The 144,179-nt window shown below is 36.4% G+C and overlaps 8 protein-coding genes across 10 annotated transcripts; 7 read left to right on the forward strand and 1 right to left on the reverse strand.

Annotated features, from left to right (window-relative positions):
• The first annotated feature begins 13,493 nt into the window (after positions 1-13,493).
• On the forward strand, positions 13,494-32,090 carry LOC124642321 (facilitated trehalose transporter Tret1-like). Its single transcript, XM_047180703.1, has 5 exons — positions 13,494-13,955; positions 14,019-14,423; positions 25,916-26,084; positions 27,334-27,521; positions 30,539-32,090. The coding sequence occupies exons 1-5, from the start codon at positions 13,494-13,496 to the stop codon at positions 31,601-31,603; spliced, it is 2,289 nt and encodes a 762-aa protein (XP_047036659.1). The 3' UTR covers positions 31,604-32,090.
• Positions 32,091-39,496: 7,406 nt separating this feature from the next.
• Positions 39,497-49,486, forward strand: LOC124642478 (juvenile hormone epoxide hydrolase-like). Its single transcript, XM_047180910.1, has 7 exons — positions 39,497-39,755; positions 42,347-42,574; positions 43,890-44,054; positions 45,713-45,859; positions 46,287-46,488; positions 48,551-48,785; positions 49,245-49,486. Exons 1-7 carry the CDS (start codon positions 39,579-39,581, stop codon positions 49,477-49,479), a joined length of 1,389 nt encoding a protein of 462 aa, XP_047036866.1. The 5' UTR covers positions 39,497-39,578; the 3' UTR covers positions 49,480-49,486.
• Positions 49,487-51,325: 1,839 nt separating this feature from the next.
• Positions 51,326-55,810, forward strand: LOC124642155 (juvenile hormone epoxide hydrolase-like). The gene is made up of 7 exons (XM_047180469.1): positions 51,326-51,457; positions 51,970-52,206; positions 52,678-52,842; positions 53,346-53,492; positions 54,103-54,304; positions 54,908-55,142; positions 55,476-55,810. Exons 1-7 carry the CDS (start codon positions 51,326-51,328, stop codon positions 55,705-55,707), a joined length of 1,350 nt encoding a protein of 449 aa, XP_047036425.1. The 3' UTR covers positions 55,708-55,810.
• A 1,891-nt stretch (positions 55,811-57,701) lies between these two features.
• Positions 57,702-66,703, forward strand: LOC124642336 (juvenile hormone epoxide hydrolase-like). Its single transcript, XM_047180723.1, has 8 exons — positions 57,702-57,812; positions 61,243-61,434; positions 62,275-62,505; positions 64,044-64,208; positions 64,617-64,802; positions 65,134-65,296; positions 65,654-65,888; positions 66,434-66,703. The coding sequence occupies exons 2-8, from the start codon at positions 61,249-61,251 to the stop codon at positions 66,660-66,662; spliced, it is 1,395 nt and encodes a 464-aa protein (XP_047036679.1). The 5' UTR covers positions 57,702-57,812; positions 61,243-61,248; the 3' UTR covers positions 66,663-66,703.
• Positions 66,704-70,645: 3,942 nt separating this feature from the next.
• Positions 70,646-80,200, forward strand: LOC124642333 (juvenile hormone epoxide hydrolase-like). The gene is made up of 8 exons (XM_047180720.1): positions 70,646-70,778; positions 75,000-75,182; positions 75,653-75,880; positions 76,145-76,309; positions 78,129-78,275; positions 78,393-78,594; positions 78,922-79,156; positions 79,941-80,200. Exons 2-8 carry the CDS (start codon positions 75,000-75,002, stop codon positions 80,167-80,169), a joined length of 1,389 nt encoding a protein of 462 aa, XP_047036676.1. The 5' UTR covers positions 70,646-70,778; the 3' UTR covers positions 80,170-80,200.
• An 8,769-nt stretch (positions 80,201-88,969) lies between these two features.
• Positions 88,970-101,868, forward strand: LOC124642157. Its single transcript, XM_047180470.1, has 12 exons — positions 88,970-89,119; positions 89,594-89,707; positions 91,106-91,249; positions 92,079-92,261; positions 93,248-93,469; positions 94,082-94,275; positions 98,502-98,589; positions 99,182-99,295; positions 100,208-100,342; positions 100,558-100,743; positions 100,976-101,203; positions 101,625-101,868. Exons 1-12 carry the CDS (start codon positions 89,077-89,079, stop codon positions 101,804-101,806), a joined length of 1,833 nt encoding a protein of 610 aa, XP_047036426.1. The 5' UTR covers positions 88,970-89,076; the 3' UTR covers positions 101,807-101,868.
• Positions 101,869-102,413: 545 nt separating this feature from the next.
• LOC124642437 lies at positions 102,414-107,730 on the reverse strand. Its single transcript, XM_047180853.1, has 4 exons — positions 107,597-107,730; positions 104,549-104,676; positions 104,003-104,193; positions 102,414-103,805 (listed from the first exon to the last, which is right to left on the reverse strand). Exons 1-4 carry the CDS (start codon positions 107,628-107,630, stop codon positions 103,328-103,330), a joined length of 831 nt encoding a protein of 276 aa, XP_047036809.1. The 5' UTR covers positions 107,631-107,730; the 3' UTR covers positions 102,414-103,327.
• A 4,706-nt stretch (positions 107,731-112,436) lies between these two features.
• LOC124642435 lies at positions 112,437-138,218 on the forward strand. 3 transcript variants are annotated; one of them, XM_047180848.1, is made up of 15 exons: positions 112,437-112,718; positions 121,808-121,884; positions 122,269-122,419; positions 125,914-126,001; positions 127,829-128,010; positions 128,503-128,693; positions 129,065-129,180; positions 129,507-129,672; positions 131,214-131,488; positions 133,454-133,591; positions 134,231-134,354; positions 135,475-135,593; positions 136,722-136,945; positions 137,350-137,533; positions 138,058-138,218. In XM_047180848.1, exons 2-15 carry the CDS (start codon positions 121,854-121,856, stop codon positions 138,202-138,204), a joined length of 2,136 nt encoding a protein of 711 aa, XP_047036804.1. In that variant the 5' UTR covers positions 112,437-112,718; positions 121,808-121,853; the 3' UTR covers positions 138,205-138,218. The 3 variants fall into 3 exon arrangements, with proteins under 3 accessions (XP_047036804.1, XP_047036805.1, XP_047036806.1); XM_047180849.1 differs by having other exon boundaries at positions 112,467-112,718; positions 133,457-133,591; XM_047180850.1 differs by lacking the exons at positions 112,437-112,718; positions 121,808-121,884; positions 122,269-122,419 and having other exon boundaries at positions 125,920-126,005.
• The last annotated feature ends 5,961 nt before the right edge of the window (positions 138,219-144,179 follow it).

The following is a 144,179-nucleotide window of genomic DNA, read 5'->3' on the forward strand; positions in this document are numbered from 1 at the left end:
ATTTATATTCATTGAAATTTTTAACACTGTTTTCTTAATTTAAATCCATTAAAATTTATTTTCTAATTTTTAGTTCGTTTTTCTATAAAAAGCGTGTTTTTTAGTTTTTTTTTAAACTATTATTTATTTTCTACTTTTTAGTTTGTTTCAAAACTATTATTTGTTTTGTAGAATTAAAATTCTCTTTAGTATACAAAAAATTGTCAATATTAGAGAAAACGGCTAAAGATAATTATTGGAAATAAAAATTTACATCGAGTCCTGCCTTATCGACTGTAGAGAAAAATTCTAGAAAATTTTAATTAATTTTCTTACCTTATCGACTATAGATGAAAATTATATAGGTAAATTAACAAAAATCATATTTTGCAAATTGAAAAGCCTAGAAGTCGGTGTCTAATGGATGTTACTAAGTTAATTTTGCCACCGACTTCTAGGCCGGTGCACCTAAAATTAGTTTTTTTTTTGCTTTTTAGTGTTTTGGGAAGTCGGTTTAATTTTTTTGTAAAAAGGTTATTTATTCAAAGCTTTTCAGTGATACGAATAGTTGTCACTATCCATACATGTGGGAAGTTCTCATCAATACAAAGAATATAAGTCCAAACGAGGTATTTTACATGTTCAGTTGTCGAGTTCCCTCGACTTTCTCTGGTCTCCATCATCAGGTCAGCTCCAAATCTTCACTGTTGCATAGGTCTTGTCAATACGAATAATCTAAGCCCAAACACGAGGTAGTTTACATATTCAGTTGTCGAGTTCCCTCGACTTTCTCTGGTCTCCATCATCAGGTCAGCTCCAAACCTTCACTGTTGCATAGGTCTTGTCAATACGAATAATCTAAGCCCAAACACGAGGTAGTTTACATATTCAGTTGTCGAGTTCCCTCGACCCTCTCTGGTCTCCATCATCAGGTCAGCTCCAAATCTTCACAGTTGAATAGTGCTTTTAGGCGTACACCTGAGTGTCAAGTTTTTACCCTATGTATGCCTACAACTTTTGAAGGTTGCCCTCGATTTCTCAGGGTTTCCATCATCAGATCCTAACCTGATGACTATGGGACCAACTGCCAGCTATTCCGAGTCGAACAAAAAAAGAATCACGTAAATCGGTCTATAAACCTCGGAGTAATCGATGTGTATGTGTAACCTCCTCCTTTTTGGGAAGTCGGTTAAAAATGGAATAATTTTATCAAATTAGTGTATTGTCATCGGTCCTCAATAAATCTACAAAGTTTGAACGAAATCTGGCCATTTAAAGTGGGTCAAAATCGCGCCCAAAGAAGTCGGTTACAAACATACAAACATACAGGTGAAGCTAATAAAAAAAAATAAAAATAATAATAGTTTAAAAAAACTAAAAAACACGCTTTTTATAGAAAAACGAACTAAAAAATAGAAAATAAATTTTAACGAATTTAAATTAAGAAAACAGTGTTAAAAATTTCAATGAATGTAAATTAATAATAGTGTGAATACAAAAAAAAGATTTAAAAAAAAGCGTGGGGTGCATGGTGTCAATAGTTATAAATATTTTATTGACAGATATGAGTACAGTGATTTTCATTTCGATAATATCTTAAAAAGCACCCCACGCTTTTTTTAAATCTTTTTTTTTTTGTATTCACACTATTATTAATTTACATTCATTGAAATTTTTAACACTGTTTTCTTAATTTAAATTCGTTAAAATTTATTTTCTATTTTTTAGTTCGTTTTTCTATAAAAAGCGTGTTTTTTAGTTTTTTTAAACTATTATTTATTTTCTACTTTTTAGTTTGTTTTAAAACTATTATTTGTTTTGTAGAATTAAAATTCTCTTTAGTATACAAAAAAATGTAAATATTAGAGAAAACGGCTAAAGATAATGATTGGAAATAAAAATTAACACCGAGTCCTGCCTTATCGACTGCAGAGAAAAATTCTAGAAAATTTTAATTAATTTTCTTACCTTATCGACTATAGATGAAAACTATATAAATTAACAAAAATCATATTTTGCAAATTGAAAAGCCTAGAAGTCGGTGTCTAATGGATGTTACTAAGTTAATTTTGCCACCGACTTCTAGGCCGATGCACCTAAAATTAGTTTTTTTTTGCTTTTTAGTGTTTTGGGAAGTCGGTTGAATTTTTTTGTAAAAAGGTTATTTATTTAAAGCTTTTCAGTGATACGAATAGTTGTCACTATCCATACAAGTGGGAAGTTCTCATCAATACAAAGAATAAAAGTCGTAACGAGGTATTTTACATATTCAGTTGTCGAGTTCCCTCGACTTTCTCTGGTCTCCATCATCAGGACAGCTCCAAACCTTCACTGTTGCATAGGTCTTGTCAATACAAATAATTTAAGTCCAAACACGAGGTAGTTTACATATTCAGTTGTCGAGTTCCCTCGACCCTCTCTGGTCTCCATCATCAGGTCATCTCCAAACCTTCACTGTTGCAAAGGTCTTGTCAATACAAATAATTTAAGCCCAAACACGAGGTAGTTTACATATTCAGTTGTCGAGTTCCCTCGACCCTCTCTGGTCTCCATCATCAGGTCAGCTCCAAATCTTCACAGTTAAATAGTGCTTTTAGGCGTACACCTGAGTGTCAAGTTTTTACCCTATGTATGCCTACAACTTTTGAAGGTTGCCCTCTATTTCTCAGGGTTTCCATCATCAGATCCTGACCTGATGACTATGGTGGTACCTGATGACCTGATAACTGGCAGCTATTCCGAGTCGAACAAAAAAAGAATCGCGTAAATCGGTCTATAAACCTCGGAGTAATCGATGTGTATGTGTAACCTCCTCCTTTTTGGGAAGTCGGTTAAAAATGGAATAATTTTATCAAATTGGTGTATTGTCATCGGTCCTCAATAAATCTACAAAGTTTGAACGAAATCTGGCTGTTTAAAGTGGGTCAAAATCGCGCCCAAAGAAGTCGGTTACAAACATACAAACATACAGGTGAAGCTAATAAAAAGCGTGTAAAAAGCGTGTAATGATGTAGTTTGGTGGCGGAGTGCATTCAGTATCAGCTACAATCGGGTCAAGATAAAGCACTGTAGGATACTAAGTCTAACCTAGTTTATCGTTGGCACTGCTGTTACAATATTATACTTTAGACTTTCTAGCGTGTTGGAAGAATTTTAATGGCTGTATACCTACGTATGCATATAAATTTATTTCCTTGATTCGGATTGTATATTATTTTAAGTTATTGTTTCATAAAGTGTACTGTATAGGTAGTGGAGGTTGTATCATCACTATCCTGCTCTTCATAATTGTATTTATGGTCTTCTTCTTCCATTCTTTACTATTAAATCATCTCTGATCTCACAAGTATCATTATTTCCAGTAATATCATCCTATACTCAATCCATTCTTAGTTTGCTTGGTCGTCACACAATCGTAGTGAAAATAAGTTATGTCATTAAATCAAGTACAAACCATTATATTCTATTACTATCATTTACTTACTTATACTTCGGCCGTTCAGAGAATGCGTTCCTGACACCTATCAGTTAGTCACGACTAGTGATGGGCACAACATAACACTGAGTTCGTTACCGTTCCTTCAAAATGAACCGCCGCATTATTTTAAGATTATTTTCGTTTTAAATTGGCGGAATCATTTGTTTTATATTTTAGTTATTTAAGTGGAAACCAAAAAAAGGTAATATTCATATAATAAAATTGTTTTATTTATTCTTTGTTACAAGTACATTGAATTGAATGTGCGAACAGAATATTAATCAGACTCCGATTTGCTTGAGGAGGTGGTGTCTTCATCATCATCTTCGCCTACATGTATAATTATATTATTATCAATAACAGAATCAATCCTGATATCTCGGTCTAACAAAAGCCGGGTAATCAAATAAAAACAGATCGAAAACACTTGAAAAACGTGGTCTATGCGCACGAAACGACAACGGACGACTGTTTTAGCGTCACAAAATGGCGGCCCATAACGCCATTTGGGGTTACCATTTTTAATCTAAGTATAAAAATGCGGTTTGGTCATAGTTTTATTTTTATATTTCATAAACGTTATAATTAAGTCTTATAGTCCATTATTTTCCAATTCTTAAAAAGAAAATCAAAACGTATTATTTTATATTATAACTGTATAAGAACAGATTACGATACTTGCCTGTTATTTTTAGCACAGCACTACAAAATATAAACCGCTGACATAACCTTGTAATAGCGCAGTATAGATTTAGAAAAATATTGTTTACCAAGTTATTTGACACTCAGTTTGGCACAAAATTATAACATTCATTGATTATTGATATAATAATGTTGTTTTAATGCTCCTCAATTGTTAAAACGGTAAACAACCAGCAAAAATATTTTTATCGTAACTGCAACGCCATTGCAAAGTTACGTCGTCAGTTCAATCGCGACGTGTCAGGAACGCATTCTCTGAATGGCCGAACTATAATAGCATGTATAAACCAAATACACAGATAACTATATACTATGAAACTTCGCTTCATATCCGAATTACAAAAATACTGAATCAATAACTGCCAAAGTTTTATAAAAAGACAAAAGACAGAAAGCCATTTCGAAACAAAAAACTGGCCAAGTGCGAGTAGACTCGCGCACGAAGGGTTCCGTACCATTATTTATAAAACGGACAAAAAAAATCACGTTTGTTGTATGGAAGCCCCTCGAAATATTTATTTAATTCTAGTTTTTTATTTGTTGTTGTTTGACAGAGGGACGCACGGACAGAGGAACGAAAACAATATGATCCCGTTTTACCCTTTGGGTACGGAACCCTAAAAAGCATCATGCTGCCGACCTGTTAGTAAAATTAGCAAGCCGAACATTATCGTTGGGTGACAACTACACATTATAATGTACGGTATACGTATCTAATGGTAAAACTTTCCCAATGTTTGTTTGTCTGTCCATTAGTCTGTCACTGATCGTGTTAGTAGGAAAGTGGTAATAACTTTGTTTAGTGTATAGGAAAGCGGTGCTTTTGGCGTATAAATTATTTCCTACTTGTTTTTCATAAGGTAAAAAATCATTTTTTGAGGAAACAAATACAATCATGTGACTAATCAAAAATAACAGTATGTTTTTCCACATCTGTATTTCAACAGAAGCATAAAATATTATAATGTACCTAAAACTAAAGTTAATTTACAGGCAAACAGTAGCACTAGCTCTATTTAATATTTTATTTAAAAAAACTTCACTTTCAAAAATGTTGAAGTAGATATCTACATCATTCCAGTACCCTTTATCAGAATTAAAGCGAAAAAATATCAACAAACAATAAAATGATAAAAACACTTCATGAAAGCAGAAAAAATATACAGGGTTACTGGTAAGTAGACCGCATCCTTTCAGGAGGTGATAGTATAGGTCAATACGGACAAATTTGACCATGGGATACACTGGGCAAAAGTTAACCCGTTTCAAGATAATCGAATTGCAAGATCAGTCGTCTAGGTACACGTATAAATTTTCATTATTAGTCAAAAGTCTCGTTTTTGAGGATTTTTGTGTGTTTTTGGATAGAAGATGAATCACTTCATTATAACAAACCATAAAATTGTACAAATCACAGAGGAAATTTTAGCAAACAGCAATTACTTTTTTAGTAGCTATTTTCTCAAAAATATTACTCTTCATTTTTTTGTGCAGAATACTTAAAAAACATCTACATTTATCTAGCTATCCAAAAAGGCACAAAATACACAAAAATCCGCAAAAACGAAACTTTTAACTAATAATAAAAATTCATACGTGTACCTAGATGACTTGTAAAGAAAAGATCTTTAAATTCGATTATCTTGAAACGGGTTAACTTTTGCCCAGTGTATCCCAGGGTCAAATTTGTCCGTATTGACCTATACTATCACCTCATGAAAGGATGCGGTCTACTTACCAGTAACCCTGTATAAAAGAAAGGAAACATAAAAAAAGCGCTCGGAGCGAGCAAACGCAATACCTTTCATAGAACGACAGAGCAAAAAAAGCACGGAAATTAAAGAAAAACTCCATATTTTTCGCGAACCAAACAGATATGAATTTCTCTCATAAAGTTCATAAAAAATGGGACAGTATGTAAACATGTTGCAGATTGTTTAGAGATTCTGCACGCGAGTGTACTATATGGCACATGCATTCATTTTTATTTTGTTTGTCGTGTATTTAAAAGTTTGGGCATACGAGTTTTCTGAATAGCTTGACTATAACTGCACACTGAAAACTTTTAGTCGGCCGATAGTATGTTTGGTCTCATGAATCGGTATGAAGATGAATGTTAGCACGCACATTACAAAGATCAGGTATTTAGCCGGTATCCAGAGCGACTGAAAACTTTGATTGGTTGGAATCAAGATTTTCTTTTAAAAAATATGCCAACTATCGGGTCAACTGTTGGCTGACTTTTTAGTCTTCAGTCTGTAATGCACCCTTAAGCTACATATTATGTAGAATACGTTTTATTTTGAATGAGGTTGCCGTTTCATGGTTTTTCATTTTCTTTAGTAATAAAACTTAATGTTTGTCCTCTACGTTTTTATTAAAACAACTGTCTGACTAAAGAACAAAAGGGTATTTTTGAGGTACGATTTTAGCCTAATTAAAAGCCTTACAAATGCATTATATTATACGACTTCTTCTGTATGAAGAGGTTAAAGAAGGGCAATTATGAATATGTCCTGGGTAGGGCTGAGGAGGTCAGTTAGGCAGTCGCTCCTTGTAAAGCACTGGTACTCAGCTGAATCCGGTTAGACTGGAAGCCGACCCCAACATAGTTGGGAAAAGGCTCGGGAGATGATGATGAATTACGAATACAATCATCAGATATTGTTGTTTTGGCCCAAAATTAACGTACTATTTGCGTGCTTCCAGGCTATGGAAGCACACAAATCTTTTGGAAAAACTTGACAAAATTATTAGACACACATTAACATCAATTTTAGATGTGGCCTTGGACGACCGAGCCTTTATTCAGGCTATTCTTCCCGTTCGCATGGGAGGGCTTGGCGTCCGCAAAATTTCAAGTATTAGCCTACCGGCCTTTATATCCTCCGTCCATGGTACTGAGGAATTGACCAAGAAAATTCTTCCTATCACACTGGCCAATTGCGAGGTACCATGTCTGACTGAGGCTGTAGAGGCTTGGAAAATCACTTGCCCGAATACTGATCCACCCGTCAACCCGTCCTCCCAGAGACTGTGGGATGAGCCGCTCTGCAGAGTTATACGGAATAATCTGATAAATACGTCAATTTCTTCTGCAGAGCGAGCGCGCCTTCTGGCTGTGGGCGAATGGGAGTCGGGTCTATGGATTCTGGCACTTCCGTCGTCAAACTTAGTTACATTGTTTGACGACACCACTTTCCGGCTTGCTGTTTGCTTGCGTTTGGCTGCTCCGTGCTGTTCTCCTCACCGCTGCCACTGTGGTGAAGCTGTCAGCAGCCTTGGACACCACGGCTTGTCGTGCAGCCGCAGCGCGGGACGATTTGCACGGCATGCGAATATCAATGACATAATCCGTCACGCTCTTGTTGCCGTAGGCGTTCCAGCCATATTAGAACCCAGTGGTCTGGCACGCGACGATGGCAAGATACCAGACGGTATGTCGTTATTCCCGTGGAAGATGGGTAGGTCTTTAGTATGGGACGCGACCTGTGTCGATACTCTTGCACCATCCCACCTTCCTAGCTCGGCGCGATGTGCTGGTTCCGCTGCTGCGGCTGCAGAGAACCTCAAACGGCGCAAATATAGCACCCTGGTTGGTAACTATACCTTTGAGCAGTTTGGGGTTGAAACCCTCGGGCCGTGGGGTCCAAGTGCTCATCTGCTTTTTAAAGATCTGGCAAAGCGACTTGCTGACACTTCAAGTGACCCAAAGGTTTGGGTTTTTATTTTGGTCAAAAATTAAGCATTGCCATCCAACGTGGCAATGCTGCCAGCCTCTTGGGTACACTCCCGGTGGGCAGCGATGAGGAGTTTTTTGATGCCATTTTATAATTGTTTTTAGTTGTATATATGTATAAATAAGTTTAGACTTCAAAAAAAAATACGAATATGTCCTGACTTATGAAATAGTTTATAATAGGTATACGGCTGAATGCTGAATAGAACTGATATATAAGATAGAGACTTATCTTTAAGTAGATTTGCTTGTACGATATTGTCTACTAGTGACATCAGGGTCGTCAAAATATAGGAACAAATCTTTTGAAATCATTATTATAGATTTAACTTCTTGTTATAGGTATGTGGTTGTATAAATAGGAATTTAAAAGAAATACATATTAATATAATAACTATGTTTGGGGAAGCAGAGTTATTTGGCAGGACCTATAGATATGTTTACGAGTAGGTGTGCACCTATTTCTAAAGGTAATAAATAATGTAAAGCATCTTATATTATCTTTTTGTTTTTTTTTGTCTTTAGTATAACCAAATGGGGCACACAACTTTTCAAAAAGAAAACAAATATAAAATTTATTTTCGCAAAATTCCACGCGAACTATTTCTGAAGCCAAATTCCACCAACAAAATCCAGTGACGGTGCAAAATAAAAACGTTATTCAGTGTAATTCGCTTCGTACCTCCAAGGTGGTTTTCGCAATTAATAGTATAACATTTGGCAGCGTTTACCACCGCACTGCGACAAATATCAGCCGTGACCCAAGTTGCTAGCTCATCAAAATATTTTGTATTGGAGATCGCAATAAAATTGCCTCTTTGATTTTCTGAGGAGCTATGGAAGCATGTCAATTTTTTGATGCGATTGTGCCGTATCTGTAACGTATCCCTACTAATATTATAAATGCGAAGGTAACTCTGTCTGTCTGTCTGTTACGCTTTCACGTCTAAACCACTGAACTGATATTAATAAAATTTGGTACAGACATAGAGTTGACCTTGAGAAAGAACATAGGATAGTTTTTATCCCGGACTTTTGAAGAGTTCTCTTGGAAACGCGATATAACCGAACTATACGCGGGCGAAGCCGCGGGCGGAAGCTAGTAAGATATAAAATCCATGAGTTTTGATATCAGCTTGTATAGTTTGGAAGACAGGTGAGCATTTACGTCATGACAAGTTTCTCCGTGTTTTAAAAGAAAGTCTAAATGTCGTTTGAACATCTTTGGCAGTGTGTTCCCAGAAAATTTTACGTCCAATTTTAACACGGGGAGTTGAACAGGACAGGTAAACGTGAGTCGCTCCGCGTAAAGCACTGGTACATAACTGCATCAGATTAAAATAGAAGTCACCATAGTAGAAAGACAAGGCGGAGGACGAGTTTAGGGTATGGGAGTACAAACCTTGGTCTGCAATGTACACCACACAAAGGACCTTGTTGAACTCTGCAATTATAGACTTTTAGCCTTTTGATTTTGTCTAAGAGTTCAAATCGGGATTAGGCGATGTTAATTCAAGGAAAGCTTTACAAATGTATGATTGCTTCAAGAGTAGAATCAATGGCAACTTTCTTCTAGTAGATGGTATAAAATCAACGTTATTTATCAACAAGATTAATTCAGTCCTAACAAGAAGCGACTGCCTTCAGCACACTCCAATAACTGAAAGTGCTATATGGCACACACAGCTGTCAAGCCAATAAAAACTATGGGCCTTACTACAAAAACTTTAAACCCTGTTTTACACTTGTCTAATAAAATTTTGGCTGCAAAATGAACCATATGTCAACGTCATAATTTGACATTTTTTTAGGCAAGGCATAAACTGACGTTTAAAAGTTTTTGTGGTAAGACGGTCTAAGTTTAACTCCCCAAAGTTGAAAGTTCCTTAAACTCTGTAATATTTATGTGGAACATTCAGTCAATAACGTCTTTAGTTCCAAAGGTTCTGAAGTTTTAGCGAATTGAACATTTTCGATGTTCACGGATTCAAATAAAGAAAGTCAGCTGAAAAGTTTATATTGCATGCAAGATTGGCGCACCGAATTTTGGAGTACCGCACGCAAATGATTAAGAACCTCATTCCTTTAAGAAAGATATAAAAGAAAAAAGAAAGAAAAACCATTTATTCACACAAAAATATAGAAGAAAATGGAAAGATCTATATAATATGCCCAATTTATATAGGGAACTGCTTTATCTATTTAGCTAAAAAACGGGCTATTATGAAAATTTCGATTTTTAAGACTTTAGATAATAAAAGGTTTAAGTAACGGGAGTGTATCACTAGCATCTAAATGCCAGATGTGAATTTATGTTTAAAAAAAATTGAGAAAATTCTCTAGCTATAATTTGTCTTCGTATAAGGTGTTACAGAACCCTTCTTTTAAGATTCCAATTATCACTTGGCCTGTATTTTATAGGAAAGTATAATTTTCCTGTAGGTTTTGTGTGCCATTTCTTTTCCATACTTGTGTTATTTAGGCCAAGGTCACAGGGTTATGGGGAGTCGGCATTTGCGTGACCCCTTTACGTTTGCATTTTTTGCTCTTCTTGCTAATACTTCGGCGGTATTTTTCTTGTTTTGAAATGAAAATAGGTATCTTAATGTATTATTGACGGTAATGCTGATAATGGATAAAGCATTTTTTCGTATTTTTGTAAGGTATCATCCTATTTGTATCGCTTATTTGCTTTTGATAGGTAACAATGTACTGACTTTGCTTTAGGTATTATTTTTTATGAATTTCCAAAGCGAGTAGTAATTATATAATAATGATTTGATAAGTACTTGAAGGATTAAAAAGGCAATTATTCATTCTCTACAATTTTGGACATTCAATAAAATAGCAATATTTTCACAATGTTCGTTAGAAATCATTGTTTTTTTTTCAGCATGAGTTTGCTGGTCCTTAGAAGTTTTTTTTATTTTTAATTTATTGAAATTTTAATAATTACATAGGTGTGTTTCTTAAGTCGAAACTCGCCAAACTTTTACGTTTGATGGAGTTCGAAATAATTTGAATTACAATTTAATATTTTTCTTGCTATATGCTGTATGTTGTACGTAAACTGTAGGTACTATAGAGAGGCACCACAATAACTGGTGTTGTGTCGTTTAGTTTAAACGTTTGAGAAGATTTATCGATGGACCGCCACGTACCCGCACTGCGCCAGACGGGACCGCGGACTAGTGATGGGAATTTATCGATAACTTTGTACTAAAGATCGATAGTATCATTCAACTTTATTAATAGTATAAACAAACTTAAGTTAATAAACAGAAGAAAAAATAGAAGTTAAAATTCGGTATCGAGAAATTCATCCGCATCAATGTCATTTTGTAGCTAAATATTATATTGAAAGTTATATTTAGCATTTAGAAACTTTAAGGAGTTTTCGTAGATGCAGTATATGGAAATCGACCTTTTTCTGAAAGCGCCGTAAAATGTGACTTAGCAACTTATTTATGGACACTGTCGCCAAGGGTCTCGTAAAGTTATGATTCGGAAAATTTATTAGGTGACTAAATAAAATGTAGTAAGTATTTACCGTTTCGTTTTTCGCCAGCTCAGATATTTACAACACACGATTTGATTATAATAAATATATTTAGATTTTTTTTTTCTCATTTAACTGTATTCGATCTCTCTGATCAAATCACGATTTTTACATAAAGCTGTACTTAAAAAATCCTCGGAAAATATGGAAGCTACTAGGTGAATATGGAAGCCTAGTAGCTTCCATATTTTCTATATAAGACTTGTGCGACATTAAAATTCCCATCGATAACTTCTACATTTCATCGATAATTTAAAATAATGTGACCTCGAGTGCCCCATCCCTAGCGCAGTCTGCGGCGCTCGGGACGTTCATTCACCAAATGGAATGTTATTATATTAGGGAAGTTATTTTGCATACCAGAAAGTATTATTTATGCTCCAGCTTTTGTTATTTTTACGAGTGAGCAGAGGTCTAACTTTTAATAGCATTTTCACTAAATACTTTTGTTATATTTGACGTGACAAAAACGTTGTTTAAGTGTTCGCTTGTTATGGTAAATTAATTTGTTGTTTCCTCTGGTTGTTCTTTTGTTTTATGTGATTTTTGTTATATTTTTAACGTCTTTATTTAATTGGCTATGTTTTACTCTATTTCATCCGCTATGCACCTGTGAAAACTGAAGATTTTTGATACTCCATTTATTATATTATCATAGAAACTATAGAACTGTAGAAATTGCAATAGATAGTCATCTAAAAAGCTTCAAAATTGACTTAGGCGTCGTCCTAATTGGCAGCGATCGCACGATAGCGCGATGCGTTTTTCATCTCACGATCTCACTATCTCACTTGCGAGGTTCAAATAGGACACTCTGATGAAATCTGTATGTTTGAACTCATCGAACGACGAGAACGCATCGTGTCATCGTACAATCGCTATCAATTAGGACGACGTCTTAGATGAAAAACGCATCGCGCCATCGGGCGATCGCTGCCAAGTAGGACGACGCCGTAGGCTGTATATTAATCCTGACAACCTAGACAGATTTGCATAAATAGATGTTCCTATATAGGCTTATATACCTACGTAAATGGTATATAGATAAAAATCCAAAAATCCCGATTAACAAATTCATATCACTGCCAAGCTTAGTAACAATTACAATGACAAAATGGCGTAAGCGACAATACAGTTCTATGTTATACGACTAATTGGGTTTCGTATGCAAATGTACGCGGTTTGCTTATTACACTGGCTTTGGAGATGGTATATTATTGTGTGCTGGTTTCTGGGGAGAATTGGAGATATATATTAGTGGGGAAAGATGGGTTTCAGGTCAGTAATGATCAGTAGGGAAATACTATGGTTGAGTAGCTTGAGTTCTAAGCTATCGTGAAATGGTCAATACTTTTGCGATGGTATAGGAATACAGTTTCGTAGGTAAAATTACTTGATATTAGCGAGTAAGATTTTAGTGGACCAGAACCTAATGGTATTAAAAGATGAAATTCGTGAAAATTTCGTTAAGAATACATAAAGAAAAACCATTGTAAGATAAGTGTGTAAAACTACATAAGTACCTTCCTACTAATCTTACCGTAAAATGAGCAGGAACCTATTTCCAACGATTGCTAATCTAAATAGAAATGTGAGTCCCAAAAAAGTGAAAAGCACATTCCAAATCAATTTATCTCAAGCGAAATCTGTCCTTGAAGCTCACACAAAGCAGAATATACGAGCAGCAGCCCTATAAAACACGCTTTAGGATTCGCCGTACGCAGATAAAAAAGGGTTCTATAGCTCTTGCTAACAACCCTACCCGACAAAGATCCACTGTGCTTTTAATCCCACATTCCAAAATATAGCCTCAACATCACACCCCTTAAACGACGGCACTAAAACGTACGGAACATAATGTACCAATAAGTTAACTATCCGTCTTTACAAGTCAGTAATATCGTCGTAAAAACGGGACACAGCGCCCCACAATCCGCGTTTGCCATTCAGAGCCCGCAAATCCGTTGAGTCTCACCAATCCCTCATTAATATACGATTCTTTTCTTTTCAGGCGGGAAAAATCTAATAAGGGGACAATGGCCGGCTCCCGCGAGAGATTGCTCTATGAAAGGAGGCCTGATTACGAATATGAATACGAATTCAGGCGCCGATATGAGCCGTACGACCGGGAGAGCCACAGGGACACCAATCGATACCGGCAGGAGAGACGGCGGGATCTACACGACCGACCTCGACGCAAGAACGGCTATGTGTATGAAGATATATACTCCGATTTCGACGAAGCACAGGGTCGATTATCTCTGTTCAGACCCATTAGGCCTGAGTACTTGAACCTCCCGACGACTTACGACATTAAGTACAACTCACTGCCGAGGAATTATTATAACTACGAAGACAGGAACAATCGGAGGTACAAGAAGGATCATTACGATTTTAGAATCGAAAACGAGAGACGAACGCGGGAATCTTATGAATCTTATAGAAAGGCTGTCGAAACTAGACCAAAAGATACAATTCCGAATACAAAAAATCCGATAGTTTTAACGACAAGTAATTCTAACAAAAATACTTTGAATGCTCCAACGAATTCAAGTTTAAAGCAACCGAAAAACGTTGCGATATGCAAGCCGCATCGTATATCAAGCAAGAGTGCTCAGTACTGGACGACTGACTCGCCCGAGAGAGGCCGACCTCGTCCGAAGAAGCCCGAAGAGCCGAAAAAGAACGTAAAATTTTCCGAAGTGTCTGGTTGTAACAGAAAGATGGTGGTCGACGATCCTATTTGCGGCAGGAAATTGGTACCGGTGAGAGAATTGGAGGTTTCCTTGGACCAGATGATACAGAATGGTTATTTTGAGAAGCACAACATTCCGATATCGAAGCCGGTAGAGGGGGGGATGAAGGAAGAGATAAAAGCGGCGGGCAGTGCCGTGCCAAACGGGAAGTGCTTATCGGGCGGCGGGAAGGAAAACCTACCGCCGAGGAAAACAAGACATCTGCCGCAGGTGAGGCCTAACAGTTTTTTTATTAACTGTCGACTACTGCCTTTCTGATAAACTTAGTAGGTACTTTATATTTTGGGTCGATGTTCTATCAGTGATTTTAGAGTTCGAACGGGTGATATTATAATGCCATTATATCTGTGTTCTTGATCCGACATTCACTCCATTTTAAAACAAGAAAAACTCTTCGGTGCTATTCCAATTCAAATGTCATTAATTCGAGCATGATTGATACAATAACCACAAGATTCCCGAATCTTAAGTAGTTCAAATCTTAATTAGTCTACCCCAAAAAACATTTCTAAATTAATCCCAAAAGAAAAATATCCGCTTAGAAAGCAAAAAAAGGAAGGAGATTTAATATTTTAATTTATTTTAATAAAACACTCGGTGCCAAAATCTTTGCATTTGACGTTTAAAGTGTCAAAATAAAGCCGCCATTGTTCTCCGTGACGTGGGGGGGGGTTCCTTTCAGTCAGCTTCCCTGATGCATAGTAACAATGCTTTTAGGGTACCAGGATTAAATACTTAAGTATTTATAGAACCTTTTGAACTTTAAAAATTATTCGTTTTGCAGATTGATGGCAAGTTTTATTCTGTAAGCCGAATGTGAAAAAAAAACATTTTATTTTTCCATGTCGAGTTAGTACCTAATTACTGAGATTAGCGCGTTCTAAATCAAATTCTTTAGCTCTACATATAATATAATAAGTAGCTATATAAAACGTGTTACAAAAATATTCAAAAAAATATTAAATCATTAATTGACTCTTAATGAGGGGTCATTTAACCCCCTTTCGGCTTTGCGAGTACATTGTAACTCGTTGTATTAAAGGTACATTCAATAGAAAAATTCAGTAAAGTAAACATACATATATCATCATCATCATCGTCATCATCTCAGGCATAGGACGTCCACTGCTGAACATAGGCCTCCCCCTTTGATCTCCACAGATACCTGTTGGAGGCGACCTGCATCCAGCGTCGACATACATATAATTATACGAGTACTAAATAAGACCTATTTGGTGCAGTCTCTGTTATCCATCGAAAATCAATAATTAAATGGAGTATTCGTTTCTTTGTGAGCTCACGTTTACAGTTTCAAAATAAAACTAGCGTCCGATGCTATCTGCAACACAATTGAGATAAAAGTTTTTAGTAGAAATAGAATAAAAACACATTCACTGCAAAATGAACTTAGAATCTACTAATATTATGAAGCAAAAGAGTTAAGTTGTTTGATCAACAAATGTTATATCTAGTATGTACCCCGTGTTTCATACAAATAAATATTCTTATTTCTTGAACAAGCTGATCTCGGGAACTACTAAACTGATTTGAAAAATCTTTCAGTGTTTGATATGCCATTTACCGAGAAAGACTGCAGGCTACGTTTAAGCTTCAGACTACTTTTATCCGGGTAATAGTTCCCACAGGACACGGATTAAACCGCTGGCGAAAGATTTTTAGCATAGATTTAGGTTCTAGGACATCCAAATCACCTCTATCGATGACCGTGGTAATTTAATCTCCTCTCAACATAGATTTCACACACATTATGAAACACAACCATGGAGAACGAAATGACTAGCGGAGGTGCCATATAACGAAAAACCTCCTAAGAAAGTAGCGCGACGACATGCGAGTGTTCAGGGACGAGGAACGTTACTGTCTTCGCCCTTATTACGCCCTTATACGTCTTCTTTAGACCCAATCAGTTTTTGTAATACAAAAATCATTGACAGATGACTCAACCAAAGAACCCAAACGCGTCGTTAGTTCACTCGTTACTGATCGTTTCGGTCATGAGCACAGTACCTATTTGACATAGAATCCGTATTCGACTGCCTACCTGCATATGGCATCTCCGATCATATTTTTTTACTCCGCGAACACAGCCCTTCAGCGCTCGCCTAAACCTCTCGTACACAGTACAACACATTTAACCCTAATAACTCAACGGTGTAAGGATTAGGCCACATTATTCTACGGGACCCATTAGAGCGCAGATTGGTGTAATGGCGTCCAATAATTAGAGGGTTACATTTTAATATTATTGACTAATAGGATTTGAGCACGGATGACAGAATGTTGCAGTTTGAATTTTATAATTTGATAGAATTTACAGAGGTTGGTAAAATTTCTAACTTTTGACTTTATGTCTCATATGATTTTGGAGGATAAACAGCTCTTGAAATAACAGTTGTAGAACAGATCAGATTTTTTATACTCGATTATATAAGTACGTAAGGTTGGCTTTTAAGTTCTGTCGTTTGATAACTTCCCGCGATTATTAAAAAAATATATATATGCAATTTTTATCTTCTTGAATTTAGAATTCGAAAACAAAAGAATGTTTTTAAATTGGTCGAATAGTTTTATTGTATCGTTCATTCAAACGTGGCAGGTCGGTTGTAAAAATGGAAATGTCTAAGGAAAATTTGCGTGCGATAATTTTCTAGAACTTTAAAAGGCGGTTGTCGCGACTTTAGTGCTTTGAAGAGATTAGTTCTGTATTTAGTGATATAGCACCATGCCTTAGGACCGTAGAACGCCTATATTTAGGATTTCAACGTGGCCACTCTAGCCTCAGTGACAAGCCACGTGAAGGTCGTCCAAAAAACGCCATAACGGAAGATAATATCAACGCCGTGCGGCAGCTAATTCTCGCAGACCGATATGTAACATACTGTAAAATAGAGGCATCCGTGGGCATTTCAGGGACCACTATCCAAAAAATTCTGCACGAAGAACTTGGCGTAAAAAAGTTGATCTCTCGTTGAATACCCCTTTTGCTTAGTGACGACCAACAAACAGCCCGTGTAAGTTGGTGTCGCAAAACTCCGCAGCGATTTAACGGAGGAGAGTCAAAGCATGTCTATGATATAGTCAGGGGTGAGGAGTCTTGGATATATGCTTACGATCCATATTCCAAGCAGCAGTCAACTGTCTGGGTCTTCCAAGACAAGCCAAAACCGACCGGAGTCATTCGTTCAAGAATCATTAAAAAAAAAATGGTTGCCTCGTTTGTGGCGAAGGGTGGCCACCTCGCCACTATTGTACTAGAATATTGCAAAACGGTTACCGCTGACTAGTAAACCACTATTTGCTTGCCACAAGTCATCACCGAATGTAGAAAAAATAATTCAAGATGTCGAATGATCCTGCACCATGACAGTGCAAGTTCGCACACCGCCCGCCAAACAAATACGTTTTTGAATTCCCAAAATGTTGAAATTTTGGATCATCCACCTGACAGCCCTTACTTAAGCACTAACTATTTTATTACATTCCCCAAAATTAAGCAAATTCTTCGTGGTCTACCTTTCAGCACACCTGAAGAAGCTGTTGACGCTTGCAAAAAGGCCGTTTTGACTACCCCCACTTTGGAATGGAATAAATATTTCAAAAACTGGTTTGAACGTATGCAAAAGTACATTAAATATCCCTAAGTATTCTTAAAAAAACAATAAACAGTAATAACCTATTGGATTGTCTATACTTATTTCAAACGACACAACTTAAAAGGCAGCCCTCGTATAGGCATGGTGGATCAGGGCATTAGTGCTAGGTAAAGATATAAAAAAAAATCCACAAATTATCATGGACTATTAGGCTTTTTAGTGGGACAATATTGACAATATTTTATTGGTATTTAATTTAATTTTCATTACATTTAGGTACTCTCACTATAGCACCAAAAAAAACGCAAATAATGGTCACCCATCCATTATGAGACCGTATATCTTAGACTTGAAAACTTTGGTACCACCTATGCGGGGATTATTTTTATTATTATGTTCAAATAGTCTGTAACAGCCTTAAGTGGCTAACGTTGATATTTCGGAGCAAATGACTCGTAATTAATAATCTGTCGAAAGCAGAAGGATTAATCATTATCCCACAGAACTCACTAATGACGACTTAGTGAAATTGTGAGCGTTACAAACAGTGGCTTTCGGTTTTCAGTTATTAGTTTCTCGTGGCTAAGTACCAACAGGCGATGGCTCATAAGGTTAAACAGCGGTCGTCGGTAGATTCTGAAAGCATATTAAATTAGTAGATCACGTCTGTCCTTTGAACATCTTTGGCAGTCATTACGATAAATCTGAAGCCAGATAGGCTGAAAACCAATTATCCGATAAGGGGTTTACTTAATTGTCTAAACAGATTTTTTTTATCAAAATCGAATCAGCACCTCCTGAAACAAACGCCTTCAAACAAACTCTTGAGTTCATAGTATTAGGATTGACACTTAGTTAATTGATTAATTTGCTATCAAACTGCTATATTTATGGTTGAATTACCCATTGTGAAAAAAAAGCCTCATTTTCAATAAGCAGCATTGTGGGATAACATCGTAATAAAAGCCTGCGGGCCCCTGGGCCCCCGGCACTTTTAAATAGGTCATGCCGCCCGGGGACCGTGATTTTATTATGGTTTACATTTTCGCTCTGATTTGTAGAAACATCGTGGAAAAACATTATGTTTTCTAATTAGAAACGAGTATTATGAAACACATGTAATGAAATATAACGTTTTCTGCTAGTAGATCATGTTAATATGAAAGGTTACTAGGAGAAATGGAAGGCAGATGACAATAAGTCCCTGATAAGATTCAGTCACTCCGTATCAATGAGTTTCAATGACTCCTTACATTCATAACTGAATCTTACAAGTTAATGAGCTACATTTTCGCAATCCATGTAAATAACAAGATCTGAGTCAGTCGACCGCACCGACATACATATAATATAGCTTGTTACTACTGAGCTTAAGACATTTTCTTCACTTGCCTGGCTTCTGAGACAGCCTAGTTTTCGTTGCAAACACTAATCATTGTGAATGTCATGTTGGTACTGAGTTCATTCAACCACGAGCTTCAAGGTTGGATGGATGCGTAAGGATTAAGAGTCATGTCTGTCTTCTGTCTATCAATATCACTTTTTATGTTGTTGTAGTCCTCTTCCTGCCTTGTACTCTATTTTATTTGCGGTCAATATGTTTTCAGCGTCTATTTCGCTCTGCCAGTCGTCATACTAACTCTCTCTCTTCATATTCATTTCTAAGAGAGTCCAAGACTGGTCTATCATCTTTTCTTCGGTCTTTCTCTCTTTCTCGAATCATCCATATTCCTAATAAGAACACTTTTTGTAGCAATTGTTTCATCCCTCTTCATTACATGCCCTTGCATTTTTTCATTCATTACATTTTGTTGTTATTTAATATTGTTTAGTATATGAAAAAAGGCAACCTAGTAGCTGCCCTAGTAGCACAGAATGATTAGACAATAGGTACAGTAAAGCTAAGCTTGGTCGAACCGAACTGCAGGGAATCTTCCATTCCGTCCAGTTCTACATAATACAAGTATATAATGTGCATTTACACAATTTATTATCTAACCACGTTCATTTTTAAAAGCCTTGTTGCATTACAAAGTTACCTAAGTGAATCAAAATTTGCAACAAACGCCTTTCAAAAAAGATAGACTGACAAACATGAAAAATATAAGCCTAAACAACGTATGAATATCGATTTTCCTAACAAAAGACTTTGGGTGTTGTTTAATGTTTATATTTCATTTTTAGCGGCTATTGTCCATTGTACATACATTGATGGATTCACTTGTCTAACGTCTACAGTTAATATGGACGGCTTTTGTTTATATTGTAGCCAGAATTTTTTATCGACATCGACTTCTAATGGCTTTAATTTTTGGGAGAGGATATTAGGTATGTCAATAATAAAGATTAATTTATTTTTACTTATTTACGTAAATACACATAAAAAGAACAGGAAAGCGAAGAATGAAGAAATAAACTGTTTTCTTTATGTATAAGTATTGCTAGTTTCTAAAGAAATATTTTCCAGCTAAGCTGCAATGCAAGAAAAAAATATTAAAGAGACAAAAAGTGTATAGAAAATAAACCGGCCAAGTGCGAGTCGGACTCGCGCACCGAGGGTTCCGTACAAATGCTGTATAGATAAAAAGTGAGTTTCGCGCCAACCGTTCAGTTTAGAACAATCATAGTTATGGTAATTTCGTGAGAGTCAAAATAGTTAATATTTTTTATTTTATAATATAACTAAAATAGTAGGCCAGTACCTTGTAAAAGTTATTTATATACAACATTTTATAGTCATCATTCAGAAATCTGATTGAAAATAACTAATTATGTCTTAAAGGTCATGGGGCATATCTGACCCGCTTTGTAAAAAGTGGCGGACATGAATCAAAGTCGTTTTAAATCGTGGAGAATGGTATGACGTTTCTTTGAATATAAATATTTTATTAAAATTCCATGGAGACGAATGTCCAGGATCGTTTGAAAAATATAAAAGACAAGCAGTTTCAGAGGATTGTACAGGTTGCAATGCTAGTTTTTATTGGTAAAGACATTTCATAAAGAAGGAAGGTGCCAATCCGGATGACCAGGATCTGATGAGGATCTGGAAACCCAGAGAAATCGAGGGCAATTCTTGAATATTGTAGGCACGCATCGAGTCATAACCAGACATGTGAGTGTATTTTTGAGGGTACTGGTAAACTGAAGGTTTGGAGCTGATTTGATTATGGAGACTACAGAGAGTCAAGGGAACTCCCGAACGGTATGTTGCAACTACCACGTGTTTGGGCTTATTTTATTCGTATTGGCGAAGACTTTCCACAAAGATAGGTTTGACTGCCATTGTGGGATCGACAGCTAAGATCAGATATAGTTATGGGAACTCCTTTACAATTTATAACGTAACCTTGTGTTGGAGCTTATTTTATTTTAGGTGATGAGAATTCACTACTAACTTGGGTTAAAGCAGCCATTGCAGGAATGGGATCTTTTATTTTTGAGGGATTAATCACCTAAAGAGCCCCAGTTTCAGGTTTTTTTCCGCCTGGTTTCTAGAGCCTTGACAAAAGTGTAATTCTGTCCCTTTCTTTGTTTTATAAAGTCGGCATTATTTTATTTTGTAGCATTTTACAAACAAATCCAACTTCAAACATATAAAAAAGCAACAAGAAAACAAAAGCAAGAAAGAAATTAAAAAGATGTTAGGTGCATCGGTCTAGAAGTCGGTGTCTAGAGGATGCATCTATATTTATTTAACCACCGAGATCTAGACCGATGCATATAAACAGTTTTCTTGTTGTTTTAGAAGTTGTTTTTTTTTTGTAAAAAGTTTTTATTTTTATAACTTTTGTGAAAAGTTCTCGTCAATACGAATAATATAAGCCCAAACACGACGTAACTAAAACATACTGTTGAGGAGTTCTCTCGACTTTCTCACGTCTCCATCATCAGGTAAGCTCTAAACCTTCACTGTTTGACAGTATCACCAGACATACATCTGAGAATCAAGTTTTAATCCTATGCATGCCTACAATTTCTGATAGTTGCCCTCGATTTCTCACGATTTCCATCATCAGATCCTGACCTGATGACAATGGAAATAAACGGCGAGTATACTCTTTCACTACAAAGAAATGATTTCTCAATTCCGTCAAACTTGGTCGTTTAAATTCCCCATTGAAATGAGGAAAATATTTAATGTTTACACCTGATTTTCTCTAGATTCCCATGGTTCACATTGATGCGACTAATGCCATAGTAAATCAGAGCCTTTATCATTATACTGTGCTATATTTCGTTCGTATCCGCCGTGGGTATGGTTTTCATACTAAGGTACCCAATGACCATTGAATGATTTAAAATTTTTCACAGTTTAGAGGCCATTATATTTCAGAAGTGTTTGATATGAATTTCACTTTTTATTCAAAACGTTAATATCTCTACGCGTTCATGTGAAAAAGGGTAGGTAGTAAGTTTATAATTATTAAAAAAAATATTTTATGTCATGTAAGCAAAAATAATATTTTAATATTTTATGTAACTTCAAATTTATCATTTTCGCAATTTTTCCTTTATCTGTACTATATAACGTTGCTTCGTGCCGAATTTTAAGATTCTGAGTTCACGGGAAGTACCTTGTAGGTTTTGATTCCCTAGCGTGTGACGGAAATTCGTCTAAGGTGTCGGTAAAACTGCTGTATCTTTTGATCGCGTTAACTTAGAAGTTTGATTTTTTCATTGCTTAAAGGGACAATAGACCTAGGTATTTGGTATAAATTTCAATTTGGTACCTTTATTCGTTCGTGAGAAATAAGGTAGTAAGTTTCATTTTATTAAAATATTTTTTTTATATTATATAACAAAAAAAATGAGATTTTCGCAATTTTTCCTATATTTGCATTATATAACAATGCTTCATGCCAAATTTCAAGATTCTGAGTTTACGGGAAGTACCCTGTAGGTTTTGATTCCTTTGCGAGTGTCGAGAATTTGTTGAAAATATCGACATAATCGGTTGTATCTTTTGATTGGCTTGGCTTAGAAGCTTGATATTTTCACAGCCTAAAGGGACAATAGACCCGAGTATTTCATGTGAATTTCAGCTTGATACGTCCACGCGTTCTTAAGATAAAGGGTCTTGACAGACAGACAGACAGACAGACAGACAGACAGACAGACAGACGGACAACAAAGTGATCCTATAAGGGTTCCGTTTTTTCCTTTCGAGGTACGGAACCCTAAAAACGTTATGTAAAAGAATTCAAGAAAAAGTACATTTTTTTGTTCAATGCTTTTATCTCTACTGGCACTAATTGATAAAGCATCTTTGTTTTGCGTTGCCCATTTATAAAAAAAGGTACGGTAGGACACTTTGTAAAAAGGTATACTACCTATATCCTTCGACCCGCAGGCGAAGCCGCGGAAAACTTACTATTGGAACATAAAGCGCTGTCACCTGTATAAATCGCTGCAAATCGGATTCCATCCATTAGCTATCCGCTAGTTGTTCGTAAACCAGTTCAGCTATTAAGCCGCTTTTCTGGCCTACGCCACTTTGATTAGCAACAACGAATGTTGGTGAGAAATCTATATTTTTCTACGGGCAAACAATAGGATTATATGGATCGGAATGAGGACGTACTGTTGCCATTAAAGTTGAATTGCAAATATTTTCAATTTCATGAAAGATAAATTGTTTTTTGGTTAAGAGCACCCAATGAAACTGTCGGCCGACTAAAAAGTCTGCAAACACATTTTTATCAAATTCAAGCATGGCGATTCCACAAATTATTTCGGCGGTGTACATCACACAGTCAGACAGTCGTGGTGGCCTAGTGGGCAAAGAACCAACCTCTCGAGTATGAGGGCGCGGGTTCGATTCCAGGTCAGGCAAGTACCAATGCAACTTTTCTAAGTTTGTATGTACTTTCTAAGTATATCTTAGACACCAATGACTGTGTTTCGGATGGCACGTTAAACTGTAGGTCCCGGCTGTCATAGAACATCCTTGGCAGTCGTTACGGGTAGTCAGAAGCCAGTAAGTCTGACACCAGTCTAACCAAGGGGTATTGGGTTGCCCGGGTAACTGGGTTGAGGAGGTCAGGCAGGGCAGTCGCTCCTTGTAAAGCACTAGTACTCAGCTACATCCGGTTAGACTGGAAGCCGACCCCAACATAGTTTGGGAAAAAGGCTCGGAGGATGACATCAATCATCCTTCTCCATGTGAGAGGAGGCATGTGACCAGCAGTGGGACAATAAAAAGGCTGTAACAGTAACAGTACATGAATCAAAATCAAAACTAATATCTAATAAGCATTCTACTAAATACTGCAGCGTTGCAATTCCACCTAAACAGCATTGTCAGAGCACATTTTCACCTCCCAAATATCGGGCAGTGAACCTCACACATCGATCGGAACATCCAAACTCCTGCCATGTATGCAATCAAAAAATTTTCGCGTTGGGGAGGCCAAATTCCGTACCGAGTTTCGCATGGAAGTTTTTATAGGGAGGAGAAGTGGGGGGTTAATCCGCCAGCCGTCCTAATGAGGAGCAAGTACGTTAAGTACCAAGTTTTTGGACTGGCTTTGAGGGTTAAAAGGGATTACGGGAGAAGTTATTGATGTATGTGTGTATGTTTTAGTAGATTGATATGTTTATGTTGGCTATATGTTAGGATGAAGGTATATTTATGGCAAAAAAAAAAATTAAACGAGAACTCTTTTGATGTGTGTTTCTGGAACTGATTAAGACAATAGGCCGGTTTTTGATGTGACCAGTAATCACTGCCCGTACTAATTTTTGTTTTTTTTTTGGCCATGTACATCTGATGCTCAAAGACTAAGTCTGCCTAAATACATTAAAAAAAAACAATTATTTTCACGGGTGATGCTGCGAACATCGTCTAGTCGCTATACAAACATTAACATGTTTCTATACAGTTGTTTACAAAACGAAGTGGCAAACATCTCGAATCAGTACATTTTTACGTTATTTTTCGGTAACACCGGCAACGAGCACGTTCGTACGTGTCACAGAATAGATCACCTTGATATTAACATACATTATTTACTTATCTAGATTGTACCGTAAACGTATTATGAAAAACTTTGAAGTAAAATGAAAATAAGTAAACCTTAAAATTGATGAGTCGCGAAATACTTGATGGGTTTTGAGATAAAGCACCTTTTCAAACATGAATGTTGAATTTCGTGTCTTTGCTATATTCACAACGTATTGTTTTACATTTTTAAAGTAAAGACATTTTTTATTGTTGGGTTCAGTTTATGTACATATTTACATGACGTAAAAAAAAAGCCTTATTTATACATATATACAACTAAAAAATGGCATCAAAAAACTCCTCATCGCTGCCCACCGGGAATTATTGAATTTTAAGGAGTTTTCTTGTTTGGAGCCGATTTCATCATCGAAACAGCGCAAAACTGTTGAATACTATTGGTAGCGTGAGATAACCAGAAAAATGTTAATTGCAATACAAATCCCGAGCTAACTTAAGGTCATGGCAGATTATAGCGGCACCGCAACAGCACGGCTGCAGCACGGCGTCGCCTCGAATTAAGACTACGGCTAGCTGCCAGCGCGCTAACTACGCGTTGTCCGCAAGGTGCCAGCTCGCCGTCCGCGCGCCGGCCGCGCGCCGGCCGCGAGGTGTAAGCTTGATGTCACCGCAAACTCAATATTATTTTAAGACAGTTATGATTGAACACGACGCAATGACGTTGTTTCGCTGCCGGCTCGGAGTCGGCGCGTAATTAGCACGCCGTCGGCGCGCTGTATGCATGAGGTCCGCTCGCTTGCAGCACGCGGGCGGCGAGCCGAGTTGTGTGGTAGCGGCAAGCGCGTTGACTGCTCGCCGTTGGCTTTTTCATATTGACATTACGAAATATATTATAATATACACGATTTAATGCTCTAAATTGAATGACAACTTAAATGCTGGCGTGGAGCCGTACTGTGGCGGTGCCGCTATACTGTGCCATGTCCCTTATTCATACAAATTCACAAAACCCTATCTAATCGAATCTAAATAACTTCCAATATTGATTATCCTAAGTTTCCGATTTTTTCGTGCCATTTCTTTGAATGATGGGGAACAGGTTAACATGAAAACCTTATTTCCAGGTGCTAGCAGCTCTTGCGGTCTCCTTAGCTCCATTCTCAGCAGGTCTCGGCAAGGGTTACAGCTCACCAGCCATAGCCTCGCTGCAGGGACCTGGAGCCAACGCCACGAGGAGGGATTTTCAGCTCACTGATCAGCAAGCATCTTGGTTAGCTTCGCTGTCCTTCCTTGGTAAGTTTCTTTGGAACCCTTTAGCCTATTTGAAGATTTTATGGGGAACCCTATTGTTCTATGAAACTAGAAAAAAAGGAATGGATCAGACACTTTTAGTCCTTTGGTAATTTATATTAATGAGAGAATTAGGGTAAAAATGCATGTCATCGATTCTATGGGAAATAAAAGCTTCCAGGAATACGGGAAACTGTCACTTTTGTAGCTGATGTTAGTTCTGTAGAAAGGGAAAATATTCCACTAGTGATTATAAGTGATTCGTTGAGAATAGATCCAAAGTCTGGGTAGGGCTGGAATAATTTTTTACACTCTCAAATTTTTAAATTCCACCCCATCCAATCGTAGAAACTTCTGCGACCAAAATATCAATAAATATAATGCTATTGACTAAAAATAAAACATAAATAAAAACTCGCTATTGAAAACGTTTAGCCAAGCCCCACAAATCCCATAATTCCTTTTAAAACAAAAACGTAATAATAGGATTATGACAATCCTCTTTTCGTTAAAAGCAGATAGCAGGAAAAATTAACAATATCTATTGCTGGCCTGTAAATCCCGACCTTGGACAGAAAGGAATTTAATTAAAAGTCTTGAAGTTCCTGGCCAGAAATATTTATGGTATAGTAGTGTCATGCTGAATTTTCTTCATAAATTAAAGTGAAGTTTAATGATTTGGCATATTTTGTGGTCATTTGTGGTTATATTAATACCTAATACTTAAAGAAACGAACACACTCCCGCAGATCTCTATCTCAATTGATTCAGTGACGTCTGCAAACGAAATAGGTTCTTGCAAAATTATATAATCAGTTAACATACTGAAAAATAAACTAGCAGTTTGCTCGCGGTTTCATCCGTATCCTGGAAAAACTTGTTCTCGTACCTTTACAAAAATAGCCTATGTTACTCAGGAAGAGTGTAGTTTCACAACATTGAAAGAATTTTTCAAATTAGTTCAGTAGCTTCGGAGCCTTTAGGCACAGATTACTAAAGAACTTTATTTATTTTCAATTAAATGCACACACACTTACACTATATACTACCTAAAACTACTTATCTTCTTATTTTTGTATCATAGGTACAAAAATAAAAATATGTACAAAAGAACATTGATTAGGCATCGATTATTAAATAGCTTTAGGGTTACCTTCTCTATTTTATTTGTATAGAAGTATAGAAATGACTCCCATCATACGTTCCAATACAGCACTTCCTCAAACCCTCAACCACACACTGGTCTTTCCAGGAGCCCTCTTCGGCGGCATGGCAGGTGGCGCCGCGATGCGTCACGGACGTCGCCGCGTGCTCTCATTGGCTGCGGCGCCTTGCAGCCTGTCCTGGCTTCTCACGACAGTAGCCACGTCAGTTCGGATGATGTGCATCACTGCCTTCCTGGGCGGGTTTTGCTGTTCTATATTGACTATGCTGTCTCAGGTTGGTACTGGTCTTTATCATCGTGTCAGCCAATTGCCGTCTACTGCTGGACGTAGTTAGTGCTGATCTTGACTATCTTTAATTCCATACAACTTTTCAGCTCTGATTGTACCTAACCTTAAACCTTTCATTAAGGCAAACAACTTACACTAAGAATTAACACTTGCATCTAAGGTAAACTTTAAGGCAATCAAAATAACAATGAAAATAACACTTTGATTGATAGCAACATTGCATGTTGTAATAAACAATTAATTTATTGTAAATTTTTAAAGGATTTATTTATCTACTAATCAAGGATTGCTATAACTTTTCTGTTGTTTTGTTTACTACATATAGAATTTTGAACTAAACATAGGAACTAATAGGTTTAATGTGAAATTCCTACATCTAGTAATCAAATAAACTGATAGATCAGTTAGTATTGATGTTTTTAGTCCACTCTAAAAAATAATTGCGGCATTACATTTCAGTTGTTATACAAAATGTGAAACAATGCAGTCATCTACATAGCTTGTAGACCTTGTTCTACAGCAATTTACTTGTCCCTGAAAACTTGAAATACGCTCAAACATCAGATAAAGACATCTGTCAAATTAGAAGTTAAGCGCAATTATTTGTACGGACATTTCAATTTATAACACCCAAACCAAAGTAAAATTGCCCCTATTTCGTCTGAAATAGAGTCGAATATCCTTTGGCAAGATCTGGAAGGACCGTTTTCCTAGCCCGCATGTTTCATACAATTAGTGGGGTGACCACGCCTCGCTTCAGATGAAGGACAAAAGAAATTCTCTATTGTACTTAAGTTGTTTGATTATGTAGATATTTGACTTTAATCTTAAGACTTCTTTTAGGTTTCTTTTTGTTTTGTAGATTTATTTGAGAGATAAATTCGTAAGCCCTTTTTTAATGGTCATTACGCAAAATGTCCAATAAATCCTGTTCTAAATATTAATAATTTTAATCCGGCTAAAACATCTTTATGCCATTTCACTCATCTCTTAACAATCAGCAGATAGGCACAGTAACTAAGTTCCTGTAAAAATAAAAATAATAGCGCTTTATAATTGTTTTGAATGGTTCCATATTAATATAAGTAACATGTGCACCCCACCAAATACCGAAACCCCTTAAACTTTACCCAAGCTGTTGTACTCTTCGCCATAACATCGGTCCCCAAGGCCCCATAATCACTAACCCCCTTACTTATAAACGTGAATTAAATATAAATGTAAATGTAATACTTAAGGGCTGTTTAAGAAAATTCTTACTTATAAACTTTGCTTAAGCGTGTCTTAGCTAACATTTAATCACTACTTAAGACTTTAAGTAGTGATTAGTTAAAATGTTGCTTAGAAGGTGATTAGAAATTTTATAAGTAAGGGGGTAAGTCACAAAATTGCGCTCAAAGGAAACTTCTAACGATAGAACCACTTATTTATTACTTCTAAAGTGGTTAAAATTTAATTAATTTATCGTTTGTTTTATGTATTCTTGCTGATTTACCGTCACTTGCAATTTTCAAGCTATCTTCTGTTTTCCTTACGGAAGATAAGATTAGATGTTTCAAAATGTATGGAGCCCCGGCCCACTCTTTATACACCACTAGCGACCAGCTCCGGCTTCGCACGGCGTAACAGTATTTCCCCACTATTTTATGTATGTTATTGTACATATAAAACCGCGGGAAAACGGCTACTTGTACATATAAACCTTCTTCTTGAAACATTCTATCTGATAAAAAACCGCATGAAAATCGTTGGCGTAGTTTTGAAGATTTAAGCGTACAAAGGGACATAGGGACAGAAAAAGCGACTTTGTTTTATAATATGTATGTAGTGATTTTATTTTTTTTATTTTATTTTATTTGGGAAACAAACAGATACATTACACCAAAAAGTCACACAATTTAAACCAAACATAATCCAAAACAGTTTCCACAACATCATTAAAACATTTACGCCGAATCAGAACATTTATGAAACGGATACAAAAAAGTTAAAAAAAAAGAATGTATATAATAATAATTGAATTACACATTACCTAAAATCAAACAATTGATTGATTGTACAACTGTTACTTACTGTTACAGTCCCACTGCTGGGCACAGGCCTCCTCTCACACGGAGAAGGATTGATCATATGAGCATTGTGATTGTACAAGATGGTAAAAAATATTTAAAACAATTTTCAATGGTCCAATTAATTTTACACAAAAATATACCCTTGAAATTGTAACACACAAGACAAAACCATCATGGCGGTATGGTTAATACTGTACGGGGGTAGTTCGTCGTAAGCTGTCATGGTGATTGATTAATGACATTTGACATATGTATTTGTCAAATCGATGGTTTACCGTCTTTTTTTGGTAAGTGAGTATCTAAATTGTCGAGACGCCATATACCTACTGGAAGTCAATAAAACTCATTGATAAATATAACAAATTATTAGAAGAAAATTATACATTTAAGCAATTTATCTGTATTTTTCCCGAATTCCTTAGATTTTTCTGGATTGTTAGAGGCACTGTAGGTACATATAGTGGGCTGGATTTGAAACATCTTTACGTTACTTGTATGAAGCTAATGTCGGAATTCTATCTCCAGTAAAGCTAATCAAAAGATAGATCAAAAATAGGGATCGGGTGTTAAATCACTAACTTTGTAATTAGTATGCGTTGTTTAAAAGTAATTAGGAGTTCGGTAGAAAAGAGGATTGCTCTTTTCAGGCTTCAGATTAATTTGTAAGTTTTTACTTGGGAGACGAATCTTTTGTGTAAAATATAGCTACGTAATTAAAATAACATTGAATGGTCTACTTCATCTTAAGAAAAGCTATTTGAATATTTAACTATTTTATATCGCATATATTTATGTTTTACTTAACTTTTCTATGTTGTTTATGTTTAGTCTCCACTATATCAACAAATTATACCTACTTTATAACAACCAAGTAAGATATCTCATTCAAGTAACACTTACCGTCACTAACTCCTATCCTTTCTTCTACCAGGTATATATCAGCGAAATATCAGTTCCCGACATCCGTGGCTGCCTCAGTGCTGTGCTCAAGATAGTCGGCCATCTTGGCGTGCTCTTCAGCTTCACCATCGGTGCCTACCTCGACTGGCAGCAGCTCGCTTTATGCATATCCGCTGCCCCACTACTTCTCTTCTGCACAGTCCTATACATACCTGAAACACCAAGCTACCTCGTTCTCACTGGAAAAGACGAGGAAGCCTACAAAAGTCTCCTCTGGTTACGCGGTCCCAACTCTGATGTAGCTCAAGAGTTGGCAACCATACGCACAAATGTTCTCGCTAGCAAGAACTTCAGTCAAAGACAGAGCCAAATGTCTGGAAGTCAGCTTTTAAACTCCTTTGATGTCAGAACCATGAATAGACTCTTAGGACCAATTTTAGTGACTTGCGGTTTAATGATGTTTCAACGGTTTTCTGGGGCGCATGCGTTCTCGTTTTATGCTGTGCCCATATTTAGAAAGACTTTTGGTGGTATGAACCCTCATGGAGCAGCTATAGCTGTCTCATTTGTTCAGCTACTGGCTTCTTGTCTCTCTGGCTTGTTAATTGATACTGTAGGACGTCTACCGCTTCTTATAGTGAGTTCTGTCTTAATGTCCATGGCATTGGCTGGTTTTGGGAGCTATGCGTACTACGAAGAGGTTCATCGTAATCAGAGAATTCAGAATGTCATGTTCCATCAGACTATAGGACAGAATGACTGGATACCTCTGCTCTGTGTCCTAGTATTTACTATAGCTTTTTCTTTGGGCATGAGTCCTATCTCTTGGCTGCTGATTGGAGAACTATTTCCATTGGAGTACAGGGCGTTTGGCAGTGCGATGGCAACAGCGTTTAGCTACCTCTGCGCTTTTGTTGGCGTTAAGACTTTTGTAGACTTCCAGCAGACCTTGGGATTGCATGGTGCGTTTTGGTTGTATGCCTCTATAAGCGTTGGAGGCCTCTGTTTCGTAGTCTGCTGCGTTCCGGAGACCAAAGGCAAAGACTTAGATGAAATGGACCCCAATTACGTGCAGAGTTTATCGCCGAAGAGGTAAAAAGTTAAAATTACTTCGTGTTTACTTGATAGCTTTTGGTTTAGAAGTAGATAATGTAGAAAGGGTTAACAGTAGGATTTGGGATGGAAAACTATAAATATTTGGAATACTAAAATTCTATATTAAAAGAATGAGAACACCACAGAACGGCCTTCTTAATGAAGTTCTATAAAATAGGAATTGTCGTGTAACATAGGCTAGATAAAGTAAGATAGATCCCTATATTTAAAGTGGCTTAAAGAATGCAAAGTTTTCAAGTAAACACGAAGCTTTGACAATAATTGTACGTAGGAACAAAATTATATCGAATCCACCGCGAAATTTTGGCTGTGCTTTTAAACATTTTTTAATAAAAAATACGCCTCATAATTTTATGGTGGGCTATCTTAATCTTTAGAAACTTAGTGAAAGATGAAAATACCAGATATTATACTCGCATATCCTCTAATCCATATCTAAATAGTTTGATTTAAACATAGTCCGGCTTACCACAAAAACTTTTTAACGTCAGTTTAAGACTTGTCTAAAAAAATGTCAAATTATGACGTTGACATATGGTTCATTTTGGAGCCACATTTTTTTTAGACAAGTGTAAAACAGTTGCTAAAGTTTTTGTAGTAAGGCCATTTTTCTTTAAGATTGCAGTGGTCCACACTACCTCTCTAATTCTCCTTAGAGATATTTAAAAGAAAATAGAAGAAAAAAAAACTAAATATTTCCCAAGTTCTCCAGAATAGCGAAAATATCTTAACTATACTGGTTAATATTTTATCGAGCTTTCCTATCTTAACTACGACAATAATTAATTAAGACAATAAATAATTATTAATGACAATATAATAATTATTTAGCTCAGAGACGGTTTGATCAGAATGATAAATAATAGATCGATATATTTGAGTGAAATAGAAAATGATGGCGTGACATTAGATATTCATATTATAGTTATATATTCTGGAACTTAATATGCTTCATTGGGATTTTTTTCGCACTAAATGATGGATGTATTTATCGCAACACCATGTATTTCTTATAACACACTAAAAAAATGATTTTCGTGTTTTTTTTTTCTATATTTCGATTCCGATCTAAAGTCGATGTGTTATTGCTGTATGTATTTGTAAAAATAAAAAAATGATTTTCACAAAACATTTAATGGGAACAAATATATAATTTTTCGTAGCGTATAAAATTGGTAACTTATGAACTACTGTTGTGTGTTAGCCGTTAGATTTTATTGCTATATTTTAGTATTTAATGTTGTACCTAAATAATTAAAAATAATTATTCTGAATACCTTCAGAATTTCGTTACTTGAGTTTTAGAACGTTCGATCAGGGAACAACTTACAAATTGCAAAATTAAACAATTTGTATACTAGAGAGAATATCTATTGTACTTTTCTTCTTTTCCTTTTATTTTTAAAGATATTTCCAAGTTATAATACGAAAAACTAAAATTAAATTTTATGTGCTCCTTATCGAATGTTCTAGAAACGAAATAATATCTAACAAATATATAAAAAAAACTGCTTTAAGGAAACTAATTCCGGATTGTAAGATTGTCCTTGTCCATTTAGATTGTTGTCGACCTGCCGTGATAACTAAAGCTGGATACAGACTACGCGTTTGCACTGCGCGTATATAGTTACGCGTACGATAGTTTATGTATATGTGAGCTGTATGCCGAAAATGTGTGTAGGTACACGTGATCGTCTACGCGTTCGTTAAAACGCCTCGTCTGTACCTAGCTTTATATTCTATACTAATTATTTCTTAAATCTATGTGTAATTGTTGAACTAGCTAAAATTGTTTATGATATTCCAAGTGATTTGAATACAACGGACAGTGTTGTTATGAAAAACGAAAAGAAACAAGCTTGTTATTAATTATTTTTTGGAAAGAGTAACTGATATAATTGAGAAAATAGTAAAAGATTATTTATTTTGACATTTCCTTTAAATAAAAAAAAACGTTATAGGTATATCCAAAGTAATGCGATTGAATTACAATACTAATCACGAAATTTCGTAAAAATGGTTGAAGTAATTTATAATATTCTAATAAGTCATAATTCATTAATTAGAAGGCCTAAACCCCTGATCAACTAAAATATAAAAATATTATAAATTAATTATTTGCAAATAGTTTCTCTAGGGAAAATTATTCGAGAAATAATTATTATGTATGTATAAAAAATCATAATCACACCGATTATTAATAGACAAATTTACTAGGTTGTGAAATTTATACATTTTCTAGATTTTTTATAATATTAAAATGAAATATGTATTAAAAAAATAATAGTGTTGCTTCGTATTACGTAAGTTCCCAGTAATGCTTGCTTGCAGTGAAATGTATGTGTAGATAGAAATGCGTGTGAATTAGAAATTATTTCAACAATGTGTATTATTAATAATATATTCTTTTTTCATAAATAATTTCAAATAACTAACTTCGACGATTTTGATTTCTTTTTTTTTTAAGAAAAAGTGATCTTTTATCGATCCTTCAATTTAAAAAAAATGTTTTTTTTTTGCATTTTTTATGATATTTTCGCGTGTGTCAATATGATGTGGTGTGCGCTTAAATGAATACATTAATTAACTAATTAGTGTTAAGGCTTAGATTTATTAGCTACGTGATGTGGTAGTGAAGTGTGCCTGCTCTAGTCTATTCTGTTTACAAACCCTGTAAAAAAGAAAATATCTAGTTGGGTTATCAAGTTTAATTTATACAATCATAAAAGCTAATAAAAACAAGTCATGTCGATGGTAAAATTACAGCCTACATACGTATTGACTGTTTGTAAGTCAATACAAGGCTTTTAAAGTACTTTCGACTCGATTTTTTTACGCCCGACGCATTCTGAACGACGTCACGACACGATCGGAAAAACCACTTGTGTGGAAATGACTTTATAGCCGAAATATCTCTGATCATTTTAATATCGCCCATAAACTTGGATTTTGAGTTCATACTTGGAGCCATAGTTATAGAAATAGAATGGAACAGAAAGTTTATTTATTCAAGTGACATGACTCATATACCTAATTTGGTCAGATTATTTGAAAACTGTAATATCATAAAATCTTGTAACTATGTGTGTGAAAAATCTTTCCTTAAAACGGAAAGCATCACTATTCTTGTACGTTTAGGACCTTCATACATAAAAAACTGTAGGGTTATCGGCACGGATATCGAGCCATGACCTTCACCTGCGCAGAAGCGATTTACTGCCTTATTGCCTTATGCGTACGGGTGCGCAAAGCGATCCCCACTCTTCCGCCGAGAGCCCAATATCCGTGCCGGTATCTGTACCTATCCATTAACGTTTAATTACTAATTATTAACCAAATAAGAAATCCTTGTTTTACAAGCTGCTTATTAAAATTATTGCAAAGATTGTTTTGTAATAAGATAATAAGGAAAAATAATTGTACATTATGCCTTCTCGATTTTTAAATAACTACGGGAAATAATTAGGAACGTATATTATTTTGATTGTTTTATTGTTTAATTACCTATAAATAATGTAATGTTCATGAAATCTGTTGTTACACATCCATCTTAATTTGTAATTATTTTGTGAAGGTATAAGTGTTAATTATTAAAAGATTTATCGATGTAATTTATCACAAAAACTACCAGACAATAATTACAAAATCTTACTGTATTTTCTCGTATAGAAAGTTAGAAAAAACATGTACTATGAAAAAAAAACCTCCCTTTAGGTACTTATTCCCTGAACATTATTTTTGCTTACCGAATCATTTCGTAGGATAAGATAGCAAGGCTTTAACTAGCTTAGTGTCTCCATATAAGACTTTAGATTGTACAAAATAACTGTAAACATTATCAATGTTACCATAGATCTATAATTTTCTCTCTAATCTAAGCAACGAACTTTCTGAACGACAATAACGTTTGAATTGACAATAATAGTTCTACGGGCTAACGATAGATGGCGCTGATATACATTTTGAACATGTCTTTTGAAACATGAGTTGAGAATTTATAAAAACTGCGATGCGACTAGATTCTAGAATATTTATTTGTAAGTGTATTTTATAAATGTGCACCTATATCTTCTTAAAAACTATTTTATTTACAAGAATCAGAAGAGTCATCAAATAGTCGCACTTTTTAATTTGTATCTAGCCTTCCTAGCGCCATTGACAAACCAAAGTTTTTTTTTACTGTAAAATTGTAAGCTAAAATCTATTTTGAATGATTATTCTAGCCATGTTTGACAATAAAACTATTTAAAATTATGTGAAAAGTTCCCGTAACACTTCAAATAAGAGAAGCAATTGCTTAGAAATTTACCTTTGGGTATAATATTTAGAATCTTTGCAAAGAAAATTAATGTTTTTGTGTTGATACGCATGCTACTTATTGAAGTGTCTACTGAAACTGAAATCTTCCTCTATCGTAGTAAATGTAAGTCAAATCGAATATTACCTATGAACTAAATAACTTCTAGTATGTTTTATGTAACGCTGGAAAATACGCCTAAATAAAGTAATTATTAGTTTGATTTTTCAATACAAATTCGTTTCTTTTCATCCTTTCCCGTAAACTTGTATAAAAGATCTTAATTAGTTTGAAGAAAACAAAGCAAAAAGAATTGTTGGTGATTTTCAGAAAAGAATACCCTGTGACGCACAGGAAATATTTTTTTTTATTTCGTGAATTCTATTTTATTTACTCTAACATTAAAGACTATATTGTTAACTAGCTAAATCTGCATTTTAAATTAAAATTATAATATGATTTTAAGAAATATTAAAGTTTTTCTGTCAGCGTATGATGCATAGTATTCCTGAACGTCACAAAATATAATTAATTAGAAATAAAACAAACAAGTATTAAAACGAAATCAACTTATGGTGGCATAAAGATATACTTAAAATCTTTTAAAAACAAACAAAACGATAGCATAATTCTATAAGATTACTAAATAATCAGCTAAATAATTTCACTTTCGTCACTTCTTGGACACATCTCACTAGAAAAGTTGTCATTACTAATGATACCCGCTACAATTTCCAAAATCAAGCCTAGTGAGAAATTTTAGATACTAACAAAATACTATGATGCCAAAATAAACGCTATAAAATGAAAAATATATATTTTTAAACCATTTTTGTAACATCCAGAATATGGGACAGTGACTATTATGAAAATTTCGTGATGGATAAGAATAATTTGAGCAATGTCCACACTGCCGATTTCAAAACACAATTACAAAGAATAAAGTATCAACTCACTAAATTTTTAGATATAAACCTTTACACACACATATATAAACAAAACCGATGAAATGTAAGCCTTTTCGTTTGATACCTACCACACGCGCGGACAGGACGCTCCCATAAATTATTTAATTGTACACTAAGCTTTACAATTCAAGAACGTTACGATTTTGTTCCAGTAGTATGTAGCGTGACGCACAGGAGGTGACGTTTTCATCTCACGAGACTTTTAAAATTGAAAATAACTAATATTTATTTTAAAAACCTTGTTTTTAGCCTTACTAATCTAATAATGATGAGTTGTTTATGTTATATACAGTGTTATAGAGTTAAGAAAACAATTCATTAACCTTTTAAATACTGCCACTATCCGGATCAAAAATTTTGCGCGCCGATGACACCAACATTGTCGTCACAGTTTTAGCCTTAACTGACTTTAAAACGGCAATGGCGGAATCCTAATACGGTCATAAAGTTGCCAAGAAGGTAGAAAAAACACAAATTAGTAGATTTTGTCTTGAGTACGATATCAAATTCACCGTGACGAAACCGGATTTTCCGGAACAATGATTTTCGTAGGACAAAATTAAAATAATGATATTTCTTAAAATAACAATAAATTTATGGCATAAAAATTAAAAATACGTTTTTAGAAATACAGAGACTAAGTTCAAAAACTTAAACATACCCAAAAACGAATATTTTAGAAGTAAGATGTATTTGAAATCTCCAAGAGCGCCATGGGACACACGATATTTATACGTCCTCTTTAGGTTTATTTTAAATATAAAAATAACTATCCACTTTTTATGCTACATATTGATTTAATTGTACATTAAAATATATACCTAAATTTATCAAAAACTCACTTTCACACGTGCCATATAAAAAAATCAAAATAAAAATGTTTGAAGGTGTGGGACAGGCCGATTTTGCTAGGGTCAAGTTTTCTGAAAAACACCCTTAATTGCAAACACCGTCATCTATCGGTAGCTGATTGAAGTACAAACTAAACTAGCTACGATCCAGTCTAAAAGTTTTATGAAAATATTCATAGATGTCGCTGTATGTTTTGGGTGCTTTGCAGCATACAATGTTCTGATATTGAGATTATTGAAGGAAACCCAGCACAATCGGGAAATCTGATATTAAATGGATGTGAAAGAAAATTAATATAAAAGTTTTGCAAGCGATTTCAATAGGTAAGTACTTATACGCAATGTCCTATCTTATTTTTCATCACCGAAAAAAAAATTAAAAATGCTATTTTCTAATAAAAATAAATCCCAGATCAAAAAAATATCAATACTTATGCTTCAATAATTGGGGGTGATAAAAATATGGTACGTATTAAATCGTTATTACCCTTGGGACCTTACAATTAAGGGGCTTATTCAATACATTTAGGGTGCTTATTCACAATTCCCATGATATGGGGTGGCAAGTCAAGTGTTATGTCGTCGACAAACGACGCCAACGTTGATAAAAAAAGCTATTACTATCAAAATGTGATTTGAAATAACTTTTTGGTCTTAATGGTTTATGGGAAATAAAAATAGAGGGTGTGAAAAATTTGATGTTTGTAGGTATTTGTGGTTTTTTGTGGTAACCAGCTCTAAAACTGTCTGGGCTGGATGTGTGTTTTGTATAGAATAAGTAATGATATTTTCGGCAGTAATTTGATAACTTTCAAAATTATTAATAAACTTTTGTTAATCGATTGACCGATTTTCAAAATATTAGGTATACCTACATTGACTCTCTATTACCTCTTTTCAGTTTTACGAGTTACAAAACCCTGTAAAATTCGTATATAATAAAATTCTAAATACTTACATAGGCACTTATAGCACAATTTCGCTTTTGTTTTAAAATTAGATCAGAAGAGATTATCAAAAAGAAAAAAAAAACCGTAGGTATTAAAACAAAACCCCGTGACAGTTTCTGCCTAAAACCGTTCACAGCGATTAAAAAAACAAATGCCTGACCGCGGCGATTAATTAAAACTTGGAACTGAGAAAATAAGAAATTAGAAAGATTCCCCCTCCCCTTCGCGGCTGAAAATTAATCACCTTATCTTGACCGGAACAGAAAGAGGCGATCAAGAACCTATTATGTGGGATTTTTGAACCGACGGCTACCAATGTTCCCTTTCCGAAAGTAATCTAGATTATTAGAACCTAAGTAATGTCCTCATTTTTGAGAAGTTGGTAAAAATAATGAAGAAATGAAAACTTAAATCCTAAGTAGATATAGAGCTGAAGAAATTGCTGAAAGGTTAAATAATAGGTGGCGTAAATTGGAGGTAATCCAAAATCGCATGAATTGCAATACAAATACCATTTCGAGTTGACAGAAAGACACTCAGTGAAAACTAACTCAAAAAAAAAGACTGTACCTACTTTTAACAAAACACAAGGATTGTTTTAAATCAATCAAAATGTTGATACACAACCTACAAAATTGAGCTAAATATAACATTATTACGCCGATAACATGCAGTTAGTCTTTCGCACTATAATGATAGCTAACAAGCTCACTATCATAATAATTAGAACCGATGTAAAATTGCGTATAACCACGTAACTCAAGAAAATGATACACTGCTTATAAACAGAACCACGCAAGAAATATCGCTTGTTTTGTTCCTAACAAGACTTGGATCAGTCGTGTACACAAAATACTAAAGTGCATATACCTACCAAAAATAATAGAAAATGCAACTGTTTTTGGAAATAATTTTCGTGTGTTGTTCACTTGTTTCTGTGCAAAGTTTGGAGATTTTCCGGACGCCGCCTTTGCCCCATTTTGATCATGAATGGTGGGGTCCTGTGGAAGAGAAACAACATAATGATACTAGTATCAGGCCTTTTCAAGTGCATTTTGATCCTGGGGTACGTATTTTTTTATTTTTATGTTATTAATCTATGAGGATTTTGAAATGAAAGGGTCTTTTGAAAGAAGTCCTGTTGGTTTGGCCATACTACATGAATGTTGAAAATTATGGTAGGTGATAATCAGATAGGTAGATCCTACCAGTTTTTAGTGGGCATTATTTTGTTTCCGATTATTCTGAAATATACAACATCTTATTGAAGCTTGGACATCGATTAAAAAAGCACCGTAATAAAAAAAACCCTCTTAAATCATTGGTTTTGAAATGCAAAAGAAAATTGACCGATTGCCAAAAAAGGAGAATATCAATTCACCTATATATACATTTACTTAAAAACACTTCGAAAATATACAACTTCCTATGTACCAATCTTAGTATGCCTACCTTAGTATGACTGATTATTCTCTATTAGTCCTGCACTGTACTATTACAAAGCAATTAAAATTTATTACTCATTACATACTGTACTACCTATCATTATATGTTTTGCCGTTTTCAAGAGTATGTTAAAATAACACTACCTTTCCTCCTAACGGTAAGATACTATTCCTATTTCCAAAAACATTATATATAAGTATATATGTATTTATTGTTATTATTTAGTTTATAGTTTATGTATTTATGACAACAATATTATTATAGGTACACAAGTTGCAGGAGCGAGTGTACACTTTGCCTTACTGCCTACCATATATAATCTTTTCCTTCTCGTCTCAATCCATCCTAAGGTTGTCTGGAAGAGATCGCTCTTAGCGATAAGACCGCCCATTATGTCACCTACTTTAACTACCTAGTTTAAGATCAAAAATGTAACATTGGTGTACCTAATAAAGAATATCTATCTATCTATCTATATGCAGATACACTTAAAATTAACTATAACTATATCCACTTTAAGCTCTTCACTCAACAATTAAACGAATAACTTGCCGCGGTCCCAATGCGGATGGGTGACCATGTATGTTCTACAAGACTCCTACATTTGTCAGAGGGGTCAAAAGCCGAAAACGCATATGAAAGTAGGCTAGTTTTTAGCACTTTTTTACGTCAAATTTACAATAGGACAGCAGCCCCAAAACGCCCCCCTTTCACTAATTCCTAGTGTAATAGCTGAGAAGAAGCGGTTAAATTAATTATTTTAAATTAAATTTAAGAGTACCTCTCTTATCAACTGGAACTGGTCAACGACAAGGTTAGATTTCTGTTATAAAATCAGACTAGGTTTATCAAGGGTTATAGTTGTTACCCAATAACTAAGATATCGGAGCCAGAAATAGCCAAAAACATTTGACAAAGAGCAAAATGAGAAAACTGAGAGTCGTTAGAATCTTGATTTTAAGGACTTAATTGGTACCCAGCGGGGCCCAGTTGGGACAAGGTCTGCCGGGGCTGTGGGATTGTTCGAAAGAGTTACAGCGGCCCTGGTTCATAAAAGGCCTTTTTTTTTAACAACGTCAAAAATCATCAAATGAACACGACGGTTTTTAGTCAGTAAGAGTCTGACACTCCCTCACCGCTGCCTAGCCCACAGCGGGAGGGGTCATTTGATTTAGAGAATGTCACTTAAGGGTTGGGATGGGCTTGAATGAGAGAATAATTTAAGGGTTTAAGCAGGTGTTCGACTATTACAGTAAATGTTGAACCGCGGAGGAAGGAACGATAGCGGAGATGCCATAAGGAAGCTAGGTCAGGCGCCTTCTTGTAGGTCAAGCAACTTACGGTAGGCGTGATCAGTTACTAGGACTAACTAGACGTTCGGCTTATGACATCTCCGCTAGTCATTTTGTTCTCCATGAATTGGCCCAAAAAAAATTGGCGAAAACTTCAGGAATTCACTTATCAATCTTATCATCATCATCTTCTCCTGAGCCTTATCCCAACTATGTAGGGGTCGGCTTCCAGTCTAACCGGATGCAGCTGAGTACCAGTGCTTTACAAAGAGCGACTGCCCTGCCTAACCTCCTCAACCCAAAACCCCTTGGTTAGACTGGTGTCAGACTTACTGGCTTCTGGCTACCCGTAACGACTACCAAGAATGTACATCAGGGATTATTCACTGTTGGGGTTATATCCTTAATTTGAGTTCTACCTCTTCTGGTTGCTAGGTCAGGGGTCAAGTGAACGAGGCAATCGGATACCGTATGTATTTCGCGTAAACTCCAAGGAGAACCATTCAGTCGGACCTGTGAAATAACTGTCCTTTCCGTACTTCACGCTCTCATACGTTTTTGCTTACCTTGTATTTACATGTGTCCTGACAAAACTATCTATTCACAGCTACCAGATTGAAAGAAGATGACCACAACTAGGCAGATAATAATACTATTTTCCTAAAAGCGTCCCATTGGAAACTACTCACCTAGATCTCCTGTCTTATATACTTCCTCCGTGTCTAACCTTCAAATTTCAGCCAAATCAGTTCAGAGAGTGTAACTAACACAACTTTCTTTTGTAAATTAATATATGTAGGTACATAGATAGCAAATGGTGATGGAATAGAATGGGACAAGATGAATTTGGACGTTGGTAAAAATTTCGGTAGACCGAAAGCAGAACTTTGAATTGTTAATGTAAAATACCTCTTCCCAGATGATCGAAGACCTGAGATATCGTTTGAAGAGTCACCGGCCGTTCACGCCACCACTAGAAGGTGTGGGGTTCGAGTACGGGTTCAACACCCACTACCTACACGGTTGGGTAGACTACTGGGCAGACCAGTACCCGTTTCAGCAGCAGGAGGACTTCTTGAACCAGTTTCCTCAATTTAAGACCAATGTGCAAGGGCTGGATATACACTTCATTTGGGTTAAGCCTGAGGTAAGCCTAAAAAATTACAAAGTTTATTTCATTTAGGCATTTACAAGTACTTATGAACCTGTTTACCCTGGCTGCACTTTCGCACTGGTGAATTTTCCGCACGGTTTTGTTTCGCGCGGTATATAATCATCGGCACGAATCTTGAGCGCTCACCTTCACCTGCGCAGAAGTAATTTATTGGGTCCCTTTTGTGTTATGGAGTGAGGCGCGGGGGCGGGCTAAAGCGGTGATTGGCCCGCAGCGCATCGCGTCATAGCCGTCACTCGGGATTGGTTCTTTGCTAATAAATCACTTCTGCGCAGATGCACAGCACAGCACTGCGCAGATGAAGGTCAGAGCTCAAAAATAAAAATTCTTCAGCTTAATAACATATTCAGTGATATGAAAAAAAAATCTTAATTATTTTTTATAGCAATAATCAAGTACGTAGGTATTCCGATAGCGTTTCTTAGTAAAAAAATAAACAAAAAACGTAGATAATAAATTGACTTTCTCCTGTAAATTCTTAATTGTATAAAAAACACCTACACCGCATCGCTCAATGTCAGGTAAGTATAAATATAGAAGATACATTATACCTAATTGTAATGTTTCTTGTACGTAATATATGACTCAAAAAAAGCTTTTAATAAGCTTTTTTCTATAATATATTATTTGCATGCCAGTAAGATAGTCAGGTACACGGGTCAAATGTGAAATATTGTCACATCTAATTATGTCATTACCTACATTGTATGCAAGTAAACAAACTATTCTATTATTTGTTGTAAATATAGCACTATAATACAGCATAGACAGAAACCGGCTTTTGTTAATGTTATGAGCCTTATACTGAATGCTTTTATTTACAATTATGGCTACTGATAAAAAGAAACCTAGCCTCTGTACCATTCAACCCATTTATTCAGCTACACATAGTTGCATAAATTGAACACTACACACAAAAAAACAATATAGCAGGGGGCCCAGTCTCAGTATACGCTGTAAATACAGCCTTGGTTTTCAGATCTAAAATAGAAATAGCCATGTTACATACCACTGTCACTGTCAGAGAATAAAGCCTATTTTTTAACACAATTATAAGTTTCACTTGTAACTATGTAAGAAAATCTTGGAACCTTAACTTGGCTCACTACCCGGTATTCGATTAGGATGAAAATTTGCACACGCTTTGCATTCTGATGACAATACATGACTAGCTAAGAACCGTCATTAGTAGTCATTACAAATCCAATATGTCGGCCTCCCCAATATGGCGGACGTGGTAAAAGCGTTTTTCTAGTTTTTAAACTTTTTTTTTATTTTGCCGTTGAAGGTACCTCCCGGCATGGAAGTGGTACCACTCCTGCTGCTGCACGGGTGGCCGGGATCAGTCCGGGAGTTCTACGGCACCCTGCCAATGCTGGCTACCGTGTCCAGAGAGAGAGATTTTGCAGTGGAAGTCATTGCTCCCAGTCTACCTGGATTCGGATTTTCTGATGTAAGTTTAAAAGTACCTATATTTTTTGAGTTTGGTTAGGGGAGATGTTTTAACAAAAGGCAAACTTAAGAGTTTTTTGTTTACTTGAAACAGCTTTTTCATCTAAGAATTTGCCTATTATATACTTTTAAGTCGACATGGCTGAAAATAATGTTCCTTGACGGCAGACAGAAGACTATTGAAGAAGGAAACATGCTGCGCCGACCCCATATAAAATTGGAATAAGGGCAGGAGTATGACGATCATACCTTATACTTTTATCCGAGTGTACTTATATAGTAGAACTACAGACGCGTAAAAAACAACCAGTTTATAATTAAATTGTGAGGTTTAATTAATCACTCTTGTGTTAGAAGCATTTCGTAAGCGATATACGAAGTCCTGCTTCAGATAACTAGAAGGCACAAGAAAATTCTCGATAACACACATTCCGCCTCTAAATAATTATGATAAAAAATCAAAATTGCTGTTGGCATATCCCATCCATCATATAATGACAGACAAATATCGCGTTTCGCAACATTGCGCACTTTTACGCAGTCGAGCATATTAGCCCGATCATATCTCGGTTCTAACTTATTATACTGTAGTCTAGTAGGTAGGCGATCGGAGGAAATTTTCTAATTAGAGGTGCTATTATCCTGCACGCAGTTTCTTAACCAGTGTGTTTATCTGTGCTAAGTAGGTATTTAAACTGTTAGGTAATGTTGAAGATATAGATCACATTTAATAGGGGGTATTATCCGTATTATGAAGTTCCATGGTTAGATGTCGACCCTGTGTCTTGGGCGCTGTAAGTAAAATACACTTTCGGAAAACAATTTGTTAGTATTTGAAGTATGCATAGTTATATGCATGCAATCGAAATAACAATGTTGATTTCAAACATGTATCCTACAGACGTTAACAAGGATATTAACTTAAACGTTTTATTCATGAATTATAGTTCGGCCATTCAGAGAATGCGTTCCTGACACGTCGCGATTGAACTGACGACGTAACTTTGCAATGGCGTTGCAGTTACGATAAAAATATTTTTGCTGGTTGTTTACCGTTTTAACAATTGAGGAGCATTAAAACAACATTATTATATCAATAATCAATGAATGTTATTACGTCGTCAGTTCAATCGCGACGTGTCAGGAACGCATTCTCTGAATGGCCGAACTATAATCGAAGGAAGAAGCTTATTAGTAACTCTTCCCCGAATTAGTTAGCAGCATGAATAATAACAGATAATGATAACAAATGATTTTTGAAGTATTGGGAATCATGTTGGAAATAGAAGGATAGGCAACAGTCAGAAAAATTGGAAAAGTTCGAAAAAGCCAAAAATATCGAAACGTTTCGTTTTTTTTATAGATCTAATTGGGAATGTTTTGTATTTTAACTATCCGTGTTAACAGTCTGTACATTATTTAAAAGTAAACTAAATGTATTTAAAAGTAACTAATAAAGGGCGTCGAGAAATTGGTCCTCATCGTTGTCATCCAACCGTGGACCCAATACCCATTTTGAAAAATTATTTCCCTTCAAGCTGCTCTATCCCCTGCCTTGGTGACATAGATAGACTATATTTTGCCTAAGTACGCGAACTAACTCCCACGGGACGTTAGTGGGATAAAGGCAATAAAACAATGTTTATTGGTGTCTTGCAGGCTGCAGTGAGACCAGGTCTAGGCGCTACGGAGATGGGAGTGGTGCTGAGGAACCTGATGCATCGACTCGGCTTCAAGAAGTTCTACGTGCAGGGGGGAGACTGGGGCGCTTATATTGGACTCTGTATGGCTACCTTGTATCCGAAGGTGGGTACTAAACTAAAGTGGAAAATTAGAACAGGCCTGAATGATTATACAAAAAAATATATATTTTGCTGTCTCTGGACCGGAGTATCGATCTATATATGGTATTTTTTTTAGAGATTTCATCTGGTTCTTCGTATCCTAGCTTTAGAGCAGATACAAGTATCCAAGTCAGCATAAATATTTCTACATTTCCCTGACCCTACACTATATACTGGCCTTTCCAGATACAGATAAGGAATGAGTGTTTATCATCACACTTGATTTTAGCCTTTCTAGTCAAAAGAAATCGCCACAAAGAAAGTAATTTGGTTATATATCCCCGGATCGATCATGCTAAGCGTTGCTTAACCTTATGATCGATCAACCCGTACAGCTGTTACCAAGCCCTTGGACCACCCTTAATAAATATTATTATGTTTACTTTCAGGAGGTCCTAGGATACCATACAAACCTGGCGCTATCGATAACCCCAACAGCTATACTAACGTGGGTCCTAGGCTCCATCTACCCGCCGCTGGTGGTGGATCCAGTTCTAGCAGACAGGATGTATCCGATCCTGAGCGTGGTTTACTGGCTCACCAGAGAAACTGGCTACTTGCATCTGCAGGCTACCAAGCCTGATACCCTGGGTAAGTGGCTTTCTATTGCTAGATTGACGGGCCTCTTGTGTGGATAAACTACTTCACAATACTTTTCAGAAACTAAAAACCAGTCTAGAAACTGAGAAGTCATATAGGTAACCGTTTGAATGCGAAAATGCTCGAGTTTATTCACGCAAGCAGGTTTACCCAATCTTGGCTATCCAAAAAGTCACATTTGTTGCGTTCCGCACGTCCTTGAGATGCAGGGTGCTTCTAGCCTCGGGCCAACAAACTCTTGCTACACCCCAGCATTAGTTGAATCTTTCAAATTACATGATGGATTTAATTGAAGTTTTATAGGGCGATTCAAGAAGAAAGTTCAGTGGGATACACTTAAAATACAAACTAGGTACCCGTGCAAAGCCAGGCCCCAATACCAGCATATTATATAATGTATTGCAGAAATGCAAGCACGTATAAATAAATGCATCTATTATACCTCTAATGTTCTGCTGTGGTCTTGCGATTGTCGTAATTATAGGGAACTGCACTGGCAGCCTACCATTTTCTACAAGATTTGCTATGAAGCCATGACATAATTCCTTTCAAACTACACATTTCCGGGGTTTCACTCAGATGATCTGAGGTCAATGTTTCAATCTGTCATCTCTTCAAGCTATTTACCATGTCATAAATAACTTATCCTGATGTGGAAAGAAGTTCCCTAGACGGTAGGCGCTTGACCAAGTGAGACATTCAAACCTAGCGGTTTAAGCATCGGGGGATGGTTATTTATTTGCAAACATGGGTCACAAATTTAGTGGTAACAAACTTAGTTTTTTCATTAACAAGGAAATCAATCATCAATAACACATCTCAGTGTATATAACACTGAGATGTGCTGACAGTTGATTTTAAAGATAGTCATGAATCTAACATGTTGTTGTTATGTTACAGCCTTTTTTATCGTCCCACTGCTGGGCACAGGCCTCCTCTCACACGGAGAAGGATTGAGCATTAATCACCACGCTTGCTCAATGCGGGTTGGTGATTTCAGACTCTATAGTCCAGGTTTCCTCAAGATGTTTTCCTTCATCTTTTTTATCAGCCATTGGTGTCTAAGATTACTTAGAAAGTACATACAAACTTAGAAAAGTTGCATTGGTACTTGCCTGACCTGGAATCGAACCCTCACCCTCATACTCGAGAGGTTGGTTCTTTACACACTAGGCCACCACGACTTCCTAACGAATCTAACAAATCAGACGAATCTAACATACTTTAGTAATATCCAATAATAAATAGACCTTTTTAAAGTGAAATAAATAAATCAAACTTAATGCAATATGGAAGTGAAACAATGCCTAAAGTCGAAGTTGAAGCAATTTATGATACTTATTTTAGAAGGCTTATTAATTAAGATAATTGTGATGAATTTATCCTGAGCAAATAAATAATAATGATAGCCCAAATAGTTTTATTCTATAGTAAGCAATAGTTTAGCACACAACCGGAGATTGTCCTTGGGTACATTTCTCTCGTGTAAACAGGGATAATCGTCGGTCTTGTGTCACCGTTTCATTGAAGTTGTCTCAAAAGGGCTTCAGCGTGTTGGCTTCCGCCCCACGCTCGCCTTCTAAAAATCCGGAACTCTGTAATCCCGTGGTCTGGTCAAGACATACCAAAAAATTGATTGTATAAAAAACTGAAAAACACGCTTTTGGTCATGTATTGTCATCAGAACTCAGAGCGTGAAGACCGGGAAGTGGGTCACATAAGATTCCAAGATTTTTTTACATACATAGTTATAAGTGAAGCTAACATAACGATGCCTTAGAGTGAAAACCTCGTAAGTGCAAGAGATAAATTTTCAGGATAAGGATTAGTATTAGATATTTTTTACGATTATCTTCCAAGAAATGCAATAAAGAGTGAAAACCTCGTTAGTGCAAGAGATAAATTTTCAGGATAAGGATTAGTATTCGATATTTTTTGCGATTATCTTCCAAGAAATGCAATAAAAAAATATTGAGAAAAAATGCATTTCCGAGGTTTTCATTCTAAGACGACGATAAGCGTATTAAAAAGAAAATAATTCACATAATTCCAGGTGTATCGATGGCAGATTCACCAGCTGGCCTCCTGGCCTACATCTACCAACTGTTCTCAAGTGGTTCCCGAAGGAAGTTCTACTACAGGAGTGACGGTGGCTTCGATGATCTCTACAGCCGAGACGAACTCATTGATAACCTCATGATATACTGGATCACCAACAGTTTTACCACCTCTAGTAGGATCTACGCGGAGACCTTGAATTTGAGGAATATTAATATGGCTGTTTTTGCGTAAGTGGTTTTTTTATATGTATTATATAAATTTACTTCGTTAGAGTGAAAATATAATATGGATAAACCATTAGCAGGATCTGTCTTCCTTCTAACCGATTTATCCCAATATTTTACCTATCTTTTAATTTGCTCACCAAAGAAAAAATTACTGACTTGTATAAAATAAAATTTTACACATAGAATATGTACACATATGTGTTAGTTCATGAACACATTATATTTAGAATATGTTAGTCGTTACTCATTCTTCATATTTTACTTCAAACATTTTATACTTCTGGCCTTTAAATTAAAAAACATCGGTCCATATAGGTACGGCGAAATTATCCGCAAACACATAGAAAACATATTCAAAATAAACATTTCCATTTTATGGGAAGCTAGTAAAAATGCAAAATCTTTGAAACAAAATGGCGATTTAAGAAACACTTGAACTTACTTCTTCTGTTTTTGCAGAATACCCACACCAGTACCTACATGGACGATACACGCCAAGGACGAAATCTTCTACCAGTCTCCCACACTCCTGAAGTTCAAGTATCCAAACCTGCTGAATTCCACCGTCCTCTTCACCGGAGGTCACTTCCTTGCCCTGGAGAAGCCTCAAGTCTTCGCTGATGATGTACTCCATGCCATCGCGGCGTTCAGAAGATGGCATTTTAATAGGAAACATAAGAAATATACGTTTTAGTTGCGATTGTTGTTATTTTTTTTGTTCCCGGTGGTTATAGGAAAATTATTTTTGGGGGATGTATTTCAATTTTAAGCGTTTTTATTTTAGTTTTAGTTTTTATGTTTATTTAAATAATTTCAGTAGTTTCATATTACAAGCCGTTCTAGTACTACACTTTTATCGTTATGGATCCTAAAAAACTAGTTTTTCAATCAGAATTATCGTTTTTTACATCTTTTTTCACATTGGCGTTCATAATTTTTCCCTTTCCTCCTAGTCTCTGTGCTTATTCCTTAGGGATGGCTAGATAATTAAGGGAAGACTCCACCAGTGTGGGGTACACAAATTCTTCTAATCTCCTTACTCTAGCAAACAGTAACAAATTGCGTGCGAACATATCTATAATGTCCACGGAATTGCAACCTTTATACTCGCGTCGACACGTATGTATATCTTTCATCATCCGCCGGGCCTTTTTCCCAACCATGTTGGGGTCGGCTGCCGGTCTAGCCGGATTCACCTGAGTACCAGTGCTTTACAAGAAGCGACTGCCTATCTGACCTCTTCAACCCAGTTACCCGGGCAACCCAATACCAAGGGGTATTGGGTTAGACTGGCTTCTGACTACCCAAAACGACTGCCAGTTACGTGTAAAGACTTACCGTCTTACCACAAAAACGTTTAAACGTCAGTTTAAGCCTTGTCTAAAAAAATGTCAAATTATGACGATGACATATGGTTCATTTTGGAGCCACAATTTTTTTAGACAGTTGTAAAATAGGCGTTAAAGTTTTTGTAGTAAGGCCACTACAGTTTAACGTGCCATCCGAAACACAGTGAATGGTGTCTAAGATATGTACACCTTTATGTTCGCGAAAAAATGTGCGTGAACAATAAGCTGTAGGTATATACATATTCATAAGATGTTTTATGTAATATCTCAAGGTTTTTATCACCAGCTGTCTCATTAGAAACAAAATAAATATTGAAATTAAGTCATTTTCCTAAAAAACAGAACTGTTTTACATTTCAAGTCACTAAAACACATGTGCAAATACCTATTTCATGAAAAAAAACCTGTGTATGTATTTTCGGGGTTCAGCAATAACCAAATGACTCTTCAGCTTTACTGAAATCCAAAAGGGAGTTGCTGACTAAATCTCCTTCATGTTTTGGCTATGAATTAATTACTTTAACCTGTTAAAAAGCCTGATATTTAATTGACATCCGTAAAAATCAAAGTCGCTTTTTCTGTCCCTGAGTCCCGTTGTCCCTTTGTACGCTTAAATCTTCAAAACTACGCAACCGATTTTCATGCGTTTTTTTAGTGATTATAGAGGAAGGTTTTAAATGTTTAATAACATACATTGGGGAAATACTGTTATCCCATGCGAAGCCGGGGCGGGTCAGTAGTATAACATATAATATGAAAAAGATCTCATATCGGCCTTGCTATCTATGTTAAGATCGGCTATTGGTTTCTAGAAATGTAGACTATTCTAGATGCAAAATAGTCTTTCTCTTAGCAGCTGAGTGGCTAAGTATCAAGGAACGAATTTCTCTGAAATTGTAGATAAAAATTAACAGAACACAAATATAAATATATTATTTATTTAACTTTAATATGCAATTGTATCTTATTACCAAACAATTAAGATAAAAGGAAACAATGAAATTAGTATTCCATTACATATATTTTGGGTCTAAAAGCACTTGTGTAATTATTATAATAATTACTTAACGAATTAAACAATTAAATTCAGAATAAATTAAGCAGATAAAAAAAAATATATAAGCGGAAATAAAATTAATTAGGGCACATTTCAAGATCGACATGATGGCGTCTTTTCAAAAAGTATTCGCAATGTTTGTTATAATTTCTGGATCCTGTCATGCAGAAAATTTGGTTAGTTACGATGAATGGTGGGGTCCTGAAGGATCCAGTACCGAAAATGATACCTGCATCAGACCTTTTACCATACAATTTGATGAAGATGTGAGTATGTCAAGTATAAGTACCTATTTACGTTATTAGTTAACTGGTTTCAGCCACTGGTTTTACCCTCGTCCATCACAGACTACTCCGTGCGCCCTCATAAAAACTATATGTATAGATAACCTGTTCCTTCTTCTATAATTGGGCTATTTAACACTGAAATAATATTGAAATCGGTTCAATAGTTTTTAATATTAGCGCTTTCAAACAAACTCTTACGGCCAGTTTCTTCATCAAAAGTTAAAGTAATGTCTAAAGTAAAAGTAACGGTCAAATTCGTTTTTTCAAGGCTAAAGTGACAGCAAAACTAATAGAAAAATTTAATTTAACCGTTACTTTTACTTTAGACATTACTTTAGCCATAACTTTAACTTTAACTTTTGATGAAGAAACTGGCCGTTAAACTTTATAATATTAAGTTCAGTTTTATCCATTGTTATTTTCATGTGCACACAAATTGTAGTTCTTTGCTTTACAATACAATAAACATGTCATGAAACCCTTTTTATACATTTTCGCAGATTATAACCGATCTAAAGTACCGTCTCAACCACCACCGCAACTTCACATCGCCACTGAACAACTCAGCTTTCACATACGGCTTCAATTCAGAAGCCTTGCAAAGCTGGCTGACCTACTGGTCTGATACCTACAACTTCACTGAACGGGAGACATACCTCAACCAGTTCCCGCAGTACAAGACTAATGTTCAAGGATTGGATATACATTTCATTAGGGTCACACCGGAGGTAAGGAATGTCATTAACAACTAGGGGTTTTTGTAACCTAACCTTCCCTAAAAAGCAGGTTAACAAGTGGTGATAACCGCCTGAGAATTTGTGCAGTAATTTTTTGAGTTAATCAAGACCATACAAAAAGACCCGGTGAGCCACACTGGTGTTGTATTCTGGTAGTTGATGGCGTTTTAGCACATTCTGTCTGTTGCATTTAATACAGTTGCTATCAAGGCAAGGGCTTGTTAGGTGGATAAAAATGCAAGGCTGCATCCGGACAATCATTATCAGCCATAAATCCAAGACGAATATTTCATTTTGTATTTTACACTCACATAGTGAAAGGCTTATCTCAAAGTGGAAGAATTTCGCAATACTTACCGATTTTGTATGTCTTACCATTTACTCAGAGACGCCGGAAAAATCTCAGTTAGTCTCACTTAACAAAAAACCAAAACAAGACAATACATTTTTGAGTTATTACAGGTACCTTCTGGAGTAGAAGTGGTTCCACTCCTGCTTCTTCACGGTTGGCCAGGGTCTGTTCGAGAGTTCTTCAAGGCTATACCTCTTCTGACTGCTGTGGCCGATGACAGAGACTTTGCAGTGGAAGTCATTGCTCCAAGTCTGCCTGGATTTGGGTTCTCTGATGTAAGACTTTAATATAGTTTTATTTCTACGATGTTAGGTATATCCCGTGGCTATAGCTAGAAGGCTTTATAAAATGTCAGGAAAAATATGTAGCGACAAATCCGTGAGACAATAAATCGAGGCTCGGATACAGAATGTTGTACTACTCGATTTATTGTCTCCCGAAATTAACCCTAAATATTTTTTCCTAACATTTTATGTCATAGATTTCCGCATAGTAACGCCTGATTCCATAATTTATTTAGAAAGCTTTATCTTCATCATCATATCATACAATTGCCGTCCACTGCTGGACGTAGGCCACCCATGTATAGGAGGTTTGCATATTGGAAATTATTACATCATCTGATAGTGTTTTAATTTAATCTAATATTAATTTGTATTTCCTGAAAAATGACTATTCTATTGTGTAATTTGTATCTTGCAACCCTTGCAACAATTTATTGACTTTAATAAGGTACTATTTTTTTTCTAAATCTGGCTATCGTACTTTTTCGTCGTAGGCAGCAACGCGTCCAGGCTTGGGTTCGTCAGAAATGGCAGTGATCCTCAGGAACTTCATGTTCAGACTCGGCTACTCCAAGTTCTACGTACAAGGAGGAGACTGGGGCGCCTACATCGCGACTGACATGTGCACACTATTCCCACAGGTAATATTAGCAGGATTTTAAGTGTCCCACTGTTGGGTGGATACAGGCCTCTTTTCATATGGAGAAGAGTGTAGCGTTAATGACCATGACAATTTGATAATTAAAATTGCAAAACTTTTACTACTTCTCTTGAAATCTGTAGAAAAAAAATCTTACAGTCAAAATACTCAGTACTTTATTGCATTATATAATGTAGTTATACAACAGTTATGCTTTAAAATATGGAAAGAATTATGAACCCTGTCGGGCACAGCAAAAGACAGTTTTTTTCAAAGGTTTATTCTCATCCTACCTACTATATTGAAATAGAAATAGTCTCGGCATGTAAAAGCTTGATACTAGATTGTTGTAATAAACCTCAGAGCACATGCAAGGAGTAGCTATTAACCTTACTCATATTCTCACCTGCTTCATCTTTGTTTAGTTTAATGTCTACTAGTAGTCACTTCTAACTTATTCCTCCCTATCGCATTTCTCTATCGCTCTAAGGTTTGCTGTCAGAGAACCCAACTCTGGGTTAAGCTCGCCTTTGTACATACCTTCTTTGTATTGTGTGTGTATTAAAATAATTTTGTGTACAATAAATGAATAATAATTCTCATGTCTCCAGGAGGTGATCGGCTTTCACACAAACCTAGCCCTGTCTCTATCTCCTGTGTCGTTAGGAGTTTGGGCCCTCGGTTCTCTATTACCCTCAGCCGTAGTGGACTCATCAGTCCAGGACAGAATGTACCCACTTCTGAACATCGTGGAGGGACTGTTGAGGGAGCTTGGGTACTTGCATCTGCAGACTACCAAGCCTGATACTGTTGGTATGTATTTCTATTTTTTTTGTTGATTTTCATTGCATTTTCGTCGTAGCCTTTTTGCAAAGGAGTCGTCTTAAGAGTAGAACTAAATGTGAGTGATGTGCTATTTGTTGACTTTAATTGAATTAAAAAAGAGGATATTTGTCAACCGTCGGTATGACTTATATCCGGCTACCACGTCTGCAGAATAACAATGTTAAATATAGCAAGCAGCCTATGTGTATACAGGGAATCATCTATCAAGATAACATAACCAAATCGGACCAGCTATTTTTGCGTGAAAGAATATCAAAAATACATCGATACATTCTCTAAATTCACATTTATATTATTAGTAGGATAGGCATTTAACAAAATCAAAATCAAAAGTCATTTATTCAAACTTGGCTGCAAAACAGCACTTTTCGAACGTCAAAAAAAAAAAAATTACAAAAGACAGCCCCCAAAACGCCCACCCTTCACCACTTCCTATGTGTTTTTGCTGGGAAGAAGAAGTGGCTCCCCAGCAACACATGTCTGTCTGTTCGGTTAGAAGAACCTTAAACATTGTTTAAGGTTCTTCTACTTCTTCTTCTACATTAAGTAACATTATTGCGATTGTCACAGGTATCGCAATGTCAGACTCCCCAGCCGGACTCCTGGCCTATATTCTCCAACTATTCTCCATGGCCACGACTAGAGAAAACAACAACAAAGCCGACGGTGGCCTGACGGACACCTTCTCCCGCGAGGAGTTGCTGGACAACCTCATGATATACTGGATGACCAACAGTTTCACCACATCGGCAAGATTGTACTCCGAAACTTTCAATATAAGGAATGTTAAGATGGGGATTTATGCGTAAGTTTTGACTTTACCTGGGTCCCTTAATAACTGCATCTGGATAAAAAGCAGCCTATAAGCTATATTACAGCCAATTTTTTGCGTAAAGAAGTAACGAATAATCTCACAAACCTTTGGCTTTATTTTGTTAGGGTGATAATAGAATGATTTTATTTTGATGTTGTTTCTCAATCGATCTCTTAAATTAATTAAACTATGTTAGATGGTAGATTTCCAGGAGGAATAAATAGAGAGTAATTAATAGTATATAAGTTGTTAATTAATTAAATAGGAAACAAGTAAAACCTATTGATTTCTCTTTAAACTTGCTAAATACATAATCTTTTTCAGAATGCCGACATCAGTACCAATGTGGTCCGTTCACGCTAAAAATGAGTTGGTCTACCAATCACCGACGGTCTTGAAATTCAAGTTCACCAATCACGTTCACGCAACCATTCTGGATGAGTTTGGACATTTTCTGGCACTTCAAGCCCCGGGGGTGTTTGCTGAAGATGTACTGAAAGCAATTACGGCTTTCAGGAACTGTAGCGTTAATAATATTTGTGTTCATGCGAGCTGAGAAAATTGTAGCAGTTTTTTATTGTAATTTATTTTTACTTGTTTAAATATTTTTAAAACTTTTTAATTTTTTTGTAATGTATTTATTTGATTAAATACCTCACAGAATTTACATAAGTTATTTTTTATTTAGCAGAGCGTTATTCATTAAGGGTAATCATCCCACTTTTTTTTTCTATTTTTTTGTCAGGGGGGAAAATCCTCATGGACTGTACTCCACCTGGGGTAGGTGGAGGGGTGTGCCGGACTCTTGCCGGCTAAAACCCTACCTGGTGTTGCCTCCAATTACCTGTTGTCGAGGGCACGGGTAACACCAAAGCATTCTTATGCATCCCCGGCAGGTATTGGCCCGCCTTCGAACATCTGGCGGGAAAATACCTGTCGGGGATGCTCCACTAAGAGAGGCGCGCGCAACACAACGCCACCGTCTCGAGGCCTGTTTCTGCTCGGACGACAGGCGCCCCTAGTCTGTCGCCCCGCCCTATGGTGGCCGGAGATCAGCCACCCTGCGACGCCCCCTACGTCTGCTGCGGGCGCAGAGAGAGGTAGCAGATTCTCTCTCCCTTTCCGCCGCCTCCTTTAAAACCATCACATCCTCGCAAAAGGAGGCGACGGCATTCCACTCCGGCCGGCAGCGTAAGATTTCCCGCAGCATCCACTACCGCAGTTAAATCACGGCGCTGCGTTGCCCATGCTGGGCACTCCGCCAACGTATGCTGCGCCGAGTCTTCGTTGCCGGTGCCACAATGGTGGCATTCGGGCGTGGGCTCCCGGCCTATGTGACACAGGAACTTTCCGAAACACCCATGTCCGGTGAGAACCTGTGTCAGCCGGAAGCTGAGGGCGCCGTGGCTTCTCTCCAGCCACTCCTTCATTACGGGCCTTATCGCCGCGATAACGTCCTACTGTACTGACCAATAACAAAACTAGTTATTTATTTTTTTATGTCTTAAATAAATTTTTAAAACTAATAGTTTTAAAAATATATTTAAGAAAAATATCAAATAGTACAAAAAAATTGAATTTAAAATCAGAAAACTTTAATAAACAATATGTAACAGCAAACACGTACTGAGACAAATGGTTGCCGCGTAAAAGCGTCAGGCGCTTAAATTTAACACCAAATGACAAATTGTCATTTTCAAAAACTGTATAAATAAGGGAACCTATTGCGCAAATACTTATGCAATGGTATACAAATGTAAATAGTTATCTTATTTTATACCTTTTTTTTAACGACGTCAAAAATTATCAAATGACCCCTCCCGCTGTGATCTTATTTTATACCTCATTTAGTCTTAAATCGATTAATGATAAACAAATATCCTATAAGAAATGTCATTATTTAAGCATGATAGAAACAAAAGCCTACGGATTACATTAACTAACTACATGGTAGCTATTAATTTCATAGCCAAAAAATCAAAATTCATATAAAAAATTCACACACTGATTTTCTTCCCACTTTATCCAATGAATATTAAAATATTCAGATGCACCAAAAATCATTGTTATCAAAACAATTCACCCCAATAGATTCACCCCTATATTTGTTAGTATAAGCCAATAATCCGTCATAAACTGTTGAGACTAGACACGCGACTCGACGCCGCTCGCGTATGATCTATAATTAATTTCATATCATTCAATTTAATCTGGATTATAAGAAGTGGTGGGTGTTTATCTGTTTCCCGCGGTTTTGCCCACGTTTTGGGGAGATGAACTGTGCTATTTTTTGGCTTTTTTCATCGATATAATGAATTTTTTACTGTTTATTTTGTTTAGAATCTACTTCATATAAAAACGGCCACTTAGAAAAGGGATGTTGTAAAACCAATCGTTTTTTTTTTTCTTAATAAGCACCATCCTTTAACTACAGAATTTAAATATAATTAACATTTGAAATGGACCACTCAAGCAACAATTTTTCGACCTACGTTAAAGAAAAACTACCATACACAAAATAGTAGAAAATACGTTTCTAAGTCTGGCAATACAAACCGGTATCGTGTTGCCGGCTCACGGCTGATAAACATAACATTAGTTATTAGTGCCCAGAGCTCACTTTCATCGTGTTTGAGCCGCACATCTTTTATACAGCTACTTGTAAGTACTAAAATATTTATTTAACACTCTAAAACTGCATTAATTAAGGTTGCAAATACATTGATACAGTTTTTGTCTACTTATTTCTGTGTTGATCTAGTGTTGTGTAGTTTCGACCGCGTTGTCAATGCATAATTCATAATTTACTAGTCATGATTTGATAATAATGTCATCTACAGGTACCTCTTCTATTCATACAGCTACCTATGTTATGTATATTTACGTAAGTGAACGACAGAGGAGATTTACCTCCAAAGTTATAATGCAGTGGTCTAAGATTTACCGTAATTCATACTTATACTTACTTTTACTTTATAACGGTGTTTTTTTGTTCGTATCATTTCCACCGGTAGACTAACAGAAGTCAAGTTCAAGGTTTTTTAAGTAGTTGTCAAGCGTGCACTCAAAAGTCCACCCATCTATTTTCTCAGAGAGTTTCATAACAATCGGCTTAGTTGTTCTGACAAGAGCCGACAGATAGGCAAATATAGGTAGTTAACAACTTTCGTAAAAAAAACTCAGAACAAAAAACAATAAGCCGACTCCAACGTAGTTGGGAAAAGGCTCGGGAGATGATGATCATTTTGCCTACTTATACAACTTACCTTTTTATGCTACTTTAGCGCTTCCAAATACAGAACAAAAATCTCTGCGCAGGTATCGTAGAGAACAAAGTCTAAAGTTCACTTTACGTCTATTATCTTAAAGAGTTGAATAATAATTATGTTAACCGCACCTAGTAGTTATTCTAGAGGTTTACATCTTACAAACAAGACAATATTTAAGTATCTCTACTATTTACTTCTAAAGATAATTATCATTACATGTATTTATGACTGTAGTTATCAAATTATATCAACTGTTATGAAACTCTTATCGGATTAAGTAAAAAATCTTGTGTTTGAAAACGGCCTTTACAGACTTATGAAAAGTCAGATACCTAGTTGTACGGTTTCAAAAAGTGAGTCTCATAGAGAAGAGTAGGCAAGAAACTCCATAGATACCCGGCTTACTTTAAATGATATTGTCACAAAAACCCCGGAAAAGGTAAAGTATCAAGTGGGAGACCTGCCCACACTGCGTCTTCCGAAATGTATGAATCATATAATATGCCTTAGTATTCAATGGTTATGCTATTCGGCAATATCGAGTAGGTACTCCGAGAGCTTCCATTTTTGTATGGGAAATCTTCAAATGATCCCGCTGTGGGTTCAGTGTGAGAGAGTGTCAGACTCTTACTGACTAAAACCCACCATGTTCCTTCTTAAACCCTTCAAGTACCAGGGCCGCGGTAACTCTTTCGAACAATCCCGCAGCCCCGGCGAGCGTCACCCCCAAGGGGCCCAATTTTGATTTTGATTAAGACTCTTTGAGGAGCGCGTAGACCTACGTGCGCTAACCAGACGGGCCCCGAGAGGTCCCACAATATTATCTAGCGGGAAGTAGTTCGGTATGTCTAAAAATAGTTTCAATGATTGTGTTTGTGTCCAGACAAACTGGTCACTATTTTATTTTTACTTGTTAAGTGTATCTTCAACATCAGAAGTCTCCCATTTGTCACAATCCGCTTTAACGCAGTGACTGAACCCCTTAACGCAGAACTAAAATTCACATTTTAAATGTTATGTAACATAATAATTGTGTCTACTTAAAAGCCAGATAATCCAACAACTAGTTTTACTTACCTGGTAACTAGATTCTAATGGCCTTACTACAAAAACTTTAAACCCTGTTTTACACTTGTCTAATAAAATTGTGGCTGCAAAATGAACCATATGCCAACGTCATAATTTGTCATTTATTTAGACAAGGCATAAACTGACGTTTAAAAGTTTTTGTGGTAAGACGGTAAAGGTCTGATAGGCAGTCGCTCAATGTAAATACAGGTGTTCGGCACCGTTTGGATTAGTTGTTGACCCAAATCTAGATGGAATAAAGTCAGTATAAGATTAGTTGATTCACACAGCAGATTCTAACAATGTGTGTGTACAAATATTAGGTACTTCAACCTTGATCTTTAGACTTGTTTCTATATATCAGACTTGAATAGAATAGGTACCTACCTAGCTTGTTTACAAGACTTTGGAACGACGACTAAATCACAGTTTTGTAATGTGTGCTAATATTATAAATTTATAAAGATAGGTGTTTGTTTGAACGTGCCAATCTTAGGAATTAGTAGCCCGATTTGAAAAATTCTTTCAGTGTTAGATAGCCCATTCGTCAAGGTAATTATAGGCGACATGTCCGAGTGTCCATTCTCATTGAAAATTGGTGATTTGTATTTCTTATCTAAGCTACAATATTTTCTGTAATCTTATTATCCTTTGTGAAAAATTGCGTGACATTTGCTTTGCTATAGTGTAATTAACTACCTACTACTAATTATCTCACAAACTGGTCTTAAATGCTGTTTTGTAGCGAGTTGCTAACCAGCATGATAGTTTATGTTTCTTCTCGGATCATTTGCGTTAACTGCAGAGCGAGGCTGGTTATTGGCACGGAAACATAGTTCCCTCATTATTTAAGACTAGCTTCTAACAGCGATTTTACCTGCCTCCCGTGGGAACTTCTGTTGTTTTTATCCTTTTCTGTGATTCAATAAATGAGTCATATTGTCTTCAAATGGTTTACTGCAATACGATTGTAGATCACCCTATAAATAGACCCATGGTAAACCAATGGAATGTCATTAGAAAACGTTTGGTCCTATTTAGTAGCAGAATTCCCAGTAAGGTTAAAAACGCTATTGAGATTCAATTGATATCCAATTGACACATTAATAAAGTAGCAGAATTGAGCTCCCTGTCGAGACAACATTACATTTTTGTTTCGTTCTGTCACGCCACCGTAGGTATGTAATATTTGACCTAGAAGAAGTTGCCTGACCCACCTGCCTTATGGCATCTCCGTTCATCTTTCATTCCTCCGTGTATCTAACTAATAGTCGATGGGTGTAACTACAATAGATTCTGTAGCTGACTGTAAATTGGGAGCGCGGTCACGTCTCGATGCACGCCATTACATCTCAGTTAAATACGCGGGTTACGGTATACCCAGCTGATCTTAATCTAGAGAATTAATTCAGTTGTTCTTTTAGATAGCGCGGTTAAACTAGACTAAGTATAGAGACAAAAAAGAAATAAGGTGTCAGGCTCACAATTTGATACTGTAAGGAAAAAGTATATTTTGAGGAGATATAAAATTAGAAGAAAGGTGAATCACAAGATCTTGTAGTCAAAGATACTTCTCGAGCGATGTACCTTAGATTAGATACATATAGTTTAGCTTATAAGTTTCCAAAAGCAGCAAGTTTTACCAAGGTATTTGTCCGGGTAACTGGGTTGAGGAGGTCAGATAGGCAGTCGCTTCTTGTAAAACACTGGTACTGAACTGCACGCAAAAAGATAATTTATTTTTCCATTTTCAGACCACGATGGGTTTTCTTGTAAAAGCGGTGCTCGTTGCCGCGCTAGGCGTGGGAGCATGGTTTGCCTTCAAGTGCTCCAAACCTCAAACCCTACCCCGCTTCGATAGTGACGAGTGGTGGGGACCAAAGGAGCTGAAAGGAACCAAACAAGACCAGAGCATCAGACCGTTTAAGGTCAAATTTGATGAGGAGGTAAGGATATTTAAAAACTTTTATTACCCACACATTAATCATAGATGACCTAAGGGCTTGTTCCCCATATTCTATCTATTCATTTCCTTAACTAGAGATTTATAATTTAGACAGTAACCCTATACTATAATGTCAAATTCTTATGCCTAGTAAGCAAAACCAAAATATAGTTAGAGTTTTGGAAACGGCCGTTAATAGTTTTGGATAACAGAATGTACACTAATAATTTAAAGCTCATTTATTAGTTAAAATGTGCTAATCTCAGTAAATATTGGGCTCATTAGGAAAAAACTTTCAATATCAGTATTTTGTACGTTTGTTTACACGTGTATTGCATGGCACGCCTAGAATTTTGCTAAACATGATTCTGATATTATCTCTCGTATTAAAATATATGGTGCAAAATGTGTTTCTAACATTTCAAAAAGCTGCGTCATGCTGAAAATGTAATTTGTTATCAGTGTTCATCATCATGAGTGTAAATTTTGGTATCTATCAGAGCTCGAAGTTCAGTGAGACCTTTGTACCAAGTCGATACATGTACAATGTTCCATTTCATGATGTTACATCATGAAGTTCCATTTCATATGTTCAGTTCCATCATCAGATCCGTTTGACGATACAATATGGTGTATAATACGGTTAATAATATGGTAAATAGTATGGTACATATGGTATATAATAGGGTACATGTATTGTCATCGGAACTACATAGGTACAGTTGCTAATTTTCATGACACTGCGATCATTGGAAGATAGGTAGTTAAAGTTACCTTAGATTCCACTACACAGTTACACACAGGTCGACCTAAAACGTGGTAAATATGCACTTTGTTTCAGATGATAAAAGACTTAAGACATCGTTTGAAGAACCACCGTAAATTCACGCCACCTCTAGAGGGAGTAGGCTTTGAGTATGGGTTCAATACGGCTCAACTCGACTCCTGGTTGAACTACTGGGCTGAAAAGTACAACTTCAGCGAACGTGAAGCTTTCCTTAACAAGTTCCCTCACTACAAGACTAAGATTCAAGGCTTGGATATTCATTTTATCAGGGTTAAGCCCCAGCAAGTGAGTGCAACATTATGTATGAAAATTTCGTCTAACTATCACAGTTTATAAGACGCACCCTGGTGATAAAAAGGGTGGAAAGCAAAGTCTTAGTTTATTTTAATATTTACTTATTCTTTAAGAAAAAAAAATCTACAAAGTAGGTTCATTTGAACTAGGCACCATTACACAACAATTACGGAAACTAAGTCATCATGATATTTTTTTTCAATCAGATCTTATCAACGCATTATTAGATCAGATATTGAGATAAATTGAAAACAAAATATTATATTTTGATGGTTTTTCCTCATCCTTCCTTTTAAGTGATTGTCATTAATTATTCCCGTAAAATAAGACCAGTACCTAAGGACCACAATTCTTAAGAAGACTAAAACTTGTCACAATAAAATATGTTCATCCTACAGTGACTATAGACATCAACTCAGTCTTATTAGTCCAATAAAATTGAATATGAATAGAATAACCCTTGATTCCTCACCAAGTAATAGCACAACTATTAAGTCTACAGCATGTCGATTCTATAAAATATCACAACTCACTTCGACATCACTCTCACTTCGACTTCGATCTAAAGGTAGAATTCCGTGGACGCGACAATAGTCAACCTTTGAAAATGTATGGCACCGTTGTCGAGGCCCGTGACAGTCGCGCGCGGCCGACGAATTTCGTAAGCTGCTCGCGGCATTGTCAAAAATTTAATTCTGGTTTTACTAAAATTCTATAGATGTTATTAAGCGCTAGACCATGTTGAGAAGTGTACGGCCGCGAGCGGCTCACGAAATTCGTCGTCCGCGCGCGACTGTCGCAGCCCTCGGCAGCGGTGCCATACATTTTCATAGGTTGACTTTTGTCGCGCGCGGCTGCGACAATCGCGACCCACGGAATTCTACCTTAAAGTTTCGTGATTGACATTGTCAAACTACACTAGCGCTTCACTATCGAGCGTGTTGACAAGTTGAACTAAATCAAAGTCGAGATTTTGACAGATTTGTCAAAATCTGTCTATCTATAGGGGAGGTAGGGGAGAGATGGGCAGTTGGGAGACATGATCAAATCAGAATAAAAGGGGGGTCCTTTTATTCTGATTTCTGATCATAGTTTTGTTTTTTTTTAATTGGGTAGTTTACGTTTTTTTAATGAAAGGTATGTGTATTTTCTATTATTAATTATTGATTGTCAAAATCTCCAGTTACAATTATAGTAAGTCGATGCAATCCACACCTATTATACCTTTAGAAGAGAGTACTACAGCAATAGTTAATGGGCCCCACGTTTTTATTTTAGTCTAATATGACCGGGACCACCTACGTAGGTTGACAGGTAAGTAACTATTTTTTATTTTCTAGTTTTCAGTGCACATAAGATAAAACCGTTTAACTTAAAAGTTTTTTTGAAACTGATTGTAATTTTTAGGAAAGCTCTTTCATTATATCTAGCCGAATATAAGAAATGGCAATAAAAGTTGATAATGATCTGTAAATGGTAATGTAATGGTCTTATTCCAATTGAAAATAAATTGCATTATACATCCTCAGGTCCCCAAAGACGTGGAAGTAATCCCTCTCCTCATGGTACACGGGTGGCCAGGGTCTGTGCGAGAGTTCTACGAAGCAATCCCTATGCTCACCCGTCAGACCCCTGGATACAACTTCGTCTTCGAGCTGATCATGCCCAGTATACCTGGCTACGGTTTTTCAGAGGTAAGTTGCCCCCTTCATTGGGATGTATGGTGCTACTTTTAGAAAGGATCAAGCTACTGTGAAGTATGGTTTCAACGGCTTCTTAATAATGGATTTTTGATTTCTTATGCTTTGTGGAAATGATCATATCTACCATTCTTACTTAACGCAATATATTTATTGCAAAGTGCATACAGTTACAATTACAAAAATGCATCCTAATCTTAGATATACCTACATTACACAAATTATAAAAAAAATTGTTCTCTATTGAAATAAACTACTTTAAGAATTTTGTCGCGGTAAATAAGTACTACTTTTATTGGAATTCCAACGTGTCCTTTACGATATCCATGGTCACGGGCAGACTAAGATGTTGAAATTAATATTTGTACTAAATTTTTCTGTATTTCTGTTTTTTCTGTATAGGGTGCAGCAAGACCCGGCTTGGGTATGCCCCAAGTGGCTGTGATCTTCAGGAATCTGATGAACCGGCTCGGCCACCAGAAGTTCTACGTGCAAGGAGGTGATTGGGGCGCTGGTATCATAGCTACCATGTCCACCTTGTTCCCTGAAGACATTCTGGGATCTCACTCCAATATGTTGTTCACTCAGGTTGGTAAATGAAAGCGCTGTAAGGTCTGCTAATAAAGACTTGAGTAGAGTATTTACAGTATTGGCCTTTTAGTGGTCAACTCTTCAACATTAGAGGACGATTGATGCTTGTGTGTGTCTGATCTTCAGCCCAAACAGATGAACCAAATAATATATTTCAAATAGGAGTCATCATAATCATCATTCTCGGATGAGAAGAAAACCTTGTTCTTGATGCAAAAGTTATTTGTCGTTATTTATCTGTTTATGAAATATGTTTTTGAATCATAATATCGGAATAATGATGAGCTTTCTTCAAGATCTTTTTCTTAATGTGACTTATTTTGTGTAGAACTCTTGTGGAACGCTGAAGACCTTGCTCGGTGCCTTCTTCCCCTCACTGGTGATCGAAGACCGTCTCGCAGATAGGATGTACCCACTGTCCAAGATGTTCGCTTACATCATGGAAGAGTTTGGTTACATGCACATTCAGGCTACTAAACCTGATACCGTTGGTAAGTGGCCGCTTTCAAGTTCTGTCAATTTTTACTGTTTTTTTTTTTTTTTTTAATTAGAATATATATTTTCAGAAAAAACTCCTTTTCATACCTAGGTACATAAAAAGACTATTTCGAGGCCGGGTCAAAACATGTTTCCGTAGCCATACAATTTAGGGCCTATTGCACCGTTTTTCCTACATATTTAACCTAACTTTGAACGAAAAATGTTCAGTACCTAAATATGATTTAAGTAAACTTACGTTTGCCTATGTCATCGGTGACTTTAGGCGTGACAAACAGACGAAAGAGACTGAAAGGTTTCAACATTTATTTCAAGAAAAATCCATCTAACCATCGGATCTTTATTCCCAGGTGTTCCTCTCAACGACTCCCCTGCCGGTCTTCTCGCGTACATTCTGGAGAAGTTCTCCACCTGGACCAAGAAGGAGTACAAGTACAAACCAGACGGTGGTCTTAGTGCCAGGTTCACGAAAGACCAGCTCATCGACAACCTCATGATCTACTGGTCTACTAACTCCATCACAACATCCATGAGGTTCTATGCTGAGAACTTTTCCGATAAGATGAGAGAACTTCAATTGGACCAGTAAGTGTGACGAACTTTTTAAAATGTTATTTATGGAGAAAATATTTATCTGTTTATTTGGGTCCATCGACAGTGGCCAACAGCAATAAAAATATGGTAAAATTTGAAATTAGATGAAATGACTTACAATCACAGTTAAGGACAAGTTGCGATGAAAAAAAAATACAGCAAACCCCGTTTTTCATAATAAAAGACACAACTTCAGTACAAATAAACATACGTAAAAATAAATGATAGTGTCTGTAGAAAGCTATAATCATGTATGTTTTTGTACTTCATAATTTGACTTACTGTAAACCCGCTATTGTGGTCAGGTAATAACTTGATGCGAAAAAATTATGAATACATATATTTTTTAGAAAGTTTTGAGGAAAAGCAGGAATAGGAAGATGGATGCCATCACAAGTGTGACGAATAAAAAATATTGTTGCTAACCAAATAAGATTTGGACTAAAATGTACTTAGGAACATCGAATAGTTTTAAATACATATTTTATTTTATTTACTCTTATCAGAAACAGTATTAACTATGACCTCTTTCACAGGTTAACAACACCAGTACCAACATGGGCGCTCCAAGCTAGAGACGAGCTCTTCTACCAGCCTCCAAGCATCCTGAAGACTAAGTTCCTCAACCTGCTAGGCAACACAGTCTTGGATGATGGAGGGCATTTCCTAGCCTTCGAGCTACCTGAAGTCCTCACAGCCGATGTGTTCAAGGCAGTCAAAGTATTCAAAGAATGGCATCAAAAGAACAAGAAGACTGAACTGTGATTTGGTTGTTATTAAATGTTTTTTATAGTATTTTTTTTTAATATGTTGTTTTATTTTCTATAGTTGTGAAAATCCTATTCAATCTGTATTAATAAAACTGAAGATCAATGGTCCAATTTGAAAAACTCTTTCAGTATTAGATAGCCTATATGTAGAGGAAAGCTATATGGGCTACCTTTTATTCGGATACCTACGCAAAGGAGTTCCTACAAAACACGGGTAAGCCACTATTGGAAATAAGTACCTACCTGTAATAAATAAATATATGAAAGCTACATGATTACACTCATTAATAGAAAATATATTTCGGACAAGAGTAACTATGTCACGAATCATTAGTTACCTACTAGCTATTTCCCTGAGATTTCATCCGCCAAAATTCTCCTTGTACTTACCCAGACAAAATACAAGCTGTTGATTTGCATCCGTGCCATATTCAAGGACGTAATTATGCTAATGATTCTCGACCCAAATCAACAAAAAAATTGGTTTAATTTTTAATTTTATTTTTTATTTTCGGAATTCCGTCAATGTCATCTAGCCGTATTTAAACTTGGCGCGTGTGTTACTGGATTAAAACCATGCTGCGCCCTCACACAAACGCAAACACATAGCATACGCAACGATTATTCATTTCATTCATAAAATTGGATTACTTCTGAAATACTACGACATTACAATGACAAAAAAAGCAGTGTATATTAGCTATTTCCCGTATTTTATGTCCTCCTCCTGATGTATGGCACAAATGCAAATCAACACCTTGTATAGCCTATGTTACTCGGGGATATTCTAACTTCTAAACGTCGCAAATAGTTCCTCTTTATTACATTAGTGCAGATATCATCAATCATCATCATATATCAATAATTTATTAAAAAGAATACATAGATACAATCAGTACCAATGAATTGGGGAAATCTATTCAACTGCCTGACACCACCAGACCACGGGACTATAGAGTCCCGGACTTTTGGGAGGCGAACGTGGGGCCGGAGCCAACACGCTGAAGCCTTTTTGAGACAACTTAAATGAAATGGTGATATAAGACTGACGATTATCCCTGTACCATACACTATGGAAACGTACTACTACTACGTAACCTACTCAAGGACAACCCCGGTTCTGTGCTAAACTATTGCTAACTATAGAATAAAACTACTTGAGCTGTTGTGATAGGATGCTACTGTACTGGGAATAGAGGAACTTTGGCACCTGCCGATAACAATGTAAACACACATAAAAATTGCAGGTGGAGACTCGCCAGCTCACTTACTGGGCCCCCCGGAATCAGTCACTTAATAGCAATACACGGACATGAGCGGCTGAAGGGTGAAGCTGCCTCGCTGGACTTTAAACTAAGATCACGTGCCCCCTGTGGGTCCAGCATCTCTGGCCCACTCGCCACTTACCACGAGGCATCCACCCTCCAAGCAGGGCTACTAACCCTAGCGCGACTCCACTCTGGACGGCCAATGAAGGCAAGCCAGAGGCTGGGAGACCTAGCACCCGGCATGGCTCACACTGACCGGCCGGATGAGAGGGACAGTATACTTTCCCTATTATTAAAATATTCTGTTCACTAAAACAAATACAATCAATTATTATTTATTTATCATCATCAAATACATGAAGCAGAAGGGAGTGGATGTAAGTATGACGTCTGATAGAGAGGAATGGAAGAAAAAGACATGTTGCGCCGACCCCAAATGACTTGGGAACAGGGCAGGAAGATGAAATACAAGAATTTTATAGTTACCTACAAGTTGAATTAAACATAGACACTTTTGTCTGATGTAAGATCCTATATTACAGAACACCAGGCCTACCCTCCGCCGAAAAAAATCTTAAAACTTAAAAAACTTAAACTTAAAACTATTGAGAAAAAATTAAATTGAAATACTTAACATAAAAACAAAAATTATTAGGTATGTACCTACAAATACGGCAATACAATTGCTAAAGAATCATGTGGTATTATGAAATCTGTAGTAATAAGACAGTGACATGAGGAAATCAACGATGATACAGCAGTTTAAAATCATTAGTAATAACTGTCAAATCCGAACAAGTTTCGACTTGTTGTGGGAATAAAAATAGCTTAATTATGCAATAATGTATGTGTATGGTAAATATTGTCATTTGCAAATGCAAAATTCCTCATAGATTCCCCATTCCTAATCCATTTATATCCATTTATATCCATCACAATAGCTCTAGTAGTTTTATCCCATCCCATAGTTAGCATAAACCAATAAGTCCCCCACGCTCGCCTTAAAACAATCCGGGACTCTATAGTTCGTAAATACTCATAGGTACATATGTTGGAAACCAATGGTTGAGAAAAGGTGAAGGAAAACCTCTTGAGGAAACCTGGACTTCCTAGTCTGAAATCGAATCGAATCGATAACGGTATTTTTTCTTTATAGAAGAGGCTTTTGCCCTCCAGTGAAGACAATAACAAAGGCCGACGATGTAATGATGAATTATCATCATCCTCCGAGCCTTTTTCCCAAACTATGTTGGGGTCGGCTTCCAGTCTCCAGTAATGATGAATTATGAACAGCAAAATAATAAGAACATTTATTTGTTGGGCACTGAAAAAAAGAGATGAGCTATGCTGCAGAAATGAGATGTTGAGTGGGGTGTGACAAGAATGTATAAACTGAGGAACGATTACATTACAGGAAGTCTGAAAGTAGCACCAGTTACGGAAAATTTGAGAAGCAAGAGGTTGTCATGGTATGGGCATGTAATGAGGAGGGATGGCACGCATGCAAAGTGTTTGCTAAGTATGAATGTAGATGGATGAAGAGGGAGAGGAAGACCTAAGAAAAGATAGACGGATTGCCTAAAAGATGACATGAATAAGAAGTGAGTGAGTGTCAGTATGACGAGTGACAGGGAGGAATGTAAGCCAAAAACATATTGAGCCGACCCTAATTAAAATTGGGAATAGGAAAATAAATATAGAAAGAGGAAAATATCTTTCATATTATTTTTGTTCTTCGTTTACACAGACAGTCTACACCTCTGAATTCTAACTCTCCCACTACGGAAGAGATTTCCTTAGAGATAAGAATGTACCTTTGTACCTTTGGTTTGGCACGCGACGATGGCAAGAGACCAGACGGCATGTCGCTATTTCCGTGGAAGATGGGTAGGACTTTAGTGTGGGACGCGACCTGCGTCGACACTCTTGCGCCATCCCATCTTCCTAGAACTGCGTGTTGTGTCGGCTCCGCCGCTTCACAAGCAGAGGACCTCAAACGGCGCAAATATAGTAGCCTTATCGGGAATTACATGTTTGAGCCGTTTTGGTCGAAACTCTCGGGCCGTGGGGTCCGAGTGCTCACGCGCTTGCGAAGGAAATTTCTAAGCGCCTTGTTGACACTTCCCGTGACCCAAAGGCTGGCTTTTATTTCGCACAGAGGTTGAGCATTGCCATCCAACGTGGCAATGCTGCCAGCCTACTGGGTACATTACCCGGTGACAGCGATGAGGAGCAATTTTTTGATGCTATGTATTAGTTTTAAGTTGTATATAGAAGTTTATTTTTAATTTTTAAAATTAATGTAAATATAGAAATAATAAATAGGTTATTTCTTCGATATTGGATTAAATACTTGCAAGTCATAACATAACCAGTCTCAAAAAATTGAGAGCGGAATGTTTACGATAAATATAATATAGGATGCCTTTGTACTACTTTATGTTATTGGTTCTGTTTTCTTTTGTCATGTATTTATGTACTATGTACATAAATAAATAAGGTAAATGGCTAAATAAATAAGTGACATTCCCATCAATAAGTTTTCGAACAAATCTGAAATGCAATAAAAAACGCCGAAAATTGTATAACATCGCAAGAAAGTTTCGCACCCAGATTTTTTCTTATAAACCACTAGTATTTTTTCATTATCTGTAAATTCAGCTATAATTAACTTAATACCTGAACTGCAGTTATCAGCTTTTGTTGAGATAACGCAATGATAAGTTACCGGCGAACGCATCGAGAGACCAGTTAAATATATACTGCGGACCGCAGCAGTTGTGTTTAGTTGTGACTTATATTTATTTATTTGTGTTTTATAAGGCAGTTCTTTTTTTAGAAATGTGAGTACTATAATTCGGTTTATATATAGATTAAAATATAATTTTAACATAGGGTCAGGCAACTTTGCTAATTTTGTAATCAGAAGGAATTGTATAGATCCTTAAAAATGTTTCTCTGAGACTCTAACAGCGCTATTTCTGGGAGATTTTAAGGTATATTTGGCTACTTTTTGTTTTGAAACGACACAGACAACAGCGTTTGGTGATACTTAGTCAGTTTCTATTAAAAAAAAACAGGATTTTAATGTCTATGCTAATATATAACATGTAACTTAATTAACGCACATCCTGAAATTAGTTTATTCAGAATCGTTTACTGAATCGATTTATGTCATTTTTAATATAGGTAATTTTTTATCCCAAAAATAATTAAAACTACGGAAATTATTGTCATATTAACCCTGTACAGTCAAAACAAATTCAAATAGACCGTAACTCAAAGTAATAAGACTTCGTGTATTGTCGGCTTTTTCCGTAGTTTCTTTATGTTGTGTCGAGTCGAGCGGCGCGCGGCGCGATATTTGCGTGCGTAGTAGTACCTATAACCAAAAAGTTCTCCAAGAATTGGTATAACTAATATAGTAAATAACAATGCATATACATGTTAAATTAAAAATTCAGTGTATGTATTATGATTATAACATAATATTCTAATTGGGGTGTTTGAGGGTGTGCGTTAATTACGTTACATGTTGTATAAATAGCAAATATTGGATGGTTTGTTAGAATCGAATAAGCTCCGGATCTACTAAAGCGATTTGAATAGTTCTTTCACTGTTAGGAAGCTACACTTTCTGCGCTGATTATAGGCTGTTTTATCTTGGTACGGGGAAAAGTTTTCCCGGAACGCGGGTGTAACCGCTTGAAACAACTAGTTATGTTATTCCGATTTTAAACCAGAAAACGAGATCAAAACATCCATTTATTTTTAACATCTGCTATTTATACTGGTATGTATGTGTGTTTTCGTTGTTATGTCATCGGCATAATATGCAATATAGAATGGGCCTCCTAATAGACTGACTCTCAGGTTCATGGTCAATTGGCCATATTATTTCATTGATACACAGAGCGCGTAGCGAAACCGCGTTGCTACGGCACTCGAAACTTGGTCCTTTGAGCATTATTTTATTTGCTTTATAACTAGTATTGTGCTAGAAACATTGAAAGTATTTTAATTGAATATTTGAGCCATTGTCTTTTTAATGAAGTTTGTATAGCGGGTACAGCTGCCAATTACATAGTTCAAATAACATTCAATTAACCTATATTGAATAGTAAAAAACAAACAACATATGATATGACTACCTCTCACCACTTGATAACTGAAGTGGTATTTGGTTGCCCGGGTCCATGTACAACACTGGTACTCAATTGCATCCAGTTAGCCTGGAAGCCGACCCCAACATAGTTGGAAAATGCTCGGCAAAAGTGACATAATTCAATTATAGGATAAAAACAAACTCTGGAGAGTTCTGAAAAATGCCAATATGTAACAAAACATACAGGTAGATATCATGATTAGCTTATCTTTTAATTATTTAGGTACATATTACATTTCCAAGCACTGATAGCAATTTCAGGTGTTAAGTATTGTTGTCAACTGCTTATAATACTTATGTGGATATAATTGCGAAAAAGAGGTCAAGGTTATAAAGGATTTTAATTCGAAAAATACCTAATACATAGTCAAAGTCAAAGTCAAATCATTAATTCATTTAGGCCTTTACAAGCACTTATGAACGTCAAAAATATAGCTAAGTTTGATTCTAGTTGCCCATTCCAAAAGAAGCTTCCTATGGAGAAGAACGGGCAAGAAACTCCATGGTTACTCTTTTTTAAATAAAATATGGTCTTACAGTTTGTATGTATTGATACATACAGTAACAGATACACATGTTCATATATAATTTGTACTAGCTTCCATCCGCATTTTCACCCGTGTCCCGTGGGAACAACTGCCTGTACCGGGATAACATATAAGGTGCTTTAATATTACCTGCCAGGACTTGAATGGAGGGTAGTATTGCGTTTATAGATTACAATAGTAAAGAAATTTCGTTTCTCGGAACAGTCAATTCAATTTGAGACAGTAAACAAGTTAAATTAACATTGGCTCTACTCTGCATAACGTGGTTCACTAATTACGCGCGTAGTGTTGCTTCGTCAATGAAAACAACTGCTATCTCTTTCTATCTGTTCTGCAAGAGTGGCAACGCGCAACTCTACTGGATGGTTTTATACTAATAAATTAAGTCAATTTTATACGTATTTTTTTTGTATGAAAAAAAAATATGATAAATAATCAATTATTTATCTTTACTATTGTAATCTATAAACGCAATACTACCCTCCATTCAAGTCCTGGCAGGTAATATTAAAGCACCTTATATACCTAGCCTATGTTACTCGGATAGAGTATAGCTTTCCAGCAGTGAAAGAATGTTAAAATCGATCATGCGGTTTTTGACTTTATCCATTACATACAAAAATTAAAAGATCATCTTTTGAAAGAAAGAAAACTTAATTTTATTTTACTGTTTTCTTGCTTCACATAAAACTTTAAAACACTGCGTTATCGCGAAGTTTCAAACTGTAGACTTTAGAGAGACAAAGTTACATTTGCACCCACTGTTCGGCGCGTACATTGACGCATAACCAAGATTTTTTTGCACTGTCTGTCTAGTTTTTGTTGAAGCATTCAGCCATGTTGTTTTTATGTTCATAATCTACAGTTGAACGAATTAAAATATAACTTATAGGTACATCAACACAACATAATATAGTAAGGGAATTCGTTCCTTGTGCAAGCTGAAGACTACTTGACGGAGTTTAAAACTGTTAGGATCCCTACTAATATTATAAATGCGAAAGTAACTCTGTCTGTCTGTTAGGCTTTCACGTCTAAACCACTCATTTTAATACCATTTGCTACAGCGATAGAGTTGACCTTGAGAAAGAACATAGGATAGTTTTTATCCCGGACTTTTGAAGAGTTCTCTTGGAAACGCGATATAACCGAACTTGACGCGGGCGGAGCAGCGGGCGGAACCATCCGTGGCCTTGCATGCAATCCGGTGGTTAGAGGTTAGGTTATCATTATATAATGATTCACTGTTTATCATTGATAAGAAGATAGAATCATCGTGTTATTGCAATTGATTAAAAATGATATGAATTACTACAATTTGATAAATAACACCTCTTTTGAAGATTTAATATAAAAAAAAGGAAGAACCAAACAGGAAAGATCGTTTTCAGTTGTTACAAAATACTTTTTTTTTAAAGATAAAGTATACCTTTTTCCTTTAAGTATACCTACATGTAAACATCTAAAATATCAATAGATGGGATACCTACGCAATAGATGTATCTATTTATATGGCAAATATAAGCATAAATATATCTATTTATGGGAAATGTGGGAGACAGGACCAGATTTGTTTGCGGGAGAGATTTCGTGTCTATGTTCGACTCCCTCTATGTTTTTATGAACAAAATCGTATCAGTTTTAATAACAGTCTCGCTTTTGAGAAGACTTTTGGTTTGAGGTTTGGGTTAGTTCGTGGTTAAATTACACTGGTCAACAGCATTTTTGGTGCAAAGGTGAATTATTTCATTTCTTATAGATTATTTGATAGGTAATCGAAGTCCAGAACATAAAGTTGCACTAGCACGTAGGGATTTAGAGATATACCCCTCCTAAAGTACCAAAAACGCGTTTTTTTATTGATTACAAATCAAATATTCTACAAGAAATTGTATTATTAATAAATAAAAATTGTAATATTTCACCTTTGCACCAAAAAATAATAATAATTTGTTGACCAGTGTTATTTATTATATTTATATATTGATTAGGGTAAAAAAATATTCGAGAGAGTCTGATACCGGCTAAATACCTGATCTTTGTAATGTGCGTCATCATATCACATTCATCTTCATACTGATTTACGAGCCCAAACAAACAGACTCTTGATTCCATAATCTTATATATAAAAATTAATTGCTGTCCGTTAGTCTGACTAAAACTCGAGAATGGCTGGACCGTTTTAGCTGAATTTTGGTTTTAAAATGTTTCTAGACGTCCAGGGAAGGTTCAAGCGAAAAGTTCGCGGGATCAGCTAGTTTATATATTTGTAATCAATTAAAAAAATGCCGATCTATGTTATTTGCTTCATATAAAATATTACTTTATTTCCATTTTTTTTTTATCCTCAGATGGCGCGACTTCTTTTCATAGCGCCAATTTTGGCGGTGATCCTAGTTCCCATATACTTCGTATTCCTCCAGGGACCCCCTCCCTTACCCGACATTGACCTCAACGAGTGGTGGGGACCGGAGAGCTTAAAAGCCAAACAAGACACCAGCATCAGACCCTTCAAAGTTGCTTTTGATGACGTTGTAAGTACCAGACAAATGGGCAACCAAAATACTATTGAAAATAGAACAATGTCAGGTTTCGGCCCAACCAATCAACTTTTAAAACTGAATTCTCACGGACACAAAGTTCTTTACTACAACAATTTACATATAAAATACTAACTTCTTATAAAATATTTAATTGTTATCTAGAACCTTTCCAAAAAAAAATATCATGTTAATAAGTAATGATTTTGTTTATCGAGTTCAGGTTTTTCGTTTGAACATTTTGGTTTTGGGAAGTTCAATGCAAAAGTGGAAAACATAGAAAAGCTTCTGACATTAAACTACACAAAAAACTGCAAGAATTTTCACTATACATGAAATATTTTTATTGAGCCTAAGTTATACATAGGTACTCTCAGTCTTTCGTTTTGCTTAGACACGACTTTCAATGAATGATTTTTTCCATACCATGTCTTAAACCAACGATTTCTACATTCTGATTTCAGGCCATCAGAGACTTGAAAGACCGTCTCAAAAGATCACGGTCTTTCACCCCACCACTAGAGGGCGTGGCCTTCGAGTACGGTTTCAACAGTGGCCAGTTAGACTCCTGGCTGAAGTACTGGGCCAATGAGTACCAGTTCAAGGAACGGGAGAAGTTCTTCAACCAGTTTCCGCAGTTCAAAACTAACATTCAAGGCCTTGATATACATTTCATTAGGGTTACACCTAAGGTTAGTCGAAGTTTCATACATACTTTTTTTTCGCTTCAATTTTTTTTTTGATGTACACTGGCCTTTAACTGGTTGTATGTCGCTAATCATAAAACATGCAACTGGTTAAGGCTGTAATTGACCGAACCACTCGATCTTGATCACATATGTGTACAAAGTTTCATGAAGATCGGTTAAGTCGTTTTTGAGTGAAAGTGAAGCAAACGGAATTTCGCATTTATAATATATATATGATCTTCTCAGAAAAGACCAAATTCTCCACAGGTGCCAGCAGGAGTCGAAGTGGTTCCTCTCCTTCTTCTCCACGGATGGCCAGGTTCCGTCAGGGAGTTCTACGAAGCCATTCCCCTCATCACTGCGGTCAGCAAGGATAGAGACTTCGCCATCGAAGTCATCGTCCCAAGTCTGCCTGGCTATGGATTCTCAGATGTAAGTTTCTTCTTAGTACTTTGTTAGAATCATAAAACATCGACATCTCTCTGATTTCTCTCCGGTGGTGTCGAATTGTCGTCCCATCGGACTATGAGAGTGAAGGAATAATGAGTGCACCTGTGTCTGCGCAAATGCTTGTGCACTATACTATGTCCTGCGCAGTTGGCTTGTCTCCTTATGTACCTATGTATACATATGTGGCATTTGTAGACGTTAGCAATTGTACGAATTTCCTAAATCTGTTATCAAAATACGAGTAAGATTTTTTAATATAACTTCGTCGCTCGTGGAAGATATGACACTATTTACTTGTACATAATTTTCTACCTAATCTTAATTACTGATTTTAATCAACCTAAGTATCTTATTATTTCATAACAGATACAGTAAATGCGTGCATCCAATGATTACTACTTTTTTTGGTCATAATGATTTGAAAAAATCGTTAATATTTTACTGCCTCATGTTATTTCAGCAAATATTGGTCTTACAAGGTTTAATTCCAACATTCTAAGCACGCAAATAAATAATATTAATACAAAGAATAAAAAATAATAAAAAAATACATACATAAACACAGTTCAGGAGATACGTGAATCTATACTAATATTATAAAGCTGAAGAGTTTGTTTGTTTGTTTGAACGCGCTAATCTCAGGAACTACTGGTCCGATTTGAACAATTCTTTCGGTGATAGATAGCCCATTTATCGAGGAAGGCTACAGGCTACTACAGGCTTTTTATCCGGGTTCGTGCAGAGGTTCCCATGGGATGCGGGTGAAACCGCTGGCAGAAGCTAGTTTATTATAATACTAGCTTCTCGCGTTCAAACAAACAAACTCTTCAGCTTTATAATATTAGTATAGATTTTGTTTATCTTCGTACTTATAAATGGGTGCAAGCATCCACTTACATAAAGAAATAGTTCAAGGTATGCACAATTTAAGTTACCTAACTATGTAGCAGTCATCATGACTTGACATAATTGTAGGATACTCGGAAAATATTTATCTCGTGCCAATATTATGCCTTGTCACGGTTTGATGACAAAAAAATATCTGCCAAAGTCCGTATGAAAAAATGTTAGGTATTTACTTTGTTATCGTTGGTCAATATGACGTAATAATATATTTTACTGTACCTAGAAGTCAAAAAAAATTCATCGTAAATTGATATTTACGATATAGGTATGTACCTAGTTTTAATCGACACCTGAATACCATTGTATAAAATGGATTGCCTAACTGACCTCTTTAAACCGGGTAACAACTTATTCCATGGTAAGACTTGTTGTCAAACTTTCTGGCTTCTAATTGCGCTTAATCACTGCCAGGTGTACAAATTTAATGATAGTCGAAAGTATAATTTAACGTCCCTTCCGAATTAAGGAGGTATCCTTAAAACATTTACGTATTAACATGCTTAATTACGGGACACAACCAATGAAATAGCAGTAACTTAAGTATAACTTAATTTTAATATAATATAGGTAAGTACAAACAATACAAACTATTAAACATAACTAAAAAAAAGTCTCAGTGTATGGGTTGGATTCCAGGTCAGGCAAGCATCAAGGCAATTTTTCTAAGTTCTTAGTACTTTCTAAGTATATCTTAGACACCAATGGCTGATAAAAAGGTGAAGGAAATCATCTCGAGGAAACCTGGACTATAGTTTGAAATCACCAAACCGGCATTGAGCAAGCGTGGTGCCTTCTCCGTGTGAGAGGAGGCCTGTGCCCAGCAGTGGGACGATAAAAAGGCTGCAAATAACTGTATACTCCAATGATGAAAATAAAACTGTTTTTCCTTTTGCAGGGAGCTGTCCGTCCAGGACTCAGTGCCCCCCACATTGCCGTCGTGATGAGGAACCTGATGCATCGCCTCGGCTTCAAGCAGTTCTACGTGCAAGGTGGCGACTGGGGCAGTCTGATCGGCACCTCCTTGGCTACCTTCTTCCCTAAGGTAAGTTTCTTCTGAACTGCAGTTTAAATCAAACTTTCAGATTTCCCTTTAAAACAAAACACAAAAAATCGATAAGTGCAGCCTACAGGAATCTATTAACACTCATTTTGCTTACAGGAAGTCCTGGGCTACCATACCAACATGGGTGCTGTTCTGTCTACTAAGGCCACATTGATAGAGATCATCGGATCTTTCTACCCTTCACTCATTGTGGAACCTCACCTAACCGACCGCATGTATCCAATGGGTCAGAGATATGCTACTCTGGTTGAAGAAATGGGCTACATGCATATCCAAGCCTCCAAGCCTGACACAGTTGGTAAGTTTGAGTATAGACTTAATTATGATGCTCCCCTCATTGCTGCCGATGTGCCTTACAGTAGTTTATCACCATATCTATAATATATTGTTGAGTTTAAGGATTAATCTTTCGAAGCTTTGAGTCAGAGTGTGAACCTATGTTTAATAATGCATGGGTAGAAGCGACTGATTAAAACTTTATTTGGCCAATGTAGCAATACTGCCAGCCATACTTCCAGTTGCCAACGTTGAGGAGGGTGTTTCGATTATCCATTTTATAAGACATTTGTCCAATACAAATAGAAAAAACGTTGTTACTAAAGTCTTAAATGTTCGTAATTTCCAGGTGTTGCACTCACGGATTCCCCAGCTGGTCTCCTGGCATACATTTTGGAGAAGTTCTCCACTTGGACGAGGAACGAGCACCGCTTGAAGGTCGATGGAGCCCTAACATTCCGCTTCACAAAGGATCAGCTTATAGATAACTTGATGATGTACTGGGCTCCAAGTTCCATCACCACCTCGATGAGGCTGTACGCTGAGAGTTTTAACTCTAAAATTTTTGGGCTGAAGCTTGACGAGTAAGTATTTAAAAACATTTAAAGAGGTTAGGGATCGTTTTCGAAACGGTCGATATCTGAGGGCGTCTGGACGTGCTGCTGCCGCTTCGATCCAACACGGTTTCACTAGTAGCCGCAGCAGCATGCGGCCTATTTAATCAAACAGAGGCAAGCTAGCATTTAAAACGTATCTTAAATTATGTAAGACAGAATTTTAATGTCATTGAAGCTGCTGCCCGCCCAGATAGGGAGCTATTTGAATTTATTATTGTTTATCATTATTTTATCTTATTTAGGCCATGTGATTAAATTGCCATTAATCGGTCCCATAAAATTTACTACACATTGATACAACACTGCACAAGCAAAGCATATATGACAGATGCTAACACAATGTTAGTTTTGTAACAATCTTTGTAATGTTGGTACTACTTATTGGCTATAAGACAACTGCAGCTTATTATGATTTTTCAAGTTCAATTTTCAAAGCAAACAGTTGTTTTAAAAAAGACGGTTCAATCCTGTCGGTGAACTTGCGCCTTAGAGAAAACATAAACAAAATCAAATATCGTTCATTCAAACCTGGCTGCCAAACAGCACTTTTTGACCGTCAGTTTATGAAAGACAGCCCCCAAAACGCCCACCATTCACCACTTCCTATATGTATTTGCTGAGAAGAACATTTGCACATCAGTGGTAACTGTCATGCACCTTAACTCAATAGTAATAAGTACGATTTTCCTATAAAACTGTTACCACTGACCTGAAGTTGACTGTACGTGCCTAATCATTTATTTTTCCTCAGGATTCCAACACCAGTACCAGTTTGGGTGATCCAAGCGAAGTACGAGTTGGCATACCAGCCTCCTTGCATCCTCAAGCTCAAGTTTCCCAACCTTCAAGGAGTAACAGTCCTGGAGGATGGAGGGCATTTCCTGGCGTTTGAACTGCCCAAGGAATTTTCCGAGGATGTCCTGAAGGCCATGGCGGTCTTCAGAAAGCTGTCCAAAAATAATGTGAAGACTGATTTGTAATTTTAAGTTGCGATTAAAGAATTGAAGAAACTATACTTCGGCCGTTCAGAGAATGCGTTCCTGACACCTATCAGTTAGTCACGACTAGTGATGGGCACAACATAACACTGAGTTCGTTACCGTTCCTTCAAAATGAACCGCCGCATTATTTTAAGATTATTTTCGTTTTAAATTGGCGGAATCATTTGTTTTATATTTTAGTTATTTAAGTGGAAACCAAAAAAAGGTAATATTCATATAATAAAATTGTTTTATTTATTCTTTGTTACAAGTACATTGAATTGAATGTGCGAACAGAATATTAATCAGACTCCGATTTGCTTGAGGAGGTGGTGTCTTCATCATCATCTTCGCCTACATGTATAATTATATTATTATCAATAACAGAATCAATCCTGATATCTCGGTCTAACAAAAGCCGGGTAATCAAATAAAAACAGATCGAAAACACTTGAAAAACGTGGTCTATGCGCACGAAACGACAACGGACGACTGTTTTAGCGTCACAAAATGGCGGCCCATAACGCCATTTGGGGTTACCATTTTTAATCTAAGTATAAAAATGCGGTTTGGTCATAGTTTTATTTTTATATTTCATAAACGTTATAATTAAGTCTTATAGTCCATTATTTTCCAATTCTTAAAAAGAAAATCAAAACGTATTATTTTATATTATAACTGTATAAGAACAGATTACGATACTTGCCTGTTATTTTTAGCACAGCACTACAAAATATAAACCGCTGACATAACCTTGTAATAGCGCAGTATAGATTTAGAAAAATATTGTTTACCAAGTTATTTGACACTCAGTTTGGCACAAAATTATAACATTCATTGATTATTGATATAATAATGTTGTTTTAATGCTCCTCAATTGTTAAAACGGTAAACAACCAGCAAAAATATTTTTATCGTAACTGCAACGCCATTGCAAAGTTACGTCGTCAGTTCAATCGCGACGTGTCAGGAACGCATTCTCTGAATGGCCGAACTATATTTGTGTTTTAGATTTTAGCGTCGTGAAAATCATATTCAGATTGTTTTTTGCATTCCATAATGTACATAGGTATGTACATAATAAATAATAAGAATGTGACAAGCGGAAAGGTGGAAATATCACCGAACAAAAGACAAGATCAACAGATAGTACTTAGAAGATGAATAGTTTCCAGTTACCTCCGGGCAACCCGATACCCCTTGGTAAGACCGGTTGTCAGACTTTCCGGGTTCTAACTACCCATGATAATAGCCAAAGATACCCAATTTATCGTGACTTCTGAAACACTTAAGTAAGTATTCGACTTGACAAGATGGTCAATAAATATAGTGCATGCAGTGCTCTTTTTTAAGTGATGTGATGAGGCACTTAGATATAAGTTTAAGTATATAAAAAAATCATTTCGTGCTAGTTAAATTCGTGCGAATTGACTAGTAACCCAAAATAGGAACCAGTAAAAATGTATTCAGTTGGAAAACGATATATTTGTCACACTGCCTTTTCACAAAAAAAAATCTCTTGCACGGAGGCTTCCATACAAACCGTTGATAATATTGATTGCTTATAAAATATTTAAATAAAATTATTGTACAAAAATAATGACGTGTGCTAGGTAGGTATTTAAAATATTGATTTGATAAAATGTTTTTGAATTCTGTAAGTACTGCTTTTGTCAAAATAGTAGATAACACATACACAGCAGATTTCGTACGTTTTGAAATAGTTTGTAGTTCGACAAAAGTACTTATTTGTAAGAACCAAACAGCTATTTTTGCACTTCCCGAAGGAACTACTTCAAGTACAGCATTTTATTTATTTATTTATTTATACTTTATGTACAAAATAGGTACATTGGCGGACTTAATGCCTCAAGGCATTCTCTACCAGTCAACCATCGGGTTAAAGGGAGAAAATAAATAGGTAGTATAAAAAAAAAAGAGAAAGTCATGAATAGATATGAATAAAAACATATTACAATACATAAATACTTAATACATAATAATAATATATATATATACAGGGTTACTGGTAAGTAGACCGCATCCTTTCAGGAGGTGATGGTATAGGTCAATACGGACAAATTTGACCCTGGGATACACTGGGCAAAAGTTAACCCGTTTCAAGATAATCGAATTTCAAGATCAGTCGTCTAGGTACACGTATAAATTTTCATTATTAGTCAAAAGTCTCGTTTTTGTGGATTTTTGTATGTTTTTGGATAGAGGATGAATCATTTCATAATAACAAACCATAAAACTGTACAAATCACAGAGGAAATTATAGCGAACAGGAATTACTTTTTTAGTAGATATTTTCTCAAAAATATTACTCTTCATTTTTTTGTGCAGAATACTTAAAAAACATCTACATTTATCTAGCTATCCAAAAAGCCACAAAACACACAAAAATCCGCAAAAACGAGACTTTTAACTAATAATAAAAATGTATACGTGTACCTAGACGACTTGTAAAGAAAAGATCTTAAAATTCGATTATCTTGAAACGGGTTAACTTTTGCCCAGGGTATCCCAGGGTCAAATTTGTCCGTATTGACCTATACTATCACCTCCTGAAAGGATGCGGTCTACTTACCAGTAACCCTGTATATACATAAAAATAAAATATCAAATCGATAAGAGTGACGACGACTCAATTAGGTAAAGAGTTTAAATAATGATGGCGAACTTTACGCTTGAAGGAATACTTACTGGGTGCCTTTTTTATGTCAAGGGGAAGAGCGTTCCAGAGTTTAATTGCTGATACAGCAAAAGAATTAGCCATAAATCCGGTGCGGTGACATGGAATTTCGAGCAACAAATTCTCAGAGGAACGCAGGTTACGGCTATGAGAACTGCCCAATAACTTAAAATAATTTAGAAGATAATCAGGAGCACAGGGATCGTTGAGAATAGAAAAGAGTATACAGAGAGATCTAAGGGATCTTCTATAACGAATAGGCAGCCATTTAAGCTGAGAACGAAAAGAGGAAACGTGATCATATTTACGAAGGCCGAAAATAAAGCGTATGCAGTTATTGAGAAGACGATCCATTTTGTTGAGAAGTTCTTGAGATAGATCCGAGTAACAAACATCAGCATAGTCAATGATGGGAAGCACAAGAGACTGTACCAAAGTGGTTTTAGTACTGATAGGAAGGAAATGCTTGAACCTGTAGAGAGATCGCAGCGTTAGAGTAACCCTTTGACTTACCTGGTTAACCTGCTTGGACCAACTGAAGTTGAAAATAGGTTCTGTGGGATAGATGACAAACTTCTTGGAAACCAGAAATACAACAGAATATACCGAGTACAGTTAGCCATGTATCCTGTTTCCACTTTCGATACCCAATAAACGCTGAAATATAGTTGGGGGGAAACATACTCTTGATGGTGTTGGCTTCAGACCGGTCGTTAATGATGACCAGGTGGCCACCTTCGGCCAGGCATATTCTGTGCGCCTCGCTCCATGTCCTGAACTCACTGTGGAACTTGTAACATCTCTCATTCCCTGGTGTCATACTGAGGCGGTACTCTGTAAATATGACGAGAAGGCTGATCAACTTTGAAGAATTCGTGTACAAGCGGCTTAGTTACAATGTTTGGTGTTAAACTCTCTATTGCATTTTGTACATATCGGAAATAAGGGGACACTTTGAAGTTACAACCTTTTTAAGCTTTCATTTAACATGCGAGGCATGTAATGAGTTCATGTACTGTATACGAGACCGATTGAAAACATGGAATACCAAAGAGTTGAATAAGAAAACAAACTTACTATAGTCAAAGGTGCCGCATCCATTTAGTCTCGCCAACCTGTCGTTTTTTTTTTTTGTAGCAAATGTACGGCAGATATGTTGAGCAATTTATAGGACTGACTTTTTCATCTTTTTTTTTTTAATAAGAATAAGAATCTTTATTTGTATGAAACACGGGGTAGGTACATAGATATAACATTTGTTATAAGTTCTGCATGTTTCGCCGTAGCATCGGCATACAAATATAAATAAAAAACATATTTATCAGCTAGAACAAAATTAAAAACGAATAACAATTTAAAATCTTAAAAACTAATAATACAATATTAAGAATTTATGGTACCTAACCTAAACAGTTTTTTCCTTATGAGCCATATACTCGGCCATAGAATAGAAACATTTCTCTAAAAGCCATTTCTTGAGCACATTCTTAAATTTATACAGTGGTGGTTCCCTTACAGTTTTAGGTAGCTTGTTAAATATTTGGATAGCCATACAATAACAGTTCCTTTTAAACAAAGTAGTCGACATCATAGGAAGAACCAACTTACTCGGGTCTCTGGACAAATACTTTCTGGTTTCGCTAACTTTCTCGAATAACCTACCATGTTTTTTAACGAATACCCCAACTTCATAAATGTAGAGGCATGTTATCGTGAGCACTTTAAATTTTTTAAAGAATGGTCTACAGGACTCCATTGGACTAATACCACTTATTGCCCGAATACACTTTTTTTTGGGATATAAATGCTCTATTAATGTCTACCGAATTACCCCATAGTAAAATTCCGTACCTCAAAATTGAGCCTACGTATCCATGGTATGCTAATAGTGCAGTTTTCTCAGATGCGAGTTTACAGCATACACGAACCTGTTGATACGTTTGCAAACATTATTTACCTGCACTTTCCAATTACAATGTTTATCAAGGAAAATCCCTAAAAACTTTGCTTCATCGATTTCCTCAACTTTTTGGCCGCGATAATTTATTTCTAAATTTTGAGATTTGCTATTGTAGTTCCTAAACTGGATAATTTTAGTTTTAGATATGTTAGTTGTGAGGTTGTTTTCATCATAATAAGACAAGCAATTCTCAGGTTTCTTCTTATCAAAACGTTTCATCCATTTCACCGGCATATCGATCAATGGCACTCCTAAAATTGACATAACAAAAAAACAATGTTAAAAGAATCGTAAGTATCTGTAGATATATCTGGAGACCACGCACTAGCAAGCGCAGCGTGGGACGTCCACCAACAAGGTGGACAGACGACCTTATAAATGTCGCCGGAAGACGCTGGATGCAGGTCGCCTCCAACAGGTATCTGTGGAGATCTAAGGGGGAGGCCTATGTTCAGCAGTGGACGTCCTATGGCTGAGATGATGATGATGATACATGTATAGGCAAGACGACCTGGCATCACAAGCAGCACCCGTTCACATGTATAACGCGAGGATCAGCCATCGCCCCCCTCGCACATTTTTGAGGGAGGGAGGCAATCGACTGCCGATGCTACCGCAAGCATGCTTGTCAAACTTGTGTTTTTTCCTGCTAGGTATGCCTTTGGAAATGCTGGGCCTGACTTACAGGTAAAGTAAAACATTTATTTATTTATTGGTATTTCAATTGCTTTTTCTTGCGATGCATCCGTGCGAGTAAGCAGATATTTGCTATGAGGTGCGAAATCGCAGTTTTGTGTGGGAGCCCTGAGCCTCGAGGTCTACAAACGAACTTACATAACGTAATCATTTTAATATTATTAAATACTAGCCGTTTTCCCGCGGTTTCACCCGCGTCCCGTGGTAACTACTGCCCGTATCGGGATAAAATATAGCCTATGTTACTCGTGGATAATGTAGCTTTCGAATGGGGAAAGAATTTTTAAAAACGGTCCAGTAGTTTTTGAGCCTATTCATTACAACCAAACAAACAAAGTTTTCCTCTTTATAATATTAGTATAGATTAGTAATAGATTGAGAGTTAATAGCACAACGAGATGGTTTTATCAATTTAATTTGTTTGATAACTGAAAGGTTAATTTTATTTATTTTCGTGCCCATTGGCATTTGAAAATTGGTACTTAACTAATACGTAAATCAAAAATGAGTACTTGCCTATATGTTATAATTATTTACGCGTACTCTTACTTTATAATTTCAGTAAACTTAAAAAAAATGCTAATTATACCACAATATTATACCACAATATTAACATGCGTATGAGGATAGTCTCAATGTTTATATTATGATGGTGAGGACAGAGGCGGCGTAAGGCGTGGGCGCCGTGGGCCACCTCCTATAGCCTCGCGGTACAAGGGACCAGGCACCTCAAAAATTTTTAAGCATTGCTTTAAAGAGTAAAATAAAAAAAAGATATAAATGAATTTAGTTGTGAAATATGTTTTATTAGTCTAGCAACATTTTCCGCCGACCAGTGCGGGGAATCCCTTGTTTTATTCAAATCCAAATCAAAGTACGCAACACATTATCTATTTGGGGCAATTACGCAATCCCTTTAAAAAATAATCATTGAATCAAGAAATCAGAAACCGTCAGTATTTTAACATGATATTTTACCATAGATCATTGACCCCTATAGTGGAACCATGTCCTGACTGCTAACCTGATTGCATAAATATCACAGGCGGATTCATTGTCAGTACTATGGTGACATAATTTTTAGTAGTAACTTAGTAAACTAGTTTCGCCACGTCTGTCCGTCCGTCCTCGCTTAATCTCAGTGACCGTTAGCACTGGAGAGCTGAAATTTGGTACGACTCTGTATATCATAATAATAATAAATCATTTATTTCAGACATACGTCCATAATTTTGTTATTAACAGTATATCTTAAAACCTAATGTTAGTTTTGACAACACTACACAACACATTAAAACAATTAATTTGCAGCATGAAGCCGCAACTATCTTTGTAACATGGGGGCCTCCCACTTATCTGCAAATACATTCAGGATAGTGTTGGTACTGCAACGAACGCGAGTAGGTAAGTAGAGAGGCGCACCTTTTCCTCATTATAGCTGCAAAGCCATCAACCCTCGCATCGGCAAACATCCCTGACGCACTACAACGCCATGGCAGCCCCAACAAAGCTATATAAATCACGCCAACAAAGTGCAAAAATAAAAAGTGGGAAAAAATTGTTTTATTCAGGTACACCCCCCCCCTCCTACACGTAAAGTGGGGGTGTTTTTGTCCATTTATTCGACACTTCGTAGTTCTTTTTTTAAGTTATTTTACCTACAACATTGTTATGCATGTTTGTGAAAAACAATATGCATACATATAGTTATATTGTTTTGCTTACTACTTTAAAAATAAGCAACGGATGTAGAGCAATAAATAAACACATTATTTTGTGCTAATACAAGTCACCAAATAATATTAGAAATTAACATCTGGGTCAAAATGTTATTCACTAGATAGTAGATAGGTAGGTAAGTATAGATAGTTCAACTCAGATTTGCGCGCGGCCCTATGTGTGCATCGGCTTATAAATATACAACTTTCATTCGTGTGACAGTGACGTCGTCCGAGCATGACGTGTTCTTATCGCTTTTTGTTATGGGTACAGTCGTTTACGAAAATGTCTAGTTCTTCACGGAGAAAATGTTTTAGGAGTCAGGTAGCGTTCCAAAAAATGAAACAACATTCAGAGCTTTTTATTATTACATTTTACAGTTTTTCATTATTTTCTCATACGTTTTTTCAAATTGACATTGACAGTATCTAAGAAATAAATGAGGTGAAATATCTAAGATGAATTAAATACTCCTTACATATTTTCTAGCTCGGGGTACGCGGACAATAAATAAAAGTGTCGACTAAGAATGTAAAAAAACGTATAATCTAGTATAATAATGTAAACAAAATGTGTGGTGAATTTTAAAAAAATATATTGCTTCGCATAGTGTCGACCAAAATAAGACGGAAATAATGAAACTCATAAATGAACGTTTAAGTCAAATTGATGAAGGGATTTTGGGTAATACTTGTCGATATGTACAAAAGAAAAAAATAAGAATACCTACTATAGACATTTTGACATGGAGTCAAAATTTATAATTGACCTTGGTGAGAGTAGCGAATCCGAAAATTCATCATTTGATTTTTCAAGTAGCGATTCAGAATCATTATAAATAAATAAACATTAAATTACGTAATAACCGTTTTTCTTTAAATAGCCGTATACAACCCCTAAATAACTGTATTTGTACCCGACTGTACCTCTTGTCACGCACACAAAGTCACTGCATATGTACAAGGGTTACCCACACATAAGGCCGCGCGCAAGACTGAGTTGAACTTACTATACCTACGTTATTTGGTCGTGTTTTGTTAAATAATGTAGGTATGCTATCTCTATAATATTAACAAGTAGGTCCCAATGATTTCTCGTACAAGGCACGATTATTGCTGACTACAATGTAATTCGAAGTTTATCGCAAACTGTTATACACATAGAGTTGTTCATTATGTATGTTTGTCTGTACCAAGTAACCTTTCCGCCATGTTGACTGATAAAGCACAGCCATTCTTTGTGCTAACTTTAATTATTAAAAATGTAAAATTTTGTTTGTTTGTTTGCAATCTTGTTTGTTTGATCCTTGGCAGTCGTTATGGGTAGTCAGAACCCAGTAAGTCTGACACCAGTCTAACCAAGGGGTGTCGGGTTGCCCGGGTAACTGGGTTGAGGAGGTCAGATAGGGCAGTCGCTCCTTGTAAAGCACTGGTACTCAGTTACATCCGGTTAGACTGGAAGCCGACCCCACCATAATTGGAAAATGCTCGGCGACTCAGTGATTCCACAAACACCAGTTTCACTTATGCTTAAATTGTACCTAATCCAATCAAACTTTCACAACTTAACGACTTTGTAGGTAGGTACATATTTTATTTATTTGTTTCAAGCATACCTCAAAATAAATATTAGATACAGTATAAAAATATGAATTTATATCAAACACTTTTAGGCGTCTGTGGCTTTTTATTATCTCTACGGGTGACACAATGGGACATGACTAGTGCATGCAAACATAGCCACTTTGTGTATATAAGTTCACGAAGTTCTCGCTGGACATCATTTTACTGTTCTCATTTATTCTGTCTACTCCACTATTCAAAGCAATATAAAAATGTTTAAATGGATTATTTATTTGACTCTTCTGTATATGACGGGTAAGTTCCGAACTTATTTCTTTCTATCTTATCTTAATTTTGAGTTCAAATTAACTTCATCTGCAGAGCGGGATCTCATAGCACTTAACTGAAAAAAGTTTCCATATAAAATATCTGTATCTATTAATTGGAATATTGATGAACAAAGCCTTTTTTGTTCATTTTCCTTAATTCGTGCACACCAAAATATGGTGCTGCAATACGGTAGGTACGGGTACCGACGGTTTATTGTATACTAGCGACCCGTCCCGGCTTCGCACGGGTTAACAATATTTCCCCACTATTTAATGAATGCTATTATACATATAAACCTTTCTCTTCAATCACTCTATCTACTAAAAAAACCGCGTCAGAATCCGTTGCGTAGTTTTAAAAAGCAACTTTATTTTTATACTTTGTAGTGAAGGTCCTTCAAACCTAGCACTAGGCATACATAAACATAATATATTATTTTCATTAACTATAATATTTCAGATTCCGTGGTTTGTAAACCTGACTACATTTATAATGATGCGGTGAATGGTTGGTTGAAATTCCATGCAGTTCCAGCAACATGGCAAAACGCATTCCTGCAGTGTCACTATGAAGGTAAGCAAATAAGTATGTCAGTTGTTTTGGCACATGGCTCAGGCGTTCCGCCGTTGAGACACACGGACGATACTGATTTTCACCGTCGTCCCACTACGACACCGAGATGCTCCTCCCAAGTGGACGTTCATCAACTATACATATTCTCCATCGTTTTGTGTCCATAGGGCACTGTAGCCCGTGCCTAACAGCCAAAGTAACGTAACGTCGTGGAAATAAATAATGGATAGATGGTGAAAGTCGATATGGTTAGAGAGATGTTACTTGTGAGATCAAAGTCAAATATTTTTATTCCAAATAGGCCTTTGCCGGCTCCTATGAAATCTCACTCTAGTTGCACGGTTCCAAAAATTTGATCAGTCAAATGTGAAAGGAAAAACCATGCTGGCCGAAGAGGTAGGAAGATAATAAATATTGGAGCTCGCTCACATCTCACATTGAAAGCTTTTAGTCGGCCGGTTCATAAATTATGACTTGATGTAATTATGGTATATTACTGTAACTGGGTCACCTGTGGGTGCATCAAACGTAAACACGCGGCGCGGAGCGTGCCTCAATGTATCGGGTGCCAGTTTCGTGTCAGCAGTTTTGTCGCCATCGCCGCTGTCACCGCCGAATGCTGAGTCGGCACAGTGCGCGCCTCATGCGCCCCTCTGCCCCGCTCCCGTCCCTGCGGCTCCTCCGCTTGCCGCCCCTCGATCAGCTGCTCGTTTCTGCAGCGTCGACTACGCTAGTGTCACCGGTAGCAAATTGATGCTACGAAGAAGCCCGTGCCCGTAAAGGGACCGAATCCGGCTGACGAAGAGGGGTTCGTTACGGTGCAAAGGTGGAAGCGCCGTCAGCGGACCTACAAGAATCGCTGTGGCACGGCTCCTATTGAGTCAAACATCAAAATTCGTGCCGCCAAGCCGAACACCCCGGTGTACATCTCCCGCCTACACTACACCACTAAGGCGGAGGACATCGTGGAGTACGTGCGTCAGAAGCTGACGTACGCCCCGAGAGTTCATCTGCTGGAGTCGCGCCATAACGCCAACTTCAGCGCGTTCGTGGTGCGAGTGCCGACGTGTTTCCTGCACCTCGTGTTGGACGAGAACTTCTGGCCACAGGACGTAGTGTTCCGTCGCTTCTGCGGACAAGTGCCACAGGACCGCACAGTGACATAGTGCATAGTGAAGTGCTACTAACATAGTTTTAAGTATTTATATAAGTACGAACAATTTTGTATAACATATGTATGCTAGTTTTTAAGGTATTTATCTATGGGCCATTGATGCCTGAAAATAAAGATTTGATTTTGATTACAACGATCTGGTATCAGACCGAACGGTGACGGACTTACTAAAACGTTTGATTGGATTTACGATGACTAAAGACTATTGTACGGTTAAATTGCAGGTGCAGTTCTCGCTTCTCCAATCAATCCAGATCTTGAATCTGCTCTAACGCAGATGATGAAAAAGGAAGATGTCTTTGGACCAAACGGTATTTTCATTGGAACAAATGCATTGTCTTCTGAAGGGGACTACATTTCTATCGAAGGTAAGTTAGTGACAGCGAGGCCACATCCTACACACACATTTCTATAAGTGCCATGCGCCGGGCTTTTGTACGTACAGGACGAGGCGGGCACTCATTTCGGCACTCATATTGCATGGTGTCATTTCTTTGTTAAAGAAACATAGTAAAGTAAAAAAAGGCAAAAATAGTATTAGTCGAAACTACTTATGAATGCAATTTGTAATCGATCTGGGACTCGATCCTGCTAATTTTACTTAAGCGATATACGATTCACATCCGACCGAGATCCAATCACGACTCGATTAAGATTGAAGCTTATGTGGCATTCCGCTATTTTTTTCATTGAAATAAACGTTTTTATCCTTTTCTGTGATTCAATAACGAATCATATTGTCTGCAAAATTTTTACGTAACAAACTACCGTTTAGTTAGATTAAATGGCAGTACAAACGCAAACCAATGAAATGTCGTTGGAATACGATTGGTCTTATATTAGTAGCAGAATGCTCGCTAAGGTTATAACTGCTATAGCGATTCAATTTTTATTCAATTTTGACATTATTAGTAGAATCGGGACCTGGAGATTTCACCCTCAATTGTCAACAATCAAACATGAGAGGATTCTCAAGTTACCGTTCCGATACAGTGTGTCAAACAATCTATAAAACCGCACAGCATAAGGTAGTTTTCCTCTGGAGCCGAGTGAAACTACGGGAAACAGCCAGTGATTACAAACGGACACTAGCTGTACTAGTGTACAGTAAAATGCAAGAACTGTGTGTCTCAAATAATAAGATATTTTAGTGTAATTCTGCAAGTAATAAAAAAAACCTACTCTTTCAAATTTTAGGAGTGCCGTTGGCTGATATGCCTGTGAAATGGAGACAACATAATAACGAGCAACCTAACAAATGCTTGTATTTTTATGATAAAATGGTCGAACCCATAGAATGCTCAACCTATGCACCATACATTTGCTACAAGAAGAGAGACAACTCTACGATATTTAATGAATGCGGGACATTTGACAACGGTGAGTTTATACATATATACGAGTATCAGTACTATCATCCGCCCGCGGCTTCGCCCGCGTAGAGTTCGGTTATATCGCGTTTCCAAGAGAATTCTTCAAATACCGGGATAAAAACTACCCTATGTTCTTTCTCAAGGTCAACTCTATCTCTGTACCAAATTTTATTAAAATCAGTTCAGTGCTTTAGACGTGAAAGCGTAACAGACAGACAGAGTTACTTTCGCATTTAAGTATAATTATTAGTAGGGATGAAATCTTCTATATAGAGAAATGCGAAATAAATATTTACCCATGTAATTATGACATTGTCTGAGGAACTAGGTATAATTGCTGGGAGTCTGAAGGTATCCTTTTAAAGTCATCAACATTACTCTATGTTACTGACACTTTAGATTTTATTAACCCATGTTAGAATTCGGATTTTCAGCACTGACAATCTTGACAATAAATAAGATAGTTATGCGAATTACTGGGAAATAATTATTGCGACAAACATATTCTCTACGTTTGAAATGCTAAAATGTGTCCAGTTGGCGAAAACATCTAAATTATGATAAAATCTAAATTTCACTAACTGGACACGAATTAAAATCTTGACGTGCCGAGTTGACGACATGATAAATGTACTGAGTTTTACCGTCTGGACACATTCGTGGTGAGTTTAGTGTATCGAGATGACGAATAACCCGGGGGCTCGTGACGTCTATGTAAAATTTGTAACTTGGTAGTAACGTAATACAAAATTCAATCGTGTTTTATCTTCGTTGTTATTTGTTTGTGACAGAGAAAAAATACGCGTCCTTTTTTAAAAGTTATGTAAAAGACGAACGAATTACTTTCTTCATTCGCTTTCTCTTTTACACTGAAACTTTTAACTTATGTCAACTTATTTCCGATTAATATCAATGAAGAATTTTTCAAAAACGTAATTAATGAAAACCGTCAATAACTTTCCAAAGCTGACCAGTTTTCTCATTATATTTCAGAGTATCACTTCAGTCAGGAAACTGGCAGCTGTTACAAGTTTCACAGTGAGTTCAAGACATGGAGCGAGGCGCACAGAATATGCCTGGCCGAAGGTGGCCACCTGGTCATCATTAACGACCAGGCTGAAGCCACCACCATCAAGAATATGTTTCCACTAGGAGGGAAAAGAGTGTGTATTGGGTTACGACAATGGTCAAAAGATTTATTGCTCACTATTCACGGTACGTTCTGTCGTATTTCCAAGTTTGATATCATATGTATGTAAGTAGTTAAGTACGAAATCGTCGCCTTTAAGAGCTAGCGCGCACTGTTGACTTTTGTTAGTATGAGTGTTTTGTCACCCTTATCGAGTCCGTGGATATGTATGGAGATGCGCGCATGCTGCGACGTGACAACTGGGTGCCATTTTTGTAAGCCCGAGACAAAATGTTCACTCGTCGTGAGTCGCCTTGCTTTCTGCTGACTACTGACATTGGCGCCAGTCTTTCTTCAGCTGGCACATAAAATCCTCTTTAGATCGTAGGTAAACATGAACAATTTCATTTATAACAAAAAATAATTACCTACCTATACGACTCATCATATTAGGTATGATTATGATCATCTTTATTAAATAAGGTAGGTACTTAGGTACTTATTATGATGTTTTGTAAATATTTCAAATAGGCACCGCGCACAAATGTACAAAACACATATCTAATGATTTGTAGTTTACAAAAAATATCTTAAAAGTAATGAACATTTTCTACGCAATATACGAAATGACGTGACGGCACGAAAGTACGTACGAAAATTTGTTTTTATTTTAATTGTATGAATTGTACTTGTTTCAGGGGAAAAATTAGAAAATGTGTATCACGAGGGGATTTCTGGTTACGACGACCGTTATGATAGGTCGATGAATGGATACTTTTTGTCAGACGGCACCTTAAATAAGATCAATTTTAATCAGGAATCCCAATACATTTGCGAGAAGGATCCTTACACTTATCGCTTTCAAAAAGAATCATCATACAATGAAGAAGAATAAAACTACGTCAGTAAAACTTACTAGAAAATGTTGAGTAAAAGTTTCATTAAATCAAAATAATCTAAGTTCACTCCACTTGCATCGGTTTTGTACTTTAAAATGTATATGAGAATAAACTTATTTTTTCATAACGATATGACTTTATTTTATTGAATAAAAAAGTACCTATTAACTGTTTGATTCATTGATATAAGTGTATATGTGTACTTTATTAAATTAAATTAACGTATGGAGCTCGGAATTTGATTGTAACGGCGAACATCATGGCGTCATCTTGGCGTCAACGCAGGTTTATTATATATAACGTAAGTATTAAGGAACAAATATCAACAAGAACACAGAAAAGGAAAACTATGGAGCACAAACTTTCATTTGAAAAATATATTTGCCCAAAATGTACAACGAGAAGTAAGAGTATGCAAGATTTTTTGGAGTTGGACGATCTTTTTTCTATTAGAATGAATGAGTTGTGCTTGCTTATATTTTTTGGTGGACAAATGAGGCAGTGTCATACTTATACCGACCAATTCCACATCTGTTTCTCCAGACCGAGCTGCGGTGGGTTACCTACTCTTTCGAGCAATCCCAGGTTTGTACTCTGAGAGTGAACTGCTGGCATAGCATGTTGTTGTTGGGATAGTGTCTACTAATGTGATTAGGTACGACACATTGTATACAGGAATGAATTTTAAGCAGTGCGCAAAAAAAAATTGTTCATATTTTCGTCCGCCCTAAAATCATCAAACTATGGATACTAACCTATTCTTACGCGCTTGGAGCAGCGCTCGCGTCAGTAAACCGGTTTCGCGTTGCCGCCCCGTGCCTACTGTGACGACTGTGACCGTACAATCGGTTATAAAAAAAACATCTTTCGCTATCAATAACTTTTCTTAAACTGAAACACAAGAAAATAAATATACACGTATCTATAAAACTGATTTAACTATAAGTTGACAAAGTTTGCGCACTGAATAAAATTCATTCCTGTATAAATATGCTTTTTATACTACAGGAGTAACCCGCACCAGACACCAGTGTCTATGTTTATACATTCGATAAGAAATCTACCCTTACACATATAATGAAGAGAAAACATATTTTGTTTATTTGTTAATACTCTAAAGGCTAACTAACTACTACTGAACCGATTTGAAAAAATCTTTCACTATTAGAAAACTACACTCTTCCCGAGTAATATAGGCTATGTTTTATCCCGGTGCGGCAGTAATTCCTACGATTAAAATCACGGGAAAACAGCTAGTATAATACCGAAAAGTTACTTGATGAGATTGTTACAAACAAAATCCTCCATTTTGGGAAGTCGGTTGAAAAATATGTGTCCTGTTTTATATTTACTATCTCCCACAGCCCGCAATATTAATAAAGTAACGCCTGCACAAATAAAATAGCAAATTATGACAAATAAGCAGCTTGCGATATCATTTCATCCCCTTTGCGTTGGTACGTGCGTTCGACACGCGACCGAACGACGCTTGAGCGCAAACCCGCGAGTGTAGATAAGGGCCTTACTGACTTTTATTAGCCCCCTATATTTTTATACTACTCTTTTATAACGACAGTCAATGTGGCATTCTGTAGATAGTGAAACTGTTAAATATTTGATTCAGGGCCAATTTTACGAACAATGTAAGCGTCAGTTATGTTAAAACTGTTTATGAATTTTCTCGCTCAATTTTCAAGTAATGAAACAGTAGTTATAAGGAAATCATCATCTCTCCAGCCTTTTCCCAACTATGAGGTCGGCTTCCAGTCCAACCGAATGCAGCTTAGTACAACCCAATACCCCTTGGTAAGACTGGTGTCAGACTTACTGGCTTCTGACTACCCGTAACGACTGCCAAAGATGTTCAATGGCAACCGGGACCTATAGTTTAACGTGCCATCCGAAACACAGTCATTGGTGTCCAAGATATACTTCACTCGCGTCGCGTCTCTTTGCGTTCGCATCCAATTCGCTCACTCAGGACGCTCCGTTCTCATCAGCCTTGTCATCTTTTCTAATAAAAACAAAATTATCTACACTATTATACATATTATTAAATAATACGATAACGTTTATACCCAAGAAAGCGAAGATAACAGAAAATCTCCTAAGAATGCAGCGTCGCCAAAATGTGGGTGTCCTTGGGAGGAGGAACGTTACAGTCTCAGCCCCTATAAGAACGCTTTCTTGGGTATTTGACCATACCAAACGTATTTAGACCTAAGAGAAGGGGCCTGACCTACCTGCCTTATGGTATAGTTATCGGCACGGATATTGAGCCCTGATCTTCACCTGCGCAGAAGCGATTTATTGGTTTATTGCCTTATGTGTACAGTGCGCAAAGCGATCCCCACTCTTCCGCCGAGAGCTGAATATCCGTGCCGGTAACTATATCTCCGCTCATTTTTAATTACTCCGTGGTTTCGGTCTATCAAAAATAATGATATGAGTGTCCAAAATATATTAGAAGGTCACTCGCTAGCCAACACAGCACTGTAATGTTTGTTTCAGAGATAATAAAGAAAATAAAAAATTACGTAATAATTTGAAAGAAAAATGGAAATATTTTTTGCACAAACTCCTATCAGAATAGATCAGGGCAAATCCCTTTTAAAACCAAATTTTATTCTAGCAGAGGAAACCCATATAATACTGACTAGCTTCTGCCAGCGGTTTCACCCGCATCCCGTGGGAACCTCTGCACGAACCCGGATAAAAAGTATAGCCTATAGCCTTCCTCGATAAATGGGCTATCTAACACCGAAAGAATTGTTCAAATCGGATCAGTAGTTCCTGAGATTCGATGATGTTCCTGAGATGAGCGCGTTCAAACAAACAAACAAACAAACTCTTCAGCTTTATAATATTATAGTTCGGCCATTCAGAGAATGCGTTCCTGACACGTCGCGATTGAACTGACGACGTAACTACATTCATTGATTATTGATATAATAATGTTGTTTTAATGCTCCTCAATTGTTAAAACGGTAAACAACCAGCAAAAATATTTTTATCGTAACTGCAACGCCATTGCAAAGTTACGTCGTCAGTTCAATCGCGACGTGTCAGGAACGCATTCTCTGAATGGCCGAACTATAGTATAGATTTGCACGCCGCGCCGCCGGTACCGATATAAAATACAGCCTACGTTATTCGGGAAGAGTGTAGTCTGCCAAAAGTGAAATAATTTTTCAAATCAGGTTTAAGTAGTAGTAAGTAAGTAGTTAGTTTCGGTACTTACTAACAAATAAACAAAATAAGTGTCTTCTGTATTATATTAGTAGGTATTCTTCTTTATTATATTTCTCATCTTAATTTTTGCGTGAATTTTGTAACTCCTCTAGCTAGTTTAATTAGCATATTTTTTTTACTATTTTTAAGATTACTGAAATCATGAAGTAAAAACGATACGATACGACGAATGGGGAAGTGAAATCACTTATGTAATATTCTTACACATTTTTCATTCATGTACTTATTAGATACTTATTGGTACCTACTTTTAAACGCAAATAGTCACAAAAATAAATAAAATGTAATTTATTAATTTAACCTTTCAACTATCTCTATCATTAAATTGATAAAACATCGTCGTTATTCTATCAACTCTAATATTTCATATGACTCTAATAATATTCAAATTCTTAGATTATGTTTGTCCGTTTGTAGCAAAATTATAAAAGTTAAGCAATCCTTGGCGCGGTCGGTCCGTGGATGGGTGACCAACTTGTCATAACGAGTTCTTCCGTGTTTAGCAAAGCACCGATAATCTGTAGATCCCGGCTGACATTTCAACATCGGTGGCAGCCGTTACGGGTAGTCAGAATTTGTGACAGCCAGTCTTACCAAGGGTATTGGGTTGCCCGGGTAACAGGGTTAAGGAGATCAGATAGACAGTCGCTCCATGTAAAACACTGGTAATCAGCTGCATCCAGTTTGACTGGAAGCCGAACGCAACATAGTTGTGAAAAGGCCTCTTCATTTTTTCATTCTCTAAATACTGAAAAATAAATTAAAAAAATAACTTTACTTGAAGTTTTTAACTAATCGTGAATTCAATTAAACTTTAACTGTATGACTTTTCACATTCTTGTAATTTTCATATTATATTTTAGATGCCTTGTCGTTCGCTTCGGGTGGCACCGCGTGGCAGATGACTAGTGGCCAAAATAGGCACATAGGTTATATATAAATTCATGCGATTCTTGCCTAAAATCAGTTGACTGTTATCATTTTTACTGAATTGGTCAAAGCAACATTAAACATGTTCAAATGGGTTATTTATTTAACCCTTCTGTATATAACGGGTAAGTTCCAAACTTATACTTTTCTATCTATTCTTATTTCGGTAGGCCATCTTCAAGTCACGAAAGTCGTCTTTGGTCCTCGAGGCCCCTCTCTAAAAGGCAGAAGACGCACAAAAGCTGAGGTTTTTAGTGGGTGCAAGCCCCACATAACCTCACCGTCTCCCCGCGGTGGTGTGTGTATGCGTCAGGCATTTTCCTCAGCTGAAACAAAAAAAAACGCCATCTTCAAGTGCATCCTAATTTTCAAATTCTGTCTAAATAATGTGATAACTTAGGCAGGGCTCAAAGGTTACCATATTATCATCATTAGTACTATTAGCAGAATTTAACAAATCACTTTCAAATGGTAGAAGAATTTCTGACATTAGTTTTATACTGAGATCACCCACCCTCCATACCTCAGAGGAACCTATTTCTATTAATGTTATGTGCGTACCCGAAAAAAATACCTATAGCGGGAATAGAGTAGTTTCCCAACTGTTTATAATTATTTAAATCGGCTTAGTAATCATTGAGTCATTACAAAACACACAGAAAAATACAAAATATGTTCAAATACCTATGACTTTCATTGATTTCATTGATATTTCAGATTTCGTGGTTTGTAAACCTGACTACAAATATAATGAAGATGTGAACGGTTGGTTTAAATTCCATACAGTTCCAACGACATGGCAAGATGCCTTCCTGCAGTGTCACTATGAAGGTAAGCCATAACGCAAAATCTCCTGAGAAAGTAGCGCGACAAAATGCGGGTGTTCGGGAGACAAGGAACGGTACCCGCTATTATTTTCAAATTAAAATCAATAATTATATTTCATCAATCAAAACCAATCTGTCTAAGATTGATTTGACAAGGAACCCGAACGCCTTGTTAGTCTAGTAACGATGATCACGCCTACCGCACGTTACTTGACCTACAAGAGGGCCCCTGACCTACCTTCCTTATCATCAACACTCTACAATCGATCTTTCCTTAAACAAGTAAATAAGAATATCTCGATAACGACCTCGATGGCGCAATGGTCACCGTGCTGGACTGCCGGACCTGAGGTCCCGGGTTCGATTCCCGGCTCGGTCGACATTTGTGGGATGAGCATGCTTGTTGGCCGCAGTCTGGGTGTTATTATATGTATTTATAAATATTTATATATGCTGCTATGTGTTGTTTATCAGCACCCATAACACAAGTTAATTAATAACTTACCACGAGGCTATGTGTGAAAAAGGTGTCCTAACATTCATCAGTTGGTTATGCTCTCCGTCGCTCACGGGCCAGGCTCAAGCATTCCGTCTTCCCTTCCATGGCATACTTGCTCCGTAGAAGAAGCGACTGCATCACGCCACAGATGGTCACACCCGTCACCCTCGATGGTCACCGAGATTCTCCCCCCAAGTGGACGATCATCGACTATATGCTGATATGCTCTACTGGTTTGTGTCCCTAGGGAACGCCTGTGCCTAGCTAAATGGAGGCCTGTGAGTTCCACTGTGACAGACAATTTTTATAACAAAATGCTTTGGTGGTTCCTGCTTTGGTGCCATCCATCCGAGTATGAAGAAGTTACAAACCTACTAATAAACTAAACTAATAATAATGATTTTTTTAATATTTCAGGAGCAGTTCTTGCTTCACCGCTCAATGCAGACTTTGTATCTGTTATATCAGATATAATGGGCGATGAATATGCATTAGGTATTTTCATTGGATCGAATGCATTGTTTTCTGGAGGGGACTACATTTCTGTCGAAGGTTAGTGTAAATAAAATAAATCACGTTTGACTGCAAGCATGCTTACGGTAGCGTCGACGGTCGGGTTGCCTCCCTCCCTCAAAAATGTGCGAGGGTCGCGATGGCTGATCCTCGCGTTATATTCGTGAACGGGTGCTGCTTGTGGCACCACGTCGTCTTGCCTATATAAACATAATTCTTTTAACTGTTTTAAATATTTTTTATATAAATTTTAGGAGTGCCGTTGTCCGACATGCCGGTAACATGGGAAAGACGTTTTGATAAGCAGAAACCTGGCAATTGCTTATCTTATTATTATGAAAAAGTTAGTCCTGTAAGTTGTACAACATATCTGCCGTACATTTGCTTCAGGAACAAAGACAGATTTGCAAGACTAAATGGATGCGGCACTTTTGACCCTAGTAAGTTTTTTTAAGTCCACTCTTTGAGTTTTCATGTTATCAATCCGGCTGGTATACCTGTTTTAGTAGGACATAAAACTAAGATCATAACTTACATAGTAAGTTAAATAAATGCTTTAAAAAGCACTTTTCAGGTTTTAACTTCAAAGTGTTCCCTTATTTCTGATAATTTACAAATTGCACTAAAGAGTTTAACACAATAAATTGATCAGCCTTCTCGTCATATTTACAGAGTACCGCCTCAGTATGGCAACAGGGAATGAGAGATGTTACAAGTTCCACAGTGAGTTCAGGACATGGAGCGAGGCGCACAGAATATGCCTGGCCGAAGGTGGCCACCTGGCCATCATTAACGACCAGGCTGAAGCCAACACCATCAGGAATATGCTTCCAAGAGAGTGGAGTGGGGCCTTTATTGGGTTACGAAAGTGGAATCAGGATACATGGCTAACTATTCACGGTATGTTCCATTGTGTTTCCAAGAAGTTTGTGAACCCCAGAACCTATTTACTGGGTAGCCATTTAATCCTTGAATCGCTCTATTTGAAGTAGTATTTTTGCCGAATGACAAATTATCGCAATCGCTCAAAACGAACGTTTAACAAACTTGTATGTACTTATGGTGTGTTGTGTGTACTTTTTCTTTGAGGGAAAAAAGAAAGCGAAAAAAATATAAAAATCTGCTCTGTATGTGTTATCGCCCTAGTTTTTGGCAAAAGCGGTACAAACGAAAAATATTTTATAAATAGAATATTTTAAACACCTAGGTACTACGGAAGCCTCTGTGCGAGAGATTTTTTGTGAAAAGACAGGATACTATTACTCTATCTAAATATTATTTTATTGGACCTATTTTAATTCAGATTTTATGATTATTTCAGGGCAAACATTGGAGAAGTTATACCACAACTGGAATGCTGAATATAACAGCAAAACACAGACATCGTATGGTATTTTCTTATCAGATGGAACTATAGGCGAATACGAAGACACTTTGGATGGCTTACCATTCATTTGCGAAAAGGATCCTTATACTTCCCGCTTTCAAATGGTACCTGAATAATATTTGGAGAAGAAGACAATTAAGTAATTAAAAAATAACAAAACTAAGCTACGTTATAAACATCCCAAGTATTTTAATTTAATCATCATTGTTTTTTATCCCTAGTGGCTAAGTCAACGCCGCGCGGATCGAGTGGTTATGAGGTTAAGCAATGCATCTTGTCATTACGAGTTCTTCCGTGTTTCGGAATGCACGTTAAATACGTGGATCCTAGATGTCATATGAACTTGTTCATATGATCTTTTGCAGTGTAGTCAGAAGCCAGAAACCCTACCTTTTCATCCCTTTCCATTGTACTAATTTTGGAATCCCCAATTGAATTCTATAAGCCTGCAAATGTGAGATAAGGGAGGGTAGCAAATACACATCCCCGGGGGTGGCAATTCAATTACGATCAAATGTGAAGGGGCGTGTCGCCACGCCCTTGTAGAAAGAGTCAGATGATAGGTGTGAGACAGGGAAAACAGAAAATTTGAAATATGATTTTTTTTGGTGGTAATTGGTCAAATGAGTAAGTGGTACTTTAGTAGTTAGTGGTACTTTCATGTAGTGGTTTTAAAAATGTTGTAGGTATGTACTTAGTTTTCGGGTGAAATAAAATCGTAGAAGTATTTAATAATGTTTATTTAAGTTAAGTGCTAAATATCACAAATCAAAGTAGGTAAAATAGACGAAAACCCTTTTGTTAAAAAGATTCTCTAAGTTATTTATTAATAATTAAAGTTAGCGTAAATCAAATAAAGATTCTACAGCGCTGGGTAACATCTAGTATTATATTCAATTTAATATCAATTCAAAGGGTACAAAAAAAAACAACCTAGTTAGACTCACGCACAAAAATACACATGAGTAAAACTGAGAACTTCCATTTTTGATGTACTTACGATACTTATATAGAAATACGTGTCCTGATAATATGAGTTTATGCAAAAATTTCTACCTAAAGAGCATTGAGATATCATAACCGACTTGGAACAGAGAGACCATGAAACAGTATGACCATGATTTTTGAAGCAAAACAATATCCGTCTTACCACAAAAACTTTTAAACGTCAGTTTATGCCTTGTCTAAAAAAATGACAAATTATGACGTTGACATATGGTTCATTTTGCAGCCAAAATTTTATTAGACAAGCGTAAAACAGGGTTTAAAGTTTTTGTAGTAAGGCCCTATAATATTAACAACATAAGGTAAATCACTGGACGGACATAAATAATATTTAATGAAATTAATCAAATGTTATATGAAAAGAGTAGTAGTATCTAATTTATTTTTACCTGCTGAAAAATTAACATGGCCACGTAAGGGTAATCGTACCGTAATCTTATTATTTATTTTACAATCTAAGAACATGGAATGTAACAATAAAAACTACAAATATTGAGTATTCCTTTATCCTCCTAAATTCTACGTTTCTCGGTGAAATCGTTCCTTCAAAGAAATAACAAACAACTGTTTTAGACTGGTTGGTTATTGGCCAACGTTGATGTACCAATATAACAAAAAGATCACTTAAGCGCTCATTTCCCATCTTTATCCTTATCTTTACTTCCGTGACCATTCTGCAGTTTGCCATCCAGGTCATCTTTACCATTCTGCGCGGGAGCAATCATCAACAAGTTGTTCCCGTTCCGATCAGCCAAGTTCCTGAACGGCATATTCTGTCGCCATCTCGGAGGAAAGTAAAACTGATTCCTTAAAACCCTCAAATGCTCTTTTCCGAAATAAAAGTCTGTCCTGTTACCCAATCTCTGGTAACCTCTTCTAATTTCTTCATTCTCTTCATTGCCATATCTCTGGAATTCCCCATTTTCGTGGTAAATTTTCGCTCTTGGGCAATCTTCTTCGTTAAAGTAAGGTCTTTTGAGCCGCAGTCGGCGAGATTGCGGACTCATTGGAGACTCACATTTGATCGCAAGACTGGCTGAATTTTCTTTGTTCATAGCCAGCCCATGTGTCTTCTGCCATTCTAAGACTTCACATAGCAGGCCAATGTATCTGCAAAATAAGGACACTTGTTACAAAAGAAATATATGTTCTAGTTCATGATTTAGATTGTAATGTAAATTTGCAGCATTCATTACTGTTTTATAGCAGAAATCTTCTGATATTGAAAGAAGAAGTACTCAATGTATTGAAATAACATATATTGGAGTCAGTATCATTAAGAAAAGAAAACTTAAAAGCGTTCCTACCTGATAGCCATCCTGAGGATCTCATTCTTAGACAGTTTCTTATCTGGTGGGTGCGTGGGTACAAGTCTCCTCAACTCTGCGAAGGCGCCACTCACGTTCTGCTGTCTCCAGCGCTCCCGGCAGTTGGTGAACAGCTTCCGAGGAGGGCGGAGGAGACAGGAGTTGAGGGAAGGCAGGTCTTCTGGGAGACTCTGTGGAAGAAAGATCTGAATGAATGCTACAATTACAGTGACATAAGAGGGTCCTAATCGACTGAATAATATAGAATTTTATGTCATGGTTTAACAGACCAAAACGAATACTATAAGGTGTATTCCCGAATACCCAATAGAAGATTAGCATTATAACTTAGAAGTTCACAGCCTCTTTATAAGATTTTTCCTGTCCCTTTCGTTCCTGTCCTGTTCTTTTAGGCTGGCAACAGTGCTCGACGTAGCTATATCTGTGCAAGTCTATGAAGGCGCACACAGCTACTCCGGCCGGGACGTACGGAGCACTGTTTTTAGCCTTAGTTATTGCCTTATCCGTATCAAAAGGTTCTCTCACCTGAACAGTCCTATTGGATTGTCTATCATCATCACTGTCCGGGAGACAGAGATCATCACTCAACATCTCGCTGTCTGGCTCCTCATCAGAACATGACTCCTGGTCTGACGCCATTGGTGGAGGGTACACTGTGACAAATAGATGAAGTGGTTTTATAGCATAAACTAGCGACTCGCTCTGGCTTCGCACGGGATAACAATATTTTTCCACTATTTGTACATATAAACCTTCGTATTCAATCACTCTATCTTTTTAAACAAACCTCATGAAAATCGGTTGCGTAGTTTTGAAGACTAAGGCGTACGGGACAGCGGGACACAGAAAAAGGGACTTTGTTTTATACTATGTAGTGATTGCGGCTCGTACCTATCTGGAAAAAATTGCCTGTTTCCAAGCCACCATGACTTTCAAATAACAAACAAACACTTACATTTTGTGATATTGAGGCGGAAACTTGATTTACGAAAACTGATAACTGATTAAATAAATTAGAACAATACCGAAAAGTATGTAATCTCTCTCTCTCTCTCTCTTTCTCTCTCTCTCTCTCTCTCTCGAAATGTAATGTCAACTCTAAAAACTGCACTAAAAACTACTACTACTTATAAAATCTTTCTGTTACGATTATTATACTTACATATTTTTTGGTATTTGATTTTGCAAAAACACTTACAGACGGAAACTATATTCTTTAACAGAAAAAAGAAATATCAGGGTCTCAATTTATGGTGCAAAAGTACTAGACAATTTTGAATTCTGACACAAACTACGAACCAATCTAACTAGAAGACCAAAAAATTAAAATTAAATTTGTTCAGAAATAAGCATTACCTTTGTAAATTCTTTCCTTCCTTTCTTATGATGTACGTGTACGTAAATTTGTAAATAAATAAATTAATGTAAATAATTAAGATGAAAGAGTAACACGTTTGAGTAGCAGTCTCGAAGTAAATAAAGCTGGTCTATATAAAGCATCGTTATTGTTAGCTATCACAGGAAGCAGCTATCGCAGGATGTCGCTATAATTAACCGCTCACCATTTAGAACAACTCGTTAAATTTTAATATTATAATGTGAAATCAGAATGAGAGGAATTGAGAATTTTATGGAGACTGAAACTACTAGTAACTCTGCAGAAACTTAATTCATGAAAGTTGTCCAAAATCTAATTTTGAAAAACCGGCCAAGTGCGAGTCGGAATTGCGCACGAAGGGTTCCGTACTATTATTTAGGTAGTGAGCAAAAAAATTTGCGTTTTTTGTATGGGGGCCCCCCAAAATATTTTTTTTTCTAGTTTTCAGTATTTGTTGCTATAGCCTCAAGAGAAATACATCATCTGTGATAATTTCAACTCTCTAACTATCACGGTTCGTGAGATGCAGCCTGGTGACTGACGGACGGACGGACAGAGGAGCGAAAACAATAGGGTCCCGTTTTACCCTGTGGGTACGGAACCTTAAAAATGAAGTCGCATAGCAACCAATGCAACTATTCTAAGTTTGTATGTACTTTCTAAGTTTATTTTAGACACCAATGGCTGATTAAAAGGTAAATGAAATCATCCCGAGGAAACCTTGAAATCACCAACCCGCATTGAGCAAGCGTGGTGATTAACACTCAATTCTTCTCTGTGAGAGAGCAGGCCGCAGTCCAGCAAAGGGAGAATAAAAAAGGCTGATGATGATACCGCTGCCTCTGCAAAAACTTAAGTTCAGGAAGACAATCCGTAATCAGAGATTGTGACCGTGAACGTCCAGATTTAAAGACGTTTGGTTACTCTTTCGCACTAAAACTACTGAATGGATTCCGATGCCATCAGAATAATATAATTTCCATCCCACCATCTCGGACAGAGTAGTTTTACCCTTTGATATTTGAACGCAAAAGCCGTTTTTATCCTCTAGAGCGGCAAAGTGATTTGAATTTAGAACATCGTATGCAATCCTCCATTTGTGACAATCTTGATAAGACTTTTCATATAAATACATATTAAACAAATAAAATACTGCTTAAAATAATTATTCCATTAATTAAGTAATTTTTATTATTGTTTTTACATAGATTTTTAACCTCGTTTCATTTTTAAACTGAGGTTCTTACTTCTTTTTAATTTGATACTCATATGTGCGCGCCATTTTGTTTTTTTGCATTTAGTAATTTCCTCGATGAGGTGGGATGAAAAGTTACGTGTTGCACTCGAGTGCAAAGATTTTTCACCTTGTGCTCTTTTGATTCCCTCGCTATCGCTCAGGATTCTAATTATTGAAACACGAGCGTAGCGATTCAATTTTAGAATCCTTCGCTTGCTCGGTCATCAAAATTGAGCCCGCGGTTAAAAATCAACTTTGCACTCTTGTATAACAAATAACTAATGTAGGTAAGTAGGATATAATACTTTTATGCGGGATAATAATTTCAGCAAATATTTAATCTTTTGGACAGATTAATACAATAGATAGATAAATTGTTTGTTTTATCCACGTCAAACATCAAAATTTTATGTTTAGTGAGCAATTCTGGTTTTTCTGGTTTAAATCATTTATTCTCAAAAAAAAAATCCACATATAGATTATTGGAATCCGCAGTTAGATGAGATAAGCTTTGTGTTTATAATTTCCAGTGTTGATATTCTAAGAAAGTAAGAATTACAAACAGTGATACATATTGAGGAATAAGTATTTGAGAGCTCGGGAACAATTCGAATGAATTGTAAAATGTCCAAAACACACACTATACTGTTGAGTAATGTTGCAGTAATCTAATCGTTTTCCTGTACTAACCGTTGGTCATTTGGGAACGAGTAATTCATATGTATGTACCTTATGTAAAAAAAAACCAGAAACAATAACATCCAAGTGCACCTTACATTCTTTTGAACACACAGTAAACCTTTGATTTAAGAAAATTTTATGTTGTCAGTGAAAATAAGGACAATTTAATGTGCGTTGTTCATATTTTTTATTAAAAACATAGGTTCTGATGTGGGTAAACGAAGTAGGTATCGTCGTAATTAAAATGAAAAATATATGCATATACAAACATACTAACCGTTACTTCCTGAAATATCCGTCACGGTTGGCATAAAAACGAAATCACCAAAGAAAATCGATCAAAACTATTTTTACAATACAATTTTCAATTCATTGACCCACTACAAAAGTTGTGGACTGCACGGCGCTTCGTGAGCGACTGACAAAAATCTATAACATTATTTAAATTTCGAAATGGGGTTGGGGGAAAATGTTGTGATTGGACGATTGTAGCTAGGAGATTAACCAATCGGGGCTTTGGAAGGCGGGGCGAAGACTTTCTTAAATAATGTTGTGATGCATTATCATTGTACTTACACTCTACACTGGTGATAAGTATGTCTTACAGGATTATTTTGTGAAATACTTACTTACCTACGTTTTGTTTGTTATCTAAGAAAATATATTTGCTCACTTTTTTGTTGGCAGCAAATACAGTAAACGGAACCCACCCAAAACATAAATGTGAAAGACTGCCAAGTTCGATAATATGGGAACGCTTCGCCTATAAAAGAAATGAGATCTGAATAAGTACCAAGTTCCATACACATACCTGAGTTAAAAATAGTTACTTTTTAATGATGTTACTTGGCAAGTTTTCACACACCTTGTTATAAACCTACTAAATGCAATGAATCAAGTATTTAATTTTCTATTAAAACTTGCCAAGTAACATCATTAAAAAGTAACTATTTTTAACTCAGGTATGTGTATGGAACTTGGTACTTATTCAGATCTCATTTCTTTTATAGGCGAAGCGTTCCCATATTATCGAACTTGGCAGTCTTTCACATTTATGTTTTGGGTGGGATTTCATTTATTTTTGTAAGGTTGTTTATTTTATTTTTTGACGTGACAACGTCTTATAAATCGATGGAGCCGGCTGCACGCACGAACAAACATGACTCATGCGGCGTTACCTCGCTCTGAGGCGTTCCGTTTAAGGCTTGAAGTGCAAGCGAGAGCACGCAGCGAGCGACAAAGAGGCACAATCAGCAGCTACTCACGTTGTCACGTTCAACTATCGTCAGTAAAACGACTTTACAGACAATGGTTTTTTTCATATGACTAAGTTAGTTAAGGAAATGACTCATTTATTCTATCTTTCAGATTTTTTAATATGCACGCTTCTTACAAAGAAATGAACTAGATTTACCAACTGACTGACATGACATGTTATCATATATTATGTTTGTAGATCAAAGTTACACATTCGTTATTTTCGAAAGTGACTCACACTTGGCCGTTTTCAGATTTTTACTTTACTTTGACTAAATACAAACCTTTGTAACGAATTTCAGATCGGTACGACCATTCGAAGATATATTATATAAATATAGATAAATTTAGTTCGTTTTAGTTCCTTAGGGGTATAAAACACCTTCATTATTTTAAAACCGACTCACACTTGACCATTTTCAGATTTTTCCCTTTACCTTGACATAAAGACCTACCTCCATGCCAAATTTCAAGTCAATACGACCATTGGAAGTGGTCTAGGTTTTTGATGAGTGAGTCAGTCAGTCAGTCAGTCAGTCAGTCAGTCAGTGAGTGTATAGTAAAAATAGCGATTTTCTGACGTCAATATCTCAAGACCTACAATAGGTATATTAATGAAATTTTGTATTTTAGATAAGTGAGGGGGTCTCAACAGATACTAGAAATTTGATATGCGTGAACAAAATAGATTTTGAGTTATAGGGGGGTCGAATTTGGCCCGAAATGGTTCGTGTAATATAACCCACGGCCGGTGTGTCGCTTTTTTTGCTCGAACTTGGCGGACACACTGCCGTGTGTCTAGATTTGATACGTCAAAAGCCTCCTTTTTTGACAAATTGAATAGCCAGCAGATAGAACTGATTTCTTACCAATTTTTTTTAGAAAATATAAGTACCTTACGATTAAAAACGAGTCACCTAAAATGTAACACTGTAATATATGTAGTATTTTGTCATCCTTTTTATAACTTTCATAAATAAGCTTATGTTTTATAAAACCCTTCTTTCTCCTGCCCTGTTCCCAAATATTACTTGGGGTCGGCGCAATATGTCATTTTCTTCCATTTTCCCCTGTCACTCGTCATACTGACACTCACTCCCTTCCTATTCATATCATCTTTCAGGCAATCCATCCATCTTTTCTTAGGTCTTCCTCTTCCTCTCCATCCATCTACATTCATACTTAGCACACACTTTGTTGCATGCGTATCATCCCTCCTCATTACATGTCCATACCACGACAATCTTCTACTTCTCATCTTTTCTGTAACTGGCGCTACTTTCAGACTTCCTCTAATGTAATCATTCCTCACTTTATCCATTCTTGTAACGCCACACATCCATCTCAGCATTCTCATTTCTGTTACATGCACTCTCTTCTCGTCCCTCTTTTTCAATGCCCAACACTCCGATCCATACAGGACGACAGGTCTAATGATGTTTTATAAAACCCAAATATCAATTATTAGGTACCTAATGACTAATGAGTTCTATCACAAACTAAAAAAAATACCTACAGATAAACCATTATAACTATATAGTTCGGCCATTCAGAGAATGCGTTCCTGACACGTCGCGATTGAACTGACGACGTAACTACATTCATTGATTATTGATATAATAATGTTGTTTTAATGCTCCTCAATTGTTAAAACGGTAAACAACCAGCAAAAATATTTTTATCGTAACTGCAACGCCATTGCAAAGTTACGTCGTCAGTTCAATCGCGACGTGTCAGGAACGCATTCTCTGAATGGCCGAACTAGCAACATGCTCACGAAAGAAGTTTCTAATCTTTGCAATCTGCGTACAATCATCAGATAAGACAAAGTTATGTAACTAATTTAGTCCTATTTAATTTTATCCGATATTATGCAGATAATTTAGTTAAGGATTATCATAATAACATAATCAATAATAAAATAATTTTCATATTGAATAAAAAAGTAAAACGATCCTCTTTTCTAAGCATCGTCAATATAGTCACAGGACACTGGCCGTTTTACCGTGAAAAACTTGTGGATGCCATATTGCTTTTCTTTTTTTCTCATTTCTTTTTTCGTAACGAATGGCTTTGGTTTAAGTTTTTGAAGAGAAAAGGACAGTATTTTTTTATGTTTAGAATAGAACCTTCTCATGATATCTTTTTCTATTATGTTCTTAATTTTTTGTTTTTATCTGTGCAGGTTTTTGACATTGATTTAAATATGATGTAAATAAATAAAAATTGTTTTTTTTTTTATCCAGTATTTAACGGGCAATAATTAGTACGTATATAAAATGTTGGTGCTTATTTATTACATGACATACATATACAACATGTAACTTAATTAACGCACATCCTGAAATTAGTTTGTTCAGAATCGTTTACTGAATCGATTTATATCATTTTTAATATAGGTAATTTTTTATCCCAAAAATAATTAAAACTACGGAAATTATTGTCATATTAACCCTGTACAGTCAAAACAAATTCAAATAGACCGTAACTCAAAGTAATAAGACTTCGTGTATTGTCGGCTTTTTCCGTAGTTTCGTTATGTTGTGTCGAGTCGAGCGGCGCGCGGCGCGATATTTGCGTGCGTAGTAGTATGACCAAAAAGTTCTCCAAGAATTGGTATAACTAATTTAGTAAATAACAATGCATATACATGTTAAATTAAAAATTCAGTGTATGTATTATGATTATAACATTATATTCTAATTGGGGTGTTTGAGGGTGTGCGTTAATTACGTTACATGTTGTATATTGACTATTCATGGTTTAAAGTTAACAATTTATACCTACTTAGTTTGTTTTTGCACCAACAGTACCTATTTAGGGAATCATTATATCAATTCATATTTGATGGTAAGTCCTAATTAGGTACATTTATTATGTACAAGACTAGAGTTATTACAAAGAAAGCATGCTTAAGACATTCGTAGTACTAGGCGCAACAGTACCTATTAGTAAATTACATATAGGTAACTAAATGTAGAATTTAATCTAAGTAAGAAGATAGAAGAAATTTCCAAAACGTGAATAATGTTGTTTATTTATTTACCGTTGTAGGACTAGTAAACGTGATTGTAATAAATTCTTTTTTGGAAAAGATTTGCTTAATTTTATGTTTCCAACGAATAAAATGTGCTTATATTAATATGGCAGTTAGTGAAGAGAAAACATTTCACTTAATTGTGTTAAAATAATAGAAAAGATAAACTGAAAGACTTTAAAGTTTTGTTCTCCATGGGTATACCTACCTAATATTATTATTGAAGTAACCAAACTGTACCTAAACACTTAGGGCCTTACTACAAAAACTTTAAACCCTGTTTTATACTTGTCTAATAAAATTTTGGCTGCAAAATGAACCATATGTCAACGTCATAATTTGACATTTTTTAGACAAGGCATAAACTGACGTTTAAAAGTTTTTGTGGTAAGACGGTTAGACAAATCTGGATGATTTAAAAAAAACAAAACAAAGTTTAAAGAAGTACCTATTTTCTTCCGTTTATTTACATTTCAAAATAAGTTCATCGAACTCAAAAAATGCGACAGATTACACTTGCCGGCCAAAACATTGACCCACTAACAGAAAACGTGACCACCTCGTGTTAGAGGAAGAACGAAAATCATTAGCCACACTTATCTATATCTATACTAATATTATAAAGAGGAAAAAAATGTATTTTTGTTTGTTTACTACTGGAACGATTTTAAAAATTCTTTCACTGTTGGCAAGCTACACTCTTTCCCAGTAACATAGGTTATATTTTACCCCGGTAAGGGCGGTAGTTACCACGGGACGCGGGTGAAACTGCGGAGAAGCGGCTAGTAATCTACATTATTTTTACGATATTCAAACGCGGTCGCGATAAGAATGTACACAAGTCATTAGTATGGCTTTGCACGTCGACGAGTAACCACGCATGATATTTTTGATAAACAACAGTCTATATTTACGATAACACAACAAGAAGTATTCACAAAAAATAGTTGTTTTACAAGTGATAAACGTTTGAACTCGAGGCTGTGCGATAATTTTGTGTACAAAAAAATTTGAAGTTTTATTTTTTATGTTACTTTGAAGTGTGTAAATAATTAAGTGTGTGTTCATTGTGATTTGTGAACGATTTTATTTTTAGAGAAAAAAAGTAAGTGTTACTATAATTTAATTTATTTAAACAGGTGTTGTAAAAACAAAAGAATTTTCATTTGTTTACGCGAGTCTCGATCGTTACGCTATTTTAGGTTTTCCGGTTTTAAAATTGTCTTCGCACAAAATGGTTCAAGTTCATTACAATATTTGGACTTTATTATTGGGCAATATTGTTCAATATATAAGTCTCATAAATATTCTTATTTGTAGTATTAGCGATAAGATTCATGAGTATAAAAAGTACACTACTTAAACATTGTCCCTCTAATATCGTTTAGACGTGGTGTGCAAGGATAAGTATTGAGAAATCAGTTTTATACTGAATATGTGAAGTCTAGTATGTTAAGAAAGTTATAATAAAAATATAAAAAAACCTTCTAAAATTGACAGCTTTTAAACTGAAGAATTCGTTTCATAATTCATCCTAAATCATAATAGGTAAGTAACTTCCCATCAATTCATTATTTTAAGGCGTAGATTTACTACTACACACGGTAACCTTGAAGTAGCTCAAGAGTTTGAAGCATTCTTCACCAAAATACCTTTCGAAACTACAAAATCATTAAATTCTTCAACCGCCGTAGCTATCGATTTACTCAAAACAAATGTAAAGCCATGCAGTTCAGTATTTAAATTTCAACATACCAGCCCCGAGGCTGTTGTTAAGGCCTTTAAAGATCTTAAAATAAAATCAACAGAAGATCTTTGGGGTATGTCTGTCAAGGTGTGTAGGTCAATTATTGAAACTATTGCACCCTATTTAGCTTACATCTTTAATGTTAGCGTAGACCAAGGCGTGTTTCCTGATCTAATGAAACACAGTAAAGTAGTACCTTTATTTAAATCGGGAAATAGCAAAGAATCAAACAACTATAGACCCGTTTCTGTTTTACCGGTTCTCAGCAAGGTATTCGAAAAGTTGATGCTTGCACAAATGTTGCGCCATTTCAATAAAAACTTCATTTTTCATAACGAACAATACGGTTTCACCAAAGGTCGCTGTACAACCGATGCTGGTGTAACTTTGATCAAGCACATCTTTAGGGCTTGGGAGGAAGCTGAAGACTCCATTGGAATTTTCTGCGATCTCTCAAAAGCGTTTGACTGTGTAAATCACGAAACGCTTTTGCAGAAGCTAGAGCATTACGGAATCAAAGATACATCCCTCCAGTTATTAAAATCGTATCTAAACGATCGGCAACTTAAAGTTCAAGTAAACGGCGTAAATTCACTGGGCTCAATGATGGCAATGGGCGTACCACAAGGTTCCATATTAGGTCCGTTCCTCTTTTTAGTTTATATTAATGATTTGCCCTATCTATTTGATAATCAACCTAGGATGGTGTTGTTTGCCGATGATACCTCTCTTATTTTTAACATTGATCGGCGTAGACGTAACCTAGACGACGTAAACAATTCCATTATCCAGGTTCAAAATTGGTTCAACGCAAATAACTTGGCCCTTAATGAAAAAAAAACAAAATGCATTCGATTTTCATTGCCAAATGTAAAAAGTAGTGAATGTGACATAATACTCAATAGTCAAAAACTAGAATTTATAAATCAGACAGTTTTCCTGGGAATCACTCTTGACAAAAAACTACAATGGGGACCCCACATAACATCTCTTGCGGGTCGTCTTAGCTCGGCCGCCTATGCTATTAGAAAGATGAGGCAGCTAGCGGACGTAGAAACAGCTAGACTGGTATATTTTAGTTACTTCCACAGCATCATGTCGTACGGCATTCTGCTGTGGGGACGAGCTGCTGACATTGAATGCATATTTATCTTACAAAAGCGAGCTGTCAGAGCTATGTACAACTTACGTAGTCGTGAATCTCTTAGGGAACTGTTTAAAAACATTAATATTATGACCGTGCCTTGCCAATTTATATATGAAAATATCATGTATGTTAGGAAAAACCTACATTTGTTTGATAAAATATGTGATAGACATAATTATAACACTCGAAATAAAAATAAAATAGCCATCCCGCAGTTTAGACTATCTAAAGTACATACATCTTTCATGGGATATTGTGTCAAATGTTATAATAAAATACCAGACAACATTCTGGAACTAAATGACATGCGGTTTAAAACTCATATAAAAGCCACACTTTGTAAAAACGCTTATTATAAATTAGAAGATTATATTCAAGATAAAAATGCTTGGAAACATGCTGGTCCTGCTCCATAGGACGCACTGACAGTATCAAATTATTGCGAATTTAAAATTACACCCGCTAGTAAGATTGTGTTATTCTTTTGATTGTTTGTTTGTAACTTTGTACAAAAATATAAACTGATTTGTAAATGTGAACACCATGTAGCATTTTAACCTTTTTTTACTATTATTTATTCTCATATTCTTTGTCTATTGTGATTCTACATGATCTTCGCATGTTATTATAGTATGTATCAATACATACAAACTGTAATACCTATTATTTTTAAAAAGAGTAACCATGGAGTTTCTTGCCCGTTCTTCTCCATAGGAAGCTACTTTTGGAATGGGCAACTAGAATCAACTTTATTTATATTTTTTGACGTTCATAAGTGCTTGTGAAAGCCTAAGTGAAATAAATGATTTGACTTTGACTTTACTAAGATAATTACCTAATTATATTAAAATAAGAAAACATCATAGTAATTACCAACAACTAAAGACTTTCTTTTGTCCCAAAACAATAGCTTAAGCATACTTTTTCTACTAATTATAATTAAGTAGGTACCATTTTAACTGACCTTATCTTAAACCCATTGTAGTAGTAATTGGTCGTAGGTAAGCAATTAAAGAAGTGTAAATTTCAAAATATAATATTATTACATACGTGTTTCAAAATATAAACTATGGAATAATAAACATACTGATTATTAAGTCATTAAGATAAATTCGTGATTATTAACATGTTTTGGGAAAAAAGTCGTGGTGGTCTAGTGGGCAAAGAACCAACCTCTCGAGTATGAGGGCGCGGGTTCGATTCCAGGTCAGGCAAGTACCAATGCAACTTTTCTAAGTTTGTATGTACATTCTAAGTATATCTTAGACACCAATGACTGTGTTTCGGATGGCACGTTAAACTGTAGGTCCCGGCTGTCATTGCACATCCTTGGCAGTCGTTACGGGTAGTCAGAAGCCAGTAAGTCTGACACCAGTCTAACCAAGGGGTATCGGGTTGAGGAGGTCAGATAGGCAGTCGCTTCTTGTAAAGCACTGGTACTCAGCTGAATCCGGTTAGACTGGAAGCCGACCCCAACATGGTTGGGAAAAAGGCTCGGAGGATGGATTAACATGTTTTGGGAACAGAAAAAAACATGAAAATGAATTGGTGGATACCGGTGTTAGTTATTAATCGTTATCGTGCGTAAGTTACGCACAATACACGTCAATCAAAACCAAAAAATGTCTGTCATTTGAACATCTTTAGCAGTCGTCACGGGTAGTCAGAAGCCTACCTAAGGGCTTGGATTGCCCGGGAAACTGGGTTGAGGAGCTCAGATAGGAAGTCGCTCCTTGTAAAACACTGGTACTTAGCTGCATCTGGTTAGGCTGGAAGCGGAATCCAACATATTTTTGAATAGGCTAGGCAGCTGAGTTTCTAATCGTTAATTACTACCACTATAATTCATCACATAATATACGATCTAACATCGCATTTTCTTTCAATGAGATTCAATTCACAATATCTTGCGATCGCGCGATCTCGCTTTTTGCAATACGATGTCGCATCATAGTTCTGTGCACGAGCTATTTGACAAGATGCATGACATGTGAAAATCCGTCATTTTACCAAGTAAATTGTTAAAAATAAATTGTAAGTGTACATAAAAAGTTACCACTTTTTTGTGGCGCTTAGTGTACGAACTTGCTTCCACAACCTTTTTTTGGGAAACTTGGTAGATTTACTTAGGTACATAATTTGACTTGCAACTTTGCAAGCATTACATTTTTTATTCGGGTGAGAGAAATTTAGCTTCACCCTAGTTCCGTGAACTACTCCGGGATAAAATAGGTATATCCTATGTTACTCGGAAAGAATGTACCTTTAAACAGTGAAATGATTTTTTAATAGTAGTAAAAGTAGTAGTAGCTAAGTCAATACTAACTATAGTAAATTATGATATTTATATCTAAATTATGTTTTTTTTTGTACGTAAATATATGGGCGGTTCTCTGTAAGCTCGTAAACGGCTGTCCGGACCGATTTTTTCAATAAATAGTTTAATTCTTATTTAAAAAATCACATTTTATGAAACTTTAACTCTGCAGATTCATGGGCCCTTTGTTTTTATAACCATAATTACTTTAATTTTTTTTCTAAACGTTATAGAAGCTCTAAAAATACAGTCCCCTGGCTGTCCCTTTCACTGCATTCACACCTAGAAATGCGATTTCCGAAAAACTTAATGAAACTACATTCACTTGGCAGTTAATATCACAAACAAAAATAATGAAATTATATTATTTTCGTAAAACGAGCACTCATTACAACTTTATTCATTTTAATAAGCTCCTGTAAACTTTGTCCTGAGAATTTTAATACAGTCCTCTGCCAAAAAATTAAATCAATATTAAAAAAAAATTATAATATTTTACAATCGTTTTATTAGTGCAACGAAATGCAATTGTTGTGAAGTTGGCAAACTTGTCAAATGCGGTAACGATACGCCATTTTGTTTATTGTTAGAGCGTCATTTGTGAGGTGAACAAGCGTTTGGACTGCTACCACACACAGGCCTCTGGTAAATAATTGTATGTAATTTAATTACTTAAATTATCTCTATTTATAGTTAATTGTTACATTATTTGTGCCTTAATTGATCGGTAGGTTCTTAAAAAACTATAAGACATCGGTTTCATAAATATTGTGAAATCTAACTGAAATACACAGTCCTCTGGCAACAGTCCTTTGCCAAAAAAACGCAGCAGGGGACTGTTTAGCAAAACAGGGGACTGTGTATTTTGCGTATTGCTTTAATAGTTTTCATGAAATATTTGTGTAAATTTATTCGCTAGTCTCTTTTATTAATTTAAGAATCAAACTGTCATTGCATCGCATTATTTTGTCCTTTATGAACTTGAATTATATTACACAGGCTGATCGAACGCACGTGATATGGCTCCTAAAAAGAAGAAGCTATCCGGAGAGGAATTACTACAAAAAAAGAGAGAAGCAGAGCGGCGGGAGCGACTGCCCTATCTGACCTCCACAACCCAGTTACCCGTGGAACCGGCTTTTTTTAACGACGCTAAAAATCATCAAATGACCCCTCCCGCTGCGGGTCAGAAGCGATGAGGGAGTGTCAGACTTTTATTGACTAAAAATCCTTCGTGTGCCGTCGTAGGCCTTTTATGTACCAGGGCCGTGGTAACTCTTTCATACAATTCCGCAGCCCCAGCAGGCCTACGCCCTGCTGGGCCTCGCTAGGGTTGCTGACATCAACTTGAGGAGCGCGTGGAACTACGCACGCCACCGACAGGGGCCGGTTGTCTAAAAAGACGCAGGAACGACGAACCATCTGAACTCATCGCCCACAGACCCACGCCTATGGTGGCCGGGAGTCGTCTCGTACAACCCGGCGCCCGTGGTGACTACCTGGTCCAGCCGGGATGAGAGGTGCGAACTCTCTGTCGTTGCGCCGCCTACTTCTCGAGCATGACTGTTTCGCAGAAGGAGTCGACGGCATCCCATTCCTCTCGCCCCGGACCATGGCATGAACCAGGGCCGGACGCCCTCGACGAGGACCCGGCGGTGCCCTTCCCATGCAGGGTACTCCTGGACTTTGAGGTCCACCGTGTCCTCGAAGCTGTCCGCACAGTGGTGACACCAGGGCGTGGCGCCCTGGTGTCACAACCGACCGACCAATCCGATGCAGATACCTCCCAAAACAACCGTGTCCGCTAAGGATCTGCGTCATGCGGTAAATGAAGGCGCCGTGGCTCCTCCCGAACCACTCCTCAAAGAGGGGACTTACCGCCACTATGGTAGCGTGCCCTAACCCAGTACCCCTTAGTTCGACTGGTGTTAGACTTACTGGCTTCTGATTACCCGTAACAACTGCCAAGGATGTTCAATTTCAGCCGAGACCTACAGTCTAACGTGCCATCCGAAACAGATCACTGGTCTAAGATATTATTAGAAAGTACATACAGAAAAGTTGCATTGGTACTTGCCTGACCTGGAATCGAAGCCGCGCCCTCATAATTGACAGGTTGGTTCTTTACCCACTAGGCCCACCACGACATTTTCGCCCTACCGTACCGTACCTGATAAAATATGTTACTCGGAGCTTCCAAACAGGGAAATCATTTTTCAAATCGGTTCAATACGAAAGCTAAGGCAAACAAAAAAAAACATTTTCTTCGTTATTACAATAGTATAGATACCTAGTACGACAATCGATGACTATCATAGTATTTATCAAGATATTAAAACGATGAGACACGCATGTAATCACGGCAGTCGTTCAGCCAGCACCCACATGGATCTAGACACACGGCAGTGTGTCCGCCAAGTTCGAGCAAAAAAAGCGACACACCGGCCGTGGGTTATATTACACGAACCATTTCGGGCCAAATTCGACCCCCCTATAACTCAAAATTTATTTACAAGTTTTAATAGAAAATTAAATACTTGATTCATTGCGTTTAGTAGGTTTATAACAAGGTGTGTGAAAACTTGCCAAGTAACATCATCAAAAAGTAACAATTTTTAACTGAGGTACGGAACTTGGTACTTATTCAGATCTCACTTCTTTTATAGGCGAAGCATTCCCATATTATCGAACTTGGCAGCCTTTCACATTTTTGTTTTGGGTGGGTTATCAGCTTACATCAAGTGGCTTTCACGCGGAGATCTAATAAATATTCGTGTCTATAACATAAGTGTTATGATAAGTTAGTTACCTACGTAGTTTGTTCATCACCGCTTAATCTTTCCAGCCATAGCACTAGGAAGCTTTGTGAAAGGGAGGCGTTTTTATAGGTGCAGTCCTTTAGGAATATTGACGTGAAAAAATGCTAATCTGATTAGCCTTCTTTCAATAAATGTTTTTGTCTACGACTACGTCTATATCCGTACTATATCTAGTCGTAAACATGGTGTTACAAAACACACATACTAAGTAACAGTTAGTCCTGTCCGTTCCATCGAGCTATGAGAGTGAAGGAATAGTGAGTGCACCCGTGTCCAAGCAAATACTGAGCTGTGTGATATGTCCTATGAAGTTGGCTGATCTCTTTATGTAAGAACAATCGTCGTGGCTGAACATCGACAAGTCGCCAATATTAAAGTACCAATGTATCTCTTTAATTCCAAACCCAAACTTGTAACTTACAGCACACCAACTTTTGGACTATCATTGTCGTTAATACCCACCGATTATGCTTAAAAAATATTTATCCTGAATATGTACTTGTATTAATCACCCGAATGTCAGAAGTCAGACCCCACTATCAGACAGATAGTAGTCTGATAACGAACTAATAGACAAGTATCATTATTTGTTTTATCTTGTAAATGTAATAACAACAGAACTTATTGTTGTTTCACCAATGGCTCAGTGATAATAAAGCTCCATTATAACACGTGAGTATTGGGTTCGAATAGTTTGATATCAGTAAATTCTGGTTTTAATTCTTTCAGTAAGTAATAACATGGTGTATAAAAATTCTTTTTTTTCAAAAGCCAAGCCATGATCAATTTGTCAAAAAGTAAATAGGTATGTGTAAATAATATAAAAACATCCTTCATTCTAAGTAGAGTAATAATGCCCGCTTTCGCCAACAATCTCCTAAATTTTCCCTAACTAACTGTTTCTTAGAATAAGGGCTCCCCCAATAGTAACGGTTATATAAGGGACCTTAAACTTTAGGGACAACGTAATTCGTATTAAGTGTTCCCTTAATACTCTTAGGGGATCCCTTTGTTGGTGAAAATGGGCAATAGTATTATAAAATTAAATTGCATGACGCTACACGAACTTAGGACTGATTGTGGTAGATAGAGACAACCATTACCGTTAAACGTCTATTGCTGTTTTTTTTATCCTCTTAACAGTGAAACCACTAACTATCTGAATGTTATTTCAAGAAAAGAGGTTGTTAGGTTTGTGGCTGCTTAAAATAGCTTGCTAACAATGGCTGGCTAACATTTGAACCGGTTTTTCTCGGGACCTCTAGGACTGATTCCAAAAATATTTAGATTCCGTGTTAAGAGTGAAGTAAGGAACCTATTTTAACAATTTCCACTACTGGGCAAATGGCTTGGGCTTTATAAAGTGACTGTTCAAGTTTAACATTAGAACCGGTTTTTCTCGGGACCTCTGGGACCGATTTCCAAAATATTTAGATTTCGTGTTGACAGTGAAGTAAAAAACCTATTCTAACCATTCCCACTTCTGCGCAAATGGCTTGGGCTTCATAAAGTGACTGTTCAAGTTTAACATTAGAACCGGGTTTTCTCGGGACCTCTAGGACCGATTTCCAAAATATTTAGATTTCGTGTTGACAGTGAAGTAAAGAACCTATTCTAACCATTCCCACTTCTGCGCAAATGGCATGGGCTTCATAAAGTGACTGTTCAAGTTTAACATTAGAACCGGTTTTTCTCGGGACCTCTGGGACCTATTTCCAAAATATTTGGATTTCGTGTTAACAGTGCAGTAAAGAACCTATTTCGACCACTTTCACTACTGGGCAAATGGCTCAGGCTTTGTTAAGTGACTATCTATGGATAACATTTGAACCGGTTTTTTTCGGGACCTCTGGAACCGATTTCAAAAATATTTGGATTTCGTGTTCAGAGTGCACTATGGAACCAGCTGGAACTACTCCCACTGCTGGGCAAACTTTGAGCCCAGACCCTGGCATTGTCCTTTAAAATGGCTGACAGACTTTTGAACTCTGCACACAATATCATAATTAAGTAATTAAGATGCTATCGAAAGAAAATAAGGCTAAAATACTTGATACCAAAAGACAATGACATAATTATTAATTCAAATCAAGATATTCGCCAAGTGTTTTGTTTAATAGTCATTATAATTATTTATTTAAGTAATTAATATAATTGTTCACAGGTACTCGAAGGAGTGTAGAAAGGTGGTGGAGTGATGTAAATCAATCATGGAGCAAGCAGAATTAGTACCTTTGGAAAGTAAGTAAAGATATCAAATCACACTAATATTATAAAAGCGAAAGTTTATGTGCGTATGTTTGTTATTTATTCACGGCTGGACGTATAGACGGCGGGTGCGAGAATTCGCCAGCGAGGGTGAGCAATTACCACCAAAACGCAAAAAGCAAGTTAATATTCTAAAGGGTCTCTCTTGCTGCGAATCCCACAATTTACTGGGTTCAGCTTTCTAATTCTTCTTTTTCTCCAGTTCGCTCTATCATTATAATATATAGTTGCGTAGTTTTAAAGATTTAAGCGTACATAGGGACAGAGTAAGCGAATTTGTTTTATATTATGTAGTGATGATAGTAAAATGCTAATCAAATGATATATCATATCCTAATCCTCCCTAATGTTCCGCAGCGGGTCTCCGGTCTCCCCGAGTGGCGCACACGACGCGGAACTGCTACCTGGCCCCCCGCAGCTGCTATACCGCACCCCTCAGGCTCTGCAGACTGTTGGCACTACTCTTCGTCCTACCCAGCCTGTTCCTTACGATTCCTCTGTATTTAAGGTAAGGGATAACAAAGCCCCTTGAGGCGCAATGGACATGATGACTAAAAAAAGGCCGTCTTTTAGATATCGTGAAAATAATGGGCACGTATTTTTTATTTTCTCTTACAAATTAAGAAACAACGAAAATTAACACGATTACATTTTGTGTTACGCCACGTCTGAGTACAAAGACACAACGTCACGAGCCCCCAATCTCAATATTTGTTGCGTTATAACTAATATTTTTGGCCAGTCTAAAATGCGAACTAAGTAATTAGAATCACTTTTTTAACCCTGTCTTCATGCCTATTCTGCCTATACCCCGCGGTCCTGTACTTAAAGGGCGTTGCCTTCTGGAAGGAACATGATGGATTTTAGTCAGTAAAAGTCTCACATTCCCTCACGCTGCACCCACAGGTGGAAAGGTCATTAGTTGATTTCCCACAAAAATTTAAGACAAACCAAATTTCAGTATCGCGTAAAAACTTACCATAGATACTTACAAATTACCTGTTTCAAGAATCATGCGAGTTACGTATGACAGTTATGTAGAAGCTCTCGACATAATTACAACGGCACAATTATAAATTTACTAGCTTTAAACAAAGTGGTGCTTACATTGTTTATCAATGTGCTGACACTTGAACAAGAGTGTTGGTCGATAACCTAAGGTATCTATCAGTACTTCTATTGTTAGATAGCTCGCTTGTTCGTTTGTAGTGCTAAATTATATATTACTAGCTTTTGCCCGCGGCTTCGCTCGCGTTAAGAAGTATTATTATTAATTAGGTATGGTTTTTGCGGCTTTACTTTTGTTTAGCGTGTGTAAAAAATTAGGGCCTACAAAACTTCTTTGTACACAATATTCTTTACTAATCTGTCATTAGGCGCTAAAACTATTAAGTTATTGGGTGAACTTACTCGTGAGCAAGCAACATAAAACTGTCCATGAGAGAAGCAATGTTCTCTCCAGTCATTAACCACATATTTGATAATTTCTGTACGCACCTCCATTGCTCTGTCTTGTGTTCCGAACATTTAATAAGAGAGAGCACGAAACAAACATGCACCGTCACCAACAATAGGGACGACAGTACATTCTTCAACTTCTCCATTAACGTTTAGATTTTCTTTAACCATTTTAAAAAAAGTCTAACCAACAAAACCTAAACTTAAACCAAACGAAAACAAAACAAATGCCAAATACAACGCAGTCTATGACCAAAACGACTAACCAAAACAAAATGCCAAGAAAAGAACCGTCAAATATAATCCGCTAGAAATATTTATGTTTAATATGTCAGTAAGGAAGGCAATCCGCAGCAACCAAACAAACAGATTACCTACAGTTCAGTTCGAAGGTAATTAACTGGCGGAGAATCTTAACACCGCGATTCAGAAATGAGACGAAAATGCACAGCGCTATTTAATAGCGGTAGGCAGAACTTCTCAACATTTAGAACTAAACATTATTTTGTTCGTTCCATTACGTACTGATAGGTTCAAACTAATACATTTTACATCCTTCATCATCCCTTATTTTATCACCCGTGGGGGTTGAATGGGGGTTGAATTAATCAAAATCGTATTTAAGCGAACGTCATCATAAAATTCTGATTCGTCATCAGGACTTCTTCATAAAATCTAAGAAGATGTATACAAACTTTCATCCCCTATTTTATCCCCTTAGGGATGGAATTTATCAAAATCCTTTCTTAGCGGATGCCTACGTCATAACATCTACCTGCATGCCAAATTTCAGCCCGATCCGTCCAGTGGTTTCAGCTGTGCGTTGATAGATCACTATGTCAGTCAGTCAGTCACCTTTGAGTTTTATATATTTAGATGTAGTTTGTGTTAATTGGTATAATTCATATCTGAGTACTAGCTTGGGATCAGATCTGAGTTTTAGTTTGTCATGGGGTTGAGCTTGCATTTCGACGAAAAAAATTGCACTTGTAAAATTCGATTGAAAATATTTTTTGTGACGAGAGGGCGCTCAACCAAAGAGGCGAAGGTAGGAATTTTCATGAAATGAGGAAATATCTTAAGATTATTGGGGTAAGATTTGCAAAATTGACTAGCTGGACACTACATAGTTCATCTTCGATTTTTTTATGTACTCTAGGTAGGTACTTTACTAATACTATACGAATGTAGAAGAAGTCATGCACGAGGTATAAATCCTTCGATAAATTTAATGCCGTTTTAATTGGATTGAATGAATCATATCATGTAGGACTGTAGTAATTAAATGATAATAATTAGATAGTAAACAAGCCCTACAATGTAGTCATAATATTGTGCGGGCGTCTTGTAGATAACAGTTGCCTACAAATAGGGCTGCCATCCGTCCGGGTTTCCCCGGATTTGTCCTCGTTTGGAGGCCGTCCGGGGGCCGTCCGGGCTGGGTTTCAAGAAGTGTCCGGGGAAAACCCGGACACTTTTCATGTAAGGAAGCATCTCATTGAATTTAGGTATATGTTAATAGTAAATGGATTACAAATTAGGTACTATTTTGTTTTAAAAAAATCGTACTCGTTCGGGGAAAAATGCGATTTACGCCAAATGTCCGGGTTTTTTTTTAATGTTTTCCGGGTTTGGCGAAATTCGAGATGGCAGCCCTACCTACAAACGACTATTGACATCATTATGAATGGTTCAATGGCAGACTCGTTGGCTTTTGTAATAAGTATTGGGGATTCGGTAAATTATGTAGCAGTTAGTTAAAATTATTTGTATAGTTTCTTTAGTGATTTTTGATTTGCCCTAACTCGGTCGAATCAATCTTTCATTTAAGGTTGACTGTAAGACGACTCAACACTGGGTTGAGCTCGCCGTTGTACATAATCTCTCTGTTTTCAGTGTGTCAGAGTCAGAATCTATTTATGTGCAATAAAAAATAAGAATTATTAGCACATTTACTCACACTACATTTATCTATTGAAGTAATGGTGAAGTAAAACGTGTTGACAAAACCTTTCTCGCCTGGAACCTGGAACGCTAACTAAACCTTCTTTGACTTACGGCCAGTTTCTTCATCAAAAGTTAAAGTTAAAGTAATGTCTAAAGTAAAAGTAACGGTCAAATTCGTTTTTCAAGGCTAAAGTGACAGCAAAATTCATAGAAAAATTGAATTTAACCGTTACCTTAACCTTAGACATTACTTTGACTTTTACTTTGGCTTTAACTTTTGATGAAGAAACTGGCTGTTAGGAACCTTTCCCTAAGTAGGAAATTATTAATTAATATGCTATGATGACTAAAGTATTATGTACTTCCCTACATTTTTGTATATTTTCATTTTTTTTGTTAGTTCATGTGCCACACGCGTGAATAAATGCTTTTTCTTTCTTTCTTTACCTACCTTTTATTGTGGAAAATCTTCTAAAGACCGCTCCCGGTGTAGGTTTGTAGTAGGGGGATGCATGTAGGGGAGTTTCAGACTTTTGTAGGTACCTGATATTACACTAGATATACATATGTGTGTTAAATGAACATGTCTGTCTGCAGATACCGCGTGTTCTCCGGTCAGATGTACCCGATGAGCATGACCGATATGCGTCTGATTGACAGCAAGATATCGCCCACTTGGTGCCAGGTAGGTGTGTAGCCCTGTGTTTATCCATATTATTATGACTATCTATTTTTTGGTCGGTAGCACTAACCTTAGTTGATAAAAAGTGAATACTAGACCGACTTCGAACTTTTCTTAAACAACTGTTTAAGTATTTACTATGAAATTTTATGTTCAATTTTCAAAGAAAAACGGACGTTTATGTTGTTGGTGAAAATAGGCTTTCGTTGTTTTGATCAAGGGTGCGAATCTGCAAACCAATGTATTGGCCGAACGTATTGTAAAAATATTTGGTTTGGATTTTAGTTAATACCTAAGTAATTGTATTGGCTCAGCCTATGTTGATGAACAATACGGTATAGAACTGTTCATAGACAATACAGTAGTATAGTTGAATATATCAAATGGTGAATCAGTGATCTCCTTTACGACCATCAGTCTTATTTTGGGAATAGTTCCTAGTTCAATCGAATAAAGCCGAATTACGACTTCACTGACGTTTAGTATCTTTGAGTCTCTTTTGAACCAAATTCTTGGATGGAAAAGCTTAGCATAGGTTTAGCCCGTGGGAAATTAATCTGTTTGTAAAATAAACATTTTCAAGAAATTTGTGTTACAGTAGTTCTATGGATAATTTATTTAATGAAAGCGGGTGAGCCATAACCACAAGTATAGTCTATCTGCTGTTATGAGATGGTCTGTATCTAGCCTTATCAACTTTTATGCCTATACCATGTCTGTTTGTCTAGACCTAACACGGCACGTGCTAGACGCTATCATAGACAATGTTAACTAATAAATATTTACATTTAATCTATGTAATACAATAAATCAACATGTACATAATAATTTATTGTAATAGATACATTATTATAGATATCTATTTACACGTGTAGAATTGTTGTAGTATTAATTATCTATAATAGGCTTATGTAGGGACCATCCTGACAATTATCATAATCTGCCTAGCCTTTTGCCAACTATGTTGGGTTTGGACTCCTTAAAATTAAAAAATCAAAATTCCATATTCTAAAGACATATTATATCCCTGCCAAACATTTTTCGGTATTTTTACACAATCATGGTAATTGTAGCTTGGCGGCAGAAATAAGAAACCTATTTCTGATAGCACTAATTAGTATAACTTTTATAACTAGGCAAGCATCAAATAAATACTTTTGATAACAAATGTAACATTTATATTGTATCTCTCAACCACATACAAAATTCTACCTTAGCTCTTAGTAAATAAGGTTCAAAGTTGAATGCTTATTTGTTGCTGAACCAAATAATATTATACAGTGTGACCGATAACCATATCAAGAGTTATCTTTACAGTGAGTCTTAAACTAAATAAATGTTTTACAAGATATAAAACAATAAATGCTGTCGAATTAATAGTTATATTTTCCATGCGTTTGTAGATATCTGCATAGAAATGAAATTTTGGAATATCGGGACAGAAATTTCTAGAACTTTAAGTAGAGATAGACAGATATAAGAAAAACCAAAACTGTCTGATTTAAAACCAACATCATTCTTCCTGTAAAATCAGAGAGAAATAAAATCAGCTCTTTATCTCTTTTGTTATGGAAAAATCTCCATATTTTTCCGCCTAGCCTCATTAAATTAGGTAGGTATGTGAAACTGATAAATATCTCAAAACCCTCCTGTTAACTTTTCATCTTAAGCAATATGATCATAATCTTCAAGACAAGGTATAAAAGACTACATCAAAAGTCCCATAATCACCATATTATTAAAATGCATAAAATACTATAGCTACTTCATAAGTCTGATCATCACCATATTCCTTTTCCACTAAACCCTCACTCTCGACCTTCGTTCTAGAGACAGGTGGTGCGATCCAACACGACGTTCAACGCGTTCGTGGTGCCAGGCCCTCCGGAGCTCACTGAGGACCTGGTGCCAGTCTCAATGACGAGGGAACTGGAACTAGAGGATGATATGAAGGAATACTGGGGGTTTTACCTGTTGAAGGGATCTTCGGTGACTGTTTCTGCTTGTGTTAGGTAAGACTTTGTTGAGGTAATAGCTTCTGCCTTCCTTGATAAATGGGCTATCTAATACTCCAACATCTTTTTAAATCAGACCCGTAGTTCCTGAGATTAGCCAACTGAAGACACCATCGCATGCAACATTTATGTGGGCCTATTTTTTCCTTAAATCCTGACTCCATATTATACTTAGTTATTTTTTGTAAAACAAAACGCAGGATTGCTTGGTAGAACGGAACGGAACGGTACGGTAGATTGGTAAAACTGAAGAAGTGGTTTTATCAGCTTATCCCTACTTCTTCATTTATTTCTATTTTATTAGTATACTGCTTCACAAATAGCCAAATACAGACCGCTTTATTCACATTAAAGCACAGCCTTATCTTTATCTACCTATTTTATCACCTTAAAACCCTCCTCTTCTACTCCTCTGCTTCTCCGCTAATCAAAATCGCAATCATTTCTAAAGAAATTTTCTCCTATATATATCCACTTTCTCCACCACAGCTACCCAGGTGCCTCCCTCATCATGATCAAAGGTTACAAGCATCTGCAGGAGTGTGCGTACATCGGAGACGACTCTTCGGAGGAAGTTGATGAGCTACTGGAAGCCAACAGGCTTGGTCTGCTCTCTGATGACGCGTTAGCTGAGAAGATTAAAGAACTAAAGCTCGTTGAAGGAAAGGCTAATGACCCGGGTGAGAATTTTGGATTTAAATATCTAGGTACAATTTTTTAAGCCTCAGACTCAGAAGTTTTAAAAAAACACAAAATTTCGTTAATCAAGGGCGATCTCCGCTTAGGGCAATTTCAAGATACCCTTATTGTTATGATACAAATGTGGACTATTACGCTTTGCTAAGCGACAATTGGCAGTCAATTTAATCTTTGTTACTTATCCAGGGAGGGATTATGTATGTTTAATCCAACAAAAAAATAAATTTTGCCTAAAAGACATCCATACAAACAAGCCAAGATATATTTTCAACATGTCAAATTCTTTTCCACGCCATTTTCCAAGCACCTCTTCTCATGACCTAATATACTAATAATAATAGTTCATCAACAGGAACGATGAGGCGACATAAGTCAGGGATCAGTTTCCACGATCCTTACAACAAGGAGAATGCTACAGCTTCCTCCGAGAGTGTGCCTAATGCTGATGTCACGGATCATGATCCTAAGGTACAGTATGAACTGATGAGTAAGGCTCTAGTTACTTTAAATACCTTTGAATATTGTTTGCTAATCAAGGATTCAAGTCACTTCAAGGCGCAAAATAACTCAAGAACAAAATATTGCAAATCTTTCTAATATTACGATCCTATGTGCATTGCATCATCCAATCTGCAGTATATGAAATCATTCGAATATGAATAGTACCAATTTCGTTATTTAAACTACTAAATTAATCTCATCTGATTCAACTTTGTTCACCAATACTTCATTCCATTCTCTCTCAACTCTCTCTTATCTGTTCCTATAATCTCACTAAACATGTGTGTTTACAGGAACTTAGAGAAATCCTAGAACGTCTCCATGCATTACGAGAAGCAGCTAAGATCCAAATAGCGAAGAACTACCACCCGCCTGCCAATATCATGTCACTTCCAGCGTTACATAGGCACAGGGATGCCAACGTGGACAAGGATGAGAGGAAATGGCTGTCTTTCCAAGGTATGTCCTCATTTGTACTACATAGGTACCAGTAAAAAGGAGGCTAACAGCCAGTCCTAATCTAGTATCGACCTGTTGTTTTCTTATAACGAGAAAGGCAAAATAGTATGAATTTTAACCAACTGTGTTGATGCGTGGAGAATTTTCCGAATTGGAAAAATACATGTACCAATAAGAAATGGTGCTTTCTTCACAGTTTACCAGATAATCCATACCTGCCTCTTCAAGATGCCTTTTGACTATTTCTATCACTATCATCACTATCGGAATCGGTGTCAGAAAGTCTATACTTAGGCAAATCAAATTTAGACTGGTAGAGAACGCCTATGGCATTAAGTCCGCCATTTTACTGTATGTGTAAAAACTTGAACATTTGAATAAAGAAATAAAGACAGAATAATTGTTTAACTAATCTAACAATATTAGATTTAAACACAATCTCAAAGTTACATAAGTCCTCAAATATTGGGCCATTGCGATAAAATTGGCAGACCTGATATGCTAAGATTATATTATCCATATTTAATCTTCATCTGATAACTTTATACATTATCGTCACTCAAAATATTAGTAAGTAACAAGATATGATATGCAAATCCACTGCCTTATTTATAGATTATCTGGAAAGCTTGGACTGAATATCTATGAATCAGGTCCAGATGATTGATATTGATGATTGATTGAGAAAAATTCATAAAACCGCATAATAACCGCTCCTGAAAAACTTGAAATCAAATACAAATTACATGCAATGATCAGAGATAACAAACGTTTAGAAAGAGAGACTAACTAACAAAAATCTTGATCATTTAATTTTGTATTTCATAATATCTTCCATAAAAAGAAGGTTAATGTAAAACATATAAATAGTTAGGTTAGACAAAATGTACATACAATGAAGGACAATGTTTTTTGTTCAAATGCGGATCCACCAATCAACACATTTAACGATTCGATAATCACAAGGCCACGAATTGTTTGTTCTAACCGACCTGCAGAATAGCGAGGACACAATAAAGTGGAATTATAAAACGCATAGATATAGGCAGTATATTTACATAATCTTCAACAATATACGCAGTTTAAAAATGGTAAAAATTCCAATTGTCATCGTGAGTCGGGAATATGTCGAGATAAGTTCAGACACATAAAGAACTTTCTAAATAATCTTCGCTTGTCTTAAACCTTGTAAAGCCTTTAAGTGTACTGCATAATCATAAAACAGGAAAAACAAAATCAATACCACATAAGAATTTTCAATACTTTGCATTACGCTGCTTTTAGTGTGATTAATTGGATATTAACGGTAATTTGCCACTCTGGTCGCAAAACAAACCTATCTTAGATTCAATAACAATTATGGGATTTATTTATGGGACATCTAATCTCCATCTAAATACTAAAATATTGTTGATTAACTTTTTCTTCGGGGCCATCCAACTAACTTTTACTCCTTAGTTTACCAGATGAGATGTTCTTCAGTCAATAAAAACTAAAACAAAAGATCAAATTTCTAACGTAAACCATGTCTTCCTTTTCAGATCTCGATGGCAACAATAGCGTAGTAAATACGACTGAAACTGCACTTAATAAGACTGAAATAAAAACAACCACTGAAGACAAACAAATCAATGTCAAAATTTTAACCAATGACACTAAAGTTGATGAAACACATAAAGCAAGAGAAAATAATGAAAACGTTGATAAAGACAAACTAGTTGAAACAACTATTGAACCACAGTTAGAATTAACAGCTATAATAATGAGTGAGGAGTCAAGTGAAGTGAAGGAAGTGGCTGCGGAATATTCATCAGAAGTAAGTAAAGCCACTGAATCTACTCTTATTATTAAACATTTTTATTGTACTTGAAATCTGTCTTAAAGTATAACAAACATGTAAATTAGGTTTGATGAGCAAATGAACAAACGGTTCATACTTAGAATAAACTTGGAAAAGCTTCCAGGCGTAAGGAAGACGTATACCTAGACCTTGTTTAGAGAGTCTAGATATTAGATATTATTTATTTATAAAAATACTGCTCCGATGAGGATAAATCTTAGCGTGCAGACAAATCACGATAAGTCACACGACATTTTTTTTCTGTAATTGGCAACTGCCAGAAGCAGGCGAAACTAGGTAGGCCAAACAAATGGAGATTGGCAAACGAGACCATGCAAATACATAAAACATCACATCATAATATCACTATTAACATGAAAGTTCAAATGTATGAATTTTTGTTCCTCTTTACCTCGAAACATACCGACCCAATTTTGACTGAAACTCGTCAGTGATGGTAGCTTACACGTCAAAATAATACAAAGGCTAGTTTCTAATCGGGTGCGAGAAGTAATTACTTCAGGCAAACCCGCGAGGAACTGTTAGTATTAACTTATTATATCCTGATGCAAGTATGTCATCATTAAGCTGTCAAATACGTGTGTCAAGTACACGTGAAAATTGCACTATTTAACTCAAATACCATGTATTTGATGTTAGTTAATATTTGTTCAAATGTAATGGAAAGTTTCTTATCTTCGTCTAAGCCAGATATCAGTCTTACAGTATCTCTGAATGAAGTATTGTCTCTAAGAACAATATCAATATTGGGATTAGCCTCGTGTTTTAGATTCTGCTTAGTAATCTCTACAACTAAATTATATAGCTTTTTGTATTTTCATGCATGCTCATCTTTATTTGATCCTTCACAATAGTGTCTCGTACTAAAAAATCATTATAGACTTTTTTCGCATCACCATATAAATGATGATGATGTACTCTTAGCCCATTGTCGGCCCCTTCGGCTGTTCTTATATAAGGAGATCAGCTCAGGACATATTAGGGTGCACTAGTATTTGCGCAGACATGTGCACTCACGACTAACTATTCCTTCACCCATAGCTTGATGGGAGAGTATACCTTTCTCAATTTTGTTTCATACAGGCTCACTGCTGGTTTCAACATTTATCTCATCAACAGTTAAAATTACGCAATTTATATGACAAACTAAATGGTTCTTGATATCAACTACATATCCCAGTTGAAACTGGTATAATCTGATCTTAAAATGTTCATTTTTATCGGGTTTTCCACACTTTTCAAAATATTTGTTCAGCTTTGTAGCTTAGCTACATTAAAAATATCATTTTGACTTTCAAGCTTAATATTTTGATTGTCTTTTGTTAGTTTAACCTGATAATGATATTTGATGACAAATGAAAACATCCTCTCTATTATTACATAAGACATTTTTGCAAGTTTGTGCAAACACGCAGTTGGTATGTTAAATAAAGCAAATTGTTGCTGAATGATGAATTGCTATTTTGAACGGAAAGGCGTGTGCCAACACTCAAGATATTGAACCTTGACTTGGGCTTGACGCCTTGAATCCCATATAATCCTCATGATATGAACATCACTTGACATAAGATCCGTAGGAAAGTTTCCAAATTACTGCAAGTCATCAGAGACTTTAAAAAACTGTTTTGGGTTGAGTGATCAAAGTCATTTATTTCCTTTAGGCCTATACGGGCACTTATGGAAGGTCTTGGTTGCTGTCTATTTTTCTGTTATTTGATTGTCACTAGATATTCAGACATTAGAAAATTTGACTACCATTAAGACCGAAATTATACCTACTACATCGTGTAATTTAAACAGTGATACTAATTAACTACATTCACATTCTGAAAACTGATCTCATTATACTATTAAGAAAAGCTGTAGACTTTTCCATAATCCTGGTAACACGTCTTAAAGTCAAAAATACTTAATCTTCAGCAGAACCAGAATCCTCCAGAGCCGAATTCGAAGGAAGTGTTCGAAGATGTCCTGCAGAGATTGCAAGCGTTGGGAGACAAGGGAAAGAGAGTGTTGCTCAAACTGCATCAGACCATGGGCGTGGAGTATCAGGAGAAGGTAAGGTTTTTGCTACAAATGTAATCGGTAAATTGTGGAATCTGGCGTTACTTTACGGAAATCCGTGACATTAAAATAAAATAAAAATAAAAAAACCTTTATTAAATTCTTGCAAAAATATACAAAACCAGTAAGACTGAACTTAATCCTATATGCATGCTTAAGAAAACAAATGTTTAATTAGACTTATACTATAGGGAGTAGTACAAAAAATTATGGTTATTATTAATCAGTTTGCAAGAACCCCTCCGCAGGTGAAGGCCTCCTCCAAGGAATCCCAGTTGTTTCTATCTTGAGGTGCTTGCATCCATTTAGCACCAGCTAATTTTACTATACCGTCCGCCCATCTTGCAAGCGGTCTTCCTCTTTTGCGTTTCCCACTCCGTGACATTAAATGTTAGGAAAAATATATTAAAGTTTACCTTTGCTGCATGTGCATTGCAACTTCCTTATATGTCAAAACCTTTACCTTTTCTTTAATACCTTGGACGACCCCTTCCTCTCTTTCCTTCGACCTTCCCTCCCTTGATAAAATAAGTGTTTATATTTGTTTAAACATATACAGCTGTCATCACCAACTTAACCTAATATAAAAATAGTGCTGAAAAATAACTGAAATGAAACATTTTCGCTTTCCAGCCGACATTGCAATCGAAGAAAGACATAATGTCAGTAGTGACTGGCAGCGGTGAGGAGTTGGACCGACTGCGGAAGGTGCTGGTCGAAGCCATTGATGAGGAGAAGAACAGAGCACAGAGGCAGAGTAAGTGTGATAAAGATTACATAAATGTAAGGTTATAAGCAGACTACATCGAACCTTCTAAAATTGTTAACGCAAAAGTTTGTAGGTATGAAAGTGTTCCTCTTTAAGAAAGGATTGGATGGATTTATATAGCTTAAATCTTTATTAAGCGTTAAAGCTACTTTTATGCCCAAAAATCAGTTCAATTTTGAAGTCAGTGTATGTTCATTAGTTGCAAGTTTTAGCGCTTTGTCTAATTTCTTAAACTCATTATTTCAAACTTTGAGATTAAAAGCATTGTGTTGTTTTGACATAAATTGATTGCCAATTATAATTGCACGTTACAAAACCAAAATCTTGTGGGGATCACCATTTTTTGCACACAGAATAAACAAATGCTAATCAACAAACCATTCTATTCAAAGTGAATTGTTTTATGCTTCCTATCTCTTCATTCTGAGTCAATCCATTAATCTTCCTCTACTGGAAAGTTGCCAAAACTCTTCAAAACAAATGTATTGTTTCGCAAATTCTTCGGAGCCTAACAATATCTTAGGAATGCTTGGTAATTTATTTAATGTCTTTAGTTATACTACAGTTAATTCGTGAAATTGTTCTTTACGTTTAACTGGCTTGTGTAATGGCTTGTTCTAGCTTGTGTAAAGGATTTTGCTTGTACTTAGGACGCTGTACCTATCTTGTTTAGTTGATTGAGTATTGCGAGTATTTATTTGTTTTGAAATATTCAGTACACTAGCGTCACTAGCCGATTAAAAATTATTTAGAAAAGGTTTCAAGATTCACAGAATAAATACCTAAGCTTTAATTTTATATTCTTACCTTGCTTTCATAAAAACTTCAAAAAGTTTTGCTATATAATATCGAAGACAAGCTGTTCCACGCATTTTCACCTACGTACCGGGGAAACTTCTTCCCGTGCCCGGGTAAAACATAGCCCATGTTCAACGCAGATAGTGTACCTTCCTAACAGCGAAAAAAAATTCAAATCAGTTCAGTGAGTCGGGAGCCAATTCGATTCAAAAAATGATTCGAAAATTATAAAGATGATATACACTTGAAGCATCAACATCAACAGACTCATGACAAAAGTAAATAAAATATTACTTATTTTCCCTTACAGAAAAGCGCCACGACGCCTTCGAACAAGCGAGAAGTAAACGAGAATCAATGCTGGGCCAGATAGACCTGGTGAAGGAGTTCAATGAAAACGATGAGGAAAGGAACCATGCTGGTGAAGTGGTAAGTATACAATACAAGCAAACAGTAAATTAAGGAAATGTTTTTTTTTGCATCTACATTAACAAAATATCTAATGTAGGATTCCAAAATTGTTTCTCAATATCTTTCTGTAATTACTTGATCAAAGTCGACTCATTCAATTAAAATGTCTCCATGGCCGTCACATCCAATAAGATTATTTCAAACCTCTAACCAATTGCATTTTTTGGGTTAGGAACGGCTGACGGATCCGTCATATATTTAGTCAAACTAGTTTTCATTTGCTAGTTCGAAATTGGCTACTATAATAACTTCAGGCCAATCAACATGCGCAGGAGTATTTTGTCCGTAGATAATGTGTTTTAAAATAACTACCTGTACCTTTGTACGATAGTTTTTCTCTTCTCGTTCTTATTTTATGTATGTACATAGATTAAGGCGAGGAAGTGGTCAACAATAATTCCATAACCGGCACGCGCATCTAAGGCGCCAAAAGGGGTCGGAGCGTCTGAGCGGGGCGAGGATAACAATACGCGCGCTAGCTTATAACTAAAAGTCGTAAGCGACAAAATGGTTTTGTAATTTTAATATTTATAGTTCGGCCATTCAGAGAATGCGTTCCTGACACGTCGCGATTGAACTGACGACGTAATAACATTCATTGATTATTGATATAATAATGTTGTTTTAATGCTCCTCAATTGTTAAAACGGTAAACAACCAGCAAAAATATTTTTATCGTAACTGCAACGCCATTGCAAAGTTACGTCGTCAGTTCAATCGCGACGTGTCAGGAACGCATTCTCTGAATGGCCGAACTATAGAAATGATAATTTAATAAAAATTCCTACTACCATTTTAAAGAGTATGTATATACTCAACTACTAAAAAAGTTAAGAGGCTTAAATCGGTCCCGTTTGCCCATAATATGTGAATCTCTTTTTAAAAAGAGGTATGTTTGATATATTTTTCTCTGTTATAAAAGTTACCTAATCATGTTTCTACAACTAACAAAATAAGGCTTATATCATGAACTTTCAGATAACCAAGTTGTATTTTGATCCGTTTTGTATTTACTGAGAAAAATTGACATCCTTGGCGCCAAAAATTCCAATTCGTCCTCTTAATAAATATTTATTTTGACTCCAGGATGCAGACGGCTACGCAGATCACCACATGGTAGTGAATGAAACCACTCCTCTCGACATGAGCAACTCGGAGTTCTGGTCTTCCTTCTCCAGCAGTGAAGAGGCTCTCTTGGAGTGCGAGGGTCTGATCCTCAACCTGCCTCTGACTCCTCACAGGCACTGTCACAGAGGGGCTTCGGAGGACGAGAGCTTTGCTGCTGCTAAGGCGAATGCTCTTACTTATAGGTAAGGGTTTAGTACTTTGAAGAAAAAAAAATCCATCGAGTGAGAAGGTTTCAGTAACCTTAAGTGCTCTAGATTAGGGCTTTCTCTCAAATGCCCTGACGACCTCTGACGTTGGAACTATAGTATATTGGTGTAAAATGCTATTGAATTTTCCTTTTTGATGGAGAGTGGAATGGGAGGGCACTTAGAAATAATTTGCCCTGTAGCTTTTTTAGAAATAAAATGATTATATAGCCTAGTCTGTGCTTACAATTCTTCTTAAGCGCAAATTACACGATAGACTTGCATTTGCGGGCTAGCTTTGTTGTCCAACAAGACCACATAACTATTAACTAACTCATGTAACAAAATCCAAACACATTGCATTTTATCTATACTTACTTATTCCTCTCTTACAATCTCAGGGTACCAGCAAACGGCTACTACTTCTTCGTGTTCAACTCTGAGAACGAAGTACAACGCAACTACATCCGCGCTCGCTTCGCTCTGCAGAAGACGCGGTACGACGTCGCCCGCACCGCTCTGAGAGAATGCAAGAATAGTACGCAGAGATGTGATCTCGCTCTCGATATTTTTTCTACTCAGAAGGTTCGTTTTTGTTATCTGTCCAGCATTACTTAGAGAACTGAATGTTATCATCATCATCTTCCTGTCTCTGTTTTATTTTTTCTAATTTCTTCTTCTATTCTTCTGTCTGCCGTCCCGTCATCTCACACTTGTCACTCACACTTCTTTCTAGCTATGTCGACTTTCACACATTCTATCCCATCGTTTCTTAGATCGACTTCTTCCACTATATCTACATTGATGATTCTTACCTTCCTCACAACATAATCCTCATTCCTCCGCTTAGAAAACTAGATGTGGTTATTTATAGGATTTCCTTTATATCAATCAGCAATCAAAGAGGGTATCCTTTTGATGGGCTAAGTAAAACTAGGTAATAATAATAACATGTAAACGTCAAAATTTATATTCAAATTGTCTGTAAATTTAGACGGACCCTGCGTAAAAGCTGTTTTCCCCCTGTATAACCTTGCTAATGTACCAAATCTGCCCTTCCTCTTTGCCAGATTTTATTTACTAACCTCCCATGACCTCTCTTCCCGCAGGTGGTTTTAGAAGTGCCTCTCCGCAACAACGACTCGTTATGGAACGAGCAGTTTGTGATCATATCGGAATGTGAACCCCGGACCTCCATATACATGGTGTGTGTCATCGCTGTGCCTATACTTATACTAGTGTTTGGATTCCAATGAAGAGATTTACATGTGAGTACAGCTATATTATATTAATATAAGTTTAATTTAGTATTAAATGTTAACGTTAAAGTTATCAATGTAGGTTATAATACTTAAATTGACCAAAAAATAATAGCAGAACAAATGATTTTTAATGGCTACGCCTTTTCAAATATTTTTGAGGTAAAAGGCCTTCACATATTTTGTGCATTGTTACCTATAAGAAAATGTAAATAAAATGCATCCTTGTTACTAAAATACTGGTTTTGAACGCCATCTAGCGGGTAGCAGATTGAAAACAATCTTATATTGAATTAAGCGCCATCTCGTGGTCAGCAGATAAACCAAAATAATTATACAATGTGCGAGCGACTTACAAAATAGGTACAAAATAGTCAGTAAAAATCCAGTATAAATTGTACGTTATCTAGTTTTTATGAAAAACTATATTATCAACCACATACGACTAAAAACAAACATGTGACTATTAAAATATTACCAATATCAATCCCTTATTAGAATAGGTTAAAAGAATTTATCTTACAATGTCTGAATCAGGAAACCAAGACCAACCTCGCCTCGACACAAAATTAAATGAACTCAATGAAACTAATTAAACGTTAAAATAAAGCTAGGACATCTTAATTACAAAAAGTCGTTAAAACAAGGATTTTAATTGTTATAAATGGCTGCTGAGATTTCGATTAGATTACAAATGAATGTCATACAATAACACAAGCAACGTCTAGTTAGCGCAATGACGCGTTTCTATCCACGTCTTGAGGGAACATCTTCTCGCACCTGGATAAAAAGTGGCCAATGTCCTTTCTCAAGAACAGAAGCCAGTGACTCTGACACCAGTCTTACCATAGGGTATTGGATTGCCCAGGTAACTGGGTTGAGGAGGTCAGATAGGCAGTCGCTTCTTGTAAAGCACTGGTACTCAGCTGTATTCTGTTAGACTGGAAGCCGACCCCAACATAGTTGGGAAAAAGGCGCGGAGGATGATCGAAGGATGTCCTTTCTCATGATCAATTTGTAACAACATTTAGAGAATAGCCACTTTTTTCCCAGTTGCAGAGATGTTCTCAAAAATCTAGTACCAAGTTTCAAAATTCTCAAAAAAGGCTGCCAACGAGTTCCTCCGACAAAAATAACTGGCCTTCGTAATTAAAATACTTATCCTTGAATTATTAACGGTAGCCATCTTATGACGTCAGCACAAATTAATTGTTTATTCAAAACATCAAAAACACCGATACATTGTATAAGTGTTACATTGTTTATAAGTATTCAAATGCGGTGCATTTTTATAGGCACATCAATTTGATATGTTCGTTACATTGCAAAATGTAGGTACTTACTTTGATAAGGTGTTGACGGTAAGGTAGCTAGTATTTTGAAAGCTATAATTTATAACTTAGCACGAAATAATTAAGAATTTTAAGACGAACGTCCTGAACAAAAAAAATGCACAACTAGTGCAGTCATTGAAGCGAAAAATACGGTCTTACCTCCGAATTTTTTTACTTTGAACCGATTTGCATGAAATTTTGGAATTAGGTTCATCTTACCCTTAACTTCAAAAGTGAAAGTGATTTGAACTCCGCCATCCCCCCTGGGGGTGGTTGCCACCCCTTCTCGGGGGTGAATTTTTTTTTTGCAAAATAACCTCGGATATCGATAGAAGACCTAATTTCAAGCAAAAGTTGTCTTCAAAGTTTAAAAAAAAAATCCAATACTTTTCAAGTTATTGGCAATTGAAAATTCGCAATTTTTTCACGTTTTTCATCGGTTTTTTGCAAATATCTCCAAAAATATACGTTTTATCGAAAATTTTATAAAGAACAAAATTGTAGCAGGTAAAACAACGAACAATTTTTTTTCTTATAAACTGTCCTAAGTGCAATATTAAGCTAGATATTAAAGATCAAAGCCGTTTTTTATTTTGTCTGAAATTTAATCGTTGTGGTCAATGCCATGTAGCGGCGAACAGATGCATTTTATACATTCTATTACAAATGGGTTTTGTAGTGCTTGAAATAAGCTTTAAGATGAGCATTATTAAAAATCTTTTGCACGTAAAATAAGTGAGCTGTATAGCAAATAAGGGGAGCATCTAATTTTTTTTCTTTTAAATCAATGGGTTTCATAAGTGCCATTTCCACCAAAATTAAAATTAAACGTATTCCGCCTAGGATTAACTTTATTATGAAGTGTTTGATAGATAGTATCAGTTTGGCTGCTTCAGGACACATATTTTTCAAAAAAGTTACGATTAATGAAAATAACAAAATTTCAAATGAAAAAAAAACCCACTTTATTTTCATAATATCTCAAAAATTACGACAGATACGTATAAAAGTGTACAGATAAAAAAATTAGGTATTTTTCTGACAAACAATTTGGTTTGTTTGTTTTTTCTGTCGAACAAAAATTGACGGAGATATGATTGTTTAAAAAGCGCGTGGCAGCGCAATCACAGCCTCTCTTAAACCCTTTAACCCTTCACCGTTTTAGAAAAAGGTTCTTTACTATATATTGCAATGATGGATGTTGTAGCTCTCTTAATTACTTTTACAATGGTTTTTAATAAATTGTGATAGCATGAAAGTTGAAGGAGTTATGGTCCAAAAACTTATCATATTTTTTTCTACTTAGTAACTGCAAATTTCGGAGTGTCAATATTTGGAGCAATGTGAAAGTAGGCAGTATAATAAAGACCCACAACTATTGTAATGTGTATATATGTCACCGGAAAATAATAAAACTCGTAAATTGATCAACTTACTAAAATAATAGATGGCATAAACTACGTCGATTAAATTTCAGACAAAATAAAAAACGGCTTTGATCTTTAATATCTAGCTTAATATTGCACTTAGGACGCTTTATAAAAAAACAAATTGTTCGTTGTTTTACCTGCTACAATTTTGTTCTTTATAAAATTTTCGATAAAACGTATATTTTTGGAGATATTTGCAAAAAACCGATGAAAAACGTGAAAAAATTGCGAATTTTCAATTGCCAATAACTTGAAAAGTATTGGATTTTTTTTTAAACTTTAAAGACAACTTTTGCTTGAAATTAGGTCTTCTATCGATATCCGAGGTTGTTTTGCAAAAAAAAATTCACCCCCGAGAAGGGGTGGCAACCACCCCCAGGGGGGGTGGCGGAGTTCAAATCACTTTCACTTTTGAGGTTAAGGGTAATATGAACCTAATTTCAAAATTTCATGCAAATCGGTTCACAGTAAAAAAATTCGGAGCAATAATGCTTCAATGACTGCACTAAACTACATACAATTGCTATCTATGATCTATGCTAATACATAGGTATTATGAATCTGAAACTTTTAAGTTTGTAGGTACTTATAGTTCTTGATACTAGCTTCCACTAGCGACTCCGTAAGAACTACTCCGCGCACCCTGTTAAATGCATCTTTTTGGTATTATGCCTTCCTCAATAAAAAGGCTACCTAACACTGATTTTATTATTTTTCAAATCTGTGCTGTATCTAGTAACTGACCAACCAAATCAAAATAAATTCAATGGCAAAAAGTTAGTAGAACAATCACACATTATCGGTTTTATATTTTCGCTTTCGCTATACAAACTCCCGCCCTCATAAAAATCCAAACAGAACTCAGGGTCGGCTTATATTTCAACAACAGACAGAATGACAGACAGACAGGCACATTGTGTTTTTGATGATGACATTTTTATAGCCGTTTGACACTTCCTTGCTTATTCGACAGACGAAAGTTAAATACACGGGTAACATATTAGGTAATCAAAGGTTTAAGCCGACATTGCACCCAATTTTTGGTGAAAATCTGTTGTATTTTTTAAAGAAAGTATCACAGGCTCATAAAATATTTACTTCTAAAACTGGATCTAAGGCAAATTTCGTTTTTATCCTTAACTAGCTGCAGTTTCACCAGTATCTCCTGGGAACTACTCTACGCACCCGGAAAAAAAACCCTTCATAGTCATTTTCCATAAATGAACTACCTAACACTGGAAGATTTTTTCATATAGAACCAGCTCCTACGATTAACGCGTTTATATTACCATATATGTACTCCATTAATGTCCTCAAATTTTCTACAAAGATTTCTTCACAACATATTTCAGTGGTTGACGTCACCTCATTCCACAAAGGGGCCATGGTTCCTCCTTCTAACCTTCTAAGGTAGCAATGTAGCATAATTCTGATAAGATCATTATCTCTCTTCAAACAATATGTTGTAACAGACCCTAATTCTCCTTTATTTTCGTCCAAGAACACTGTCTTTATCTTATTTTTTCCTTGTAAGTATAACATTTCATAAAGACTTTTGTATCTTATTTTTGTCCTTGTAAGTACTTATACCATGTTCACAAAGACTTTTGAGAAGTCTCTGTTAGTCATTGTTTATGGTTTGGGCCTTGTTATAAGCTGCGGTTACTATTTATTGGACTTTATAAGCATGTGTGGCTCAGATGAGAAGATTAGGTGGAAAAAAAACTTTTGGCAAAACTAATCTGGTAAAAAATGCTATGCTTCAGTCGTCACTAGACTAATTTTATATGATGAACCTTAATTAACAGATTGTCTCATTTAATTAATCTATACCTATTTATAAAATGAGGAAACATTTATTGTTCGTTTGTCTCGTAAATTATCTCCGAGTAACATAGACTACTTACCTATATTTATTTATATTTAAATAAATAAATAAAATAAATAATGCCGGGACACCTTTTCACACACGGTTGGTTAGCCCCGTGGTAAGTTATTAATTAACTTGTGTTATGGGTGCTAACACAACTGATAAACTACATATAGCTACACATATACATATTTATAAATACATATTGTAACACCCAGACCACGGCCAACAAGCATGCTCATCACACAAATGTCGACCGAACCGGGAATCGAACCCGGGACCTCAGATTCGGCAGTCCGGCTTGTTGACCATTGCGCCATAGAGGTCGTCATTTGTTCATATGGGACGCCGGTGAAACAATGGGAAAACAGCTAATGGGAATCAGAATTTAAATATGCAAAGTGGTACTCAGGATACAGGCATAGGTACTTTTTCAACGAGTTGAATTAGACTGTGATTAAAAACTGCAATAGGTTACCTACTAGGGTACCTACGTTGGTAATCACACTTTTCGTATCATAGCAAATTGGCCAGTCGTTAACCACTACACTACATAAGGATACCACTTACTTGACACGTAATTTATAATTGCACTAGCTACCAAACATGGCGCCTCGCTATGAATGCGGTTTGTCACTAAAAAGGCAGCTGCTGCATGTTAAACCTCTATGGTTAGCTGTTCCAAATTAAAAATTATAGCTGTCATAAAACAGCTGGTAAATGTCTATGGTATAACGACCACACGTAAAGAGATCTAGGATCTTACAAATGTTAAAAACTTATTAAACAAACTTAAAAAACACAATTTTTTGACAGTTTTCATGGAGGTATTTTGTTTGCACGAAAGTTGCTAACGTGATTATTAACTGGACAAACTTTACTTGGCTTAAGTTTTGGAGTGAATTTATTTGACGGGATTAGGTATACCTACGTAAGTAGTGTAGTAGATTACTAGTAACTATCACAGCTCAATCATTTCATGAAATTCGACTTAAATTATTTTGTCTTTAAACCACGCAGATACGCTTTTAGACATTTCATCTTATCGACAACTATTGATGATGTCCTCCTAGCCGATTATCGGCTACGGCGGCTGTTCTCATGTAAGGAGATTAGCCAACTACGCAGGACATATTATAGTGCACGAGCATTTGCGCAGACACAGGTGCACTCACTATCAGTGGCGTAGCGTGGGGGGGGCAAGGGGGGCAAATTCCCCGGGCGGCAGCTTTTAGGGGGCGGCAAAATTTACCCGAATAAAAAAAAAATTGTTCGCAACTAGTATCTGCGCCGCTACAAAAAACTGTCTAACAATAGCAAAACATTAAACAAGAAAGT

This window comes from Helicoverpa zea, chromosome 24, assembly GCF_022581195.2.
Source record: "Helicoverpa zea isolate HzStark_Cry1AcR chromosome 24, ilHelZeax1.1, whole genome shotgun sequence".
Taxonomy (NCBI): Eukaryota; Metazoa; Arthropoda; class Insecta; order Lepidoptera; family Noctuidae; genus Helicoverpa; species Helicoverpa zea.

Excerpts from the sequence above, each read along its gene's own strand:
- LOC124642437 (XM_047180853.1), bottom strand. The coding sequence starts at position 107,630 with ATGCCAACCGTGACGGATATTTCAGGAAGTAACG. Across the intron at positions 104,677-107,596 it reads GGATATTTCAGGAAGTAACG|TGTACCCTCCACCAATGGCG; the intron begins GTTAGTATGTTT and ends TATTTGTCACAG. Across the intron at positions 103,806-104,002 it reads ATCCTCAGGATGGCTATCAG|ATACATTGGCCTGCTATGTG; the intron begins GTAGGAACGCTT and ends CTTATTTTGCAG.
- LOC124642478 (XM_047180910.1), top strand. The coding sequence starts at position 39,579 with ATGCAACTGTTTTTGGAAATAATTTTCGTGTGTTGTTCACTTGTTTCT. Across the intron at positions 44,055-45,712 it reads CTGGATTCGGATTTTCTGAT|GCTGCAGTGAGACCAGGTCT; the intron begins GTAAGTTTAAAA and ends GGTGTCTTGCAG. Across the intron at positions 45,860-46,286 it reads TGGCTACCTTGTATCCGAAG|GAGGTCCTAGGATACCATAC; the intron begins GTGGGTACTAAA and ends GTTTACTTTCAG.
- LOC124642157 (XM_047180470.1), top strand. The coding sequence starts at position 89,077 with ATGTTTAAATGGATTATTTATTTGACTCTTCTGTATATGACGG. Across the intron at positions 92,262-93,247 it reads ATGCGGGACATTTGACAACG|AGTATCACTTCAGTCAGGAA; the intron begins GTGAGTTTATAC and ends ATTATATTTCAG. Across the intron at positions 100,744-100,975 it reads ATGCGGCACTTTTGACCCTA|AGTACCGCCTCAGTATGGCA; the intron begins GTAAGTTTTTTT and ends TCATATTTACAG.
- LOC124642321 (XM_047180703.1), top strand. The coding sequence starts at position 13,494 with ATGGCCGGCTCCCGCGAGAGATTGCTCTATGAAAGGAGGCCTGATTAC. Across the intron at positions 13,956-14,018 it reads CGAATACAAAAAATCCGATA|CAACCGAAAAACGTTGCGAT; the intron begins GTTTTAACGACA and ends TCAAGTTTAAAG. Across the intron at positions 14,424-25,915 it reads AAACAAGACATCTGCCGCAG|GTGCTAGCAGCTCTTGCGGT; the intron begins GTGAGGCCTAAC and ends CCTTATTTCCAG.
- LOC124642336 (XM_047180723.1), top strand. The coding sequence starts at position 61,249 with ATGGGTTTTCTTGTAAAAGCGGTGCTCGTTGCCGCGCTAGGCGTGGGA. Across the intron at positions 65,297-65,653 it reads TACTAAACCTGATACCGTTG|GTGTTCCTCTCAACGACTCC; the intron begins GTAAGTGGCCGC and ends CTTTATTCCCAG. Across the intron at positions 65,889-66,433 it reads AGAGAACTTCAATTGGACCA|GTTAACAACACCAGTACCAA; the intron begins GTAAGTGTGACG and ends CCTCTTTCACAG.
- LOC124642435 (XM_047180848.1), top strand. The coding sequence starts at position 121,854 with ATGGAGCAAGCAGAATTAGTACCTTTGGAAA. Across the intron at positions 131,489-133,453 it reads CTGCGGAATATTCATCAGAA|CAGAACCAGAATCCTCCAGA; the intron begins GTAAGTAAAGCC and ends CTTAATCTTCAG. Across the intron at positions 134,355-135,474 it reads GAACAGAGCACAGAGGCAGA|AAAAGCGCCACGACGCCTTC; the intron begins GTAAGTGTGATA and ends TTTCCCTTACAG.
- LOC124642155 (XM_047180469.1), top strand. The coding sequence starts at position 51,326 with ATGTTTGTTATAATTTCTGGATCCTGTCATGCAGAAAATTTGGTTAGT. Across the intron at positions 52,843-53,345 it reads CTGGATTTGGGTTCTCTGAT|GCAGCAACGCGTCCAGGCTT; the intron begins GTAAGACTTTAA and ends TTTTCGTCGTAG. Across the intron at positions 55,143-55,475 it reads GTTAAGATGGGGATTTATGC|AATGCCGACATCAGTACCAA; the intron begins GTAAGTTTTGAC and ends AATCTTTTTCAG.
- LOC124642333 (XM_047180720.1), top strand. The coding sequence starts at position 75,000 with ATGGCGCGACTTCTTTTCATAGCGCCAATTTTGGCGGTGATCCTAGTT. Across the intron at positions 75,881-76,144 it reads TCATTAGGGTTACACCTAAG|GTGCCAGCAGGAGTCGAAGT; the intron begins GTTAGTCGAAGT and ends AATTCTCCACAG. Across the intron at positions 79,157-79,940 it reads TTTGGGCTGAAGCTTGACGA|GATTCCAACACCAGTACCAG; the intron begins GTAAGTATTTAA and ends ATTTTTCCTCAG.